This window comes from Aphelocoma coerulescens, chromosome 8 (assembly GCF_041296385.1).
Source record: "Aphelocoma coerulescens isolate FSJ_1873_10779 chromosome 8, UR_Acoe_1.0, whole genome shotgun sequence".
Taxonomy (NCBI): Eukaryota; Metazoa; Chordata; class Aves; order Passeriformes; family Corvidae; genus Aphelocoma; species Aphelocoma coerulescens.
The window spans coordinates 5750672-5894850 of NC_091022.1; the positions used below are offsets into that span (position 1 = coordinate 5750672).

Here is a 144179-nt window from a genome sequence, read left to right on the forward strand (position 1 = left end):
CCCGTGGGACAATGGAATAGGTGGCTCTCCATGTCCCAATCACATACCACTTCCACACAAGCTCTAACTTTCCTATTAGGAACAGGAGAGAGTCAAACCCCTGATGGCTTCCAAAACTAGAGACCCAGTGACCTAAGATCTGACCTACCAGCTCTATCCAAGTTAACTCTTTCACTGCTTGGCTGCTCTGGCAATTCCTGACAAGATGAGTCTTTACAAAGATGGATATTTTGCTGGTCCTACAAAATCCAGAGTAAATGGCCCACTGGGGAGTGCAACCCACTGTCTGCACGCACCACTTCCATCACCTACAGAGGACAGGAACTGTGTTTTCACTGCCTGATTGGTTTGAAACAACTGTCTAAAATGGAGAAGTCTTCAAAATCTTCTGCATCTTCAGGACAGCCCTGCCAAAAGTCCTACAGCAGTACAGCTGAGAAGACTAGAGGTCTGATCACATGTGGCCTGGCAGCAGGACATCTCAGCTCCAGGAGTAAACTTGCAGGTGAAATATATTTTTAACAAAGCTACAGGTACTGCTTACCTCACCTGGGCACTGTCATGGTTCATGGGCACCACTGCAATAGTAACTGTTAGTTGAAGTCTTAATATTAAAAAAGAGTTTCAAAGCCTTTGCTATGCAAGACTGTCACTAGTGACTCTCAGTACCTGGGCACACAGGATACACCAGAGCTGCTGGCAAGCAGGGCACAGCTGTTTGGCAGCTCCTCCACCCACATGGAGCTGCAGAAGGGTGTTCGTGGCCCAGCCAGCACAAGCCTTATGGCTGCTGCTGTTCCACTGACCTCTCTGATGTGGAGCCCCTTTTGTTGGAAAAGAAGAATTTAAGTAAGTCTAGGAAGTGGCTTACTGTAAACCGTGCATTCAGAGAGCAGTCTGTTACATACAGATCTATAGGTTTTAATGAACCAAGCAATCAGAGTTACAGCTTGAGGCCTGAAAGGGAGGAGGTTTGGGCACAGGAAGGACAGCAGTGCTGGACTTAGGTGCCATGAAAATACTGGTGCCAGATGAAATTCAGCTTTCCTTGCCATGAAGGACAGGACAGGTGAGGTGACCTATGAGCCCCCTCACCCAACATGGCAGGGAGGAGCAGGGACAGCCCAACTGGACACAGTCCCTCCCTGCAGCTGGCACCAAATAGCAAGACCAACCACCCCAGGAGCAGCCCATGTTTTGTCGCAATACCCCACCTCCCATTTTCCTGAGGCAGAGAAGGGAGAAGCGAGGCCCTACCAGCCCCTTTAGGAGCAAGGATCAGCTATCCTGCCCATGAAGATGATGGTATTGAGGGCAGCTTCCCGGATGAAAAGCAGGAAGGGCCTGTTGGCGTTGAAGATTTTTCTGTTCATAGGGAAGGAACGGCCAGAGATGGTGATAGCTGTAGCAGCTGATGCCTCACTGCCTTCTTCATTCACCTGCCAACCAAGAGAGAAGATGGGATTAAAATACAGGCATGATGCAGCATGGAGAGGGCTCACCCTCCTCTTCCACAAAAAGCAGGGGCCAACTTCCCTCCAAAGCCCCAGATGGGTGAGGAAATGAACAGTGTAGGTTCAGAGCTATTTTTTCTCCTTTAATATTTCATGTTTTTAAAAAGCAAGAGGAAGACACACCGGCACAAAACAAGGCTCACCTCAAGGAAGGCTTTGTGGAAAGCCTCAGAAACGTACAGATCTGTGCGGCCCTCTGCGATGATACCTGAAATACAAAAATATACAAAGGTAAAACTCTGAGTTTAGAGGCAGCTCAAGAAAGAACACATTCCCATCCTTCACGGCCTGGAATCAGACAGACGAGATGGCATGGCTGCCCTAAAACAAAAACCTCCATGTGCAACTGACTGCTAAACTGCCATAAACTCCTCAGTGCAGAGCAGGGCTGAGTGTCCATGGTGGGACTTTACCAGAGTCCATCACTCACTGCAGCAACATATAAATGCTTTCATGTTCTTGTTCCTCATGTGCTGCTGCACCTACTGCCCTGCCACCTAGGGAGGAATGGCTGCCCCTCACCTCTACTCTGCACTGCCCTATCTCCACATCTCACCTGGGAGTCTAGCATTTTCCGGACTGAAGAGATCTTCCAGCCCCATTTTCCTTAGCTTTTCCTTGACACTGAAGCTGTCCTCAACGCGGAAGCGAGGGAGGTAGACGAAGAGAGACACCTCCTTCATGGAGTCTATCCAGCCCTGCAGCTTCTCCGACGTCAGGTCTCGCTCCACCTCCTCCAGTGGTGTCCCAGCACTGGGCAGGACCAGCACCATTGTGATATCGTCCCCTTTGTAAGGCAGCTCCAGCACCTGGACTTTGTCCTGGGGGATGAATGTATAGTGGAATTTGGACTCCTGGTACATAGTTGGGACTTTGCAGGTCTCACCACTGGCTTTATGAAATATATCCAGTTTTGTGTTTGGAGCTGGGAACTGTGATTTCCAGTGCCCCTAAAAAGGAGAGGGGGGAAAACAAACATGAGCACCATGTCTCCTCCAGGGAAGTGTGCTACTCTCCCAGTTTTTTAGCTGTACCTTAAAATAAATGGTGTTGACCAGGACCAAGACAGTGAGATCATCAATACCACTTTCTGGGATCACTTCTGTAATGCGCTTCTCTGTCTTATTAGCTACCCACTCATTAATAATCTGCCTGGAAAGTTCTGGCTTCTCCTAGAAGAAGAGACCGAAAAAAGGTTAAACCAAGGGTTTTAAACACCTCTTTGTACCCCTCCTGCAGGAGACAGGTTCACAGGGTATGTGCTGAGGGAGAACAATGAAGTTTAGGTATGACGAGTGGGGATGTGGCTGTGGTTAAGGTGAGATGAAGCGAGAGGAGCTGCATCCCAGATTTCCTACTGCCTTCACCCATGTTCCACACACCCACAGCAGAGCACTTCCTCTGGGCAAAAAACAGGGATACAGCTAAAGCAGAAGGACTGGAGGTGGGGGGTGGAACCAAACAAAACAGCAAAATCTGAGTAGTTCAAACTCACTTTGAAGTTCAAGGGCCAGAGTTTTGCTCCATAAACGATTTCACTGATGTTCTGGTAAGTCTCATTAAACACCAAAGATTTCTCCCCGAAGAGGCGGTTGGCTGATACCAGCTCTGAGGATTTGTTGGCTTTCTTGTAAAGGCGGCAGTTCAGCTTGGCAAAGAAGAAGTGGATCTGATCTGATGTCTTCTCTGAAATGGTGTCAAATCGAAAAACCTGGACAAGCCAAACAGCAACAAGGAATCCATGAGAAGGCTCTTGTGCTCCTGGGCCCCAGAGCAAGTGGTGGTGCAGCCTTTGCCTCAACAGCAAGAAATCTGCAGGCCCTCAGAGCTTCACCTTCCATGTGTAATTGGGAACCCTAATCTATGGAAAATCAACACATCACCAGCCCAAGACCTCCTTTGGAGAGTCTAAATGGAGGATTAAAGTCTGCTCAGACATGGAGGTGCTGCTCCTCTTTCCAACACCAGTTTTCTTGCTCTCTATACCCTGCCTTTGACTGGCCCCAGCTTCCCCTTTAAGTGCTGTTAAAATTAACACGGTGTTCATAACTCCCTACCACACCCCAGAGATGAGCATTGCACCAACAGGGCCTAGAAGCAGCTCTTGGGTCATACCAGGTCATGGGAGGACTCATATGTGCTAAACCTTCCTGTGAATGCTAAAGGCTGCTCCTTCCCAGGAGGATTTCTCATGGCCTGTTGAGTACTTCTGGTACATCTTAGCAATCATTTTGAGGGTAGATTTTTGCAGCACAGGGAATCTTTTATCTGTTCCTAGCTGTCAGCTGGAAGGACAAATATGATTTGTCTACTGCCATCTAACCTCAGGGCTTTAAGGCACAGAAAATCCCATAACACATTGCTCTTTATGAACCTCCAAGATCTTCGGCACTGTTTCCTGTGAGGCAAAGGTGGTGTTAGCAGCCCTTTCATGGGAAAAAGGGGGATTAGGAGTGCAGGTGTGGGTGGCTCAGTGGGAGAAGGGTCCCCTTCCAGTGGGAAGGCCTGCCCAGAAGTGAACACACAAGTGAAGATTTTGGAGATGTGGTTATAACTGCTCCACTCAGGCTGTGTGGATAATGGCAGGAGACCCCCCAACATTATTTGTTCCAGAGAAAGGATCTGTAAGGAAAGCAACAGAGGGGACAAGCAGAGCAGTTTGATTCACACCTCCTCATTGCAGGGAAAAAGGCTCCTCTGGACTGAGGTCTCCCATTGGAGAAAAAGGTACAGGCAGCATCAAACCTCACATAGTAGGGGAATTGTCAGGTAAATGGGTCTGACCTTGAGAAGGGTGCTGGGACAGCCAGGGAGTTAAATTAGTCCCATGGAAGAGCCGGAATTCAGAATTACCTCTTAGTTCTGATCCCAGACTATCCCCTGAGTATAGGGGCCACAGGTGGAAGGGGAGGCTCCCTGTGTACAGCCTCCCCTGCCCTGGAAGTCAGGTGGATTGCAGGGTCTCCCATGTGTCTGATTTTTGTCCCAAGGAAGAGAGAAGGAACATGAAAAAGTCTCTCCCAATAGGACTTGATATCATGGCTTTTCCTGCTTTTTACATAAGGAAAAGCTTAGCTCAATCTGCAAGAAGCAAACTGTTCCCATTCCCTTCCCTCACCCTCCAAGTGGGCTTCCTTTCCTCCAGATGAAAACTAACCTCTCAAACCAAGGAATGCGGGATCCAAACAGGGAGTAAGGGGAGAGAGCTGGGATCTAAGCAAATCCAGAGACGAGGCTTGGAGCAACCTGGGATAGTGGAAAGTGTCCCTGCCCATGGCAGGGAGTAGAATGAGATAAGTTTTAAGGTCCTTCCAACTTGGGATTTCCTTCCCAAGGCAAGGAGCTGTCCTGACACTGAGAGCAGCCATCAGCCATGATCACCTTTCCTGTCTTTCAGATCTGCTACAGGAAAAGGCTGAGGAATCTCCACCAACCTCCATGAGCTGCTGGAGGGTGCTGCCACAGGCTCCGAGTTTGGTCATGGCGAAGGCTGTGGAAATGCTGAGGGGTGACATGAAGATGTTTTCCCCATTGTCCTTGGAGTCAGCCAGGTACTTGTAGAAGATGACAGCAAACCGAGAGTTGGCTTTTGACAGCTCCCAGACCCGGGGGTTGGTAGACTCCGGGAGCTTGTCCTTTGCTGGGTCTTGCCCTTCACCGCCCTGGGGCTTCTTTTCAGGGTTGCGATAGATGCAGATGGGGTTCACTGGGATGTCACGTGGCTTTGCCGTGCAGATGTCTTCCACAGTGTAGTGCTCAGGAGCAGCCAGCCCCCAGACGCTGAGCAGACACACCACAAAGAGATGCATTGTCCTGGAACCAGTGAGAGAGCTTAGACATGCTGCCTGTCCATGAAACTCATGCTGCCGCCCACAGCCCACGGACCCGTTCCAGCCAACACCACAGTAATAGGAGCCCCACAGTCTTCTCCAATCATCCTTTTGCCCTGGGCCTGCAGGATAAACAAGGACACACAGGCAGCAGGAGAACAAGCCTGCCTGTGAGCACACAATGCTTTTAGAAGCAATACACTGAAACCAGTGTTTTCCCAGTGACCTGGCAGCCCTCTTTTTTAAGCAGCAGGCTCAGCCCTGACAAGTTTGTACCAAAATAGGTGATTTGAACTTTTGAGTCCTCCCCATTGACCAGTGAGGTGGTGTGTTAGTTTAACACAACCTGGACTTTAGTGGGGGGCAGAGGAAGACACAGAGGCTGCTTCTGAGAGAGAAGCTCCTCAAAACTGTTTCGAAGAGCAGAGCCAATCCATGAAAGCTCTGATGATGGACATATTGGCTGGCCCAATTAAAAAAGTTAGTAACGCCTCTGTGATGTTGGTAATGCCTCTTAATATTTAAGAAAGGAAAAACCATGGGAAGCTCTTTCTTCTCCTGAGGGGTGGTGAGGTGGTCACTGGGGCCCATCCCAGAGGGGGCCACTGGGGGCCACATGGCCAGGGCCCTCCCAAAGCCAGAACCGTGTGGCCAGGGCCCTCCCAGAGCTGGGGCCGCCTGTGTGGTGCTGGCAGGGACCACATGGCCAGCAACAAAAACAAGGCAAAAAATTCCCTGACACAGAACACAAATGAGATCAGCCTTTTCAATGCAGCGAAGCTCTATAAGAACTTTTCAATTAATAGAACTTGAGAACAGTAATACCTATGGACAATGATTTTCTTCTGAGTCAGAGAAGAGGAAGAAGTGAGGACACATGAGGAGAACCAACATGGTGGCACCGAGGTCATTGAAAAGAAGGAGAGGGAGGAGGTGCTCCGGATGTCAGAGCTGAGATTTTTCTACAAGCCATGGTGAGAACTATAATACAACAAACTATTTCCCTGTAATTCGTGAGGTGCATGGGGGGATGCAGAGATCCACTTGCAGCTCGTGAGAAAGAGTGCCCATGCTGGAGCAAGTGGATGCTGAAAAGCTGTAATCTAGTGAAAAACTTGAACAGAGAGAGACGACCCTTGTTTCCAGAGAGAGAGAACCCTTGCTTCCAAATTAGAACAGCTTATTCTTAAAAGACTAAGCCCTGTGAACTAAAATGACCCATGCTAGGCAGTTGCAGGAAGACTGCTTGGCCTGTGGGAGGGACTCACGTTAAAGCAGGTCAGGTGGGACTGTTATTTCATGAAAATTAGAACCACACTAGAGAAATTCACAGAGAGCTGTCTCCTGTGGGAAGGACCCCAACGGCACAACAGAAAAAGAACTCCTTTCCCTGAACGAACTGAAGATTCTTAGAAAGACTGACCAAAATCCCAGGTTTTGCCTTCTTGCACTGTTGGTGGGAAAGAGGGAGAGGGCTGGGAAGAAAATAAGTGTTCTAAACGTTTATTTTACTTCTTATTACCCTTTTTACTTTTAATTCTGTTAATAATAAATTTTCTTTATACTGGTTAAGTTTTGAACCTGTTTTGCCCTTAAAGTATTTTTTTTCCCCTAATCCTCATGAAGTTTTCATTTTAATGTCCCCTCTTCTGCTTAGCTATAGCAAAGGAAAATGAGTGAATAGTTTTTCATAGTGCCTAGCGCTTAGCCAGCATCAAACTCTGACAGGTATGGACTCTTACACTGTCAGGACCCTGCCAGGCTCACCTCAGCTTTACATACTTTTCAGTTACTGATGTAGGAGATGCTACTGCAGAGAAGAAAGGTGATAAGGAAAAGGTCTCCAGAGAAGTTAGTCTCTCCATGCATTGAGCATCTTTAATCCCAAAAAACTGTACTTTATAAGCATGTATGGTGTAGCTGGTGCCTCACACCAATTCCTGTCCAAAGTTCATACCACCTCAATGCAAAGTGGTTGTCCTTGGTACCTAAAGAGTGCAGGCTAATGTTAATTACTGTGTTCCAGCAAAAGCAGGTCTCTGAAAATCTCCCAGCAAGAGAGAGATAATTTATATTTTCTCCTTTGCTAAAGCACACCAAACCTCAGAATGGTTTCAGTTTAAAGAAACCTTACATATCACCTTGGGTGCACCCCCTGCCATGGGCAGGGACACCTTCACTAGACCAGGTTGTTCCAAGTCCCATCCAGCCTGGCCTTGGACACTTCCAGGGATGGGGCAGCCACAGCTTCTCCGGGCAACCTGTGCCAGAACCTCACCACCCTCAAAGGGAAGAATTTCCTCCTAAATCCCATCACCCACCTGCTCTGGCAGCAAGGTCTCATGAGCCATCCCAGGGCTGAAAGAGCATGTCCTGCACATTGTGGTTCTAAGATGCCCTTTGCATGACTGCTTTGTTCACATACCCCATGGGAGGAAGCTCAAGCCCCACAGCCACAACAGTTTGGGAAACATCTACTGGGAGGGGCTGGCAGCCTGGCCCACCACAGGACACTTTTTCAAACATGTGCCTAAGTCGGGTAGGTCTCTGCCTGCCCCCACATACTCACTGCCATGGCTACCAAGCATTACCTTCTGAGAAACGAAATTAAAAGTCACCTGCATTTAGCACTGGTGGCCTCCATGTCTGTGATCGTCCAGTGCTGATGGGCCAGCACCTGCTGGAGGAAAATGGGAGCAGCTGAAAGGCTAATCTGGGATGAAGGAGACCTCTGGGTTCTTCCACAACCCCCTCCCTGGGCTCTTTGCCAATTACTTCATCTGTGCTCCAGTTCCTCTGCAAAAGCAGAAACTACTTTATCTGGCACCAAGACTGTATGGAGCACCAAGGCTGTGCGATAGCACAGCAAAACAAGAGGGACTCACTCAGACCACAGTCACAGCTCTCGCTGGTAATGACACATAGATTATCTTGCAAAAGGTTTAGGACAGATGCAACACCACAAAGGGTAAAAAAAATATCTAAAAAGGGAGGGAAGTTAACAGAAACAACAAACAACACCAAGGGCAAGAGAAAGGAAAAACTATTAAGACAGTTTAAAATACTCAAGGAAGTGCTGTTCTTCTGAACCTTTCCCTTCCACAGGAAAAGTCAGCCAGCAACAAGCCAAGCACACTCCAGAGTTCCACAACCCTGGGGCCAGGAGCAGAGCCTTTCACTGCCTGCAGCAGCCCTCCCTCAACCACACTTGGTCCTGCAGCTCCAGCAGTACCGACACACTTGTGGCCAGTCCCATCATGGAAAGGACAACCTCACCATGGTTCCTGCCCTGTCACTCCACTCACCTCCAGGGAAAGGCATGTCCTGACCCTGTCTGTACAAGGACAAACACCTGCTTCTGTCAAGCCAGAAGCAACTTCACACAAAGTACTGCTAATCGAATTTCACATTTAAAGGCCAGAGCACAAGAGTGGGGAGGGCACCTCCATGCTCACCCTGTCCTCAATAAATGAGAAAGACTCTCTGTTTTTACTCTCCAGTAAAGTCCTGACTCCATCAATTCAGGGAAGACACAGGACTTTCTGCTAATGCCTTAAATCTACTTTACCATCCATTAAGGTTGATCTGGCCTCTGACACATCCAATCTTGTCTCTTACAGGCAAAAGCGCCTGCTATTTCTTATACCAGCTCTTTGTCATACAATTTGGCCAAAACCCACTCCTCCTCCCCCCACAGCCCTTCAACACTCCCTTTTCCTCTGCACTCCATGTGTCAACCTGGAAGAATCCCAAAAGTATTCCCACAACAGCACTGCCTGAAAGGGGTTACTGGCAAGGGGGAATGCAGAAATTAAAAAGGCTCTTACAAGGGTGAAGCAACAAAAAGTGCAGAAAACCAAGAAACAAGTTGCTGATTCAGCTCAAAATCAGAAGGTTCTGGGGAAGCATTGAGAAACTCCCCCATCCCTCGGCTTGCTGTGCAACACAGCTAGGCTCTCACCAGCACACGCCAATTCCATTCTGCTGTTCCATGGCTGCAGGACAGGATGATTAACTGTGCTTCCAAAATCCCCAGAACCCACCCTACTGAACCTACTGGGGCTACTGGTAGTGGTGGGAATGTCCCACAGCACCTACGCACTGTGCTGCACAGCCCAGCTAATGTAAAATAGCTCAAACCATTTTGAGATTAATTTAGGCTCTTGAGAAACTGCCTCACACCCCAACAGCAGAGTCCAAAGCAAGCCAGCGGTGCTCTTTCACAGACAGCAATTACTTAGGACATACTGATTTCATGAACTGCCCTCCACACTACGAAGCATTGCTGCAGGCTGGGGATAAAAGTCAAGCCTGATAATTTAGAAAGCCAGCCTTCATGACAACTGGGGTGGGAGGACGCTCTCTAATAGAGCAAAAAGCCACTCTGGCAGCAGCTAAAATTCATAGGCTCCTACTAAGGGAAAAGAAGCCGTTTCAAGGAATTGATTAACAATGAAATATTAGAGGAATCTGTTTCTCTTACCTGCCCTCCAGCCTTCTGCTTTTAGGAGGTAAATGGAAATTTTTGAGAGGATAGTCTTGCTTGAGCCCAAAGCAGATTCCCCACTGGATTTCTGTGCTCAAGCAGAGCTCAGACAGCAGCAAGGGATGGTGGGAGGGGAGTAGGATACTAAGGCCAAAGGCTGATGACCAGCTGCCGAAGGTTAAGCAAAGAGTAGGAAAAAAAAAAAGAGGCAATGTTTAGTTTGAAAGAGGTTTTAAAGTTCAATCTGACAAGGGAAAGTTTGACCTTCTACTCCACACAAGTGCCACATGTCCTGATTTTTTGCCAATAGAAAATGAACTGCTTATCCCACAAGAAAACCTCAAAACCTTCAAGAGTTTGAATAAAAGTTATACCAGGTATTTGTAGATCTAATTTTGGGATCTTGTCGCTAAGCAAAATGTTTCCCCCATCTGTCCCAAGCCCTGTCTCCTGTTCCCCATTTCCTGAACAGACACAAGTTGGGAGAAGCTGCCCCACTTCACATTCTGCTGTTTCAAATACATCCTATCTTAAACACACTCGCCTGGAACAGGCTCCCTAGGGAATGGTCACAGCCCTAAGGCTGCCAGACCTCCAGGAGTGTTTGGACAACACTTTCAGGCATAGGGTGGGATCGCTGGAGTGTCCATGCAGGGCCAGGAGTTGGACTCTGTGATCCTGGTGGGTCTCTTCCAGCCCAGGATATTCTGTGATCCTGTGACCTTTTACTTGCACTGCTGGAAAGGATTAACACCAGCTCCCCCAACCCCTGTCCAGATTCACATGGCAGTGTAGTGAGCAGGACTGAACACCATTTCTGATCCAGAATGCAGCTGCTCTACAAATTCAGTAGCATTGCTCCCTGAATTTCAAATCCCAGGAGCAGGCTGGCTCAGTGGGTGCTGGAGCTCTCCTGTTCCTGGCCTTCAGTAAGAGGAACATTTTCCCTTAATGGAAGATGCAGTTGCAAACTGGTTTGGCTAAAGTGAAAGACCTTACTCCATCAGTATGGGATATAGTTAAATGGGACAGGGATTGTGGCGATAAATTCTCCATGAGAAAGGAAGGGCATACACAAGGTACCTTGTTGCTTCAGGTGGCTGCTGGTTTAATTTTTTTAGGTAACACATGCTTACAGATACCAGGGTTTTCAGAGTGCATTAGGGATGCTCCACACCCAGGCAGACATCCAAGCACAGGTTTCCATTTACCCAGTGCTCAGAGGTAGTTTAAAGCAGTAAAAACCAAAAGCAAACAACTATGCACATCCCACAGAGCTCCCAAGGCACTTCTGCCAGGGTAGCTGGGTAAATCTATCTTTTGAATACAGCAAGTAAATGGTAATTTATTGCTGGTTCAGCATCAAGCAACAACCCAGCACTCACATCTGAGTGGAGCGATCCTTAAGGAAGCATCCAAGATGGCCAGTGTCTTAATACAAACTGTTAGATGCCTTGTTTGCTCTAATATAGGGGCTGTTTTTCTCCCAAAGCTGCCGCTCCCAGACCCAAAGCAAGGATCAGAGGCTCAAAACCATCAAGTATCAAAGCCTGGCAGCCTGCAGATGAAGCATCATGCTTTGGTTTTAGTCTCTCCCACACTTGTAGTCATGCAGACAAGGGAGCTGGAGTTCAGTTAGGAGGAAGGAGGTTACAGAAACGACTGAACACATCCTAGAGAGAAAGAAACAGTTCTTAAACATACCTGATTGGTGAGGAGGAACATAAATTGCCATAATTTTGTTTTGTGCTTTGGGTGCTCACTGTTGAGTTTCATGGCTATGCACAGGGAAGACGACTCTTGCACTCACAGAGCAAGATGGGATCAAGGAATCTCATGAGCTAGCCTTTGCAAGATTCTTTCTATCCTGCTATCCATATCCTAAGGGAAAAAATTCCAGCAGGTACCATCCACTTGAACCTGGTCTCCCTTCTTTTCCACATAAAGAAACCCAGCCAGTTTCTGCCAATCTCTCTTGATGCAGACCACCCACTGCTTCCTTCCTGACTCTCCACAGTACTTCAGATCTTCCTTTTAAAAGCCAGCCACTGCAGGAATTCAGCTCTCTTTTTTTTCCTTCTAAAGTGAGTCACTACATGAGGATCCTGAATCCTCAGACTAGTGGGAGAAAGGGTAAGGAAACCATCACCAACTGGAACTTACAGTTTTCTGCTGGATTTCCCACTACATACAATTCCTTTATAGGAACTGAATGCTTCGAGTCATCCAGCAAGCAAGTGTTGAAGTGTGAGCGGGCCTAATAATGACCACTGATGGGCTTCAGCCCAGAAAAACACACCTTACCTAGATCCATGGAGCTCAGGCTCAAGAATAATGACAACAGTAATGAACATTATGCACAAACTCCAAGGGCAGAAGGTTGTGCTTGCCCTGGAGTGGGAGAAGGAAGAGTTTTTCAGTGAAGCAGCAGCTTCAGCACATCCAGTTTCAGTTTTACAGATAATGACTTGTTAAAGCCCACAAAAAGGTGTGAAAGGAGAAGACTAAAAACCACAAAGCAGACTGTGGAGCAAAACTTACTCTCACTTTAAGGCAAGTTCCAAACCAGGCTCAGCATTAGACGAATACTGCCCACTCCCTGATCTGAAGGGTCTGGTTTGCTTTTTAAATATGTATACTCTGAGCAATTAACAAAATTGATTATTCTGAGTATCTTTTCTTGTTCATCAGAGGTGAACAAGTGAAGGAGCCACTTTGCTTATGGGTGAAGTCAGAAGAGAGCAGACCAAACCCAGGAGACATGTGGCTTCTCTGCTATTTGGCATCTCTTATGTTCCAGCCTGGCAGAGAACACACACACACCTTGAGCAGGTGAAAAATCTTACGCAGATGGTCCAACAGTCTTACACCTCATGCAAAATTTAGAAGAATGCACATTCATCCCAGACAGAAAATGAGAGATATTTCAAAGTGTTCTTCATTAATTTATCATTTAATATAAATGCTGACAGAAAAGCAGGTAAGACCTTGTAGACATTTCCATCTATTTACAAACCAAATAGTGAATTTCCATTCTTCTTTTTTGTTCAATCTGCAACTCAAAGGACCCTTAGACATTCTGTGAGAGCAAGGTGAGGCTGAGTCAGCTTCAAGAGGAAGAAAAGCAAGGTGAAAAGGGAAGAAGAAATAGAAATTTTGACATATGGCTTTTTCTATATAACTGCCACGCATGTAAAGTAGGTCTTCACTCCCTTGTTCTTTCATACAAAAGTGACACTGTTGGCTCTATAGGTCTGAGAATTAAATAAAGGAGACCAATTCTGATTTTCAAATCTCTGGGTCCTCTTGCCTTTTGCCTCCTTCAATGCACTGTCTCACTTCAGCAGAGTATCTAGAAGGTTCTTCTTTCAAGTCTAAAAAGTATATTGTAGGAGTAAAGACACAGGGAGTTGGATATAGAGAACTTTCTTCTACTCCTTTTGTTATCTCAGTTTTCCCAAAAGGTAGCAAAGCATTTAACCTTTCCTGGAAAACACATAGCAATTCCCCATGTAGCTCTGAACATCTCCCCCATGACCAGGCCTGTATAAGACTTCATAATTCCCCTGACCTGGCAAAGAATTCAATTTATGGAATTCATCTCATACATTCTACTTCATCTCTACTCCTATTGTGAATGTTTTGATACTTACAAACAATAAATATCCACAATATCAACCCAGAATCAGCCATTCCCATGAAAGATTGAGAATTTTTGTTTATGAAAAACAGGGAAGGAAGAAAACAGCAGAAGAAAAGCAAGGAAAAACACAAGGAGAGAATGAATGATATTTTGTTTAGCACTGATTCATGAGAACAGCAGATGGAATTTCATTTATCTAGGATCCTAAATAAATTTAAGAAATAGTTCATTACCTGACTCAACGAACCTCATGGTCTCCTTTATTACCTAGACTATCCTTTATTTTATTTTTTGTTAAATATACCTCTGCAGGGCACAATCACATACAATCAATACGATTGGAAAATTACATGAGCTCTATCCCAAGCTTATATGCACCAATGTTAAAAAGTTATTTTAAAAACCAAACAACCCAAAAAAATAAAATAAACTTCACCCAAAAAGGTGATAATGACTGCAGAATGTCTCGGGGAGACTTGTACGGAACTAACAAGATCAAAGAAAACTAGGCTTACAAAAACCAGGAAAAAAATCATATATCGAGAAATCCCACAACTGGAAGTAGATGACTTCAAAGAAGAAGCGGGAGCAATCATATAGATTCCACAATTCTTCCTCCCTCCTCTTACAGATGTCTTGCTTCACCTCTTCCTCCCCATACCAACAAATACAATGGGGAGAAGAACTTAACACAATGCTACCAGTTAAAGAAAATAGGGAAAAATAGCCAAGCTACAGTACAATTGCTAAGCTGACTTCAAGGAAAGATCCTTTCAGCATGGAGGCTGCTTACACAGCAAGCAGAGGCTAAAGAGGGAATGCAAACTCCTTAAAATTAGGAAAAACTCTAAAAGTCATTGCCGTTGGTTTTGCCCATGTTGAGCAGCTTCACTTACAAGAGGCTGCAGATGAATGGTATCAATTGTGAGCTGTGCAGCAGCTGTGATGCGAACAGGATTTCTTCCTCTCAGGTTGCTTCATGCATTTATTAAAGGCTGCTGCCAAATTTCTTTTTAAAAAGCTAGAAATAAAGAGGTCAGTGCACACATCCAGTTGTGGGATCCATCTGATATACAATCTGGTTTGGATGCCAAAGACTTGTGAGTACTGTCTGCCACAGAACTATTAATAAAATCTTTTTAACATTACAAAGAAGCAAATAATTTCTCGAACATCAAATACTCCACAATATCTTCTTTTTTTTCCCCATTTACAGATATGTTTACCCCATATACATTTCACATTTAATTCCATCATGTCTAATGCTTTTTATTTCCAGAGGCTGCACTACCTGCTGCTTCCGTCTCTCCCAATACTGTATTTTTCAAATTGAAGTGGACAATTGTGTTTTCCTAAAACTTTCAGATCTTCAAAACAGTTGTTTCCTGGCATATGAAAACATCCAAACAGTATATATCTTTCCCAACTGCTGAACACCTGGCAATTGGCACTAAAAATCATACACAAACTCACTGAAATTGCAAAGATTGCCTGGGAAAGATCAGTTAATTCATGTTACTAAGCTACAGACTTCCAGTTTTGATTATTACAGCCACATATTTTAAGTGTCAAATGACTGTGATGTTCCTGATGCAGACAAATCCACACTGCCATGGGCTCTTTTTATTGGGAAATTACATAAAAAGCTGCAGCCTCATTGCTTGCTACACTTCCCATGGCACAATATTACACTTCTCATTAGGAAACAAAATTATAAAGAAAATAAACATTAAAGTTTGTTCTCCTTTTTCTGCTAACCAAGGTTCTACCTGCATCACAAGAAGCACCTTGAAGACTGTGACAAACACTAAGCAGTTACATTCTTCTGCCTATAGAAGGCTAAAGGCCACATGTTAACTGTAGACGGACACTGTGCTGGGATAACGTTTCCCCAAATCCCTTTATTATGTTGTATAATTAGAATTAATTTACTCTAGTCTCTGTCATCCCCTGACATTCCAACAGAAAATAATGCAGTTGGTAACAGTTGACTATTGAAATGAAAATTCCCAATGAAGTTTTTGACATTTTAGGAGTCTATTTGAATTGAGAGCAAATCAATTTGTGCTACATAATAATCTGTATGTTGATTTACCACAAGTAACAACCACCCATCTCTTGGCACCATGGCTGTACAAAAAAGGTGGCTTAGAAGAGCTGCTTCACTTTCCTCAGAAATTCAGTTTACAATTACTCAAGCAAGGTGGATGTTTTTCCAGTTCGTAACTCCATTACCATTTAGACAACTCAAGAACTCTTGCTCCCTTTTTTTCCCTCAGGGGAATTGACTTATTGTGATAGAAGAAATTAAGTTGTTGTCACACTGACTTTTCTTGGGTTGCTTTTAAATCAGCAATGTTAGGAGGCAGGAATGGAAGGCTGTGTTTTGGAAAGTCAATGATAACAAAATTTGAATATAAAGGTAACATCATGCCCCAGCAGCATTGCTCTGTGTTCCTTCTATCTATCCTAGGACCACAAACACTTCTCCGTACACACACAGACAAGCACAAAAACTTGCACTCTGCATATATTTGGGTCTTTTCTCCCATTTTAGAGCAGAGAAGATGGCTGGCACTCCCTCTGTTCAGCCTTCTCAACACTGGCATGGCATTACTTGGACCATAGAAGCAGGTCTGAAAGAGCCAGTCCAGGAAAGGTACTTTATATGGGGGTCTTTCAGATGACTGTCCTGTAGGCCTGCTTTGTTGTAAGTCCAAAAGTATAAATGGCAATGGAAATGAGGGTTTATGCTGCTCAGACTTCAAGAGATTTCTCTCTGAACCTAAAAACTTTAATAACAAGTCTGAAAGAGTTTGAGTAGCTCAAGGAAGGGAAATGTAAGCAGCTTTCTTGTATTATCAAATAAAAGCCTCACTCCTTTTCTAATAGAAAATTTGCCCTACCTTACTCAGTCCATGCTGTCAAGAGACAATATCATCATCACAAGTTTGGTTCTTCCACATCTAATTTAATTCAATGCTAGCATTTCACAAATCTTTTCGGTCCCAGTGGACCTAAAAGTCAGTCACATTTGTAACACAGATTTATCTTTTACTGTAACTGAAGAAATTTTCAATCAGTATTTAGTTTAGAAACACTTAAAAGACAAGGCTTCTTGGATTAAAACATTTCTATGTTCCTTCTCCCTCTCTAAATGAGCCATTCAATCAGCTGAGAGAGTGCATGAGAGACTGAAAACACATCACAACACCATAGATATATCTTAGTACATTGCAAATTGTATGACTAGATGGAATGATTTTCCACAATTCAATGCATGGGCAAGGCTTGACAATCATTAACTTCTGGAAATTGCTATTAGGATAATACAGTCAACTCACAATACCCTTACACAAATGTCTGACAATCAAAATGGCTACACCAGGGGAAAAAAAGTGTAAAGCACAAGTCTTTGGCTCTCCTTTAAAGAAAAACAGCAGTTTACCATGTTTATACAGATCCCCCGTTTGCCTACCAGTAGGGGCAATATCACATTTGTGCATCACTGAGTAATAACACCATTAGAAAAGGCAACTTCACAGAAGTTATTGGCTAAGCGAATTCATTTGAATGCTCTGTTTTGAGGCAGCAAGCTGTCACTGTTACACAATCAGGGAGGGTGGATGGGCAAGCCACAGGAGAAAAAGACGCAAAAAGGGGATAGACAGCTCAGATAAAACTACAGAGAAGAGCTTGAGAAAAACAGGCATATAAGTGCTGCTAGCTTGAAAGATGCTCTGATCTACAGAAAAAAAGTCCTACTCTGAAATGGGACAGCATGCAAGAAGGGCAGAAGAAAAAGCTTAAACTTCTCCTATTAAGAAAAAAAGAACTAGGTCACAGGACAGACAGATGAGATGTTGACAGAAGGAGGGAAATAACATCACAGAATAAACAGACACCATCTATATACTGACTGAATCATAGACACACTGAAGCTTAACCTACCACTTGAAGCTTCCTATTCTGAAGGTTTGCCCATGCTGTCCATCTGGCTGAAACCCAGGTATCAATGAGGGCTCAGAGTTGTCTGGTGCAGTAGAAAATTTAACCTACCTACCAAAGGACACAGCAGTGCCCCGACACCATGGTAATACTGCTTCTTCTTGCCCAATAGAAGGAACTAAACCAGTTAGTAGCCAAGACAAATTTCACTGAGGTGGCCAGAATTCCCGTACAACTGGGACAATGATGGGCTACAGGAACGAGTGTAGCAAGATTCAGAGTCATTCCAGACATTTTCACGCTTCTTAGCTGTAAACATCAATGCTGCCACTACATGTAGAGCTATCTGTCCTCCAAGGTCTCCCAGTTTTTCCACAAAACTGGAACATTTTAGGTGCAGTTTCCAGAAAAATACTTAAGAGCATGTACTGCATTTTGCTGTTTGACTTGTTTAGTCAACTAAACGTCTGCAAAAAAAGCAGAAAAAGGGTAAAAAGAGGTAGAGGGGATGAAACAAAGTTGAAAATCAATACTGTTAGTAGATATTAAACAAACTATTTAACAAGCCAAACTGTAATTCTGGGCAAACAGGGCATTCACCTGGACACATCGATCACAACAAGGACATTATGCACAAAGTACAACACAGAGAGCTGGATGAAGGAAAAAAAACCCCAACCAGTAAGGTCTCCCTTCTAATCCACAGATTTTGGAAGCATTCATCGTAAGTTATCCAGCAATCTGAATAGTGCTTACTGAAGAATTCCGGGAGAAAATGTGGAGAAAAGAATAATCCCTAACTTGGCAAGGGAACTAGGAAATAAAAGGTAAAGAGGTTTTTGCCCCTCCAGATTTTCCTCTTAGTATTACAAATTAATCTGTAGGGTTCAACCTATCATAAACAACTTTGAAAATTAATTTTACATCCACAATTACCACAGTCAAAAAAAGGCACATTATGGGCTTGTCCTCCTAGCTTAGCATATTGCACTAATTATCTTGACTAAGATAAGCTCCTTGTGTTAATAAAGACACAGCAGGAAGGAGCAAACTAATTAAAATCAAGGAAAAGGCTGACCTGAAGGTGGTGCTCTGCACTGAAGGATGAGGGCCCAGGGCCTGCATCAGGTGACTTGGGAGCAGACGGCCAGGGAAAGACCTTCATCCTCCTCATGCCCAGAGCTGAGAAAGGAGGAATAGACCTGATGGGCTCCCAACTGCATCACCCTAGTTCTGCTCAGCTCCAGGGGGAGTGGCTGGAATGCTTGGCCTCAAGTAGGAGATACAGATGGATGGGGGGCAAAGGGAGATGAAGCTGTTTCAGTGCAAAGTTGACTCTTTGCCAAAAGTTAGAAGACGGGTTAGAAAAAAGCAAGCTTCAAACTACTCTTGGCAATTAAGAGGCCAAAGTTCAACTAAGAGCAAAATAAACCCGTGTTAAGACATACGGAGTGTGCGGGGGGGGTGTGTTGAAAAATGCTTTTATTCTCGTTCAGTGCTTCTACCTCCCAGACATTTGATCACAACAGCTGCGCTCATGCGAAAAAATTCTTAAAACATACCCAATATATATACAGATATAACTATGTATATATGTATATATATATATATATATTTATATATAAATTTTTATTTAAATAAAAAAGAAAGCTCGAATCCCAAGCCAATATGTGTATCAAATCCTTGACCAGCCAGGTCTGTAGGGCATAATCAAATTCAATGTGAAATAGTATATAAACGCGGTGCCTTGACTGGGCAAATTAAATAATTGCTACTCAAAAGAGTCTTCTGTTTGGACTCTCCTACTGGTAGGCAATAGTGGGACTGTATCCCCTCCCACCCCCCCTTTTGTTTTATTTAACAGTATGATGAATGCAAAGCTTAGCCCAAGGTTGCTATGACCTCAGCAGGAGTTAAGGTTAAGGAAAAAAAACTAAAACCCAAGAAAAGTTAACTCTTGCTTTACCCAACCAAAGCAATGCAGTAATTTATTACATAACCAGTGCTTTCCCACTTAGTAGTCTAACCCAGAAAGAAAAAATGAGAACAGGCCAAGAAGGTAGAAAGGGAGCAGCACTTGAAAAATAATTCTCAAGAGGTCTTCATAGCCAGGATCTTACCTCAGCATATGCCAAAAAAGTAAAAAATTGTGCAGCAAGAACAAAATCTTTAATTAAAAAAAAAATAATCAAAAGAAACTTATGGCTTCTCTGACTTATGCCCACAAAGCATCTACTTAGAGAAGTATCAGACAGAATTTGCTTCTCAGTACTTCTGGCAGGATCTGTGGTGCACCTTCAGTGGCCATTTTGGTGCAATTCTTCCCACATGAAATAGGAGTCCAGGGTGGATTCACTACAGCCCTGACAAACTGCAGGTTGATACTCAGGTGTCAAATTCTAACATGCATAGATCTTAAACAATGCCAACATCTAAAAAGGACCACACCTTTGCAAAGGTGTCATGTCTGTCATTTGTAGTTTAAATTCAGCAATTTAAGCAAGAAGCTCAGGTTACATTTAAGCATGAAGTTTGCTGCACATCTTTTGACACTGCAATTCATAGCTACTCTCCAACCCCCATTCCTTGTTTACCCTTAAACCATACAAGGAAGCGGCCAACTTGTTTTAGTAAGGTGATAAGGAATTATGCACTGGGTATGTAATAATACCAAAATAAAAGAAAAAACCTACTTCATTAAGATCATACAATTAATCAAACAGAGTATATATATAATATCTTTTTTTTAAGCCCTGGGATTCAAGGCGTCCAAAGTTATTAAAATAAAGTTCATTCACAGAACAAAAACAAATTTAATTTGAATTGCTTGCAGATACTGCTAATTTTCATTTTTTTAATTAAAAAATGTGTTAATGTGAACTATGTGCAGGATTTGTTTCTAGTAGTTGTGTTTGTGCACATTGCCTCTGGACCTGCTGCTCTGCTACTGCTGCTGCTCCTGTGTTTCTCCAATCACCCCTAGAAAAAAACACATGATGGAAGCTGCTGACACCCCAGCAGAAGGAACTCTAGGGTGTGCTGGCCTCGCTTCATGGAGCAGATGTGGGTGTTACTCCCGCTCGCTGGGAATCATGGCTATCTCCTCCTCCCTCGGGGTCCTCTGACAGGCTGAGAGATGCCATATTGTTTGACAGGAGGCCAATGTTCTCTTGGGCCAAAGCTGATCCATTCGGAACATCACTGATGAAGGGAAGTTGAGGAGAAAGGGAAAGTGGGTGAAAAGAAGCAATTACTGAGACTTTTCATTTATTTTTAAGAGGACTTCAGTGCACACATTCCAGAATATTTAACTTACCTAGATAATTTATCTTTTTCTTAATTTTAAAAATATAAACAGTTGTTTTGATTTCATTACTTTCACAGCACCATATGGAAAAATTAATTCCTGCTCTGGAGGCAATCTGATAGTGCAGCACAGAACTCCAGAACTGGTTATAAAAAGAAGGTACAGACTTCATCAGCAATAGTGTATTTATTCAGAAAATGCTCACTCTGAATAAATATCAAGATACCAAACTGCTTACGTGAAGTTATATAAACATCTGAGCTTCTCTGTTCAGTGCTGGTCTGAATATATGTAGATGTATGTGGCTATTTGAAAATACTTGATGTGGAGACTTCCAGCATTCCCAGCCAACATCTTATTCCAACTGTCTATTAAATGTGAACTGAAATCAATCCCAGCATCTACACAGATAAAAGTCCACTACCAACAACTAAAAGTGAACTTAGTTTCAAAGTGCATGCCATCCTAGACAACATCCACATCACAAACCTTAGCAGGATGGAATTAACTTTCCTCTCACATTTGGGAGATTTCTTTTCTTTGAAACTAAAACAGCAGATAAGGATTTCTTTTGTGGTGGCTGCGTAACTCCTGCTTCTTCCTACTAATCGTCCAATGGTGACTAGATTGATTCCTCTCTGACAGATACTGCAAGTCTTCTGTTGCATTAATTTATATAGTCTTATTCCACTCACCTACTCCACAGCTAGAAAGATCCTTAATTCATGCCTGCACTATAAAACCTTGATTTGTATCCTCTTTTCGTAGTAGGCGCTTCCCCATTATAGCTGATGTGAGTCAAGGGGAATTACTCACTCACTAGGAGAGTGACCCTGAAGAAGTCAGTCTCCTGCTACACAAAGACAGGTTGAAGGCCCGTGTTACCTGAATGTCAGTGCAAGGTCCTCAGCTGGAACCTTGTTTTGTGGTTCTAATTGTCCATTTTCTGTCTGTTTAGTGCTGCCCAGCTTGTTTTTCATATCCAGTGAAGACTGGCTCTCCTTTAAAGAAAGGATAGAAGAAAAATTCTTTAAGAGTGTGTTGAAAGAATTGGAGACTTCATCCCTTACGGATGATGAAGGCAGCCTGTAAATTGCAGTCATACAGTTTAACCCACAAAAGCCATGAGACAAAAACAAACTTTTAGATATGCTCATCCTCTCAGGACTCAGTATTTCCCAAAAGGAAGGGATGATCCTTGTAACAACAAGCAAAGGCCACAGACTATAACAGCACATTGACTTCTGAACACTAGCCTGTACCTGCAGAAGATGTTTCCTATGTTAAAGCAGTTTATAGAACTCATGGCACAGTGACCTTGAGACAATCTGGTTTCCATCAAATTCAACACCACGCTTATTTCAAATGGTGACAAAATAACAGCATTTTAAAGTGCTACATTAAACTTCTTCATGAAGAAGACTCAAGAAACTCCTCAGGAGGTTTTGAAGAGTAGAGGTGAAGAGAAAGATGGATAACTTCAGCTGTGGGTATCCAGCAGGAAGCCTTTCTGCCAGGGTGAAAGGCTGCAGCCAGGTACATGGCTCTCCACTGCATCTCTGCCTCCCACCCCGCCAGCACTCACCATGCTCAGCTCACGGGTTCTCTTCCCAATTTCCCTTTCCACCTGGTGTAGCTCCAAGCTCAGCTGTTCACTTGAGATCATCCCAGGCCACTTGGGAGGTGGGGGTGGGGGCTGTGGTTGGCCTGCCAGGGTAGTCGCCTCTCTCTGCAACAGCAGCCTGTTACTAACAGCCTAAATGCATAAAGCCAAGCACATACACAACTGAGCACATGACACACCAAGCACAGAGAGCTCTAAGGCTTCCAGAGTATTGCTCATTTGCAAAACCAAGGCCGCCTCTCACCACACTTCACAATGTCCAGATTGAAATAGCTTCCAGTGCAAGTTTCAACATGCTTCTTTACACATGGACAAGTCTTTTCATTTTTAAACAGGCAGTCTTAAATACCTCTTGCTGTCATAAATTTGCATATGTTTTCCTCATATACCACTCCCTTCTCAAAACTAAGACTAAGCCCATGAACAAAAACACTACTCTCTTCTGAGCTCTATGTTCAACAAAAGCGGACTGTAGATAAGCAAGTCTGCTGATTTATTTTACAGCAGTAGAATTTATCTAGGATTCTACAGCAGAGCCAGAACTATTATTACATCATATAAAACATCTTGAGAGATGTAGTTGTCAATATGTAGGTCTCTACTGACCCACACACTGAAGCAGAGGAACAGAGAGGGGAAAGTGACTGTGGTCATTCACAAGTTGCAAGTTACTAAAAGCAGTAGCCACATCAGCCATTCTAAAAATCTGCCAATACTTGCGTATCAGTTCTGCAAGAATGCGCTCTGCATTTAAATACACCTTGTACATCTTGTACTCCACACAACCCAACATCTGGTCAGTCTTTAAGTAGAAATGCTCATGCAATGCAAAAGCAAAATGATCTATTTCTTCATGCTCTGGCTGCAACCTTGTAAAAGGCAAACCTGTGAAGACTCCTCGATTTCCAATATTTACTTGCAGCTTTGAACACAAGAGATAAACTGAAAGCTGTTGTTACTCGAATAACTGACTAGTTCTGCAAAATTCGTACTATGGCAAAATCAAGGCTCAACATTCAACTCTGTAGGATTTAACACTGACACAATCAAACAATGATGAGCAGGAGAGGAAGGCCACTTACAGGTTTTGCAAATTTCCAATACTCTTGAATTATGGCAAAGGCAGACATGCAAGATTGAAAACATTTTATCCTCTCATTCCCAAACAAGACCACACCCAAACAAGACCACAAGTTCACAAGCTATGTTTCGAGAAATGCATATTACTGCAACCACTGCTGTGACTTAACTGTGAGCTCATAAACTAATCTGCAACAACCCTTCTCTGTAACATGTGTTGTTAGGTAACCACAGTTTCAGCAGAAGCTGCTATCCACTACTTACAGCAATTTCTTCTGAGAAAATATTAACACAAATAGTTGCTGAGGTACCTAGAACAGTTTTCTGGTAACCATTTACTGATTTTTCCTACAAGGAAAAAAGTAACTAAAGCTTTCTAAAACTATTCATTCCTTATGGCTTGACATTTCTCCTTCTGTGTCTCACAAAATCAAAAGATTTCAGCTCATTAATTCTTTTACAAACACACTCACCTTTCCTTATGCTACAACTACGTTTCTTCTAAGCAAGGAGACCTAAAATATTAAGCCTTAATTTTTCAAGCTAAATATATTACATATTTACTTTCTTGACTCTTGTGGCTTGTGCTGTTTAAGAAGAAACAGGAACAAAGCCAAACATGAAACAGAGGAAGCTCATGCCTTTCTGTACATAAATCAAGCATTTCCAACGGCAGTAAAGTCAAGAATAACAGGCACCTACACCACAAGTTTGTCTCTGAGTAGAGCTGAACAGAGGGGGAGTGAGAGAGAATGACAGCAAACAAGACTGAGCACAGACTGCAAATTCAAGTATGGTGTTGATTTGCACGTGGAGCGTGGAGAAGTTTCTGCTGCTAAGCAGAAAGGCTGACACTTGTACCACAGCCCTGATGCCTGGCATCACAGGATTAAGTATTGTTACTGAATATTACTACAAAGGTCAGCCCATGAAAAGCTTTACCAGCTTCATCTCTGTCCACACCACCCCTCAGTGCTGCTCCAAATGCTGGTACCAACCTCCAGTCCCCGCATTTGTGTCTGCTGGCTGATCTGATGGTCAACTTGCTGCAGTTCCATGCGCAACTGCTGCTCTCGTTCAGCTGAGGGCAACTGCTTCCCATGACTAGCCACATCCGACATGGAGAGTCTTTCCCTTTGGGATTGGAAAAGCAAAAATAAGGAGATTTCAAGAAAAATCTTTACTCAGCTGGCACATAAAAAAATAGGTAAAACAAAATTTAGAAACAGGCAAAGAAAAAATAAAGCAAGCCCACCTGTCATTGAAACGTCCCTGAGAAGGTATATTTTGATGAGGAGAATATGGAGAGCCTCCCCAGCCACCATGGGTTCCATAAGGACTGTAGTCTACCAGGGAACAGAAAGAAAACCACGTTGCATTACTACAAAATCACCCTGTCAGTGGTTCAGCCAACACAGAACTACACAGAGAAGAAGAAGAAAGGCCAGCTCTCTAATTATGAGAAGTTTAACATCTCTTATGATTAAATGAACACAGAAATACTCTGTGTGACTGGTCTCACATGCCTAATAAATTACTTTTCCTGTACACCTAACAGTCTGTGACAGCCTTCCAGAGTCTTGAGATTGTGAAGGACTTCAGATACTCAGGCAGATGAACAAACACAGAACAAAACTTACAGACATGATGACTGTAGTTGTTTTTACTACTGAAGTTCCTAAACAACTCAGGAATTCATTGATAATTCTGACCTACCTAGGTAACTACAATTTAAAGACTAAGTTTTCAGGGAAGTCAGAGTTCTCCCTGTAATCAAGTCTAAAAGATTACTGCCTGAAAAATCTAGAGGCAAGTTTGGGGGTATATAATAATTAAATATTTTCTTAAGGTTATTCAGGGCACCTCAAGAAACAGAATCTTTTGAAGTAAGACAGACAGCTATATTATACATGTGATTAGAAAATACACGTTGGAAATTAACCACTCCTGCTTTTTTGCTTTGCCTAAGAGTACACAAGACAATGGTTGCATTAAGCTTGCAGGAGCAGCTATCCATAAAGCAGGAGAGCAGCAGTACAGTACTTCATCAAGATGGTTTTGCATTATGTATTTGGGAAAGTGCTAAGCTTCTGGATTCTGCTACTACAGATTTAAAATAAGCTTCTTATCAGAGGGACTGGCAGAACAAAGTAACTTCTTCCAAACAGCAACAACGTATCACTAACAAATACACTATGTATGCACGAACATGTCACAGACTATCCCAAGTTGGAAGGGACCCACAAGGATCACAAGAGTCCAACTCCTGGCCCTGCATAGACACCCCAACAATCCCACTCTGAGCCTGAGAGCATTTTCCAAATGCTTCTGGAGCTCTGCCAGCCTTGGGGCTGTGACCATTCCCTGTTCAGTGCCCCACCACCCTCTGGGGGAAGAACCTTTTCCTGATATCCAACCTAACCTTCCCCTGACACAGCTCCAGTCCTGTCACTGGTCACCAGAGAGAAATCAGGGCCTGCCCTTCCGCTTCCCCTCGGGAAGAAGCTGTAGACTGCTATGGGGTCTCCCCTCAGTCTGCTCTTGTCCACGCTGAACAGACCAAGTGATCTCAGAAAGCTGTGGCAACCTTGTTTTGAATTCAGACTTCTCAGTATAACCCTACCTGAAGTTACTTTAAGTGGCATTAACACACACCACAGCTGTATTTCTAAGATAAGATACAAGTTTACAGGGTTTGTCTTCAACCTGTACAACACTCTAGCAGTAAAGAAAATAGCAACAGACAGCAAAATCCAAGAGCATAGATCATACCTGAAATGATGGATTTAGTGGCAGCTCCCTGAACTGCCATGGCCTGCATGGGCCCAGAGTTCTGGTACATGGCTTTGGAAGTACGAGAGATGGCCCCAAATCTTGAAACAGTTGGTCGGTCTCCAAATGGAATGAGGTCATCATCCCCTGTCTCGGCCGCTCGTCGCTGCATGTCCAGCCGCTGCTCACGCATGGCTTTACTATCCACATTCTGGACAAGACATGGAAAAGGCACTCAAAAACTCATTCATAAAGTAAGAGGTTCACATTCCTTTCACAACAACTTGGTAAAAGTACAGTACGTTTCTCTTGTATTCTCTATCCCCTTCACTTTGCAACTAGCTTTCCTATTCTTCAGTTTCTAACTCCACTGCCAGAGGGGACCTCTCCTTAATGGTCTAACTTAAGATGACCATTACTACACCACAGTGAAAAAGCTGCAAAATTAATTGTCATCAAATCCAGAAGAAGAGAGCAGCAGCAAATGGAAACTGAGATAGAGAAAGTCTAATGGGAAGAGAAGGAGCAAAAAAACCTCTCCCTTATATAAACTCAAAGAGACCAGTGGGCATCTCTGAGGAATACATTCTAGAATCCAAAAGAAATTGCTCTGAAGCCCAGCGTTAAGAATTGCATCAGCTAACAGCCTGCAAATGACTCAGAATGGGAATTTTTCTATACAGCACTTACTTGGACATGTCTAGTATATCTTTTCAGGCTTTTTCATTAAGCAGCAGCACTGTTTGGAAGATCCTGGTTTCTAAACAAGTTTCAGACTCAAACACCTTCATGGGTCAGCACATGAAGAGAAAAACGTGTTCACTCTCTCCTCAAAGAGCTGAGTTAAATCGGAAAGCTATCTGTTGGCTACCAGAAAATGTAACATGGTAAGAACTGCCAAAATCAAGTTAAGACTTTGCTAAAGAAGTAAAGCTGTACACAGTAAAACAAAAAGAGGAAAGTAAGTGGGGCCACTACATCAAGAAAATTGTCTGAAGGCTACAAACTTTGGTATGGTTCAATATTAAAATAAAACTCTGCAAGCTTTCTGATAAGCTTTCCTTATCAAGGAATAAGGATTGCTAGAAAGAGTTAAGATAACATATCTGAGGTAGGAATAAAGGGGTGAAAATGGCAGTAACAACTAAGTTGGAAGCTAAACTCAATAAATGTAATACTTGGAAACTGACACCTTAGGGAAAATCTACTTTGGAATTCTGGAAAAAATTACATTTTGATCTCGAGGCCATTGGATGGTAGTACTAATTTTAATATATTTCTATTTACTCAGAAAATCTGCATGTCAGCTGCAGAATATTCAGCATTATGCACTCTCAGATGATACTATTATTGTCCCTGAAAAAAGGAATCTCTTATGAATGATTAAAAAAAAAAATTACTGAAGAATTAATTCAGTAAAGGTCTCCCGATAATTTTTTCCTGTGAGGAGACAAAAACTGAAAACAGCAGAGATCCCATTTTGCTTATTTGAAAATTAGCTCTGGGGCAGAAGAATACTTTGTTTAGCCTTGAAAAAGGAGGCTGTTTCTCCAGAACCTTATTACCTCTCTTAATTGAGCTGCAGGTTTTTTGCACAGTTTTCTAGCAGCAGGGATGAAAGCCAAGAGCTGTTTATCAATTCCTGGATGCTGTCACTTGGACAGCAATAAGCTGATTCCAAGTAATCTCAGTACTTCCCCAGGTCAAATGTGACAGTCTAGTAGCTCCAGGCAACCACACTGTGTAGGACTGAGAGCAAGAGGACAGGTAAAAAAGACCAAAGCTGCAGATGAAATGCAGTTTTTTGCTCTGCTTTTTTTAGGAGAAAGCCTCCTTTTTGCATCCACTTCCAACAGCGCCTTTAAGGTTTTAAGAGGAAAGCAGTTTGGCAGACAGAAAAAAGACAAATTTAATTCCAGTGGGGCAGAGGGAAAAAGGGGAGCCTGTTTGAGGAAAAACTGAACCAAAAAAATCCTGATTTAGTTAAATGGTTGCAACAGGTGAGCACCTGTCCACAGAAGAATGAATTCTGATAAGAAATGTTCCCCCCCACCTCTTATTGTCCAAAGAAAGGTCACCATGACTCTGACAAAACAAAAATAAAAGTCAATAGATCACTTTTGCAGATGGGAGATGAAGGAGAATAGATGAATCTCTGTAAAATAGTTCCTCAGGCTAAACAGTCTTTTCTCTTGAAGAACTTGAATGACTTCCTACATGCGTGGGCTACCAGCCTACTTCTCATGTTGAGTGATGCTTGAATGTCAGAAAGAAACTGAATAGTAGTGGTATTTCAGACTCCTCTTTATTTTCTTCTCCGTTCATGACTCCCAATAGTAACACCCAAGCAGCCCCTTCATTTTGCAACACTGACCTAGCAGAAATGGAGCAGCACAAAACAAGATCACAGCCCACCTCCCAAAGTTCAGTGAAGGGCTGAATGAGAGCAGCATAGAGCTAGAAATTGCCTTCAAGAAGAAACAGCCTAATACAATGTTCTGACTGTGCTTTTCTCAAAAACTTCATGCAAGTTTTGGGTATTCTTGTGATCACAAATCAGAGTCCTTCAAGTAAAAACTAGTAACACCCTTAACAGCAGTAACAGCCACCTTAAAAGGAATTAATTGCCTAAAGTTAAGTTACAGCACCTTCCTCTGACAGAAAGAGGTACAGGCAGCAACAAATGGACATGCTTTATTAACAAGCTGCCAGGACAGAATAATTTTTGCATTTCAAGTGCGTGCAAAGAATAATCCTTGCCAAACATTCTTGCTATCCATGGCTTCAGACCAGAGTGGTTATCCTGCATCTATATGCAGAATTTTTTACAAGCTACACAAGGGTAGGACTGTTCATAACTTTGAAAACAAAGTGCTTCACACACCTGTAAATGCTTTCTGTGACTGCAATGCACTTTTGAGTTTAAATAAAAGCACTGCCATCATTGTAGAAAGCAAATATAAGTCCTTCCCAACCCACAGAACTATCCACTCTTTTTCTGTTTTCCCCTTATCCCTCCATACCGCCATCTCCACACTCCTTGCTGCCACAACATCTTTGGGTTTTGCATCTTTGGTTCCAATGTAGGAGCCGATGGTGTCACAGGACCAGGGAGAGTACTGGCTGTAGTCATTTCCTTTGTATTTCCCAGCTACTTTCAGGTCTTCATCCAAGTACTGTACAAAAACAAAAATCTGGTTCTGTAAGTGAGGGGAAGAAGTAGTTTCACAGCCATCCCTGTTCACTTCAACAACAGTGAACTTGAGAAACACCACTAGGATTATTTTTTATCAGATACATCACCCTCTGGAATTGAGCCAGAGAACGCATTAAGTGCATGGGATTCTGAGCCCCTGGCTGTGCTCCCAGTGCTGACTGTTCACTTGGCCAGTTTGAAGGTGATATTTTGTCACTGATTAAAAAAATAAATATCAAGCTGTTACGTATGTCAGGAGCAAAGTCTAGTAACTGTGAAGAGCGATTACTTCAATTAGTAATGGCTCAAAATTAATTTTCTTCATTGCACTGAAAGCAGAGAGCTTAGGACCAGTGGTAGATCAACAGCCAGTTGAAACACTGGAGACTGTACTACAAGGGCTTCCCACCTAGGCACAAAATTTACTTGCCCGAATGCTTGCCAGTGCTGTACTGTTCTGATTTTCTTGTAAACTCCAAAGTATTTTCTAAACATGCCAGTATCTCATGTTTTTGTCAAAATATGCTTACCTCCTCTGAGTGAAAAGGATGAGGCAATGTTGGTGATGGTGCAAAAGGAGGCGGAGAAATCACCTTCCTCTCTTCTAGCTGGGCCATGATCTCTTTCCTTCGTCGGTGAAGCTCATCCAGGCTGGGATGAGGCTGAAATGAAGACAGGAAAATGTTTCAGAGCTCCTGAAGCATTAATGCACGAAATGAGTAATTTTCTAAGTGTTGTTTACCTGAACAAAATAAGGCAGCTATACACTGCAAGGAGAGGGAAATACAGAGGATAGACAGAATCATTAAAGTAACAAGTAACGATCACTTTCTTAAAGTCTACCTGTTAATTTCATATAGGACATACATGTTCCTACACTGGCCAGTGTTAGTTCAAGACACCCCACAAACAAGGAATGTGTTCCAACTTGGCAAAGTTCCCACTGGAACATGTTCAGCATAGCAAGTCCCCATTAGAGTCATATAAGGTAAACTGGTAGAACTCTACAGATCAAAACCTAGTCACATTTATTATTCACTTTGTAATAGAATTAAACACGGCACACTCAAACTGAAAAATCTGTAAGTGATGTTAAAAACACTTCCCGCACTCAGCAATAGGATTTAGAGCCTTTAATCTGAATGACCTAAGTCCAACTATTCCACAGAACTCAATTTCAGTGATTTATCAAAACAAGTCTGTAAACTTATACTAGAAAGACCCTCCAGTTAGCTATCTAACTAGAAAAAATTCAGAAGAGTGGAATTTTTAATCTTTTATTAAGGCAGGTATGCTTAATGTTTATTATTTAGGTACAGAGTTGGTCAGTCACAGATGGGCAGTACAAGAATGCACACATGACCATTTCCACACACTGTATTTACTCTGCACTTGAGTAGTCCTCTTCAGCCTAATCTTTGCTGGAGAAGTCAGAGACTTCAGAGACTTACAAAGTGAGTTACAATGCTGTTCTACTTTGAGCACTAAAGCAGCCTACTTTTACATATTAACATCATTACAACTCCAGAGTGGACCAGTAACTAAATTACCTTCCAGTTTTTGATCTGCTTCCTAAAGTTCAGACTTTCACAAAGGCCACCCCCTTGGTACAAAAATATTAAACTCCTCAAGCAAGTTATAGCTTCTCTCTCTAAACAACTACAAAAACGCAGCGTAGAACCCATACCCTGTGGCACGAAGGTCTGATCGGGCCGAGATGTGGAGCCACTGGGCAATAAGCCTCTGTTTGCTGGTATCTGTCTCTGGACTCAGGTACGTAGAGGGGCACAGCCGTTTGTGGGATGTCGATGGGCACTGGGCTGCCCCGCACCACATCTTCCCGCTGGTAGGGCTGCATGGGGGGGTACATGCGGCGGCCATCATAATGTGGTGGGTACATGGGCTGTGCCAGGGTCGGATACCCCTGTGGCTGTGGGTACTGTGGGCTCACCACACGCTCTGGCAGGTATGGTCCATAGTGCTCCAAGTATGGTGTGCCCGGCTCTGGCACTGATGGAGGAGGTCGGACAAAGCGAGACATGGACTGGGTGGGATAGTACACTCCTGAAGGAAGGCGAGGGGGGAAAAAAACACAAGATACAGAAAGTGATTACCACAATTGTCCACAAAAATTGACTGCAGAAAACCCTGAAGAAGCAAAAATTGATCCAAAGCTCAAGTGACATAGTATAATTATCTAAGATACCAGCACAGTGTCAATGTTACAGTAGCTGATGAAGAGATGATGAGACTGAGCCTACCACAGGTGCCCCACAAGTCCTGCCAGCACACTGAATAGCAATAAATCACCAGAATGTCTCTGCAGATTGCTACAAATGCTTTCAGCTAAGTAAGACCTAAAAAGTAAACTGAAGATTGTCCTGTACATCCTCATCCATGCAACTAAAATTCAATTTGTCTCAATATATCAGAGTCACTGGCTGGGTAAAGAAATTTGGATTATTAGGATATAAAGTTAGCTAGAGTTCTACATCTTGAACAGGAAAAAGACATTTCAGAACTGTAAACCACCAAAAACTTCTAAGATCACATTGCCTGGTTGCCTGAAGATTTTATTATTCTATCTAGGATCTCTGGATAATTTTAAAATAAGCATGAATATGTGCATGACATAAAATTTTGTAGACAACTCAAATGTTCACTGGCACATAATGAACAAATGTAAGTAGTTTGTTTTCCTTCAAAATGCTCTGCAACTTTCTCAGAAATGGCTTCCCCCCATTTCGCCTTTCCTTTCTATGGCTTTTTCTGCTTTCAGCTTCCTTTGGTCTCCCCATTGCTTATTTTTGTTTCATATTAATTTCACTTTATCTCATTTCTCTCTGCAACCTTACATTGCCTAAGAATCATTCCCTGTTTCCATATACATTGCCATATCTTCTCTTTTTAATCCCCTTCAGTATTATCTTTCCCGATGTGCTCTCTTTAGAGTTTTTCCTCTTAGTTCCCTTTTTATGATGTTCTTTTTTCTTGTGAACACTGTTCTCTAATTTCATTTATCTCTATCATCACACACACTTTATTTCCATTTTCCCTGAGTCAGACTGAGTTAAGGTTTACCATATGGGATTCCTGATCCAACCCAGTTAGGAAGAACTGAAGACAGAAGGACTTAAAACACTTGGACAGATACAAGTACTGTTTTCACTTGCATGGAAGTCCTCAGTAAAGGCATAAAATCCTGCCAATTTCCATTTTATTATGACATCACCACATTAGTGTCTTTAGTCCATGTCATTTGAAAGAAAACTTCAACTTGAAGGCTTAAAAACCAAAGTGGGAAGAAAGACTAAAATCAGCCTGAGGATGAAAGAGTTTCATGTCAATCTTACCTTGTTGGTAGGGTGCTGGCTCAAACGATGGGGCAGCTCCTCTGGGGTCTTGATAAAACATATCTGCTTGTTGTGCATTGTACAACTGAGACCCTCGAGGTACCATCTGCAACTGCTTGGTGACAGACACTGAGGGCAGATCTGCTGGCGCCCGAGCAGGCACAGGATGAGGGTTCACTGGCAAGGCAGAAATAGAGCTCTTGGGGACAGATTCCAGCCTAAAAAGTGGAAAGATGGCACTGCTCATTAAGGCCTGGTATAGCACACTGTACTCTAACACGCTGTTCTTTGTCTACACTCCACCTTCTGAAGGCTTCTATCACCTTCTCCAATTAAAATATAAGCAAACAGGGAATTAACACAGTTTAGAGTTTTAGCTTTAGCTTTCTACTCTAGTATATAATCACTAAAAAAATCCCCAACCAAACACAAGAACAACCACAATCCCCATTCTGTTTCTTTATCTTAAAGAACTAGTTTACTTTGTTTCTACTCCAGATTTACACACACAGCAATTTGAACAACAGGTAGGAAGACCCGTACAAGTCAGGAGGGGATCCAGGGGCGCTGCTACTCAGATGGTCCATCTTCCCTGGCTTCAGGGCAGTTTCATAACTGGAGTCAGTCCCTCGAGAAATTAGTTGCGTCACCGTGCTGCCTGTTGACACAATTCCATTTGGCAGAGCAGAAGTTTTCCTATTGGACAAATCCACTCCCCCTTCCTCTGAGAGGATAGCTCCTGAAGGCAGGCCCACCTCATTCAGCTGGCCCAGGGAGGCACTAAGGGGTCTTCTGGGAACAAGACGCTTGTTCATTTTACGGAATCTTCAGAAAGAGAAAACACATATCAAAAACTGAAACAAAAAAAACCCAAACAAGTAAAAGGAGCTGTACTTTATAAAGATTTTTCAAACATGGATTCTACTGAAAGCTTCCTTTTATTCAAGTCCCCCATGGAGCTTGTGAGAATACCTCTTAGAATACAACCTCCCTGATAGCTGGTCTATTAATAGCAGTTTCAGTTAGAACAAGGATGGACTTTTAACGGCAAGCACATCAAGAATTCACAGGTAAACTTCACACAGCAAATTTACAAATCCTACTTTCTTTACACATACGGACCTCAAGAGAAGAGAACCAAAACCAAGCATCACATAAAGTACTACTATCACATAAAATACAGTAACACAAGCTTCAGAGTAAGAATCACAGACTGTTCAAGCTTGTTTTATTGAGAAGAAACTAAGAGCAGAAAGTTTCAGTGAAAAATATTAATTTATAGCCTTTTGCTCCATTTGTCCAATAATAAGCCAAGTGTTTACTACCATGTGATATATTTTAAAGCACAGTTTAAGATGTTACTATATCAATATGCAGCTTACACAATTTCTGTTGTTTGAGAAAGTGATTGCAGAGATAAAAACTCTATGAACAAGCACCAAGTCCAAAAATCTAACTGCTTCTTACTAAAGCCTGAACAAATACAGACTTTTTAACCAATATTCCACAAAAACCAGTAGGCCAATGGTACTGGAGAGCAAATTCCAGAGATGAAGGTCCTCTACTAAATACCCTGCCATTAGTTCAGATGCCAGAATGCAAGTGTGAGGGCATATTTGCAGACCTGAGTGTTCTTGCTGAACAAGAGGCTATTTCTTCAGCAGGGCTGAAACCAACACTTTTATATTATAAATAACAATCAGAGTGAGATGGGAACCCAGACTAGGAAGGTACACACATTACTGTAGAAAAAGGTGCCAGTTATTACTCAATCTTTAGATAATCTTTGTAGTTGCCCACATGCATTAACAGCAACACAACAGAGGCAAAAAGGTGTTTTATTGTTGGGGCTGTTTTGTTTTTTAGATGTTCTTGCAGTCTCCACACGTGCAGGACATACATTAATTTTAAAAAGTTAAGTACTTGCCTATGCACACAGGGTCTTTGTCCCTTGCCAAGAGGGGGATGAGCTGCTGTTTAAGCAAGTTTAGATTATAATTTGCTATCTAAGGCATTACCACACATTTCCCCATAACCTTCCTCCAAACTTAAGGCTATAGAGGAGATACAGGAGTCACACAGCAACAGCAATGCCTACTATTCACACTAAGCATTTTTAAAAGGAGAAGCACTAGCACAATAGCTACTTAAAGGAATTAAGCAAAGATAAAAGGTACAAGGAACAGTCAGAACTCTCAAGTTCCCCAGCCACCTACAGAAGCTGTTGGAATCTGATAGTGAACAAATGTTCTCTTCAGCCCAGGATGACATTAATACTATGGCATGCAAGTCAGTCTCGATACAACAGGCCTCCCTCACCTGCAAAGCTGACAAACAGTCCTTGATACATACAACTGGCTCAGAGGCTTAACGCTGACCCACCACCCAACATAGGTTAACAAAACCATCCCAAACAGCACTACTGATCTTCATTACATTAGCACGATGACAGAAGGCAAAGAACCCTCCAACTGTTTCAGCAGCATGCAAGTACTGAAGTCCTGTTCTTTGTTCATGTGAACAACTGCCTTTGTCATTCTAACACCACGCGCTCTGCTCTTCTTTCTTTGTGTTCTGTGTATGCACTGCATGCTGGTTATACAGCCCATGAACTGACATTAATGTTTCGAGTTTCAGATTAAGAAAGGAAAAAGAAACACTGCATGCCAACTCCAAACCTTTTAAAGTGTTCTTCTCATTATAATTCAAAGAAAATGTGCTTTTTTTAGCCCCAAAAGCAAGCAACAAGCTAATATACTACATAAAACACACTACGTATTTATTTCTTTCAGCTCCTAAACAATCTATTTCACTTAAAAAAAAATTAAAACAACCTGCAGAACAACAGCATCTTGCTCTTGCGTAACTGATAGCCCTCCTAAATCTGTAATGGATCTAGATTATTTACTGCAGACTTGATATGATCATCATTTTTTAACTCTACAACAATAGATGTAACCAATTGAAGGTTCCTGCATGAAACTTTCTGACAGATTACACAAAGAATTGTTGCAGGAAAAAATCTTGGAAAGTTAGTTTTTAGCTCTTTGGAGAGCTAGCAACACATTCCTTACATTTGGAAAACTACCAGCAACCTACCTGAATAAAAAGAGAAGATGAGAAGTACTCCCAAATAACAGCCACTGTGAATGCCATCACATAGCACGTTTAGTCACACTTAAGAAGTAAGGAAAACAGCCCACCTCAAAAAACCTTGGATAACATTTGTGTAACATCAAACTTTCAGAGCTGCATTACTGCTGAACAAAGCAAATATCCTGTATGGAAGAACAAGTAGCTCCATAGCCTAAGAGATGACTGTTACAAGTTTATCACAATTTCTTGTGACAATTTAACAGCCAGGTTATAACTCCTTTCCCCATCATTCCTAGATATGAGAAGTAACTCTTACAGACAAGATGAAACAAAGACTGGACTGCTTTCTACTAGCAGAAGTACACTTACTTTTCCAGCTCCTCCTGTGAGTGTGCGAAGGTGCAGCTGGCCCCTCGGGGACATCCTCCTCTCTGCTTCATGTCTCGGCACATGTATGTCTTGTACTTGCTGTGCTGAGGGGGCTGACAAGGTTAAAGAAACCAGGTGAGATACCTGAACATGAAAGTTCACTTAACCAAGTTGAATGTATCATCTTGTCAAAGGCCTGACGTTTGACTGTTAATATTTCATCAAATTTAAGTGTTTCTGGAAAACCTAATATGAAATAAATGACTGAAGTACTTGAATTTGGTTCTTCAACAGAACCAACAGATTCAAGAGTACATATTTTGACAACTAAGTCACTCTCAGGTTTCTATAACATTTTTATTCAAACTCCTTACCAGAGAGCTTGCTGGAACACAGCTGTACATTTTAGGACACAGTTAAATGGACAAAACTGATACAGGATGAAAAAATTACCAATAATCAGATATACCCTATCAACAGTTCCCACCAAGGGAAAGGTCTGTAAAAGTCAACTCGCTTTCTGAGAAGCTCAGCCAAAAGATGTATATCTGTAAGAAGTCACTTGCAAACTGTTGTTTTTTGGGTTTTTTTGCCATCTACTGTAGTGAGAAGATCCAGGCAGGGTGAATATAAACCACACAGCCTTTTACTGGCCACTGCTGCCAGGTAGCGCAACTTTACCTAGTGCTCAGCAGATATCCCTTTCCCACTCAGGAGACTCTGGGTTCCCTTCCAAGAAGCACTGCATGTACCACAGGTTCTCCACAACAAAAATTCTTGCTGTTTTCCCCTCCCAGATTCCCACTTACACATTTCTACCACTTTTCCTTGTGCTGGTGACAGTGCTCATTATCCATCCCAAGTAATGCAAAAAGGTGAAACAGCAGAAATAATTCACTTTAGTTTTCCCTTTTTTTTTGGCAGAGATAATCTTTTAACTAGTTGAGCTCACCAAACCAGCTCTCTGAGAGGATGAATGCCAAAGCAAGGGAAGAGTAGGACTGGGACAGGCAGCTCTGTATTTCAGCAGCATTTACATCAACTGAGCTACACAACAAAATGAGATCAAAGGAATGTGTGATAAGGTAACTATGAGATAAGCTAATATATAATATTTGGCAACATAATTTCATTACTGAAACAAAAACATTTGTTTCAGGAACTTGGATTGCACCTTCATATGAAGTATATTTGAAAATCTTCAAGCTTGACAGACCGTTAAGCACAAGTATAAGGAAAATTTCATTAACAGAGAGCCAGCTGACTGAAATATGTCATGCTACAAAATCAAGAAAATTCCCACAAATCACAGCAGCACCCTAGCATCCCTTCCCCACCCTCTATTCAGAAAGGTTCTTATCTATTTCCCTAAGCCTGAAGCTGGATCAGACTGTTTTCCTTCCATCCTAGTGAGCTGTGAAAATTAATTCAACAGGTTTTGGGGGTAAATATGTGTTGTTTCAGGTTTTTCCCTTTCTTGTCTCTTTTTTCATAAATACGACTCAGCAGTGATGTTTTCTACCAGCTCCCTTTCAAACCAAATCTTTCCAGACGACATCAGTAAACCTCTACTATAGGACACAGTCAACAAAACTTAGGGGTACATACTTCCCAAATGATTCAGCTTTTACCTGTTGTTGATCTGTTCCTTTTTTGCTGTGATTCTGGATATAATCAACTAAGCCATGAACCACAGTCCTCACAGCAACTAGTCCATTTTCCAGTTGTTCCCATGTTGGAGGCGGAGCATCTGTTGCATGGACAGCAAACACAGAATATAAAAAGAAAAATCAGAAGCATTTTCTAAAACCAGGTACAACCCCCTCCCCCCCACCATCAGTATCACAAAACTTGACTAGGCAAATTTATAAAAAATGTTTTATCAGTAGATAAAAAGCATCCAGCACCTTATTTCTGGGACATTTAGCTCTTACAGAATAGCGGTATCTACAAACTTAAGACCGAACTGCACAAAATAGCAAATGAGTCAGTAAGACTATTATTAGCATATCAAATTATTTCCTTCTACAAGAACTTTCATATTTCAGAACTCCAGAGTAAAGGCACTGCACAAACTCTTCTCACAATGAAAAACATCAGGTTCAAAATCCCTCTTTGCATTCCGACTCCTGAAGATAAACTCATTCCGTATGAATACGGTCATCGCTGGCCTGATTACACCAGTACAGACATGGAACAACAACAGAAATTAATGCTTCTCATGTGGAAAAAAATCAAAGGGCAAATCTATGAATCAGACCACCATCTAAAACACCGTGAATAAACTGTACAGTCTCAATTCTATAGGAGCACCTTTTCTTTGCAGCCGATTTACTTTTCTAAGCTTTGAATCTGTTCCAGCAGCTGACACTCCCACTGTGTGCCTGCACACTCTGCTGCAAAGCACAGTAGTTCAAAGTGCCTTTCAAGATCTTTAGCAGAATTAATTACATTATATTCCACTCACAGGGACTAAATTCTTCCAGAAGTACTTCAGCGTGCTTCCCTGCTGTTCTTTAGGCAACTCAACAGTACAGAAAAAATCACAAAGACCAGACTTGGCTAGTGAAACCAAGGGAGGCTATTAGTGATGCCACTTTCCATATAATTTTTTTGCTAACAAATTTGCAGTACACAGGTTTGTACCCAGCTTGTTCCAATATGAAAGATTTGGGAAGAAAGCACTGCATTTCCTCTAGCTGTGAAGTACAGCTGGTCCTTGTTGGAAAGGAAGTTTAACTTGTTTCTTTAAACAAAGCACAACTTTTCATCTCCTGAAATTGTAGTTTGTATCTTTTTACTATTTTGATATATAATACTGATTTTACAAATTTTAGCAGGTATAAAATAAAACTTCAGCCATAGGACTTTGTTCTGTCCCTTTCCTTCCCCCTCAGGTGGTCTATCCTCACAGCACTGCTGACTTTTTCAACAATTTCTATCCTTCTCTCCTCTGTCAACAGCTTAGGTTTTATTTCTCAGTTAAATTCTTTCCAACTATCTTCCACTTCCCAGACTCTTTCCTACCTTTGCAGAACTACATATGAACAAGAAAAATACTAAATTCCATAGGGTAATGAACCATTCTTGTCTAGACTGACTTTTGCCCAGCTTCTCTCTCTTCAGTCTATCAAAATTCTACTTTGGAATCCAAAACTCTCAAGTTGATGAGTCAGGAGGATGTTTCCTTACACTTGATGATCAGCTTTCAATCCTTGAACAGTATTAAGCTCATCTTGCTGAACTTAAACATTTTCATAAAAACATCCAGATTTACCTGGACTGGGATCAATATTTGCCAGGAGTTCTAGGTGAGGTCGAAGACGATTCAGGTTAGCTGGATCTCCAGTCCTCTGAAGAGCAATAGTTAATTCCTGAACACTCTGTGCAAAGGAGGCTGGGGTCTGCAACTTAAAAAAATTATCATAATTAACTTTCTACAGGCATAGTAATCCTCATGGTTTCTGAAGGCTGCTCCACAAGCTCACAAGAATTGTCTCCCAAAACTGGAGATTAACATCTTTCACAGAAGCCCATTCCAGCGAACCCTTTCTATTAAGAATGCACAGCTCTTTGACACTGCATTAAAGTACACCTCTAAATAGACAAAAATAGAGGCTGGTATTATTGCTAGCAATAAAACCTATTTCTTTTGTGTTGTGCTGCCACCCAGGGAAAAAAATGGGCCATATTAGAAACCATTTAATTTAGATTTCTGGAGAGTCTAATATCTCCAATCCCCAAACCAACAGGTTTGCACCCTGCCTTAAACGGAGCACAGCAAGCAGAAAATAAAGAACAAGATGGCTGAAGGAAAAGATAGCTAGCAACGTTCCATCTCCTAACATCACATAATTCCAGTATTTAACACCCTTAATTCCACCTAGGTCCTTCAGGAGATGTTTGGCAGGACATTTGAAAAGGTGGGCAAGGGCATAAATACATAGCAGACCCATCTTGAAGCTAATCCTCTTGCACAGCAGACAAAGCAGTTGTTTCACAGCTTTCATAGCCATTCAACAATGTTCAGTTCTTCCCACCTAATTTAGGCATTTACAAATGAGTCCCCTAATCTTAAAGTCCATTTATCTTATGCTGCTTCTGAATGCAGAGAGATCTGGGCATTTCCAGAGCTTAAGTATTTTATTTAGGAAATGCGCTTTTACCTCTCTGTCTTACTTCAGATATAGACTAGGGGACTCATTTTTTTTCCAACTTATGCTCTAACTTCCTGCCCGGAAACATGGACCATTAGCCTCTGTCACTACACTGGCACTTATCAGCTGTTCATAAAGGTCACATACCAATTGTTTAGCTAAACTTTGTGGGTTTCCATCTGCAGAAAGAAGTAAAGTAGCAAGAAATGTCAGGATGGTAGAGGGAGCAAGATTCATTAGGTTACAAATACATATTCTAATTATTTAGAGCATAACAGGCTTTGAAATAACAGGACAAATGATTAATGGGCAAGTCCACGTGGGCACAGTTTCTAAGTTCAATGTTACAAACATTTAAACCTACTACAGTTGCAAACAAGATAGACTTGGGCTGATTTTAGGTGGCTTTACCTTGTCAATGATACTCTGCATGTGGGATTTGTGAGACTGGTCTCCATATAACAGCGAGGACCACTGGTCTGGTGCAATGCGCAAACCTGCTTCCATAGCTATTTGAACTATCTGGGAATCGTGTTCCCTTCTCAGAGCTTCGTAAGTCCGAAATTCCTCCTTCAGTTGCATCAGGGAGGAATCCTCATCTCGCTTGGTCACCTAGTAAGGAGAAATGAGCCAAATACAATTAAGCAGGATAAGCCCAAGATTACGTGAAGTCCGAGGTAGGTGATGTCTTCAGTCAGCAACTAAGTCCCTCTCCCAAACTAAAATCAACTGTGACACTACTCAGTGAACACCAGTTCCTACTAAAGTAACACACGCTTCATATAGTGAAACTACTATAAAATGGATACAAAACATTATTTACTTGGACTCTGACTCACATATTGGTCGAAGTGTCACACTTCCTAAATGACTTTACAGCATCTACACCTTCAATCAAAATATTTTGTTTGCATTGCAGAATTTTGCTTGAGGGTACAATTAGCAAAAACAAAGCATTTTTCTACTAATTTAGCAAAAGGGAATGACATTTGAGTTGAGCATCCAGTAAGAGATATTAAATACTGTAAAGCACATTAAGCAGTTTCAGTTTTCTTCTTACAGCTGACAGCCAGAAGTCTCCTATTTCTTTGATTCTAACAACACCACAACTGAATTAATAGAATTAGGAATTTTTCAGCTTTAAGCCACTTCTAAGAAGGTAAGTATGTTGCCTTATATACAGGTTTTGTAACTGTGCCTCTACGAAACTGAACAGAGGCAAAACCTAACTTTACAGCTTCAGGTCACTATTTCAGCCTACACTGCCATCATAGCTGAACAACAAAGAACTCTCTAAATTCATGTGGGACATAATGAGCAATACTTTCTCTAACTACACATATTTTTAGACACATTTCATGTTACAGGACAATGAAAATTGAAAGTGAAAACCAATGGTTTTCATAGTATTATGAAACCTCCAGGCAGAATCTTCTTCATACCTTGAAGCACGAGGCTCTGTAAAGGAGCTGGACAACATGCCCAATGCTAGTTTTGGAAGCCTGAGGGAATCGCGGCTCCAGTCTCTGCACCACAAAGAGAACCAAGACCTTTCGTGACAGAGCAGATCCATCTTCCAAAGCCAGCAGAACCAGTTTTAAAGCCTCCTCTTGCATTGCTGAGAGTCAGGGGAAATGCAAAAAGAGAAAAGATGAGAGAAGCCTAAGCAAAAGTTTCTTGTTCACCTACAATTGGGATAACAGCTAAAAACTCCCACCAATAGACACACAAACCCACAGAGGAAAAAGGGAGCTGAGCAAAAAGGGAGGGCAAAGAGAGAAGGAACCCTTCCAGATTCCCAGACTGTGACCGAGGAAAACACGACTTTTTACCTTTAAAATTACTATCATTATTATGATTTTTTTAAATTGTATTATTATTATCATTATTGTTACTACTACTACATCATCTATTTTGGGTATCATCTGATAATAAGATTCCTTTGTTCCTGTCTGTATACCTCTTGATCATTAATATGAGTTTTCAAAGTGTATTGACTATGCCCCACACTTATCCCAGAAGAAAAAGCTGACAGGCAAAGGAAGAACAAGGTTCATTCCCATGCAAGTAAAAAAAATACCACTGAGTGCCCACACCAATCAACCAGACTGCAGCAACACTATTTTGCTATGTAACCAACCTCTCTCCTTGCTGAAGTGGTATGAAAGTTAGTATCTCAAAGTTAGCCTTTATCTGTTTCAGTCGGGAAAAGCTTCACTATTTTTTCTTTAAGAAATTGGCTTCATATTTCAAGACTCAACAAGTGAAGTCTGTATTTTCAATAATGAGACTTCTTTTTTTTTAAACAACATTGATTTCTTTCTAGTATTTTAATTTATAAATACACAACTTCTTAAAAACGTGCACATGTAACTGTAACAAATCTATCCCCACAACTGCTTTGTATGTTTATTGAGAGAGAAGGAAAAGAAGCCATGCCAGTCACTTCCAGTAGCCTTTTTTTTTCTAGAAAGGTGTTCAAGGAATAGCAAGTGAGAAGCAACATGTCATTTACCTTATGACAAGAACAGAAGGACACCTATTTTGAATTTTACAGGAGACTTGAAAAAGCATTAAAACTATGAGAAAACTCAACAGCAGCAGCCCAACAGATACATAATTAATTCTGCAGACTACTATTAAGAAATTTACCTGTTGCTTAATAAAATCACTTAGGCAATTGGACAGGCATTTATCAACTGCTCAGTTCTAAATTGCTTCTAGTACAGCTGTGATACTGCAATGTCACTTACCTGGCCCAAGGAACTGGCACCCCCTGGCTCTCACTGCAGCCCAGAGGTTGGAGGAGAGCTGCTGAGGGTTTTGATGCTGGAGAATGAGCTCTGTGACTGTTCTTTCACCCAGTGACCGTGCTGCACGCATGGCTCTGATCCGCCCTTCCTCCTCCACCAGCTGGCAATGGACTAATGTCACAAGTTTCCTCTGCATGGGACGACTCAGCACACTCTGAGTAGTACTGTTAAGACCCACACCTTCAAAACAAAATGAAACAGAATAAGCTACCTTATATTCCTCTACCTGTGCCAGCCTTCAGTGACTCTACTGGACAAGTGCAAACCTAGTTCTCCTGGTGTCCATTTGTCAAAGGGAATACTAGTCAAGGCATATCAGAAGTTAATTTCTGCTGGATTGTTTCACTTGGCAATAAAAACAGTTTTCTGGGAGTCAGCGTCCCCACAGGCTTAAGTTTTGTGATTGACTGATCTGGCTTTTTAAGAAGATGGAACCTCTAGTGAATCCTTTCCCCACACTGGTAGTTTGTCCCACACTCTCCAGTACAGATTCCCAGTTCATCCCTTATTAATGGACTTTAGGGATCACTTGGACATTTGCTTGTTTTCACAACACATTTAGTTTCTTGCCTACATGTGGTATCTTCACTGTTTTGGTCAAGAGCTTACATGAGCCCTAAACTGCTCAGGTGATGTTTAATTATGTGCCAAAACTCTGAATCACAAACATGCTGAGAGCCACTTAATTCAGGTAAAAGGAACGAGTGACTCACTAGACATACAGCTGCCATGCTGAGTTTGCTCTACAGCCAGAGCTTGTTCACTGGGCCACCACTTCCCAGAGTGAAACTGCTGCCACATTGCACTGGTTGCAAAAGACTCAGACAGCTTCTCAAAAAAATTAATTTTTGAAAACCTGATGCCCATGATGCTCAACTTCACTACCTGGGCTGACAGACTGTCCAAATCCAGCACATGTAATATATATAAAATCCATACTCTTCAACACAATGCAGGTTTGCTAACTTGGAATTACTGTCATGGGTTAGCAAGCATAGTCCTGGAAGTAATGTTCTTGCAAAGGGGTGCTTACAGCTTCCTCTGTGACCTAACAGAACCTATCAGCTGGCCAGTTTGAATATGGACAATTCTTTGAGCCACTTAAAATTGTGACCGCCTCTGTGATACACACTTAAGAACAGACAAACCTCGGGCAGAGCCCCTCTCTCGTTTCCGGTGCTGGGACAGGTGGCTGCGAGCCCCGTGTGGGGGCCAGCGGGCCCAGCCCAAGCCCTGCTCGGGCCAGGCCACAGCCATCCTGGATCCGATGGGCCCTGTTGCACCTGCGGAACCCTGCCCACAGCCCTACTATGTTGCAGCTGGAGCAGCCCGGCTCCCCCTCTCCAGGGTGGCCAAGATTCAGCTAAAGCTGCACCGCTGTCCGGCAAAGCAACATGTGACCAACAGCGATAAGTGAAATTCCAGCTGCAAGGCCTAAGTGAGATTAACCCTTTTAGTGCTATGAAGAGCTGAAAACCTGAGGGAAGAGAAAGAGGAGATGCTTAAAGCTGAAATTCTGTTGTAAAGCTACGATATATCAGAGTACCCGTTGTAATTTCATGAAGGCATGGGGGGTAGAGCATTCAACTTGTACTTGAGAGCAAAAGCACCTGCACTGAGATAGGCAGATGCTGAAGCAGCTGTAATTTCATGAGAAGTTTGAACAGGGAGAGATGGAAGCGATGAGGACTTTTGCTCCAAATGGAAAAGGAGAAAACCTCACTTCCTAGAGATGCTCCCAGAGATAGTCCTAGAGATGAAGATGAGGAGAACCCTTTGCTCCCAGGGAAGGAGAAGGGCCTCTGTTCTTAGAGATGAAATGCTCCCAGAGATGGGTGAAGAGAACTTTTGTTTCTGAATGGTTCAACCTTAAAATTGTACCCCAGCAATTCAAGAGTGGCCCCTCGAAAGCAGTTGTGGGAAAAGCTGCAAGTTGGGGGGGGTGTGGGGGGGAAGAGACTCACATGCAAGCAGAGAACCAACCCAGGCGGCTGTCTCGTTGTGATAATGTTTTCATAGCATGGGCAAGAGATACTCCTCTTCCTAAATGGACTGAACAAGGTTTATATGGACTGACTGAACATCTCAAGGGTTGTCTTTTTACATTGTCAGTGGGAGAAGGGAGAAAGGTGGGGGGTAGGAGAAGTGCTCTGAAGGTGTGGTATGATTTTTTTTCTTCTTTTAGGTCTGTTAATAAACTTCTTTATATTCTTTCAAGTTTGGTGTCTGCTCTGCTTTTCTCCTAATTCTTCTCTCACAGAAATTAAATAGTAATGAGTATTTTAGACCAAACCACTAAAATTACCCAGATTGACCCAGCTCTTGTATATGACCTTGTATAAACAAAGTATTACTTATAACTTTCCTTATCTATCTTATATGCAGCAACTTTCTCATATCAGTTCATTTATCTTCTACAGAAGAGCTGCATTACTACAGTTATCACAAAGCAGAACTGGAAAAAAAAGGGCAAAATTATCTATTTTTACTTACTCTGCAAAGATCAAATGTTTGTCTCAACTCACTACACCATGGCCAAACACCTCAGCCTTTCCTCTGAATTATTTTTGACATCTTCCAATTCTACACCCCCCTCCCCTCCAGGAAAACATAACCTTAATGTGTAAGAAATCTGTTTCAATTTGTTTCTAAACTAGGTTTACATCTATTTTTCAAATATACTAACTAGTAGTTTGGATAGTTTGTTTTGCATCTTATTTGGTTTTTTGCTTTCATTTTCCAAGGAAGCAACGCAGGAACTACCTCTTGCGCTGCTGAGTGGTTTGAGGTACAATGCCAATTCTTCCACACATTTCTTGCCCTCCTCATAATGCTTGGTATCTTCAGCTCCACTGCATAAAGTAATCGGCTGCTGCTCAGGAACCTGAAGAGAGATGACATGTACATCTACTATGAATATGTATAAATAAGTGGCAACCATGCTTATAAAGACTTCTTACTATAATGCATTTCCTGGTTTTTCCCCCTTCTGTAATTTTTCTATATTAGTAAGCATTTTTTCAGCTTATTTACCTGAACAAATATCATAAAAAAACCCCAGTGAAAATGAAAACCAAAAGACAGAATTTATGTTTAGTAGACTTCTTTTATTTAGTGGCTGAAAGGAACTAGAAGCAGAAGGCTTAACATGGCACTCCCTATAACTATAAAACTTTGGCTAAAACAGAACACATTGAAACATCCCCAAAGCTGACTGGCCAAAAAGCTCAGAGGAAAAAAAAAGAAAATGAGGAGAACTCTGGTCTGGTAAGTACAAATTTGTATCTAGGGCCTCACAGCTCTACAATCATCCACGGATAAGTGACTGCAGCTACTTAAGATTACTGGAAGAAAGACTTAGCAGCAAATACACTAAGACACCCTTGGAACATATTCTGACTAGACCCAGTCACAAAGCAGCATTACCAAGTTTTCCTCTGTACTGCATATGAACACACTCCATGAGTATTTATCTGATGATAGAGGCCAATTACATTCTTGGGGGTTTTCTGTTTTGTGTTGTCTTTTTGTCAGGTGACATTTATTTCTTCTTCCAGACATTCACCAGAAATCAGGATTTTTCCAAGGCATTTGGACAACTCCTCCCCCAAGTTATAATTTTGTTTCTACTGTTCTCTTCGTAAATTCTTAAAGCTTTCATCAAATTTGGGGATGCAGTATAGCACTGCACTATAACACTTCCCGACATCGCTGTTCAGCATTCAATCCAAGATGACAGTACAGAGAATTGGAATTCCTCCATTTAGTCAAAAGACTAAAGACAAGCACTTTTTGCATATGCTGCCAAAGTGCACATTGATCTCAGACTTTTATTTCCAAGTCAATCCCCATTCCAGTGGCAATAACAGCACACTAATCCCACATAGCTGCTTACAGGGATCAACCCAAGCCTTCAATCTAAAAGCAAAAGCCTTTAATGCTTCAGTTAAATACAGCTACAAACCTGCTCACCTTCATGTATAATCCAGCCATGGCAAGAGCAGCATTATGACAGCAGCACCAAATAAAAGCAGAAAATATATATAAAAAATATATACACACACATATATAGTTGCTATCACCACTGTGACCAGCTTTCCTATCAATTTTAATAGAAAGCGATGCTTCAGCCATATGATCACACTTCTCCTTAGGCAACAGTCTCACCATGCTAAGTTTCGCATTTGACAAGTAGAGCAAAATATAAAGTTACTACCTTGCTTTTCCAGCAGGCAACAAAGAAAAGTCTCAGACTGCAACATATCGGCTGCAATTAACATAGTTAGTATCATCCCAAAACTAACATAAACAAGAGAGGCTGTGTGTGATCTAGGCTTTCAATCCTACTAAAGAGACAAACAAACCCAAGTTCAATCACACTGAGACAACAAGGTTAGCCTCGATACTTTTCACTGACAGAAGTTAACTTGTGATGTTCTGTGGGGTTTTGGTTTTAATTTTGGGCCAGCATTTGTTCAGGGGTATTTTGGGTTTTCGGTTTGAGAGGTTTTTGTGTCTGTAAGCAAGAACACTTTCAGCAAAAGGAGATTTTGCAACTCATTAGAGTGATCAGCAGTAAACCATCACAACAGCCTTACCTCAAGTGGTTTCTTAGGATTTGGGGAACAATTATTAACTCCTGCAATATTTGCCTGCATCTTAACAGAATATTCCATACCACCTTTTCAAAGGCATTGCCATTTTAGCAGTCTGCTCTTGCCAGGGAAGTTGCATAGCAGAAATGACTTATTGAGCAAATGACACATCTCAAACATATGTGCCCAGACACTGCACCATCTCTGCCCTATTTACTGCTGTCATATATTTTGTGCAAATTCCTACTTGCTCCTGCCAGCATTCCATCTAGCACCGGTGACAACCCAAAATACAACAACAGCATCACAACCCCCAGCAGACAAAGGAGGCTCAGAACAGATGTGGGACAGGAAGTCATGTTCAGGCCTGGATTTCAACCCTGAATTGAAGTGGGTTTAGTACACATTCAGAGCAGTGGTTTGGAATGCCAGACACAGCACAACTCCACCAGAGAGACACAAGGACTGTCTAGGCAACTAACAAAAAGCTTCCCCTCCCCCCAGGGAAAAGCTGGCAGAGAAAAACTTCCAAGAGCTAATCAAGCTATTCACACACTATCTGCATATCATTCCCATTCCTTCTCTTTTCGGGAAGCTTCAATGTAAAAATGTAAATGCTTTGTGCAACTGTACTGTTTGCAAAATGAGCCGAAAAGAGATTAAACTTTCATCTTAAGCTGGAGTAAGTGTAGTACTGAAGAGTAAAACAGTATGTTTTTTCTATGGTTTCAGGAGTGTTCAGGAGAAGAGAATTTATTTCTCATGCACACACACTTCACTCATGCAGTGCACCTCACAATAACATTTACAAGTAATTTTCCTTTTGCTGGTTCTATTATATGTACTTCCAAGACTTATTTTAATATTTTAGCATTGGAATGATTATAAGAACAGCATCTACCAAGAGAAAAATCATAAATCTATAATTCATAAAAGTGACAGGAAATGTGCATTTTGAGTTTGGCTCCATCATGGTATTGCTGAGGGACAATTGTGAAATAACTGAACTCCAAAGCATTTTCACTCCTCCTTCCCAAAATATCCTTTTAATAGCATGCATGACCCTATGGCCACTGCTGTTTACAATGCCTCTCGGGAGCCTCAGAATAGATGCCTCACAGAATGAGCTCGCTATTTTCACTTTCATTCCATATTCCATTCTCTCAGACATCACACCCTTATGACAGTTACCACTGCAAATATATTCATATCATGTAATCAACAGCTCCCAAAGGGGATGAGAGCAAGACAGAAAAATGATCTCAGATGTTTGATTGCTTTAAATCTGTGATGGTTTTGCGCGTATCTGCTTTGGCAGTGACTGCCAAGTATCCTGGCAGTGGAATGTTACCCATCAGCATGGATTGTGGCTGTGGGAAGAGACAGGTTATGACAGCATAAGGAAGGGGACCGGAAAAGAATGCTAAAGCATCATCTCATACCAGGCAGTGATTTTGAAGTGGTGATTTAAGTGTAATTTGATGAAGGAAGTCTGCTTGAGTTGTCAGTAATTACCAATGGATGTCTAATTGCATAGAATGAGGACATGTTAAACAGAACAAATCCTTTTTGTACGGTTTGAAAACTGTTTCTAGCAATATTTCCCTCCCCCTCCCTGCAAATGGACGATTTGCTTCCTGCCAAAAGAAACCAAACAAAACCCAAAGCCTACTATCTTCAGCTCCTCAAAAGTTTACATCAAAGACAACTTTTTCCACAGATAATTCCTCTTTTGTGGCACTTCATTTCATCAAGTTACAATAAAAAAATTAACATGACTCTAATAGCTCTGCACTTGCAATCTTCCCCTTTTGAAAGGGCTGTGAGTTAAGATCACACCACCGAGTCTCTCATCATGCACAACTCCAATGCCTAATGTCTAGAATCATATTTATCATGTCCAGCAGGAGACTATGCCAAAATTAAAGCACCACAGGCATTTCTGCCATTCTGTGTCACCTGTTTGGAATGAGCATGCTGCTGTTTCATGAGTTAAAAATACATGAGGGAAGAGCTTAGACGACAGATCCTTGATTAGGTACCTTCAAAACACTGGCCAGGTGAACACTTAAAATAGTTACATATAGTCAGTCATATGTGGATGATTGATTAGCTAAAACTCAAAACCTTATTCCCACAGAAAAAAACTTAAAGGATTCCTTTACCCAGGCAATCTAAGAAGCAAGGTATGCTATGAATGCCTTGTTGATTTGTGCCCAAGGCCATTGTGTCGTCCTTCCCTCACAACTCCTGCTTAGGTACTCAGATATGTCCAGCTTCCCCAGGAGTAATAATTCTTATCTTCCCCTTATGATCCCTTTTCCCCCTCTCATCTTATGCAGCCAAACTTATCTAGACATGGCCTGAGCTACCTAACCAGAGAGGCTGTGACTACCCCATCCTTGCAAGTGTCTAAGGCCAGGCTGGATCAGGCTTGGAGCAACCTGGTCTAGTGGAAGGTGTCCCTGCCCACAGCATGGGGCTAGAATGAGATGGCTTTTAAAGTCCCTCCCAACCCAAGCCATTCTGTGATTCTTTGACCACTGCCTTCCAGAACAGCCCCTGTAACCGGTGTTGATGTGTACTATGCTACAGGAGAGCAGGCAGAAATCTGAGTCTGCAACAGTTAATTTTCACACCAAGGGTGGTTATAAACTGGGCAATGGGTTTCATTTCCAGAAAGGGGTGGGGAGAGGGAGAACTGAGAAAGAGTCTAATTCAAGTAAGAAACCAACTCTTTTCACCATTAGAGTGACAAAATCTATCCAGAGAGAGAATGCTACTGTCAGAGAAACAGGTTACTGCTTTCCTGGGTAACTGTGTGACAAATTCAGTATGTTTTTCCCAGAAGTACAGTCCTGCTTATTTCACCTGCTGTGGTTGTGCAAAAGCCAAAGTGACTTGCCCTGGAATCCTGTCACTGCTGCCAGTTACAGCAGAATAGAGTTGTTTCTTTAAACTGCCTGGTCTCCTCCTCCACCTCCAGAAAAAAAGCACTTCACATGTATAAATGTGTGAATTCCCCAGAAGTCACTCCAAAGGGAAAAGAACAAACTGTTCTTCCCCCTCATAGATAAAAGCTTTAGTTTTCTTCTAAAATGAAACCTGTTTTTTTGGAATTCAGCATTTACAAATAAAGTATTATAGGTCTCTGTGGACTCAGGTTAAGGTGTACAGAGGTTTGTTGGAGATTAAGGGACACTAATGACACATACATGCTCCTTAAACTAAACCTGGAAGTGGAAAAAACAAAACTGGTTTCAACTGAAGTTGACACCTACTCATGCTTTGAAAGCTGGATTGCTACTCACAGACCATTTTTGCTGAAACAGCAGAAGAGTGCACTCTCTTAGTGGGACAGTTCAAAATCACTAGATTCTCTAAAGTACCCTTTTTTTTTTAATCTGTCTTTAATCAAGCCTTTTTCTGTAAAAAGATTTTTTTTCCTAAATGGCCTTACACAATCTATTGGAAAATAGCAATTGTTTCCCTGTCCTCCACAGCAAAGTAGTGTATTTATTTTCTAGTAGTCCAGTGTCTCATAAACACTACCAACAGGTGCCAGGACGGGAAAGGGAAGAGAAAGGAGAGCAAGTTATACCAAACACTGATTTCATTCACATGCTCATTGAAATTAGGAGCTGGCAGGAAAGGTGGTTCAAACTTCTCTTAAGGGGAAAGTTTGTCAGTAATAAATACCCAGCTAGGATCCGTGGTTATTGTTACAGGTAACAGAATGCTGGGAGTAGCAAACAATCAGAAATGAGTGGCAAGGAACAGGGGTTGGAATAATGTATCTTTTGTTGGCATTTGCAGCTTTAAGGTCATGATGAAACACGGTCCTGTGAATCTTAATGACAAAAAATTTTCAGACAAAAAGGGAGCATAAAATGATATCATTAGTGCAAAGTCAGAACCTAAAGTTCAGAATGCTCTCAAGACAGACACTGTACTATAAAACCTTTCTTCATACCTCACACACATGGACAAGAAAACTCTGTCTGGCTACCTAGGAAAACCAGAAAAAAATTCTCAGTTACCTATACAGAGGCAGGGTGGGTTTCCACCTCATTCCAGAGAATCTTGTTTTTATAAAAATTTAATTCTGGCAGAGGTCAAGTTGAAGTTATCATACAGCTTCTCATAAAGCTTAACAAATGCACACAAAACAACCAAAAAATGCAAGGGGAAAAAAAGACATTTATCACAAATGTGGACATTCAGATGCAACTGGAACTATTCAAGAAACTGCAGAGAGGAAGGAAGAACATATAAAAGAGAAAGAGAATTACAACATTTTTTAATGATATCACCCACAGATTTCATACTGCTTAAAAGCTCTTAAAAGATGGCAGCATATCACAGAAATTGGAGTGCACAATCTCACTGCCTCCTCTTGCAGAGCAGGATGAGTCACTTAGCACAGCCAGAAACACCATTTGATTTTGAGCTTCTGAAATAACCACTGTGCCATACGCCATGAAAGAAAACCAACAAATTTGCCATATTACTTGATAATCTAACAAGTGGCAAAATCACATCTGGAGCTGTAAGTCCCAGTGCCTAATAAAAAGCAACAGAAGAACATCTCTCTTTCCCCCACACCTTTTACAGCTCTTCCACAATTCTTTCCTCTTCCCCACACTATGTACCTCATTGAATTTTCTGCTGCCTTTAATTTCACTTAGCCCAGACACTGAAGCAGTACAAAATAAAACAGTAACCCCTTTATGGTAACTGCATTCCATCTACATTTTCATTCCTCACCCATCTATTGTCCCTCCTCTCCCAAGACCCCAATCCTTGGAAGGTGTAGGTCACAGAGAGCTACCTGAAACCTAACATCAATAAGCTTTTGCCAGCTTAAGTCTCTGCTGCAACTGAGCAGGGTGATCCTGCTTTCCACACACCCCTGCCCCTTCTTGGGGCTGGTCGTCAGTACCAGTGCCACTCATCCCTCTCGTATCACCACTTCAAGTGACCTCACCAGTACCTATTCCAGCAAAAAGGGGAATCTCAAGCAGGCTTCCCTCCCTCACCAATATGGATTTAGAGTAATGTGTCAGCTCAGGAAGTTGTATTTCCATTGCATAGTTTCAAATAAGGCTGTACGAAGGCTGCTGCCAGAGAGATCTGTCCCACATCCTTTACACTCCCCTCCTGCTTTTGGGACAACCAACCTCACAGGGTGAATACGGTAAAGCACATAACCTACCACAGAAAAATGACTTCCCACAAAATAAGCTCAGTGATCCAGCTCATCCTTTTGGCAGAGCGTGGCTAGGTAAGAGTTGGGGAAAAAGGAAGGAAACACAACAAACCCATTCTGGCAACAGCCCACGGAATTAGACGTAACGAAAATCACAGTCAGTGACCAGCAGAACCAAGATTTAAACTATTGTTCCAGGCACCTTTACTACTTCTTGTAGACATCTACAAAAAGATAGATGTCTTCTCTTCACATCATTAAGACAGTATCCTTTATTATTCCTGACTTGTCCTCCTAAAAGAAGGAAAATACTGAAACAGATTTAAAAACAAAAAAAAAGCATGGATACCTGAGCACCCACAAGTTGCAGCAAGGCTGAGTTCACAGGAAGGAGTTCAATGTCAGTGTTGATAGTGGTCTGGTCAAAGGGACATGCCTTACGGTGGAGCTTGTTGAGGCACATCTTGCAGACAGTGTGGCCACAACCCAAGCTGATGGGCTTCCGGATTGTTTCGTCGAAAGTCTGTGTGCAAATTGGGCAGGAGAGAAAATCCGTCCATTGTGGAGCTTGTACAGGCATTGCTTCAGGAGTTAATTGACAAGACAAAAATCTAAAGCACAGATTCCACTGGAATCAAAATTTTGCAAAAAAGTCTGTTTGGTTTTAAATATCTTCTGTAAGTACAGACAGTCAGCACATAGTGTGAAACATAACCTAGAAGAAAAAAGAAACACAAAGTTAGCATTCTGTACTGGAACAGGCACATGAGCTCCTTTGTGGCTAGGGAAATAACCACTCATCAAGGTGTAGCTGAATTAGGAGTGCAGTTCCAACATTAAATACTGGATTGAGTCATGACTTGCTTTAGTTCCAGCTAGTCTCTGGCACTGGAAAAGCCAGTGTAAACCATTTCTGCTACTACACAGCTTAAAATAAATCAAGACAGATAACTACCACATTGAAGTCTTAAGACAAATTAGCTTTTAGCTTTTACATTCTCTCTTTATAAATGAGCCAACTGACATCACCGAAATTTGAATAAAAAAGACAATTCCACTAATCCACTTTTGTACAATATTTATTGTACAAAATAAATAATTAATTATTTAAATATTTTTGCTTAGACAAGGCTTCATCCAAAACCTCTACCACAAGCAACCTTTCTTCAGAGTCCAGTGGGCTCTGGATTGGCACGACTCTGGAAACGTGCGAGCTGCCCAAGTCTCAAGGGGGATAGGATAAATGGTTCAGGGTCAGTCAGACACTGCAATACAGCTCTCACACATCACTCAGTGATACTATGTGCTGCTACTACAGCACCTTCACACAATCTGATCTGTACTGAGCTGCACAGTGCCACATGGACCCATCCAGACACATCTCAGTTACCCTGGGAATCTGCATGCACTCCTGCATGGAATTCAGCATTGTTAACTTGCCCTCTGTCTGCCATCCAAGCGCCTCCATCCTTCAAAAGCTGGATGACCATTTCTAGAAATCATTTATGACTGGATGACTGACAATTGTTCCTTAACCATTCCTTTTGTAACTCAATTTATATCATTCACTGCCTGCCTAGAGATTATATTGACAGAGAAAGCAACATCTTTACTCTGTTGAGAAACCACACTGAAACTACAACAGAAGAAAAGCTGGGAGGTCTTTATTACTTGGCACTTTCAAATCAAATACTAAAAAGATCCAATGTTACTCATTCTAAGGGAATGGAAGATAAGATATCCCTTTGGGAGAGGAAAAAAGCAAAACTCATATGAGGAGAAATATGAATAGAAGAGTAGATGGATCAAATTATATGAAAAAAACATTATCAAAAAGAAAATTGGTAATAAAATAATTTCTGATGTCTGCCTTACTTTCACCAGTGGAGTTTGGGGGGAAAAAAAAAGTGCAAGTCATTGATTCAGAACCAGTGTTTCTAGATCAAGCAGCAAAACAACAACAAAAACCCAACACAACCACCCATATGTATTAGTTTCTCTTTCCCACACAACACTGGCTTCAGTTTCAAACCAAAGACTTCACACTTGCTTCCTAGCATCTATTCTGACAGAAGGTTCTTCCAAAAGCAAAACAGCAACTTTTAATCAAATCTTCAGCTTAAAAAACACATTTACAGTTAAAATCTACATTCTAAAGGCAAAGAGAGAAACTTTATATCAGGACCTGTGGAATTCAGAGTGAAGGCATTTTAAAACAGGAAAAAAAACCTATCTAACGCTAAAATAGAGACTCTGAAAAGCCTCTGCCACAAACGGCTCCTTTTTTTTCAGAATTTATTGCAATGTTGTTCACGGTTAACATCATTTTGCTGAGGTAAACAATTAAGCGTTACTAGTTAAGCTTTTAGCCATGTTTCATCAAACACCTAAACTTAGCTCTAAAGCTAATGAAAAGGAGCTGTACTATGATGATCCCTCTGAGTCCCTTCCAACTCAGGACACTTTGTGATTCTAGGGAAAAAAAAATTATTTCTGTCTTTAAAAGACAATATACAATGCCACACAACCTCCGGTTCCCAGCCAATAAGGAATCAATAAGAAATCAATATTACCCAGGGAGGGCGGTACAAGGAAGAGGCACCACATGTGGTTAACCCTACCATCACAACTGCACAACGACAAGATGTCAAGGTTGTTCAGGGTTCCCCCTTCCACAATACCTCTTTAATGGTAAATCACTCATTTTTTTCCATCTTGTCAGCATACAGTCAAATCATTCCCATTACTACTGTATCACCATAACCCAAATGAAATCTTCTATGCTTTTAGGTTACTTCACTAAGAGATGATGACATAAACCCTTCAGCATATTTACTTCCAAGCCTTCCCCGGCTACATGCCCTCTTATATACTGAGTAAACTTTGGTAACAAGCTAGAATTATTCTTTGTAAACCGATCTGCAACAGACATTGCCAAGAAACTCCACAAAACTCCTTCCGCAAAGAGCAGTACATAGCTTGATAAATCTACTGTATGTTTGGCTATGCTATGAAATATCAACTGAGGTTCAAAATTTAAGAGCTGAATCATAGCTCTTCCTTTTGACCACACTGCTATTAGAGTATCTAGCAACAATTTCCCAGACTCCTCTGCAATTCAGAAACAAACTGAACAGTCTATTTAAAACAAATTATTAGCCAAGCATTCAGGAAAATAAGTTTTTTACTAACTGAAGAGATTTAAAATCAGAAGCTAACATGAAGCTGTACCATCAAGTCTAGAAAGCAGATGTGAACACGGAGACTCCACTATCCCAAGCTGTGAACTGGAAGAAAGGAGTTGAATGCAACTTTAACATTAGTTAACTAATTAAAAAAACCGAACAGCAAACAGAGCCATGTTGCTGCTTACCTGTACCTCTGGCATAATGAAATAGGTCATATTTATTTACAAACTCAACAGTTGAAAGAGAAGTTCAGGGAGTCTGGAGACGGAGGGACTAATTAGTGGCATCTGTGATCCCGTATCAAGGCAGATCTCAAAAGGCTGGGGAACAAGGGAAGCAAAGCTTATACATAAGCACAGCTCTCAGAGACTCCACAGTGTCTGTGGTTGTGTCCTGGTGCCTAAATGCCAAAGGAAGGCCGCAGACAGCACTGACAATAGAACATACAGCTGTGAGAAACCACAGAAAGTCATCTATTTCAGCACAATCTAGCTGCTGGAACAGATGGCTAACTGGTGTGATGCAGCCAACCTTTTCCCCACAGAAAAAAACAATAGCTGTTGGAAAAAAACCCCCTGTGCTGCTAATGAATCTCCACAGCAGATCAGCACAAAACTGTGGCATTCCTTTGGTCCCACACAAGACAGGAATGGCATAACAGGGACTGAGGATTCACAAGCCACATGCACACAAGCTGGCACCACACCAAGTACTGCTGGTACCATAGTTTTCTACATATATGGTCCTATTTTCCTACCAGATCTTCAACCTTCAGACAAGGGAGCCGAACCAAGCACTGAGATACAATGTAAATCTCTTCCAAGCACAAAGCTTACAGATGTAAAGAAGTGAAACTGTGAAAGATACCTTATGCCTTGTATCAAGGTTTGTGACTCATTATGACCTTGAAAATAACTGGAAAAAAAACAGTGTCTAACTTCAAAGAGCTACTTTAAACATGAGACATTGCAAACAGCAATAAAACAATGGAAATAAAACAGTTTCATTATCACTGTCTGCAACTGGAACCATCACCACTACAGAAAGAGAACACTCCCTTGAACATGCACAGTAGGAAAAGTATATTCACTTTTACAGTATAATGCTTTTAAAAAAATGTTTCTCTTCATCATTATACCACAGGTGAGCAAAACACAAAGAATGCAAAAATTTATAAAAATATAGCTATTTAAATAACCTGCCTCCCAATAATATTATGACATTTTAAACCCACCCTCAATTCACTACGTATTTCACACTCAATGGCTTCTAGCACTGTAAAATGCATATCCGTAACACCTCTTTGTGCATGATTGAAGAAAATAGATATGTCAAAACCCAAGAAAGCAAAAAACTAAAAAGACACATCCACCTACCTAAACTGGAAGGAAAATAAGGTGTAATTAAGACTGAAGATGCCCCAAGACACAGACCTTGAATACTACACTGAAACCAGACAGACTGATTTTGCTATTTCTGAGTTTGAAAATATAAAATACCTGTATGCAAGTCTCATCCGCCTGTTTAGCCCTGCATAAGCTGTTTTATCCACATCTAGAACCACCTGGAAAAATTTCTCCTCTCTTCTGGGCCTCCCAGCCCCCAAAAAATCCTTGAAATTCCATCCTTCAACCCCGACTGGAAATGTCATGCTGTAATCAGATCAGTGACCTGTCTCCTCTGGGACCCTGCCAGTGCTTCAGAGAAAGACATGATCATTCCACAAACCAGTGGAACAACCACTCAGTCCTTACTCTGCTGGACTACAGTGCAGAGGGCTGAAATAGCCTCCAGTCCAAGGTGTGTTATGTCTGTGGCAACCAGAGTCTTCCACATGTCCTTTGCAGATTCAACTCTTCACAAAAAGATGTTTGTAAAATGCAGAACAGTCTGTATCAACATCCACTGGCATCCAGTTTCACACACGATGACACACAGGAAAACTCTGCTTTCAGTTTGAATCAAGTGCAATCTCCGAGGGAGTCCTCTGGTGCAGGTACCAAGCACACCCCAAATTCTCTCACAAACATGTTATTCGGACCCAGCATGCTCTAGCATGGAAACATCACGTGCTGTTTCGTCACTAACAAGTTCATATTGCTCTCTCCCAGCAGCAGCCCACAGCAAGTCATGTCACAGCTTAAGCAGATGACTCAGCACACCTAAGGGGCACCCTTTGCTCAGCTCCTGACAATTCAGTAGATACAGCTCTTAAGAGCATTACTCCCTTCTGAGTTTTATGTATTCCCACAGCATTTCATTACCCAAACAGCATCATCACCTTCTTAACCAAAATTCAGTTAAGCTGAAGCTGTTTCATTTTTGCTGAGTCTTACTCCTAAGCTAAAACAAGCTGAGCTTCCTGTTGCAGTTACCAGTGAACACAACTAAAGTCTATTTAGTGCTAAGCTTAACACTACAGTAGCTCCTCAGAGCCAAAACAAACTTAGGCTTGCCAACCAAACTGTTCATGCAGATACAACCCTTGAGTAATCTATTATTTATTCTAATAAAGAAAACACCATTTCATTAATTCTTTTAAAGACTCTTACTCCTTGATAATAACTTACACTTTTCTAAGAAAAAGTAACCAGGCACAGCTCTCTCTTCTGAGAGACTGATTCTGTGGTACATTAACTTCTTCAAAACCTCTCTGACACTTTGAGATTAAAAATAAATCAACAACCTAAATTAAATTAACAGACAACAGTAAAGCAACTCCTAACTCATAAGGATTACCAGATACCCATAGTACAATTCCAGCCAGCAGCTGAACCTCCTCCATTCTTGTCTAGTGCCAAACAGGCAAATTTTTGCTGGTGCTTCACAGAACCTCTTTGTTTTCTACTCCAGCGTGCTCGTCGTAATGAACAGTATTTCTGAGTACACTTAAGCAGCTTTCTTCTTTTCCCTGAGCAAATAATTTTAAAAGTCCTGAATTTCATATTAGAAAAATACTGACCTGACAACCCATGGGAAGTCCTGATCAGCTAAAAGTAATGTGTTCTTATACAAGCACCCTGTACTGCCAACTTCACAGTTCACAGAAAAGGATAAGTCACGCTAGCTGTGTTTTCCATATCCAGTTCCACAAAAAAACCTCTGAAAAAAATTAGAGGTGGAAAGTCCATACCTGATCAGAGGTAGAAGAGTAGGTACAATAAAAAAGCTTCTTACCTCTGCCTTATAAGCTCCATGAACAACACATACCATAAGCCCAGAAGAGTATATGCGATAGATTCAGGGCTTTTTTCCCCTTCCTGTTTGCTCTCTCAAACTTCTCTGTAAACTCTCCACTGGGAGTAAGCGCCTACTTCCTCATTCCTGCTCCACGCATGCGTGTTGGGGGCACACACCCAACACCACTGAACACTGCCCACAGCACAGAGCCCCAACAAAGAAATCCACACCCAACACCAAAACCTGCAAGTCTGTACTTAACGCGTGTTCCCACCCTTCTTTCAAAGTATTTGCTGGCTTTAGTAGCTGTATAATAAAGCTCTTAAAAAAAAAACAAAAACAAAAAAACAAAGAAAAAATCACAAGCATCATCAAAACTATGTCCCAAAGTAACTGAAGCTCAGTTAAATCAGATTCAAGTTCTATTTCTCTTTTCCTCAGTAATTTCTGACTGCAAAACCAAAGGAAGAAATTTCTATAATTTCATGCAGAAGTCTCTTACTTGGTAGAGTCAGTGAAGTACCTTAGGAAAATGGGGACAGTTAAGGAGAAGATGTTATTTCTTATTTGAAGCTTCCTGCCTAGTAGTAACACAAGGAAAACATGAAAACCAAATAATCAACATCACAACTCTACCACAGTACCTCCCCAACAGATGCTCTAAAAGCAGTTTACAATGATTTAAACTTCCCAACATGCTGTGAGGCAAGACCTCATGTCTTCCTACAGAGGAGAAAACTGTTGAATTAAGTTATTTATACAGTTTTTAACAGGAAAAACATGGAATGAAGCCTGATACATAATTTTTGAAACATGGTATATCATTTTCTTGAGCCCTCTTCTCACCCGACATTCAACCACTAGTCTTGCACCATATTAGGGTCATGAACATTAAAAGACAACACATGTATAGACAAAATTTAAGTTGCCTTCCAAAATACAAGACTTGTATGTGAATATAATCATAAATTTTCAGGGAAGATATACATGACCAGTTTCATAATTTCTGGTTGATATTATACATCCCTTACAGCTTATTTAAAAGAAAGATGAAGTGACCAATTCTTAACAGCAAGTGGTTTTATGATCTACCACCTAGAAAATTTTTTCTACCAATAGATGATAAAGTCTAAGGAGTTAATAGCAGACAACATCTCTACAACATGTTCCTTTCACTTCAAATTATGAGCTCGTGCATTTGTCAATGAAAACTGTAACAGTAACACAGTGATTAAACCAGTATTTTAAAAAATCAAGGAAAAATCAAACAGATTAAGAGAAGAAAGGCAGAAGGCACTTCAAAAATCGACAGTAGTTTTCAGGATAGGGACTTGGGTTCAACTGCTCAAATCCTCAAGAGCTCTCAATCCTGCTGTCAAGGAGGCAAGCAAATAATTTGCTTTTCCCAGAACAGATACATGTTTGAAAAAAGCCATCGCAAAAGTAAAGACGACAACCTTGTAGAAGTCTTCAGATTCAAGGGTACAGACAGATATTACCTCTCAGTGTCAGCTAGAGAAGTCACTACTCTTTCTTTCTCATTCCTTTCTAAGATATTCCAGCTGGACTGGTTGCACAGTTGTCCCAGCTGAAGTTTTAAATATAGATCTTTATTAATAAACACAGGTAGGCAGAAATGTGGGTGGACAGCAATTACACAACCAATACCTCATTTTAACTAAAACAAGGCAACAAATCAGCCACACAAACAGCTCGTCTAAAATAACTCCAAGCAGCAGACTTCAGGAAGAGAAAGCAATTGACGTGGGCAGTGATCTGGATCACTGAGACCAGTATTGTTCTTTTCCATGCAAAAATAATCTACAGTTACCTGACAACTTCTCCTACAGACATCTGGTAGATGAAAATGAAAAGTAAGCTAAGGAAAGGAGAGGGGAAGATCTTGGTGTCAACTGCAATGCCTTTATCCTTCCTTAGACATGAATCATTGAGAAGACCCAGCACAATTCAACAAAAAAGAAAGCATTAAAAAAACCAATCTAACAAAAAAGTATAAAGTACTGCTTGCCACCCGCTCTACAGAAATAGCTTTTCTCCCCACTTAATTCAGCAGCTAATTCTGCTTTGATGCCAGTGACACTACAGCTACAGTAACATTACAACTGCAATGTGAAACAATGAGACAGAAGTGCGACTTACAGTCTGGCTGGAGATACTGGTCAAAAACTGTCCCAAAAAGCCCTCTAACCTATAATACAACCTTTAATAATTATCCCCAACCCTGCTCCCCAGCAAACTTATGTGAGAATACTCTCTCTAAAAAGAAAAAGTAATCCAGAAATTTTTCCCTTTTTGTAATGTACTGTGAAAGTATCACAGAAAAATTTTATTTTATAAACTTATAAGGCAAGAATCAAGCAATAGTCTGAGCTTCCTCCCTGCCTCCTTCCCCTTATGTCCAAGTGTTGGCACTACACTTGTCACTCTACTATTTGTTTTCAAACTGACTGGCAGACTTAAAAAAACCAAACCTCCTGTGTCAAAAATTCCAGGTGCAATAGTAAGGAAATGCTGAAATATACCATAAGAGCAGTGTTAAGTGAATATAAATACTACTGCCCAGCATAGGCAAGAATTCTATTTCATAGTTATTGAAAATGTAAAATGGAAATGTAAAATCCCATTTCATGAAGACCTCCACAGGTATTCAGAAAATGTTTTCAGTGTCTACTTGAAAACTTAAGTCTCAGGACTTCTTTATAGTGTTTTCTTCTTGCTTCTCATTTCTCTGATTTGGAGGTGGCTTTTCTTTTAACTTAGTAGATGTCACCCTCATTTTAAAAATAGATGTCAAATAGTTTCATGTTAATAACATGTAATAACTGCTGTTTACATAACAGTACTCTAATAAAGCTTTAGTTATTCTATTTACCTTCAAAGCAATTTATTTTGGAACATCAAAAATATCTTTATTAAAAGCAGAAAGTCAAGAGCAATGAAAACTAACTAATTTTTTAACAAAACTACCAATGTAGTTGCTTGCCCACCTGTTTAATGCACGAGTTCATTTTAAACATCTTATAATCACAAGAAGGGTTATCTTTTTATATGTTACATACAAACCACCTCTAGACTACTGCAATGTTATTTCAAAAGGCAATGGAGCACCTAGTTTTTGTGACATACATTTTATCATAGCAGGAGTTCACAATGACAAAGAACATTTTTTTCACCCTCTGTGCCTTATTATAATTCTATCCATTACACCGTTCTCTTAAAGATTTTGATACAGAGTTATTAAATTGTATCAGCTTCAAGAAATCAGGTCCTCTACTTTATGCACCTGTTCAGTGAAGCATGTGATATCATTTCTGCATTATGATGAAACTGTATGGCACCATCAGCTTCAGAGAAAAGATGCACATTTACAAACAATGTGCACAACAAAATGCTTTTGTGCTCACCAGAACATTGCAGTCTTACCAAAAAGTTGAGGCAGGCAGCCTGAGGAGTTGCTAAGAGAAGATAATCCAGGCTTTCCTCATTTCTCTCCCAAATCAGTCAAGTCTAGCTGCTAAAAGAATTGTTAAACATTAATCAAACAAGTGCCCTTGTGGCCAAAAGGCCAATGGTATTCTGGGATGCATTAGAAGAGGACTACCAGCTCTTCCAGGGGTGATCCTACCCCTCTGCTCAGCCCTAGGGAATGAGCAGAGACACACATCAGGAATGCTGTGTCCAGATCTGGGCTCCTCAGGACAGGAGAGACCTGGAGCTCCTGGAGCAGGTCCTGCGGAGGCTGCAGAGATAAGGAAGGGCATGGAGCAGCTCTCTCACAAGGACAGGCTGAGGGACCTGGGGCTGTTCAGCCTTGAGGAGACCCAGCTGAGAGGGGACCTCATCCCTGTCTGCAGGGAAGGCTCAGAACAAGGACCAGGCTCTGCTCCCTGGGGCCCAGCAATGGGACAAGAGACCACGGGAAAAAATGGATACCCAGGAAGTTCTACCTGAACATGACAAAGAACTACTTTCCTGTGCAGTGACCAAGCACTGGAACAGACACCAGAGACGGTGTGGAGTCTCCCTCACTGGGGATACTCCAGACCCATCTGGACATATTCCTGCGCCTTGTGCTCTCTGATGACCTTGCTTGAGCAGGGAGGTGGGACCCGATGACCCACTCTGGTCCCTTCCAACCTGATCCACTCTGATTCTCTGAAAATACTCAAGCTGTAACAAAGAGCAAATCACAGCCACTACATACAAGCATTGTACTTCAGACGAGATTTAGCACAGCAGCAACAGAATGTCATCTGTCGAAACACAGAATATAATGAGCTGCATTGCTTACCATAAACTAGTATGTGTTAACCACCTTAGCCTTGTGAGGACCCGAGCATCCAGACTCATATCTACATTCTACAACCAAGGAAGACAGATATTGAAACTTTACCTACTTGGCATTTCCAGTGCATTTTCAAGCATAGGCTTAGAGCAGAGCAAGTCTAAACTACTCAGAAAGTTCTCTCCATGACCATGCTTCATCTCTGCTAAGGACATATCCAAACTTAATTCCCTTCCTTCCCACATTTGCTTCTAAAAGGTTCCAAAAGATGTTCCAGATCTGTTACATGGTTGAGAAGTCCTGGAAACAAGAATGGGGGAGGCACAGAAGAAGGAACTTCAAGACATACACTTTTAGCATCAGTAGACTTGTCAAGTCTACTGATCAAGTCTACAAAATGTTCTGTTGTACACATTATTTGTAAACATGCATGTTTTCTCTGAAGCTGATGGTGCCATACAGTTTCGTCATAAAGCAGCTTATTTGGGCACATCCAGGGCAACACAGACTTCTTATGCATTTCTTCATTAATGAAAGCCATCTTGAAAGTATTGACTAAATTTTAACTAGCTACCTAAATGCTATTTACCAATCCTAATAATAAGGATGACTACACTAACAGGCTGGAATGGTAAGAGTAGATGAAATGGAATAAGGAACATGAGCAATAATTTGTGGAATTGTTACTTTATACTAAATTCACACCAAAATTATCTAATTTCAAAAACAATGCTAGATTTAAGCAGTGCTTAATGGTGCAAATTATGCAAATACAGACAAAACCATCCTTTCAGCTCACTGCGGTTATAAGTACTGTCCAGAAAAGATGTGGAAGAGTGCTCCAGCAGTCCATAACTTATATCACCTTATCGCCTCTAGAACCTAGTTGAAAATAAGGAAGCAATTGTAAATGCTACAATAGTTGATACAAAAATAGCTTACAGGGCCCAAACAAAACCAAATATACTTCTTTGTTGAGTCCTGCAATACCTTCATTTGCAATAATAGCAGGAATATTAAGATAAAGAACATAAGTTTCACAGATTAGTATTCTACCTGTTTCTATGACAAAGGCTGCAAATGTGTTTTAATAACACAACCTAGTCTACACTACAGCTCTGAAGTCATCCAAGGTCAAGAGGCAGCTGTGGCAGAAATGGCACTGAGCCAGGAGAATTTCAGCTCTCTTGCTAATGACTGTATAAATAAAAAATTAGCTCATCAACACACCATACAAGATTTTCTCCACACCTCTAACAGATTTGATGTAAAAATCCAAACACTGTTCAGCACTGACAAACCTGCTCAAAACTTTTAAGCAGCGTTAAATTACCATTCACACAGGGCCTAAAGTCTTTAAGTAGCAGTAGGAGAGGTCACACAAGTGTTGCTGAAAAGCAGGTTAATTCAGGTACATCTGACTCACAATGTAATGGAGTCTCACTTGCTTTAAATTATACTGGCAGCCGGTGATTCAATTTGTAGCACTGCTAAAAAAAGCAGTTCCAGAGGCCAGAAATAGCCCAGGGTAAGGTACTCCTTTTGAATAAGACTTTTCATGCAACCTTCAATTACATGAAAAAAATCCCACCCTTAAATATTTTGCAGGCTTGGTGTCAGTCTCACCTTCCAGATTCATAAAAATAGAATCTTTTTGTTACAGCTTGACAACATCATTAAAAGTACCCATGGTTTTAGTGAGTGGAAACAAAAGGCTCAAATCTCAGGGTTTCCATTAAACACCTACTCCTAAACCAGTAACAAACATTTCAAGCATAACCACAAAAATGAGAGCTGTTGCTTTACGTTTCTATTTTAACAGAGCAAACAACATAAGACAGTCACGTATAAGAGAAAAAATCCGACCCCCAACATCTCACTGATCCTCCCATCAGTAATGGATAAGAGGTATATTTATTCTTTGCAGGAGCTTGAATTTAACTGGGAAAAAGAATATCCTACATACTCTTATAAAGAGGTTTTGAATTATAACCCTAGTTATAGAAGTTTAAAGTTACATAACTTGAAAATCATCCAATCAAGAAGGCAAAATGCAATAATCCTGGGAGTAATCTACTAAAAATCCAGTGCCAACTTGATGAATTTTGCTGCTTATGACTTGTAAAAACAGTTCTCCTCCAAATAGGGAATTTCGTATTTCAAAAGAAAGTCCTCTTACTTACTGCTTACTTTGCATGAAAGTTATTCTAAATGGAGCAGTCCACAAAGAACAATTTTTCTCTTCTCCAGTCTTCAAAGATATATTCATCTCTAAAAACATATTACAACTACATTATTGCAGTATCAGCAACCAGAAAAAATACATAGGACACAATCTCACAGACTACTGCTAGAGTTGTGTTACTAAAAAGTACACAGCTCTCCACAGCATGCTGAAACAACCTAGCTTTTTAAAAGCAAAGGATAAACTTGGATTAATGAACTTTATTCACAGAAATTTAGACTTCACTCAAGGAAAACGAAGATACTGCACTAGATAAGGCTTATCTAGTCCAGTATCTTAAGATAAGACTGAAATACGCTTAGAAAGAAAGTAATAGTATCTGCAAAATCAAGCAACTCTGTACTTCACTTGGGTGATTAAATTTACACTAACAATCTCCTTGAAGTAGCAACAGCTCACCATGAGCTTATATTAGGCATTGTCCCAGACTGCTATGAGACTACAAATGTTTGAGCGTTCACACACCCTGACTGCATGATACTAGCTTTTCCAGTACCTTGAGAGTACATCTGAACGACATTTTACAGTTATGACACACATGGACTACTCAGATCCTTCCATTTTTCAAATTTCCTATTTTTAAGAGTCTTAAAATAGAACTCAGCTGCCCATTGCACCACTCTTGCTGCAGTCCAAACCAGGACAAATGCCAAGCCAGCAACGTACAGCCAATAGGTGCATGATTTGATCATTTAAATTTCCTCTGACTTGTGTTGTGTAAGTCTGGTTAAACAGCAGGTATCCAAATATATGATAAGGTATAGGAAAGGAAAATTAGGCATTGAAACTCTTTTACAATCCATGCAGTCAATAACCCTTTACACATTCCTGTATTCAGCCACTTGCTATTTTTGGAATAAAAGCAATGACAGTAAACTAAAACCTAATGACAAACAATTCAAAAGAGAAAATTCTCAAAATGAGTAAGCCAAAGGCACGTGTAGCAGCACTAGTGAAGCCCTCATACCTGCACTGGGAATTATTCAGCATGCAAAACCTTACAAGAACAAAGTATTTAGATGTATTTATTAGCATACTAGAGTCACTGGATTTCCATGGGTTTACTGTCAATTTTTATTCTGTAATGACAACTCACATAGCAGCTTGTCACATCAACATCGCTGACTATTCCCACTTCTCAAAAGCTATGACAAGTTTTTGAGATTACATTAATGAATTATCAGATGTGCTTGAAGGAAAGGATTGCTGTCACTCACTTCCCCTTCCTGAAGGCTCCCAATTACTGTGATATAAGCTGGTAAATAAGGACTTTTTTACCCACCCCCCTTTCCTGGGGAAGGACAAGTCACATTTTTATTTATGAGGTGAGTACCTCTATTACTCACAGGAAGACACTGGAGAACATTGGGGTTTTTTATTTCAATCGAGATTTTAGCTAAAATATACCTGTGACTGTTTTAATACATGCTGAGTAATCCTGACTCCACATCCCTTTCTTCTCCTGTAGTGTCTAATGCGATAGCCACATCATCACATCCTCAAATGCCAATACCAAGGATTTCTGTGGAAGTCTTTCTTCCTGGTATGTCCTGAAATCACCGACATCATGGCCAAGCTTCAGTTTGACAGAGCTCAAGTTGTTCTATTCTAAACCGGTCTAGTGAATCTAAAAACTCACATAAAGATGGCTGTGAGCATACAACTCTCCTCAGAAACACACCCACAGACATCCCCACCCAGCCCTTGAGTGCTATTTTATTAGAAGCATTTGACAGAGAAATTCCACTGAGAAAGGAGTGACAGAAAAGCTTACTACAGACCTCTGTTTGCTGAAGTCATGTAAACACCCAGATTTACAGAATATCAGGAGGGAAATCTCTCATTCCTATGAACTACAGTGCAGATGTTGACACCTAGGTTATTCTGCCTTAACTGATGAATTTTCAGTACTCCTGGTAAAGGAATAAATGCTTTAAAAAAAAGCCTGATAGCTACTTGCCAGTGTTGATATCATCTTATTAGTCCTATTTTTATTTTTTCCTTTTTGCAAATGCAACAGAAAGGAGAAAGAACATCATGCCTTAAGGACAAATTAAATTTTGCCAAGTTTCCCCCCACTAAGAATATATTCTGCAAAAATCACATGGCCAGAGAGAAAATAAGTCTTAAGTCTAGTAATAATCAGAGAAAAGGGGTAAATTTAGTACAAGTATAACTTAAGGAATTTATTTTATTTTGCAACCAACTGGACTGTGCCTTTTTGCTTTCTGGTTAAGGTGTTTGAGAGCTTTGTCCACAGCCTTTCACTTTATTATTTTAATAAAAATAAGAAGTATCTTCCACTCCAACACAACCTTTATGCCTACAGGCAAGTCACTAGTAAAATGCTAAGCAGCATCACTGAAGGGAAAACTGAAAAGCTGTTTCCCAATGCATTCTGACACAAGTTAGAACTAAGTTATTCCACATCCCTCCACTCTCATACTGTTACCAACAGCAAACCTCTTATAAAAAAACAGAGATGGGGTGGTTTAGAGGGTTTCCAAACACAGTCAACTCTTACTTTGAGCACTTTTTCTGTGCACTAAAATTATTTATGTCCCTGAAGATTCTTAACACAAATACATCCTTAAAATGGAATAGATGGTTCAGGAGACAAAAACAGATGGAATCATAAAGTAAGACATCTTCAAGTCAAGAAATGGCTTTGTATAAACTACAAAACAGTGGATAAGCAGCATTAAAAGTTAGCATGGAAGAAATATCTTCAGCTAGCATGATTTAATACAGCACACAAGTACAGGAAACTAACAATTCACACACAGGTTAGCAAGTCCAGAAGACAATCCTGCTGGCTCACATCTCTCCAGTAGAATCTGACAATAGCTGGCAACAAACCAGTTACATTTTAAATAGTCTGGTCAATTCCAAGCAACCAAAGTTTATTAAGTAATTCTCACGTTCCTGAATAACATTTTCTTTCCACTGTTATGATTCACTTACAAAGAAGTTACAGTGTCGAGGCTTCTATCCACAAGGCCTGGTTTAAACAATGACGACTAAAATTAAAATTGACTAGGTTTTTGCAGCACTAATAAGGCCTCCTTTTTAATTAATTCTACAGGAGGCCTTCTCACACAATTAAATGGGAGAATCGCTCATAAAACAGGAACGACAGCCTGAGTTGTTGCCTGTGGTTTAACTAATCCAGTCCATTTCATCAGGCCAGTATAGCCTAACTTATTTTAAATCTTTCTCCATTTCTCCTTCCAAATGTATAACACCAAAGTGGTCACAATGCTCCCTAACTTCTCACCAGTTCCAGAGGAAGCAGTGATGTTTCGATAATTCTCAGTAAAGCCCAAGAACAAAGATTACCACAGGTTGCTCCATTATCCATTCTCAACTCTGAACTACAAAGCAATGAAACTAAGAGGCAATAAGCCATCTCTGTTATCTGCATTAGCTGGCTGAATTGACGAGTGGCTCAGACTAGAACAAAGTTAAATGAAAAAGAAAAAAATTAGAAGAAAAATAGGGAATACCAGAGAATGAAAGATCATTAAAGAGGACAGGAGAGGTAAAGATAACCATGCATCCAGGAAAAAAAAAAACCTACAAGAAAACTGAGCATGTTAGCAAGCAAAGAGATAAAGACTCATTAGAGAAAAGTTATTTCAAGTCTGGAAAGGTACATTGGAGAGCGGTATTTCCTTTGCAATTGCTTTAGTAATTTGTGAGACTTTACCCTGTTCTCATCTGTTTTTGATCCAAAATCCACATCCCCTCTACAGAGCAAGCAAGACCAAGAATTACTGTCCTTCAGAGCTGCTAAATAAGAGCAAGTAATTTTCCAGCTTCCAAAACTTTATGGATTTTTTCTACCCACACAATAATTAATAACAATGCAGGTGACCAGTGAACAATTTCTGTATGATGATAAATAGCTATTTATCAAGATCTTTCAAATGTAATTAATTAGTTCTGTTTACATTTAGGGGACTTAGGTGATTTGGTATGAAGCCCCTCAGACACATCTAGAACCAACTGCCCAGACGCTAAGTTAAACAAACCACTGCTCTAGAAAAGCTTAAGAAATACATATGCAACATCATACACAGCTCAGAAGATTTTTCATTTGTGGAGGGTGGAGGGTGGACTTGCTTCACAATTCCTGCTCTTTCTTCCATAGGTAGATTGTAAAGCAGGACAGCATGTTGCTGCTTCCTATCTCCTCAAATCACTTCAATCTGTGGCACAAAACCCAGGCTTGATTTTGGTACAAAGAAATAGGAATTTTAAATTGTGACACTCCACAAACAGAGATGATTGCTTCACCGGACACATCAGCAGATTTTTCAAGATTTCATTAGCATAATGTTCACTTATAAAGGCAGGGGAACCTTTTCTACTAAGCTTATACAGCTTATACCCAGAAAGGTGAGATTTAATTATCATTAGGCCTGCATAACTGCCAGAATCATTAATGGTCATAAAATAACATTTATGCAACATGTCACAATTCAGGAATGCCACATAAGCTAATCAAACTCACTTTCTGCTATTGTTTTACAATTTAGTTTCCATTAACTTCAAGGTCTCTCCTTCAATTCTTGCATCTTAGCATAGAATTGAAAAAAAAACCAAAACCCACAGGACAAAACATTTTAGACTTGCTGTACAGTGAGTGCCAGATTCATTAGATACAAACTGGATAATGAAGTCCTAACACTTCCATTTGTTGGTACAATTCTAATATCAAACAGTACCTGAAGGACTTCCATTCTAAAATGGTAACAAAAGAAGTGGAGGTGGAGGGAGAACAAGCTGAAAGAATGTCACTTACAGGAAAAGTAAGTCAACAGTAAGAGTTTTATTTCAGTCACTTTGGAAGGCCATTTATATTACACAGTGACTGTAGTAAGACATGGAGAAGTTACTGATCCAAATACAATTGCTACAAAAAGTGAAGAGTGCTAAGTCATTATGGGTAACTCTAAAAACAAAGCACGGAGAAAGTTAAATGCTACCAAACACCGGGAGTGTTCCACAGAACGTGGTTTATTAACAAGCAGGTAATTAAGACCATCCTCCTTGGTATGAATTTCAATTCATTCACTTTGTAATACCTTCCCTGAACCTCACTCCTTTTGCCCTAAAGACAGCGCCTAATTTTGAGTTGGGGACCAACACTGGCTGCCGCAATTTATCAAAAATACTTAGCTACAAGTCTCTGAAAACCTCCAGTGCACAGCAAAGAGATGGATTCCTGCTACTCTAGTAGATGCCTCCTTTGTAAACAGTAAGGAAGTTAAAAGTCGTAGTTGAAAACCCTTCCAACTTGTTCACCATTTGAACTGAAGTAATTGCACAAAATGAGTTCAGGAGAAAGTGCTGAGAAGACCTTTAGATCCAGGCTACAAGTACTCCTACTCAGCTGATCAACTAGCATTTTGTTAACAACAACAGGTTTAAAAACAACCATACCTCAATCTTAAAAGCCTATCCTGACAGGGTCTAATAAACACAGAAGCATCCTGAAAAATAATTACATTTGGAAGGTCCAGATTTTAATTGAAGATTAACAGCCTGCTTTTAAAGAGTAGTTAATTAGATAATTTAAAAAACACCTATTAAACTGTAATAGTAGAGAGATGAGACCAACCAGATTTTCCATGTTAAACACAAACTAAAAGAAATCAGGAACCACCTGCGAGATCTAATTTTTGCAGCCTAGCACATTTCAGCTACACCAAACGCTTTGTTTCTTCAGTTCTTGTAGCTGAAGCAGTCCTGTCTCAGATCGATATAGCATGCACCCCACAAACACCAGAAATTCAATAACCAAAAAATAATACTCTAAGAAGTGGTTTCACAAGCAATGTGTAATGAGAGGGGTCTATTCAGCAACAAGCAAGAATAACATGTCCTTATGGTGGTTTTAGTGACCACGGCTGGGAGGCGTAACTGCCAGTAAACCCTCCAGCTTCTGTAATGCTCAACTCCAGACTCACCACAGTATTCCCTGACACACTCTCTTCTGTGTTCTTTGTATCACATTACATGGCAACTGTCACAATCTATGTGAAGCAAGTGAAACATCTGTTCCTTCAGCAACACTTCCACTACTTTTCAGTTTAACTGTGTATCTTCCATTTCTTATGTAGCAGAACGAGAAAAAAAGAATCTTTTTATGTGTCAAAACAATCCTCTTCCCTTGTCTCCCCTCTCCACCTCACAACGCTCTCTCATATGAAGATTTTCTCCATGTTCCTAAAAAAAGCCTTCATTTTAACAAGGTAGCTTACGTTGTGGGTCTCTACGTATTTTGTACAATCAAGTGATAAATAGAGATTTTATTCTCCATGTGGTTTTTAGGCTTCCTGAAATACCTTTTCTTTATGGGGGAAGAAAAGCTAACCTAGCATGTGGGGCAGAAGTTTTCATGTAAAAGTCTGCATGGGATGTCCAGGCCCTTTTGTATATGCATATATGCCCTGATGCATGTGATAGGTCATCTCTACCCACTGAAAATTTCCCTAGACCCCCTGCAGCTGCCTTCTTTCTCACTCCATTAGAAAGTAATCTCAATGTGAGGCTGGGACATCCACTGTACTTGGATGAAACACTCCTCTACACGTTCTAACACAGAGCAGTGCCAACTGGTACTGCCTCTGACAACACACATTTACAGCAAATTATTTCGAATTCTTGCTATTTCTATCACCAAAATCTCTTTCTTCTCCAGCTGATAGCACCAAATATGTTGCTACCATGCAGTAACAGGAAAGCTGTTTCCTCAAGCCCTCTAACCAGAAATTATTTTCATATCAGAAAAATCTATTTATAATAAGCTATCAGGACTTTTGCACCTTCTTGCCCATTAACACACTTCCACAAATAAACCTCATTAGGAAATCAGTTAGCCCTTGGAAATCTAATACCATTTCAACTTTTACTGTACTGGTAACAAAGAAAATGAAACTGATGGAAAAGATAATTATCAAGAGATGCACTTCTTCAGAAAAACAAGTGGTCACAATCAGTGATGGGAACTGCACCTAATTTGGGGCACACTGTGGAATCTCTGCACAGAAAGGAAAGTAATATAACGTAAGTAAACATCCGTGGTTTTCTTTCTCAGTTATCAGAGTCCCTAGACTTCAGACCACATTACTGTAACAGAGCCTACATGGAATCTTGAAGGTCATACTGAAATTTCAGTTGGTGCAGCATGTTTATACAATAATCTTTCACAATAGGAGCATATTATATCTTTATTCCTGTATGATAATGGTTTCACATTCGTTACCTAGTACAGTACAAGACATTAATTTCAAAATACAAAAGAATTTTTAATCAATGAGTAGGCTTTGCAAAAAATTACAAAGTTTTATAAAGGTCACCTGCTTAAAAGATACTTTATAGTGGCTTCTGCATCACTGTTCTGAGATTCTTGGGTAGTTTGGGAACCTACATGCAGGTGAGTTCTTTCTTTCTAATTCAGCTTTGGAATACCATTGGAAAGCTATGACTCCAAAAGTTCTTTCAAACGGATGAAACTTTTTTTCCTCAAGTATCCAGCATGTAAACCATAATTCTTGGTGTGGAATAAAAAAACCCCAAAGGTAATTATCCTTCCTATTACTACATATTACAGACTGGGAAAGGTCAATTTTCTAAGTATCATGAAAAACCCTTTTACAGCACTGGTTAGTTAAGAGATAGAGACCCCAATTAAATAGGATGTCAGTCTTTGCCATCACTATCAAAGGTAGTCAGCACTTGTGTCACCCAAGACTTCTGAACCAAATACAAAGTAAGTAAAGCATTATTTTAATATACACACTCACTGAATCTCAACTTCTGTGATGCTTAATTCAACCAAGATTGATAATGGCTTCCACCCAGACTGCTGGTGAATCATTGGCAACACGTCAGAAGTTTCCAAAAGCAATCCTGCTCATTTCTCTTCATTTGCTTTAGCATGAGCACTTTTATATAATAATACATGTCTCAAGATGCCCCTAAATTAAACTCTGCCATATTAATGTCTGCAATTTCCAGATTTAAACGTCCATCTGTTCACTGGAACATTAGTTTTTTAAATTACCAGCATATAGCAATCCCATCAAAAACTTCTAAATTCTTTAGCTTTAAACTAAGCTAGTTTGGATACAAAGCTGACAAAAAACCTCACAAAAATAAACAACGAAACACCAGAAACCATAGAAGTCACTTCCCACTTATCTTGATGAAGGTTCCTGCAGCTCATAAGCGAGTGACAAACTCAAGTCTCTGATTGTCAAAACAGACTGCTGTGATGGTACCTGCCTTTCTAAATTTCCCTCCAAGCAGCCTGTCAGGCTGTATGCTTTGACAGACCCTTTTCTAGGACAGAAGGCAAAGCTATAAAGCTATCACTTGGAAAGGAAAAGGTGCCTGATAAGGTCTGCTCCTATTTATGTTAGTGGGAACCATAATTTCATTTTCAGCATTGTGTATTAACGCACCAAAGAAAGACGTGATGCTCCTGGTGAAACTTAGAAACTGGCAATAATATACAGACTGCTCCTGAATACAGGTTATTTACATAGCTATGAAGTCCCATATTAGCTTCACTGACTTCAAACACAGTAATAAAGATACTTATAGCTGACAAAATTAACGACTTCCACATTCTTATAAGCCTGAAAGAAGTAAGAAAAGGTAAGTTTAGGAATACATTAACTTCTGCCTCATAGTATTCCTGTGTTATCTCACAATTCTATAGCCATATAGTGTGAAGAGAGTATAAATACTGAGTTTAACAGCTGCATTTCTCTTCCAGCAGAGTCATTAAATGACAGCATTGCTACACACCAGTTACAACGATTAAAGCAGCTGAGCCACAATCTAAGTTACTTTGAACCTTTTAGGTATTTTTGCAAATTTTTAATTTTTCCCCCACTTCAGCCATTTTCAATATGGCAAAAACATACAGAAAACCGTAGCTTCTGCCGGAGGAACAAATGATTTGTGACTTGTACTAGACTGAAATTTATAAAAATAAGAGATACACTCTGGAGAAAAAGGCATGCGGAGGAAAACAAAACGTTTCTAAGAAAAAAAAAAAACCTGCAACAGTTCCCTGGTTTAAAACAGGACAGGCCTCACAATAGCTTTTGAGGACAAAACCTGACACCAGGACATTCCCAACCATCACAGCAAATTAAAACCCAGCTATACGAACACCGCACCCCCGGCATGGAACCCTACCCACTCTGTGGGTGCAATCCAACAGCCAAAACAATACCAGGGTGGAAAAAGTAGCGCAAATCAGGAAGATCCTGTGCGGTTTCACCATTGTTTGTCCCCACGCAGAGGGAGCCGGGGCCACCTCGCTCTTCACTCAGGCACAACAGACAAAAGAGCCACAACCCAGGGCGGAGAAGTGTCCTGGGGACGGGTAGGGCTCTGTCATTATTTTCCCTCCGTCTCTGTTGTTCAACGCGACACAACGCGATGAGTTTTCTCACGCAGAGGCACGCAGAACCCCTGGAAAAAAACAACAGCCGGCAGAGGGGACACACAAAAGCCGCCTGCCCCCCGGCCGCCGCAGCCTGAGGCAATACCATCTCTCCCCACCCCCAGCCAGACCCAGTCCGTCTCCGCCTCCCCCGTACTGGGCGCGGCGACCCGCGATCCTTCCCCACCTGCCCGGGGCGTTCGGAAATCGCGCCCGGCAGGAGTCTGAAGCTTGGCGAGGCACAGAGTCACAAAATTGTTAGAAGTAGAAAGCACCTCTGGAGATCATCTCGTCCAAGCGTCCGCCCCTCCGCCTCCTTCCTCGGCAAGGTGGGTAGAGTTCTCCCGCCCTATTGTTCCCCGTACCCCGCGGCGGAGGCGGCGCACTCACCACGCGGGCCGGGCTTCCTGCAGCGCCCACCGGCCCCCTCAGCTCCGGCACACCGGGGGTGCCACAGCGCCCTGCTGCTGCCGCTCCTCCAGCAGTATCCGCAGGCCCCGCGGCAGCGCCGCCATCGCCCGCCGCCGCCCCGCTGCCACTCCAGCAGCGGCCATCTTGTGCGTCGACTGCTCCTCTCACGGCCCGCCCTCCCTCCTTCCTTCCCTCCTTCCTTCCCTCCCTCCTTCCTTCCTTCCTTCCTTCCTTCCTTCCTTCCTTCCTTCCTTCCTTCCTTCCTTCCTTCCTTCCTTCCTTCCTTCCTTCCTTCCTTCCTTCCTTCCTTCCTTACTTCCTTCCTTACTTCCTTCCTTCCTCCCTCCCCCCCTCCCTCACCGCACTGCCCGCCCTTTCCTGCGCCCGCCTTCCCCCGCAGCCGGCGCGGGGCGGGATGGGACGGGACGGGACGGGGCGGGGAGAAATAGCCCAGTCACGGACGGGAGTCTATGAGGAGTCCCTAGGGGCAGGACGGGGTGGGGAAGCTATCGCCCGTCTCGGGGAGGGTACCTCGCGCTCCGTCAGGGACGATCTCAAATCTCCGCTGCCTTCCTCCTTTTAGGTGGGGTATTTTTACCCTCTCTCACCTTCTCTTGTCATAGTTAGCGGGCTAAGGAGTGGAGGTCGAGGCTTTTCAAACACGGAGTGGCTCCTGAGGGGCGCTCTGTGTTTTGGAGCTTCCTGAGCCCCCGCCCGCCATTTTCTCTCCCTCAGGAGCCTCTGTTGGCGAACCCTGCGGTTCCCTTCATCTTGCCCCCTGCGGTTGCCTCGTGCCATCACATCTTACTGTTTCAAGCCGGTTACTTTTCATACTTCAGGGACAAATTAAGTTTTACACTTCCGTGGCCGTGCAGGGCAAAGCTTTCGGGTTTTTCCCCGCCAGTCCCGAGGGCAAAAGGTAGAGGTGCGCTCGCTGCTGGAGAAGGTCCGCTGTAGCTTTATATGCTGCAGGACACACTTAAATCATCCTCAGCTTTAACCAACACCACTGGTAAGATGGTTGGGGACCCACCAAGCTATCCTGTATCACAGTCAGAAGTAGTTGGGATACTGAAGAAATTTTAAAACGCAATTATTGAATGTCTTGCAGTCATTTGACTTGCAGCATTTACTGAACATGTACTGACTGACAGTTTTAAATTGTTACAAGAGCTAATTATTTAGCATCAGGATGTTTCAAGGTAATCTCGACTTGATGCCCATTTATGAATATGGTATAAAATACTAAGGAATTTAGCCATATTTAAATTACAGACCAAAAATGGTATTCAGTGGTCCCGTTTTATTGCCCATATATTTTATCATGTCTATGCCCAGCTAGAGGCTCTGTGGGATCAATCCTGGTGTGATAACATTGTGCAGGATGCTGTGCAGGGAATCCCTGCATTTCTATTTTCCTTTCGTAACACTGTGAGGAGCACACAGTGTATTATTGTCAGTCTAACATCTGAAGTGCAGCATTGCATGACCTGGAAATACAACTTAAATAGAACATCATCAAGTCAGAAGTAGCCATGCCTGGAGCCGGGGACTCGAGAGACCGTCCTGCAAAAGGAAGCTGAGTTGTGACATGCAGACAGAAGACGGAACTTCCTACACACGGGGAAAAACTATGTAGCTCAAGGTTACTCTTCAGCTCCTATTTTTGACTCTTGTACCGATCACAGGCAGATTTTCATTAACTTTACAAGAAATGTGGTGGTAGTAACTAAAAGTGCTATCTGTTTTACTAAAGAAATCATCTCTGTTATTGAGCTTTTCCACCAAAACAACCTTCATGTTTATCAAGGATCAGTGCTTAAATAAAATAATATTAAGAAAAGCTATTAATTTCTGAAAACAGAGTTTTCTAGCCACAGTCACAGGCATTTGAGATCTTACAAATACAGAAGATTAAGCTATTTACAAAGACCACCTTTGACTTAGCAAGAGCTTTACTATGAGCTAGAAAAGAAGTGTAAATTGGAAATGTCCAAGGCCAGATTGGACAGGGCTTGGAGCAACCTGGTCCAGTGGAAGCTGTCCCTGCCTATGGCAGGGTTTGAAACAAGACGAGCTTTAACATCCTTCCAACCCAAAGCAGTCTGATGTTCTATACCAAGAAGCTTTTCAATCAGCAATTGCCATCTTTTGCAGACTCCTCTTTAAATGTTACAGTAGAAATGTGAACCTTATTGGAGTTGTCAGTATCCTAATTAGAAGCAGAAGATGGCATTAGGAATAGCTAAAATGAAAGGTGTTCTTTGCAACCTTGGTTTAAAGTCACAGAAGCTGGAAATAGTCAGGGCCTGAGGACATTCGGTTACTTCCTAGTTTCTAGCAAGTGACTGTACAGTATTCTGATGTTCTGTTCAGTCTGGCTTTTAATACTCTAGCTTGGGGACTTCTACCACTTTCTCTTTTGGTTCCTGTATTGTGGAAAGGTTTCATTGTTCATGTAGCTTATGTTTTTCCTCAACTTTTAATTCCATTACCATTATGAACATGCTAACGATAATTTTCAGTATTACAGCATAGGTTACCACAGCACTACACTGTTGAAATTTAAAGAAGTGGGATATTAAATGACCTATGGTTCTTATTATGTAACACTGCACAGATGAGCACTTTAATTCTCAAACCCCACTTTAGACTTCCATCAGAGTCAGATTTTTCTAATGTTTATTCTTTATTATGTTTTCCCAAAGCTCAGAAATTTGTAGATGAGCTTGTTCTCTTCTTGGGAACTGATCCCACTAGATAGCATAGATTATTTGTAGTGTCTGCTTTCCCCAGTTAAGCAGCATTTCTTCCTGCATGATACACTATTACCGCAAGCCTGGTTCCTACGGTATATCACCATGTCCCGCAGCCATAGGGAGGAGGAGGAGAAGAAGATCCAGCAGGCAGGAATTGCGCAGCAAGATTGATTCATTTAATTATTTTACAAACTCTTTTATAGACTCTTTTCTTCATAGTCTAATTGGACAAAGGACCAGCCACCCCTTGGGGGTGATTGGCTAAAATCCTAAAACATCCATTGTCAACATATTTTTCTACTATACCATAAACAAGACTTTTCAAGGTTGCAGGTGTCTTGGTTGTTTACATTCCCTGCTACCTCTTCTGTGAGAGAGAAAAGTCTCTCAGGACTTAGAAAATAACAAGAAAATCCTCACTAGCAACATTTTTGTACCTACAATTCCCCCTTTTTGTTTTATAAGATAACAACTCTACAATTAATCCTAAATAGAAATCTACATCAGTTATTAATTCTAAATATGTCCTTAAGGCTTCTACTATCTAACTGCATAACAAGGAATTTAAAGTTCAGTCTCTGCTCGTAGAAGGACCATCTGCCTGATGGTTGACATCCTGGTCATCATCAGAAGAGTCATTAGGCTGATGATCTACATTCTGGTGGCCATTTGGATGGTTGACGTGCTGGTCATCATTTGGAGGTTGCCTGTTCTGCCTCTGGTGCTGTAGGTCAGGGTGAACACATTTTGAAGGTAGCCACCTGTAAGAGACGGTCCGAAGATCCCTCATCTGCCTCACGATCATCGCCGAGGACAGAGACTGAACACAGGAGTCCTGGCCTGGCTGAGGTGGAATGTCTGCCAAGTGTTGCCTACGGGTGTGCCCGCTGGGAACTGGTACGCATTCCCGAGGAAAATTAGTGCAGGTCGCAATGGACTGCGCCGTTCTTGCTGCCCAGGGGGAAGGACTGCGCTGAAGTGGAAAGGAACGACCTGTCCTGCACACCTGTCTTGTGCGTCTGTCCTGTACCTGTTTCCCAAAGCAAAGGACCCCATAACAATAGCTGTAGATTTCCCAACCTCTTGGCCAGTTGCCCCTCGCTTCTGAAAAGGACTATAAAGGGACTTTCTAAAATAATCAAGTCGGAGATCTCCCCACGGAAAGAGGATGAATCTATTGGCGGAAGACCACGAGGACTTCGTCTCATCCGTTGGTAGCTATTGCCCCCTCTTTTTCTTCCTCTCTACTTTGTGTTTCTTTCTCTCTCTCTCTTTCTCTCTTCTATTGCATTACTGTGTTGTGGGCACTTAATAAAGGTGTACTGTTTTGATTAAAACTGAAATCTCTTGTGTCCCTTTACACTCTGAGATTGATAAACGAACCATCACGACCCCGCTTGCATTAGCGGATCGTGACATTAAACTGGCGTCACGGACAGGATCTGACAGACAGAAGGGGTTGCAAGGTTGTGTGTAGTCTGTAATAGGGGAAGGACGTTTCACTCCAGCCGCACCTAGCCCGACACCCCGAAAAGGGTGAGCGGTGTCTAGAAAGCAAGGGGGGTGACTCGAATTTCCCACAAACTGCACACGCCTAGGTGAAAAGCACCCCATACTCAGTTGAGGGCTCTGTCTTCAGATTTTTCGCATAAGATCTCTTAGTGTAAAAGGGGGAACTGTGTTTTTTGGTGTGTGCATGAATTTGGACTGCTTGGTGTAGTGAAGAGACAACCATAAGTAACTTAAGGAGTACCTCCCAAGCAGATTTGGTCTCTTCACCCACCCAGGGAAGCAAAGGGAGACACAGTGAAGCTGTGTGTGTCGCAGTGTGTAATTAAATTTTTTACCTCCCTGTGGTGGTTTTGATCCCTTCATAAAATGACTGAAAACCCCAGTGCAAAAGTTAAAGCTGCGTTTTATGCTCTGCTAGCAAAACATAATGCCCGTCCCTCTCCGGGAGGGGAAGAATGGGCTCAAAATAACTGGTTTAATTTGGATTATGTGACTGATAGAGTATGTTCTTTACAACATGAGACTAGATTTAAATTTGGCCAAAATAAAACCATAATCTGCTCTGTTTTAGGGGCATGCCTTGCGGCACCTATAGATCATCGCTTAAAGCGATGTACTGAGGAGAAAGCAATCATAGATTCCCTTCAAAACCTAGTGGAGATTTTACAGAAACAATTAGATGAAGAGAAGAATAAAAACCATTGCTAGAGGCTGCTTTAAAAGAGGAATATTCTAGAAATTCAAAGAATAATGACTCACCAAAAGAGACAGAGGAAAAGGAAATTCCTCACATTAACCAAATATACCCCCAGAAAGAATTAATACTAGTGAAAAATTGTGGGGAAAACTGCTGCCCTCGTATGAGACCTCTGATTAAAACAGAATATAATTATATCAATGACGAGGATTTTGAACCGCATATCACCACTAAACAAATACCATACACTGCTGTTGAATTGGCTAGATTAGAAAAGGAGTATGGGCGGCTCCCCCACAAATCTGAGACAGAATATGTCTTCCGAGTGTCTCTCACCGGAGGAGACCAAATTCAATTGACTGAACAAGAGGCCAGTGGATACTGGGGACATGGAGTTTTCTTGACAACAGGAGACAAACGTGGCACATGGTCCCTGACTCAGCGTGCAGCTTTCTGGGCCGGGGGACTCAATCCTTTAGAAAGGGGAGACCCTTTAGCTATAGTTGGTACCCCCAATCAACTCCTAGAAAGTGTCCACAAAGCTGCCTGTTTGCAAATGATCTATGAAAGGAAATTAACTCCTGGATATGAATCCCCCATGCAATTACCTGTTAAACCTGAACTAATGACCCCTTTAATTCGAGGCCTTCCAGAATCACTCAAACCTACAGCAACTGTCCTTCAAAAAACCATAGCAGCTGTAGGTCCCGTAGAAAGGCTAGATAGATTCCTTGGAAACCTGAGCGACCAAACTGGATCTACCGATCCTGGGTTTACTCCATATTCAACCCCCTCTCAGCCGCCAGGTTCACAATCGAATTCACCTGCCGGTGATCGCAAAGTTTGGACATGGAGTGAAGTTGCAGAAGATCTGATTAATTACAGTAGAAAATATGGACCTATAAAAATCCCAGAGGAAAAATCAGACAAAACAAAAGGTGTCAGGTACATTCGGGCTCCTCATAGCGAAAAGCCAGAGAATGTAAAACAGATCTCAAACCGTCAGCATTGGTAGTTATTAGGTATCAAAAAGGGGGTCCCCAGAGATGTGATGGATGGCTTACCCCTTGATAAATTGAGTAAGGTAGTGTCTAACTGGCCCTGCCGAAAACCCATTCTACCAAATCCGTCAGTTCAACCCAGTGCACCCCTCCTCCCTCAGAATCTGGGCAGTGAGCCAAAACAACCTCTCCCTCAAAACCAGGGAAACTAGACCCTTCGTCTCTTGTCAGTGGGCGAAGAGACGGAGCATGTGTATACCTGAGAAGGCTCACTAAAAATAAAACAGAAGATACAATAGTCACAGCTATTACAGGCCCTAAACGGGCACCTGTAACTTTTCTGATTGACACTGGGGCACAAATTTCTGCGCTGACAAAGAAAGATGCCCAGAGGTGTGGAATTGTCCCAACAAAGAACCAATATTGTGTTTTAAATGCCTTGGGAATGACAGAATCTATGAATGTGGCCCTAGTCAAGCTCATTTTGCCTGGAGAGGAAAATCAACTCTCTATTAATATGGTGATTGGACATATCCCAACCAATCTATTAGGGATGAATGCCCTCGTTGGGAGGCAGTGGGAGGACTCAGAGGGTCTTCTGTGGTCTTTCGGCATACCACGTTTTAACATCAGACTGCTCCAAGCCGCACCCTCCCTACCATTCAGCAAAGTAACTAATGTGAAACAGTACCCCCTCCCCCTGGATGCCAAAGAGGGCATCAAGCCAATGATACAGGAGCTGTGAGAACAAGGAGTAATAGTTAATACTCATTCTCCTTTTAATTCTCTAGTGTGGCCAGTACGAAAGCCTAATGGGAAGTGGAGGCTGACCATAGATTTTCATAGGCTAAATGCCAACACAGACCCTCTCACAGCAGCCGTCCCAAATTTGGCAGAATTAATAACATTGATTCAAGAAAAGGCTCATTCAATCATGGCAACTATAGATGTCAAAGACATGTTTTTTATGATACCTTTACAGCCAGAAGATATGGACCGTTTCCCTTTCACATGGGAAGGTCAGCAATACACTTTCACTAGGCTTCCCCAAGGGTACAAACATTCCCCCACCCTGGCTCATCACACTTTAGCCCAAGAGTTAGAAAAAATACCCAAAGCTGACAATGTGACTGTTTATCAATACATTGATGATATCCTTGTGGGAGGAGATGAAATAGAAGAAGTGAGAGATACCCAACAGAGAATAATCTCCCACTTAGAAAGCCTTGATTTGCAAATTCCCTCAGAAAAAATCCAAAATCCGTCACATGAAGTGAAATTTTTGGGAATTTGGTGGAAAGGAGGTATGACATGTATCCCACCTAATAACCCTAACCTCTTTAGATCAGACTAAAATGCCTGAATCCAAAAAAGATCTCCAACATGCTTTAGGATTATTAGTGTTCTGGAGAAAACACATCCCAGATTTTTCCATAATTGCCAGACCTCTTTATAACTTGTTAAGAAAAGGGATAAAATGGGAATGGACTGCTTCTCAAGAAGAAGCATTGCAATTGTTGATTTTTGAAGCAACAGCTCACCAAGCCCTGGGCCCTATTCACCCTACAGATCCTTTCCAGGTGGAATGGGGATTTGCCTCCTCAGGGCTGTCAGTACACATATGGCAGCGGGGTCCTGAGGGTGCAACGTGGCCTGTTGGTTTTTACTCCTGTGGCTTTAAGGATGCTGAAAAAAAGGTACACTACCTGGGATAAAGGATTGTTTGTGGTTAGCTTAGCTCTCATAGAAGTGGAGAAGATTGCACAACAACAACCAATTGTTTTGAGAGGCCCTTTCAAAGTTATTAAGGCAGTCTCTACTGGGACCCCCCCACCTGACGGGGTGGCCCAGAGGGCCTCAGTAAGGAAGTGGTATGCTCAGATTGAACATTATTGTAGCATCTTCTCAGTAACTGAAGGAGCTGTAAAAAATCTGGCAATCCAAGAGACTGAAAACTTGAGTAGCAGCCAGGACAAACCTCCCTCAGTCATTAAAGTAGCCCCTCCTTTTTCCCCCGAACAGTCAGCAAATTCTTGGTTTACGGATGCTTCTGCCAAGCGAGAAGGAAAGGTGTGGAAGTACAAGGCTGTAGCCCTCCACACCTCCTCAGGTGAACGAATTATCACAGAGGGGGAAGGCAGCGCCCAAGTTGGCGAGCTGATAGCTGTTTGGAGTGTTTTCCAACGTGAGGCACAGAATACTTCTCTTGTCTGTATCTACACCGATTCCTATGCTGTGTTTAAGGGATGGACTGAGTGGCTTCCTTTTTGGCAGCAAAATGACTGGGAAGTTAACAGAATCCCAGTATGGCAAAAGGAAAAGTGGCAAGAAATTCTAAATATTGCAAGTCAAGGGAATTTTGCCGTGGGGTGGGTAGCCTCTCACCAGACAGATGGAAATCCAGCAGGAGAGTGGAATAATAAAGCTGATGAATTAGCAAGACTAAGTCCTTTGAAAAAGGATCAGATTACAGAGGACTGGGAGCACTTATTAGAATGGTTGCATGTAAAAAGACAACACACAGGTGCAAAAGATTTGTACAAAGAAGCCCTTGCTTGCGGTTGGCCTGTTACTAGAGAAATGTGTAAAACATGCATATCAGCCTGTGAACAATGCCGCAGACAGCTAGAAAGACACCCTTTGGAAGATGACCCTCTGCATTTAAGAAAGGGTAAAGGCTTATGGGATGCGTGGCAGGTAGATTATATTGGCCCCTTTAAAAAGTCAGGAGGTAAACACTTCGTGCTGGTAGGAGTAGAGATTATATCTGGGTTAGTCCAGGCCGATGCCTTTAAAAGAGCTACAGGAGATAACACTGTCAAAGCATTGCAGGGATGGTTTGGAACTTTCCCAGAACCCCAAGAAATTCAGTCTGATAATGGGTCTCACTTTACTGCCAAAGTTGTACAGGACTGGGCAAAAAGTGAAGGGATTAAATGGACTTTCCACACCCCTTACTACCCTCAAGCTAACGGCATTGTAGAAAGGACCAATGGTCTCTTGAAACGACTTCTGAAACCACAGGAGGGAAATTGGGATGTTCGGCTATGGGAAGCTGTGAAAGGTGTGAATGATAGATGGGGGGTAAACGGGTGTCCTAAAATCACTGCCTTTTGCCCAACAGCTCCAAGCACAATTCCTTCACTACAGGGACTTAATGATCCCAAGAACCCTGCACACTACCCTGGACAACCTGTTTTAGTAGACCTCCCTACTGTAGGAGAAGTACCACTAGTGCTAAAAAGCCCTCTTAATAAAGATGCATGGGTAGCCTCTGATGCCCTAGGGAGAGAGCATCGGATACATACACGCTGGATAATTCCATCATTCTAACTTTCTGCCTTTGGTGGCAGGCTCTGTTTGTGTTTGCTTTTCACAGAAGAACTCCGAGGGACATGAAGAATCCGGCACAGTCCCTTAAACAAGTCAAATTGCTGATGCAAAACAATGTCTCAGAAGTTCAGCCAGCTTGTTCACCTTTTCTGCAAACTTCCTTCAAGGGGTGGACAACCTGGCTGCGAAAGGGAACCCTTCTAAGAAACGAACGCAAAGGGACATAACCGATGTTGTGGGAACAGGATTGGGAATCTTAAATAGTCTTGATTCAGAAGTACTAATGAATAAATTGGCTGCCACAACTACAGATTTGACTAAAATACAACAACCACTGCAGTCATCCCTATTAGCCTTGGGAAGCCATCAGTGGTTGTTATCAAACGTATTACCAAATTGGGAAAAGGTAAATGTGAATGACCACAAATTAATAATTGACGCACTCGATGCTACACAAAGCAACATTTCTTTGGCTCTCAGCTGCGTCCAGGCTCAATTATGGATGCAGTCAGTTGCTGCCTCAATTATAAGAGAAGGCGAAGAAGGCACTTTTCCTACTGAAATTTGGAAAATAATCTGGGACAGTGCCACTGATTTTGAAAGAGAATTCCAATCCTGGTGGAACTTAGTAAATTTTACCTACGATCCCATCACAAACACAGCCACAGCCTTTGTACTGACCAGACGTAATGCTTCAGTGCATTTGATATTCCCTGTCATTGCATTAGGGCTGAACCATGATGGAGCTATTCTCTATCCTTTCGAGCATAGAGAATGGGCCCGTCAAATTGGTGAGAAGTGGCAAACTGTTAATTTAGAAACTTGTATTGTCCGAGAACGACAAGGGTTCATCTGTGAAAGTAATGCGATTAGAGCTCAAGACATTTGTTTAGATATAGAACAAAATATCTGTCATTTTGAAATTCATCCTAACGAGATTCCTGAAACAGTGCTTGTCTATATAGGTAATGGATGTGCATGCTTAAGAACTGCTTGTGATAAAGTATTTGTAGAAAATTTAGTAGTAGATACAAAAAATCATTCAAATTTTTGTGTTTGTAACTTTACTAAAATCATAGGATGTGATTTTTCATATTTAGTCCCAGTTACTTCTTATCACCTTTTACAGTCCAATTACACACTGATCCACCAATTATTGCCTACCCCCATTGGGATGAACCTTACTTTGCTAAAGTAATTGTTGCTTCACCAAGATTTAATTGAAATTTTGGAAAAGGTCAAGAAAAATGGACAGAAAACCTTGGTAACTGTTCATCACAATGTGAAAGAAATACATCGTGCTCTAGAAAGGGTAAAGAAAGATGCTGAACACGGGTGGTGGGATACTCTTTTTGGGTGGTCACCTACTGCTACAGGTGTCCCAAACAAATTGTGTCATCCCATCATTGTTCTCTTGATTTTGGTTTTGATTGGTTTTGCTTTATCAGCAGTCTTATACATCATGAATTGGAGAATGATGAAACGGTTAACACAGCTGACATCTATAATAGATGTCCACAGTTTGGCCAATACCCCATCCACTGTAGACATACCCAAGGTTATTGACATGAGACGAACTACACGAGTATTAAAATAAGATGTGATAAGAAATTAGAGGTATTTTGATTAAAAAATTATATGTGTATTCTGATTTCAAATTATTTATTTCCTTCTTTTTTGTTTCCTTCTTTTTCTTTTCTTTTCTTTTCTTTACCTTCCTTTCTTATGTTCTCTACCCCTTTTCCGGGATATGCTACCAACAGTGACGAGTCCTGAAGACTTTGCAATAACACTACAAAATCGTGCTAATAGAGCTCTCCTGACGACAATCGTGAGTCACGGGGTGGTGTAAGAGACGGTCCGAAGATCCCTCATCTGCCTCACGATCATCGCCGAGGACAGAGACTGAACACAGGAGTCCTGGCCTGGCTGAGGTGGAATGTCTGCCAAGTGTTGCCTACGGGTGTGCCCGCTGGGAACTGGTATGCATTCCTGAGGAAAATTAGTGCAGGTCGCAATGGACTGCGCCGTTCTTGCTGCCCAGGGGGAAGGACTGCGCTGAAGCGGAAAGGAACGACCTGTCCTGCACACCTGTCTTGTGCGTCTGTCCTGTACCTGTTTCCCAAAGCAAAGGACCCCATAACAATAGCTGTAGATTTCCCAACCTCTTGGCCAGTTGCCCCTCGCTTCTGAAAAGGACTATAAAGGGACTTTCTAAAATAATCAAGTCGGAGATCTCCCCACGGAAAGAAGATGAATCTATTGGCGGAAGACCACGAGGACTTCGTCTCATCCGTTGGTAGCTATTGCCCCCTCTTTTTCTTCCTCTCTACTTTGTGTTTCTTTCTCTCTCTCTCTTTCTCTCTTCTATTGCATTACTGTGTTGTGGGCACTTAATAAAGGTGCACTGTTTTGATTAAAACTGAAATCTCTTGTGTCCCTTTACACTCTGAGTTCGATAAACGAACCATCACGACCCCGCTTGCATTAGCGGATCGTGACACCACCATACCCCAGTATATGTGGAAACGCAAGCAACGATAAGCTCATGAGGGCCTTCCCACTGCTTAGTGAGTAAATTCCGCACCCAGACTTTTGCCCGGGGCAGTTGTCTCTTGCCTGCAGACTGCAATGAGAGAAAATGATTCAGAATAACAGGATTATTTGAATTTTGTGGTACTGTAAGGTGATCAATTGTATACAAAGCTACTCGGCTCTGTGGGGTTTCTCCATGCATTCCCCTTTTCTGTTTGCTCAAAACACGCTTCAAGGTACCATGAGCGTGTTCAACAATGGCTTGGCCAGTAGGAGAATGTGGGATACCAAAGGTATGGTCTACACCCCATAGGTGTAAAAACTGCCGCATCTTCTCCGAGGCGTAGGCAGGACCATCATCAGTTTTCACAGAAGCTGGCACGCCCAGGACTGAGAAAGCCAATTTCCAATGGGCAATGACATCACGGCCCTTCTCTCCAGTGTGAGCAGTAGCCCACATAGCCGAGGAGAAAAGTGTCAATAGACATGTGCACATATTTCAGCCGACCAAATTCAGGGATGTGAGTTACATCCGTTTGCCAAATCTGCAAGGCTTTTAGCCTTCTGGGGTTTACACCGGCAAAGGCGCAGCGAGTCCATGACAGTCAGCACAAGCGCTGACAATGTCGCGCGCCTCGGTTGGCGTTAAATGAAACTGCTTCTGCAGGGTATGTGCACTTTGATGGAAGAAACCGTGCGATGCCTTGGCTTGTGCAATTTTGTCAGGCTGAGGCCCTACCCACGAAGGGTTGGCCAGCCTGTCAGCCCTGGCATTGCCTTCTGTTAGAAACCCTGGTAAATTGGTGTGGCTTTGAATGTGCAGAATGTAATACGGATGCACTCGAGCCTGAATTGCAGACCACAAGGTTTGCAACAGCAAAAACAGAGCCACATTGTTCACCTCCTTCAGAAGTGAACAATCTAAGCGTTGGGTGATAGCTGCTACATAAGCAGAGTCAGTAACCAAATTCAAAGGTTCCTGTGAGAATCGCTGAAAAGCCATGGTAACAGCCCTTAATTCAACTAACTGAGCAGAGTCTGACTCGGACTGGTGTGTTAATGAACCACCTCAAAGGCAGCGTAGGATACTGTGCGCCCTTACACACAGTGACCCCTGCTAAAATTTGTCCCAATCCGTACGCCCCAAGCTGCCAACACATACCGTCCCCAGAGGTTACAGGAAGTGGTAGCACCATAAGGCCTAATTGTAGCTGTGTGCCCCTCTGAGTCTTTCACCATCACAGGCCATTCGTTTAAATAGCTCTGTGTGGTTCCTCCTAATCCTGCAATGGCCAATCCCACGGGGGCTAAAGGCCATGAGGGAGGCCACGCAGAGAAGGAGATGATAGTTACATCAGCACCTGTATCAATCAAACCTCGAAGCTGAATCCGGAGCAGACGGGCGTTCAGCAGGATCAGGTTACATGTCATCTGTGGCCTTTAGTCAGAGATGTCTGCAGTCCAGAAGGCCTGTGGAAGTCCCGTAGATCCACTGCCGTTATCTTCATGAGTTTGTTGCTCTATTCTGGTGACACAAGACTTAAAAGGCTCTAATTTAGCAAGGCAGGTCTTTTCAGGAATAGTTACAGGGGGTTTTTGCGTGGAGACCATAGCGCAAATCTGACCTTTAAAGTCAGCGTCAATAACTCCTGAGTGCACTAAGATTCCTTGATGGGCAACATCAGGTTTTCCCACCAGCATTGCACTGGATCCCTGGGCTAAGGGTCCATATGCATCCAAGGGAACCTTATAAATACCGCTAGAGTCTACGACTGCGGCTGCCGTGTGGACGTCAAAACCGTCTGATCCCTGGGTGCCGTCTCTAGGGTGGCAGAGTAGGCCTGCGCCTGTACCTGTGCCACTCTCTGGGGGAGCGACTGCATCGGAGAGCAATTCCCCCTCCTTGCACCCCGGCGGAAGTTTCCCTGCAACAGCCGACCATCGGCATGAGTCTGGGATCTACAGTAGCCCGTACAATGCCCTGGCCTGCCACACGTCTTGCACTGGTGGATCGGTGTGTTCTCTTTTTGTCTCGGCTTAGGCCGCTTCCATGTCTTCACCTGTTTTGGTGGCTTTGGTTCACGACCAGAAGATGCGTGAACAGGCTGCATGAACGCGGCCAAAGCAGACCTTTTCTGGTTCCCAGATCCCAGGCTTCGACCATGTCTGTTACCTCAGGATCCTCTGGTAAGGCATCTATGATTTTTCTGCACTCTTCATTTGCGTTATCTCTCACTAACTGCCTTAACAACAACTGTCTTAACCCGTCATCCTCAAACTGCTTCTCGAGAGAAGCAGCGACTTTCTCTACAAAGGAGAGGAATGACTCTGATTTGCCTTGAACTATTTCAGTAGACCACTTTCTGGGCACAGACAACTCTATGGTTTTCAACAGGCCAGCCATGTCGACCTGTTGAGCTTGCTGCAGGACGCTAGAGGACAAGTTACCCTGTAGACTGGGATCAGAGAAAGGACCAGTCCCCATCAAAGCATCCACTCCTGCTGTCCGTCTAGGATCAGCAGCAGGGAGCTGCATATTCGCTAATGCAGCCTTGCCAGCCAGCTTTCTCCAGGTTTTCTCAAAAACTGTAAATTGTACAGGTTGAAATAGAATTTGACCTAAGTGTCTGATATCAAATGGAGAAAGCAAATCTGTATTTATTACCCTTATTATCTGCATAACCTCAGCAGAACCTAGCCCATATTGTGCCACCTTGGACTGGAGGTCCTGGGCAACTTTCCATGCAATTACCTCATGCTTGTCATGCTCCCCTGAATCTGGGAGAGCCTTATACACTGGGAAAGCTTGGATCTCCCCTTTAGAGGAAGCACTACCATCCTGAACTTCTGGCACAGCCTGCGGATGGAGTGTAACAGCTCCCCGGTTACCCCCAGAATCCTCAGATCTATTTGGCATTCCAAGGGTTTCTAATAACCTCCAGTCACCCTCCTCCAATGCTCGCATCTTAACAGACTCTATGAAGCGATTATAATGCATTGGACGCACTGTTACAGTGCAGTCCTGAAAGGTCCAGGGGCGAGACCGGCGCAGCCTTTTTCTTCGCCGTGCAGCTACAGCCGCCTGACAACCTGGGGCCAGAACCTCATCTGCCTCACTGCCTGACGAGGAATCATCAGGCAAAGGCAACTTTGGGGTGCTGGGAGTGAACAGAAATGAATGGAGAGGGGTACTTTGGCTAAGTTTGCTAGAGCCAGAACAGACAGGACAGACTGCAGTTGGCTGTGCGGCAGTTTTTACAGCAGTTTCTTTACAGGAGGCCGTCTTGGCCAGTCCTGACCGAGCCGGTACTGAAGCTGCTGCCACCGTCTCTGGGGCTACAGCTGCTCTTGGCGCCGCGCCCGGTGATGCATCCGGCGCCGTGCATGGCGCCGCACTCGGTGCCACGCTTGTCTCTCGCACAGCAGCTGCGTTCGGCACTGTTGCCGCTTCCGCTGCTGTTTCGTTCTCTCTGGCCGCGCTCGGCGCCACTGCCTCTGGCCTGCGCTCTGCGGACGCGCACGGCTCTGCCGCTGCTGGCCCGTTCTCTGTGGTCGTGCCCTGCGCCTCCACCCCTGCCCGCTGCTCCGCAGCCACCGTCTCTGGCTGCGTCTCCGCAGCCACCGCCGCTTCTGGGTTCGCCCGCGACAGCGCTGCTTCTGGGTTCGCCGCCGGCCTCGCCATTTCTTGGCTCAGAGCCGCGTCTCCTGTGGCTGCATAACCTGTCATTCGTTTACCATATCTCATGAAGCTGCTTCTGTCTGTAAACAGCTCCCAGTCTGGATTTTCTAGCGGCACATCCTTCAGGTCTGGTCTGCTGGAATAGACCTCCTTGATTGTCTGCAAACAGTCATGCTCAGGCACATCGTCAGTCAAGGTAGAGGACAGAAATATGGCAGGGTTAACAACAGAAGTTGTTTTCAGGGTAACATCATCCTGTTCCAACAGCAGTGACTGATATCTAAGCATTTGGTTGCCGGACAGCCGATGTCCTCCTTTCTGTTTCAGTACTGCTGCTACTGCATGTGGCACATACACTACAATATGTTGTCCAAGGGTGAGTTTCTGGGCCTCTTGAATCAGGATGACAGTAGCTGTCACGGCCCTCAAACACCCAGGCCACCCTTGGCTAACATTGTCTAGCTGTTTGGAAAAGTACACCACAGCCCTCCATTGGCTTCTGAGGCACTGTGCTAAATACACCCAGTGGCACATTAAGTCTCTCATATGTAAAAAGTTCAAAAGGCTTAGTCAACTCTGGTAAGCCCAGTGCTGGAGCTGACATTAAAGTGTTTCAGCTGTTTAAAAGCAGCCCTTGTGCTTTCAGTCCAAATTATAATGCCATTTTCAGCTGCTTTTATTGCTCCATACAAGGGTTTCACCAACAATCCATAATTTGCTATCCACAAACAACACCAACCTACCATTCCCAGAAAAGCTTGCATCTCTCTCATGGTGTGGGGCTCTGGAAGTTGGCAGATGGCTCCTTTCCCTTCCTTGCTGAGCTGTCGGTGTTGTCTTGGTTCCAACAGGTGTCCATGGAAGATCTCAAGTCCCAAGTAAACTACTGATTCCTTGGCGATCTGTGCTTTGTCTTTGGAAACTCTGTGCCCACTCTGTCCCAAAAAGTTTAACAAGCTTAGAGTGAATCAGATGCAGTCATCTCTGGTCTTAGCTGCAATCAAGATGTCATCAACATACTGAAGGATAACCCCTCCTGGCTCTTGTCCCCTCCAATCTTCTAATTCTTTTGCTAGCTGGTTTCCAAATATTGTTGGGGCTATTCTTGAAACCCTGGGGCAGGACTGTCCAGGTAAACTGACTTTTCCTTCTTGTTTTGGGATTTTCCCACTCAAAAGCAAAAAGCTCCTGGCTGTTTTTATGCACAGGAATGCAGAAAGAGGCATCTTTTAGGTCCACAACAGTAAACCACCCTAATTCATCTGTCAGTGTGGTCAAAAGTGTGTATGGATTGGCAACCACTGGGTGTGTGTCCTCTGTAATATTGTTAATTGCCCTCAAATCTTGGACTAACTGGTAACTTTTACCATCAGCTTCCTTCACTGAAAAGATTGGCATGTTATACCTGGACTCACATCACACTAATAACCCATGCTGGAGGAATTTTTCAATTATAGGTGCCAGTCCTTTGTGACTCTTGAATTTTAAAGGATATTGTTTTTGCCTTTCCAGTGTAGCTCTTGGTTTGAGTGCAATGCTCACTGGTTCTGCCTGTTTGGATCTCTCTGGAACATCACTGGCCCACACAATTGGATTGACAGCATGTTCGTCTTCAATGGGGATTTCACCACATCTGTCCTGTATAAAAAGTGCAGCAACTTCAACAAATTTAGTTTCTGGAATGATAACTCATACCCCCCTCCCCTCTTTTAAATTTAATTTTGGCTTCCAATTTTTCTAACATATCCCTCCCCAGGAATGGTTTAGGAGAGTTAGGCATATAAAGAAATCGATGAGTTACCCAGTACTTCCCCAGTTTAAATTTCAAAGGCTGGAAGAAAGGCTGTGTTTCAGTTACCCCTGTTGCCCCAACTACATGAACAGTTTCATGACTCACTTTCCCTTCTAAAGTATTTAACACAGAATATGCTGCACCGGTGTGTAGATACAAAAATGCTGTTAGCAAGGATTTTCTTGCTAGTTTCTAAGTCCATGAGAGACTTTTCTCTCTCACAGAAGAGGTAGCAGAGTTATGAAAACAAGCAAACCACCTGCAACCTTGAAAAGTCTTGTTTATGGTATAGTAGAAAAATATGTTGACAATGGATGTTTTAGGATTTTAGCCAATCACCCCCAAGGGGTGGCTGGTCCTTTGTCCAATTAGACTATGAAGAAGAGTCTATAAAAGAGTTTGTAAAATAATTAAATGAATCAATCTTGCTGCACAATTCCTGCCTGCTGGATCTTCTCCTCCTCCTCCTCCTCCCTATGGCTGCGGGACACGGTGATATACCCTAGGGCCCAGGCCTGCGGTAATACTGGTGTCTACCAGAAATTCTATATCATCTTTCCCCAGCCTGGCTATAACTGAAGGCTCTGCTGGGGGAGAAGCCTCCGGTCCCCATCATTCTGAGTTTGAGTTTTGTTCTAATGGGAGCTGTGGAACTGGAGGTATCTTCTTCAACATTGGACATTCAGCCATCCAATGCCCTTTCTTCTTGCAATAAGTGCATGTGTCTTTGTCCCTAGGGGAAGGGGCTTTCTTAGATGACTTTTCCTGACTATCCTTCTTCCTGGGAAAGGGTTTACCTTTGTCACTGCAGTCTCTATCTCGAAACATTCTCCAGGCTACTTCTAACAGTTTATTCATGTCTTGAACTCCTTCTAACTTTTGCAACTTTCTTCTTATATAATTTGAAGCCTGACCCATAAACAAATAAGCCAGATGATTTCCCCCTTCCATTGTATCAGGACTTATGTTTGTGTATTTGGTAGCAGCTTCTCTTAACCTATTCAAAAAGCAGGAGTTTCAACTCCTTCTGATGAGCTTCACTTCATCAAGCTTTGCCCAGTTAAGAGATTTAGGAACACCATGCTTTAACCCATATACTATGAGATCTTGATACCGTTTTAATCTTTGCATTTCTGCTGGCACATTTGAGTTCCACCTTGCATCATCTGTTGGAAAAATATCTGCAACTGTACCTTGTAGCGTCCCGTTAGCTATGCCTAATTCCACAGAGTCTGTAATAGCTTTGTTTACCATCTGTCTTTCAGTGGGGTCAAGCAATGTCTCTATCATAGCTGCCAAGTCACTCCAGTCAGGGTTCTGTGTTTTAATTGCTCTTTGTACCAAAATAGCCACTTTGTCTAGATTTTCTTTATATTTTCCTACTGTACTCTTCCATTGTTCTAACTCTATGAGGGAGTATGGAACCTTCACATAGATTGGCCCTTGATTACCCACAGCCTGTCTCAAAGGGGCTTGCAAAACTGGCTCCCTTTTTCCTCTGGGCCATTTAGCAATTGGGCTTCGCTCCCTTATTGCTTTTCTTGTTATCTTTCCCCTCTTTAGCCTGCGTAAAGCAGCCATCTCATCTTCCTCCTCAGAGGAATTGCCTGAGTGAGAGCTGTCTGATTTCATGGAGTCGGCTGTGTCAGGTCTGCCCTGGCCCATTCTGGTACCTGGTATCACTGTCAGGGACCTGCTCCACCGCAGGGACTGGGCAGTGTCCCTGGGCCTGCGCGCTTCAATGACCTCATCCTCTAAGCCAGCTGCTCGGCTGTTCATCTTGAGACCCCTGCCTACGACCACCAGGAGGCACTGCGCAAGCGCAAAACATATGGAAATCACTTTTGGGCACCTTATAATACGAAGCAGGGCTAGGTGGGGCTGGGTAATGAATATGTATAGGCATATTGAGACACTTAATGAATATGTAACTTGTGACTCGATATATACCAAGCTGATTACCATTGACGGTGCATATGCCTTTGGAGGAGTGATCCCCCATACACCTCAGTGCTGAATAAACATACCTACTTGTTACGATCTGGTTTAGACCCCGAAAAGCAAAGCAAGCTAAATCTCTGAGCATAGACCGGAAAGAACTTAGAAGGTTCAAAATATCCCCAGAAATGAGATTAAAACCAAATGAGGTTAGATGATGTTGCCAAAAAATTGATGTATTTTATTTAATAGTATAGGAGGCAAAGAGAAGGCAAGAGAAAAGAAAGAGAAAAAGAAACAAAAAAAACAAGTGTGTGTGGGGGGTGGGGGAACAGGGAGAGGTGACAGGGATTAGGTGGAAGCATATCACCCATCTGAGAGTCCCAACGACGTCTCATTGCTCCCCTCCATCTGGTCTGCTGGTGGTGAGGGTCCCCCATCGCCGCCATGGCCACGCCGCTACATGATGCCACAAGCGATGCCACGCCACACCACACACCAAAGAGTGCAGAATCCCGTGGAATAATATACACTTTGGGCCAGGTGGGAACACCCACGTACCTCTCTTGCAGAGGCTGGCTTGACACTGTCCCTTGCAACACTGAGGGTCTGTTGCATCATCTCTGGTGCTCTGGTGCAAGGTCTGGGGACCCCTTTGAGGGGGGGCCCCTGTGATAGGCCATGTCACCCCCTTCTGCTGTGGATAAGCTTCCTCCCCCCACGGTGAGGACCCCTCAGCTGGACTCCTCTGCACAGTGGAGGATGGGCAGTTACTGTGCCTCTGACCACAGGCTTTTCCAAGACACCTAAAGCCTCTCCTCCTTCCACCCCTTGGTGCGAGGGTCTGTGTGAGCCTGGCAGCTGATAGCCCTGGTGTAGATACAAAAATGCTGCTAGCAAGGATTTTCTTGCTAGTTTCTAAGTCCGTGAGAGACTTTTCTCTCTCACAGAAGAGGTAGCAGGGAATGTAAACAACCAAGACACCTGCAACCTTGAAAAGTCTTGTTTATGGTATAGTAGAAAAATATGTTGACAATGGATGTTTTAGGATTTTAGCCAATCACCCCCAAGGGGTGGCTGGTCCTTTGTCCAATTAGACTATGAAGAAAAGAGTCTATAAAAGAGTTTGTAAAATAATTAAATGAATCAATCTTGCTGCACAATTCCTGCCTGCTGGATCTTCTCCTCCTCCTCCTCCCTATGGCTGCGGGACATGGTGATATACCGTAGGAACCAGGCTTGCGGTAATATTTGGTGCTGCCCGACGTGATCTGCACTCTCTGACGTGTCCTGCTGTTGCGAGCCAAGCCAAATTCCTCTAGAGGTACGCTGTTCCCCTTCTCCCCGGGACCGGGAAGTCCGACAGGACTGAGAAATGGTGAACAGCAGCTCACAAACCGACGCTGCAGTCATGGTCTGGAAAGGTGTGTTTAGCATATTGCGCACCTCCATTCCTGAAAACTCAGTTCGGGAATTATTAGACTGGGCTACCTTAAAAGGGATTTCCATGGACAGAGATAGTGCCCTGGACTTTGCCTTATGGCAGGAACTCGGCTCTGCTGTCCGACATGAGCTCCTGACTGGGGACCCAGCAGCATTAGAATTATACAAAACCTAGTGTTCATTATTTTTCCTGCTCACAGCCCTTGACTATGATAGCACGGCTGGATCGCCTATTTCGGTGATGAGTGATGGAGGAATGTCTGAGGGAGGCCCCACTGACTGGGCTTCCAGGGAGGATGATGGTGGATTCGGAATAACCCCCCCGGCTCCACAGGCAGAGCCTGCGCCGGCTCACCTGGCACAATTGCAGGACTCCGCAGCCACCAGGAATCCCGCGCCGCCAGAGGCGGGGGAATCAGGGCAGCGGCAGGGCGCACAGCCTGTCTTGCCGTTCGGCTAGGCGGCGGCCACGGCTTATCCAGGGCCCCAAATCAGCGGCTTAGCAACTTGGACGCCCAGAGAGGCTCCTAGCTCGGTTCCGTATGCACCTGGATCTAACTTTTTAACGGGTGTAACACCGGGCGTGCCTGCCCCGGGACTGCCTGGCTGTGGTCCGCTGCCCTCCTTGGCGCTGGACTGTTCTGTGCAGTCGCAGAACCGAGCCATCGACCTTTTAATGCAGCATCTGCCTTTGCTGACAGAGTTACTGAACCTATCCCGAAGGATGGAGGACCTGCTCAGCCTGTTAGAGTGGCGAATGCCCAAGCCTGCGCCGGCCGCGCCGCCTGCGCTGCCAGTGCCGCCAGCACCGCCCGGGCCCACCCTGCCAGACAGAGGAGACGCGGCTCCGAGCCAAGAAACGGCGCGCCAAGTGGCGAACCAGGAAGCGGCTGTGGCTGCGGAGCGGCGGGCAGGAGCGGCGGAGCCAGGCACGTCTGCAGAGCACGCCAGCCAGAGACGGAGGCGCCGAGCGCGTCCGGGGAGCGCAAAACAGCAGCAGAAGCAGCAACCACACCGAACGCGGCTGCTGTGCGAGAGACAAGCATGGCTCCGGCCGTGGCGCCGGCCGCGGTGCCGAGCGCAGCTGTGGCCCCAGTGTCGGCTGCAGCTTCAGTACTGGTTCAGTCAGGACCAGCCGAGACGGCCTCCTGTAAAGAAACTGCTGTAAAAACTGCCGCACAGCCAACTGCAGTCTGTCCTGTCTGTTCTGGCTCTAGCAAACTTAGCCAAAGTGCCCCTCCTCCCCGCACATTTCTGTTCACTCCCAGCACCCCAAAGTTGCCTTTGCCTGATGACTCCTTGTCAGGCAGTGAGGCAGATGAGGTTCTGGCCCCAGGTTGTCAGGCGGCTGTAGCTGCGCGGCGAAGAAAAAGGCTGCGCCGGTCTCGCCCCTGGACCTTTCAGGACTGCACTGTAACAGTGCGTCCAATGCATTATAATCGCTTCATAGAGTCTGTTAAGATGCGAGCATTGGAGGAGGGTGACTGGAGGTTATTAGAAACCCTTGGAATGCCAAATAGATCTGAGGATTCTGGGGGTAACCGGGGAGCTGTTACACTCCATCCTCAGGCTGTGCCAGAAGTTCAGGATGGTAGTGCTTCCTCTAAAGGGGAGATCCAAGCTTTCCCAGTGTATAAGGCTCTCCCAGATTCAGGGGAGCATGACAAGCATGAGGTAATTGCATGGAAAGTTGCCCAGGACCTCCAGTCCAAGGTGGCACAATATGGGCTAGGTTCTGCTGAGGTTATGCAGATAATAAGGGTAATAAATACAGATTTGCTTTCTCCATTTGATATCAGACACTTAGGTCAAATTCTATTTCAACCTGTACAATTTACAGTTTTTGAGAAAACCTGGAGAAAGCTGGCTGGCAAGGCTGCATTAGCGAATATGCAGCTCCCTGCTGCTGATCCTAGACGGACAGCAGGAGTGGATGCTTTGATGGGGACTGGTCCTTTCTCTGATCCCAGTCTACAGGGTAACTTGTCCTCTAGCGTCCTGCAGCAAGCTCAACAGGTCGACATGGCTGGCCTGTTGAAAACCATAGAGTTGTCTGTGCCCAGAAAGTGGTCTACTGAAATAGTTCAAGGCAAATCAGAGTCATTCCTCTCCTTTGTAGAGAAAGTCGCTGCTTCTCTCGAGAAGCAGTTTGAGGATGACGGGTTAAGACAGTTGTTGTTAAGGCAGTTAGTGAGAGATAACGCAAATGAAGAGTGCAGAAAAATCATAGATGCCTTACCAGAGGATCCTGAGGTAACAGACATGGTCGAAGCCTGGGATCTGGGAACCAGAAAAGGTCTGCTTTGGCCACGTTCATGCAGCCTGTTCACGCATCTTCTGGTCGTGAACCAAAGCCACCAAAACAGGTGAAGACATGGAAGCGGCCTAAGCCGAGACAAAAAGAGAACACACCGATCCACCAGTGCAAGACGTGTGGCAGGCCAGGGCATTGTACGGGCTACTGTAGATCCCAGACTCATGCCGATGGTCGGCTGTTGCCGGGAAACTTCCGCCGGGGTGCAAGGAGGGGGAATTGCTCTCCGATGCAGTCGCTCCCCCAGAGAGTGGCACAGGCACAGGCACAGGCCTACTCAGCCACCCTAGAGACGGCACCCATGGATCAGACAGCACCCACGGATCAGACGGGTTTGATGTCCACACCGCAGCCACAGTCGTCTTATGTTAGAAGCCGCGCGGGACGGGGAGACCGGATCCCAGCGGGGGGAGAGAGAAACAGTCCAAAACCAATATGGTTGATAAATGAAGTACATTTATTAGCAGTCTAAAGGCACTTATATAGTATACCAGCTTGTTAGCTCCTAAGTGGCTTAAAGCTTATCAAGACACATTTCTATTTCTACATAATTGGACCTACATTGGCAAGTTTCCACAGTCTTGTTATGATCAAAAGAATTTTGTGCTCACCTCCCTTGTTTCACTCCCGGATAGCACAGCTGCAAGTTCTTCACTCCCTGTTTTTTCTCAGGCTGATTGTTTACCTTTACACAGGGACTTTCCCACGGAAAGTGTCTCTCACACACACAAGCCTAAAAACTTCCAGCCCGATTGCTTGCACAGTTCTTTTATTGATCCCAAAAATTCTATTTCCCAACAGTCTTCGACTCTAGCAGTATTTATAAGGTTCCCTTGGACGCATATGGACCCTTAGCCCAGGGATCCAGTGCAATGCTGGTGGGAAAACCTGATGTTGCCCATCAAGGAATCTTAGTGCACTCAGGAGTTATTGATGCTGACTTTAAAGGTCAGATTTGCGCTATGGTCTCCACGCAAAAACCCCCTGTAACTATTCCTGAAAAGACCTGCCTTGCTAAATTAGAGCCTTTTAAGTCTTGTGTCACCAGAATAGAGCAACAAACTCATGAAGATAACGGCAGTGGACCTACGGGACTTCCACAGGCCTTCTGGACTGCAGACATCTCTGACCAAAAGCCACAGATGACATGTAACCTGATCCTGCTGAACGCCCGTCTGCTCCGGATTCAGCTTCGAGGTTTGATTGATACAGGTGCTGATGTAACTATCATCTCCTTCTCTGCGTGGCCTCCCTCATGGCCTTTAGCCCCCGTGGGATCGGCCATTGCAGGATTAGGAGGAACCACACAGAGCTATTTAAACGAACGGCCTGTGATGGTGAAAGACTCAGAGGGGCACACAGCTACAATTAGGCCTTATGGTGCTACCACTTCCCATAAACTTTGGGAACGGGATGCATTGGCAGCTTGGGTCGTACGGATTGGGACAAATTTTAGCAGGGGTCACTGTGTGTAAGGGCGCACAGTATCCTACGCTGCCTTTGAGGTGGTTCATTAACACACCAGTCCGAGTCAGACTCTGCTCAGTTAGTTGAATTAAGGGCTGTTACCATGGCTTTTCAGCGATTCTCACAGGAACCTTTGAATTTGGTTACTGACTCTGCTTATGTAGCAGCTATCACCCAAAGCTTAGAATGTTCACTTCTGAAGGAGGTGAACAATGTGGCTCTGTTTCTGCTGTTGCAAACCTTGTGGTCTGCAATTCAGGCTCGAGTGCATCCGTATTACATTCTGCACATTCAAAGCCACACCAATTTACCAGGGTTTCTAACAGAAGGCAATGCCAGGGCTGACAGGCTGGCCAACCCTTCGTGGGTAGGGCCTCAGCCTGACAAAATTGCACAAGCCAAGGCATCGCACGGTTTCTTCCATCAAAGTGCACATACCCTGCAGAAGCAGTTTCATTTAACGCCAACCGAGGTACGCGACATTGTCAGCGCTTGTGCTGACTGTCATGGACTCGCTGTGCCTTTGCCGGTGTAAACCCCAGAAGGCTAAAAGCCTTGCAGATTTGGCAAACGGATGTAACTCACATCCCTGAATTTGGTCGGCTGAAATATGTGCACATGTCTATTGACACTTTTCTCCTCGGCTATGTGGGCTACTGCTCACACTGGAGAGAAGGGCCGTGATGTCATTGCCCATTGGAAATTGGCTTTCTCAGTCCTGGGCGTGCCAGCTTCTGTGAAAACTGATGATGGTCCTGCCTACGCCTTGGAGAAGACGCGGCAGTTTTTACACCTATGGGGTTTAGACCATACCTTTGGTATCCCACATTCTCCTACTGGCCAAGCCATTGTTGAACGCGCTCATGGTACCTTGAAGCGTGTTTTGAGCAAACAGAAAAGGGGAATGCATGGAGAAACCCCACAGAGCCGAGTAGCTTTGTATACAATTGATCACCTTACAGTACCACAAAATTCAAATAATCCTGTTATTCTGAATCATTTTCTCTCATTGCAGTCTGCAGGCAAGAGACAACTGCCCCGGGCAAAAGTCTGGGTATGGAATTTACTCACTAAGCAGTGGGAAGGCCCTCATGAGCTTATCGTTTGGGGTCGTGGGTATGCTTGCGTTTCTACAGATACTGGGGTACGGTGGCTACCTTCAAAATACATTCGCCCTGACCTACAGCACCAGAGGCAGAACAGGCAACCTCCAAATGATGACCAGCACGTCAACCATCCAAATGGCCACCAGAATGTAGATCATCACCCTAATGACTCTTCTGATGATGACCAGGATGTCAACCATCAGGCAGATGGTCCTTCTACGAGCAGAGACTGGGATGGTCCTTCCACAAGCAGAGACTGAACTTTAAATTTCTTGTTATGCAGTCAGATAGTTAAAGCCTTAAGGACATATTTAGAATTAATAACTGATGTAGATTTCTATTTAGGATTAATTGTAGAGTTGTTATCTTATAAAACAAAAAGGGGGAATTGTAGGTACAAAAATGCTGCTAGCAAGGATTTTCTTGTTATTTTTCTCTCTCACAGAAGAGGTAGCAGGGAATGTAAACAACCAAGACACCTGCAACCTTGAAAAGTCTTGTTTATGGTATAGTAGAAAAATATGTTGACAATGGATGTTTTAGGATTTTAGCCAATCACCCCCAAGGGGTGGCTGGTCCTTTGTCCAATTAGACTATGAAGAAAAGAGTCTATAAAAGAGTTTGTAAAATAATTAAATGAATCAATCTTGCTGCGCAATTCCTGCCTGCTGGATCTTCTCCTCCTCCTCCTCCTCCCTATGGCTGTGGGACACGGTGATATACTGTAGGAACCAGGCCTGCGGTAATAATACCTCTTCACAATGGCTGTGGCCTAATTTAAGATTGGCTGCTTAGAAAACAATGACAAGGCTGTCTAACAAACAATGACCATTCAGACCATAAAACAATCAGCTACAAGCAAAAGTATAGTTGCTACATATTATCCACAAGTTCTTCCTTGTATACTCTTAATGTCCCATAACAAGAACATCCTCCCCTCATGTCCAGAACATCTTCTCTTATTAATTATCTTCCTGGCCTTCTTTGTGGGTTTCACTGAAGCTGCAAAATTTCACTGCAATGTTCTCATGGGTAAATTCTGACCGATTTTAGGTCTAACTCTGTGAGGCCTTCAGTCTAGCTGTCAGCCTCATCAGGTCCCCCTCTTTGTTTTTGTATTACAAAGGCAGTGGTTATTGACTTTTGCAGGGCCCTTTGCAAAAAAGACAATAAACATGGCACAATGAGCAGGACACAAAAAATAACCAATAGGATCAGGCATCCAATTTTAAGTAGATTTTTGATCCATCCCACAATTTGCCAATTGCCTAACAAACTACTAAGCCAATCAGATTCTGATTCTTCACTCAATTTTGACACATTAGTTTGCAATTCCTTAATGTGGGCATGAATAGATGTTGAATGATCAGACAAATTCATACAACACATTTCATCAAAATCTTCACATCTATGTCCATGTGCTAGCAACAAAGTATCAATAGCAGCTCTATTTTGCAGTGTAGCGTGCCTTACTGAACCAACATCTGTTAATAATCCGGCTAAAGCAAGCGAAGTGGCATTAGTTTGCCAAGGTAACCAACATCCTAACTTGTTTAACAGTCCCAATGCTTTAGCAGCTGTTACTTGAGGAGAAAGGAAGGAAACAGCCCATCGAGTACCTGATGGCCAAACTTGGTCGTGTCATCACAATCAGGGGCAAACGCATGGATGCTACGTTTTCTCCTCCGTGGTTTATGCTGTAAAATCATAGATGTGTTAGGTGTTGTCAGAGACTGAAATATATTTTATGACTTAAACATTTTCTTAAAAGACTTTTAAAACTGTATTACAAAAGCTGCAGAGAAGACTACCACACCCTGAATGGGGCCCTGAGGCCTGATGCTGCTCGCTGATGAAGATAAGATAAAGTAACAACTCAGGGCTGGGGACATTCACTGAGCATAGGCTTAACACCTCCAAGATGAAGACCACAGCCCCAGGGCTATCAGCTGCCAGGCTCACACAGACCCTCGCACCAAGGGGTGGAAGGAGGAGAGGCTTTGGGTGTCTTGGAAAAGCCTGTGGTCAGAGGCGCAGTGACTGCCCATCCTCCAACCATGCAGAGCCCAGCTGAGGGGTCCTCATGGGGGGGAGCTTATCCACAGCAGAAGGGGGTGACATGGCCTATCACAGGGGCCCCCCTCAAAGGGGTCCCCAGACCTTGCACCAGAGCACCAGAGATGATGCAACAGACCCTCAGTGTTGCAAGGGACAGTGTCAAGCCAGCCTCTGCAAGAGAGGTACGTGGGTGTTCCCACCTGGCCCAAAGTGTATATTAATCCACAGAATTCTGTACTCTTTGGCGTGTGGCGGAGCATGGCTGCCTGTGGTGGCATGTGGTGGCGTGTGGTGTGGTGGTGTGGCGTGGCGTGGCGTGTGGCAGCATGTAGCGGCGTGGCCATGGCGGCGATGGGGGACCCTCACCACCAGCAGACCAGATGGAGGGGAGCAATGAGACACCTTTGGGACCCTCGGAGGGGTGATATGCTTCCACCTAACCCCTATCACCTCTCCCTGTTCCCCCACCCCCCACGCGCACTTCTTTTTTTGTTTCCATTTCTCTTTCTTTTCTCTTCCCTTCTCTTTGCCTCTTATACTATTAAATGAAATACATCCATTTTTTGGCAACAATATCTAACCTCATTTGGTTTTAATCTCATTTCTGGGGATATTTTGAACCTTCTGAGTTCTTTCTGGTTTATGCACGGAGACTTAGCTTGCTTTGCTTTTCTGGGTTTAAACCGAATCTTAACAGGTGTTAACAGTGAGAGTTGTCCTAAGCTGCAAGAACCTCCCTTGATGTGTGATGGAATCACAGCCCATGTTCAGTCTCTGCAAATAAAAAACACCCCTGGTGGCAAAGCTAGAGGAACAGTAGTAGAGTGTGAAATATGTGGTGAAGTATAATTGCACCAGGCACTTTCATTTGCAAATATGGGTTGGTTAGGAGAAACATCCCATACTTTGGACTGATTAGATCCCGAGTAATTAAACTTAACACAAAGGTCCTAAAAGCTCTATTTCTTGCAGCTCAAGAGTTGCACGGGGAAGGTGTGAAACCCATTGATCCCAAGCATCAGCGTGATTGCGTGATTGTAAAAGCTTGCTAACTGTCCTAGGCTTTGGCCAGTCATCTATCGGCAATCCAACAAGGCAGGTAGGAAAAGGATTGTCAGGAGTAGCAGTGGCTAAGCACAGAGTATCTTGCCTCATCGCATTGACTAGGGTAACCCACACATTGGTTCTAGGCTGACTGACAGGCCAAGCAGAAATAGCAGGCACTAAGTTCAGCAAAACTGACAAGTACTATATTGGCACCTGCATTTTTCTGTTATTCATTGCCATTTGCACTCCAGTACATCTCAATGCAAGCCAATACCCCTTGATCACAAGGATATACAGTGCGATATAGTCCTCCTTGGTCACCGGTGCTAGACGCTTTCTCTGGTCAGAGGTAGCTCAAACTATGCTGCCAAGGTCATCCTTGTGTTGCTGTTATCCTCAGGATTTGGTCAAACAGGTGGTGGGATATTCTGCTGCAAATCAGGACCTTGCTGGCACCCACCGCGGTCCAGTATCTGTGGAAACACAAGCGTATCCACATTCCCAAGTGACAAGGGCCCAGGGGCCTTCCCACTCACTGGTAAGCAAATTCCTTACCCATACTTTAGCTCGAGGCAAATGTGTTTCACTGGTGCACTGCAAGGAATAAAAGTGATTTAAAATTGAGGGATTGTTTGAATGAGCCAGTATGGTCAAGTGATTTATGGTATATACAGCTTTCAAAAGTCTGGACTGTGGGGTTTCCCCTTGCATTCTCTCTTTTTGTTTATCTAAAACAGTTTTAAGTGTGTGATGAGCGCGTTCAACGGCAGCCTGACCAGTGGGAGAATGAGGAATACCAAATTTCTGAGAGATGCCTCACAGACGTAAAAAATTCCTAACTTTCTGAGAGGCGTAGGCTGGCCCATTGTCAGTTTTCACACAGGCAGGTATGCCTAAAGCAGCCAAGGCTTGCTGCCAGTGCAAAATTACATCATGGGCCTTTTCTCCAGCATGGGCAGAAGCCCATAGAACAGAAGAAAGGGTGTTAATGGATACATGTACATATTTAAAACGACCAAAATCTGAAATGTGTGTAACAACAGTCTGCCAAAGCTGTAGGGCCAAAAGACCACGGGGATTTACTCCAATAAAGGTCCATTAAAGTTATGACAATCTGGGCAAGCACTAACAATAGCACAAGCTTCTGTAGGTGTTAGCGAAAACTGTTTACACAATGTGCGCGCATTTTGATGAAAAAAGGCATGAGATGTTTTAGCCTGGGCTAGTTTATCTGTCTGAGGAACTGCCCAAACAGGATTAGCTAATGCATCAGCATGAGCATTACCTTCTGCAAGAAATCCTGGTAGGTTTGCATGGCTTTTAATACGCAAAACATAAAAAGGATGCATGCGTTGCAAAACAGCTGTCCATAAAGCCTTTAACAAAAGAAACAAATCAGCATTATTAACTTATTTTAAAAGGGAACAATTTACTCGTTGTACAACATCTGCAACATAAGCTGAGTCAACAATTAGGTTAAAAGGTTCATTAAGATGATGAAAGGACACAGTAAGTGCTTTTAATTCAACCAATTTTACGGATCCAGTACCCTGACCCTGCAAAGTCTGCCATCCCTCCTCATTTTTCCAGGTGACAATTGCTGTTCCTGTTTTTCCTGACCCATCTGTAAATACTGTAGGCCCATCTACAGGAGTACGACTTAATTTAGGTTTTGCTGATAAGGGGGTGGTATTCAGTGATTGTAGTAACTTATGACTGGGAAAATGGTAATCAATTTGTTCTGTGCAGCTCTGCAGCGCGTTCTGCAGTGCAGAACTATTGGCCAAGGACCACTCAAAATAATCTTGCTGAATAGGAATAGTAAATTCAGCAGGATCTTTGGCAGCAATTTGCAGGCATCGGTGTCTACACTTAAAAATTACTTAATTAATAATCAATTCAAAAATTGTAGTGCCTGTTTTTTAGGTTTGTGAGATAAAAACATCCATTCTAGAATATGCAATGGGTCAGGGGACCAATGATCAGACCATTGTGCAATAATACCTGTTGGATGAAATTCTGGAATTACAACAAAAACAGTGATATCAATGTCAGGGTCCACACGGTACACATGGTGATTGGAAATAGTTTGTTGCACTTTATCTAAGGCTTGTTGAGCTTCAGGGGTAATCTGTCTTGGTGAGTTTAAATCTGAATCTCCTGCTAATATATTAAACAAAGGAGAAAGTTGTGCAGTGGTGAGTCTTAAATAGGGATGCAGCCAATTAATGGTTCCTAACAATTTCTGTGCATCATTTAGAGTGTGCACTGAAGTGTCAAATTGGGCAGTTTGAGGGCATATGGTACGTTCAAATATTTTTTATCCCAAATATTTGCAGGGTGCTTCTGTTTGGATTTTTTCAGGTGCAATCTGTAATCCATATTTGTGCAGAGCCTGTAAAAGCTCTGGCTGTATGTTTTGCAAATCCTGTTTGCAAGGAGATGCTATCAATATGTCATCCATATAGGGATAGCAATAACTGTTAGGGAATTGTTCTCTATTAGGCGATAGAGCTTGGGCCACATACATTTGACAAATAGTTGGACTGTTTTTCATACCTTGTGGGAAAACTTTCCATTGATATCATTTTACAGGTGCAGCACTGTTAACAGCTGGTACTGAAAATGCAAATTTTGGTCTATCATCAGGATGTAAGGGAATTGTAAAGAAGCAATCTTCCAAATCAACAACTAAAATGTCCCATGTTGCAGGAATCATAGTAGGAGATGGCATGCCTGGTTGCAGTGCACCCATACTTTCCATGACTGCATTAATGCGTCTCAGATCATGTACCAATCTCCATTTGCCTGATTTCTTTTGAATCACAAATACAGGAGTATTCCAAGGGCTGACAGATCGCTCTATGTGCCCTTGCGATACCTGCTCATCAACTAAATTGTTCGGGGTGGCAAGTTTCTGTTGTGTTAGAGGCCACTGTCCTTGCTGCACGTGATGGTCAGTTAACCATCGTAGAGGTGTTACTGGCTGGCAACCGCCCTTCTGCACAATGACCCCTATTAAAAATTGGTGCCAATTGTAGCTCTCCAAGTGGCTAAAACGTCACATCCCCATAAATTTAGAGGCGCAGCAGTCACATGTGGGCCAACTGTAGCAACCTGGTTGTCTGGACTTTTGATGAGCACAAAATATGTACTTAAATAACTTTGTGTCATTCCCCCAGGACCCACAACTGAATTTTCCACTGCAGTGACAGGCCATGAGTTTGGCCAGTTGTGAAATGAAATCACTGTGTGTAGTGGGTTTGGTTTGTAACCAGGCAGAAATACCAATTTAGTGTAGTGATTTGGTCCAAAATACTAATTACTGTTTACCTTCTGTGAGATAAGAATTAGGAGAAACATAAAGCAGGCACCAAACTTGAAAGAATATAAAGAAGTTTATTAACAGACCTAAAAGAAGGGAAAAAAAAAAATCATACCACACCTTCAGAACACTTCTCCTCCTCCCCACCTTCCTCCCTTCTCCCACTGACAATGTAAAAAGACAACCCTTGAGATGTTCAGTCTGTTTATCACTTCCACAATAACCTTGTTCAGTCCATTTAGGAAGAGGAGTCTCTCTTGTCCATGATATGAAAACATTATCACAATGAGACAGCCACCTGGGTTGGTTCTCTGCTTGCGAGTCCCTTCCCCCCGCCAACTTGCAGCTTTTCCCACAACTGCTTTCGAGGGGCCACTCTTGAATTACTGGGGTAAAATTTTAAGGTTGAGCCGTTCAGAAACAAAAGATCTCTTCACCCATCTCTGGGAGCATTTCATCTCTAAGAACAGAGGCCCTTCTCCTTCCCTGGGAGCAAAGGGTCTTCCTCATCTTCATCTTTAGGACTATCTCTGGGAGCATCTCTAGGAAGTGAGGTTTTCTCCTTTTCCATTTGGAGCAAAAGTCCTCATCTGGTTCATCTCTCCCTGTCCAAACTTCTCATGAAATTACAGCTGCTTCAGCATCTGCCTATCTCAGTGCAGGTGCTTTTGCTCTCAAGCACAAGTTGAATGCTCTACCCCCCATGCCTTCATGAAATTACAACGGGTACTCTGATATATCATAGCTTTACAACAGAATTTCAGCTTTGAGCATCTCCTCTTTCTCTTCCCTCAGATTTTCAGCTCTTCATAGCACTAAAAGGGTTAATCTCACTTAGGCTTCGCAGCTGGAATTTCACTTATCGCTGTTGGTCACATGTTGCTTTGCCAGACAGCGGTGCAGCTTTAGCTGAATCTTGGCCACCCTGGAGAGGGGGAGCTGAGCCACTCCAGCTGCCCACACCAGAGCTGGGGGGGGTGGTTCCATGGGTGCAACAGGGCCCATCGGATCCAGGATGGCCGTGGCCCAGCCCCCACACGGGGCCCACAGCCACCTGTCCCAGCACTGGAAACGAGACAGAGAGACTCTGCCTCTGGGTTTACTACTCTTAAGTGTGTATCACAGAGGCGGTCACAATTTTAAGTGGCTCAAAGAATTGTCCATATTCAAACTGGCCAGCTGATAGGTTCTGTTAGGTCTCAGAGGAAGCTGTAAGCACCCCTTTGCAAGAATACCACTTCCGGGACTATACTTGCTAACCCATGACACTGTGACATCTGCTCCCATATCAATTAACCCTTTGATCTTAACAGTCTGTGGCTATGGCCCCTTCAGTGTTAGCTCGCAAATCAATTGTGGTCTCTGCTCGGAAAGTTGTCGAGTCCAAAAAACCTGAGGAATGCTGGTAGAACCAAAGCCCTGGTCCCCTCTCTCTTTAAGTCCGGTCCTGGGAACACAAGACTTGAAAGGTACAAGTTGAGCAATTCGAGTATGAGCAAGTATGACTGCAGGAGGAGTGGGTGTAGAAACCATTGCACATATTTGTCCTGTAAAGTCTGCATCAATTACTCCTGGATGCACAAAAATCCTTTGCAAAATAACACTTGATCTTCCTATTAGCAAAGCACTTAAGTTTTGCCCTATAGGTCCATGTGCATCCAAAGGCACTTCATGAACTGCAGAAGAGTCTATGATTACTGTGCCAGCGGTGCAACCATCCATCCCTGCTGAGCCTTCTGTTCCACCAGCAAGCTTGTCACATAAACTTGTGCTGGGTGCAGTGGTTCCTGGGGAAGTATTTATGTCTGCATGCGACTTCCCTTCGCGCTCCATTGGTAGTTTCCCTGATTCTTAAGAGGCTGTCCATTGGCGTGGAAATGAGATTTACATTGTTTCATATAATGTCCCAGTTTACCACATTAGTTACACAGAAATGCTCCAGGGTCTTCTTTTTTGTTGTTAATTGCTCCAGAAGACAGAGTTTAGGGAGGGCACTGAGATTTAAAGTGGGCCGGCTGTTCACAGCTATAACAATTATGTGTCATTTTAATAACTGCTGCAACAGCTGTTGTAACAGACTCAGTCAGCATAGCCATTTGATGTTGTGCAGTCCCTATTTTTGCACATGCACTAATCATATCGTTCAATGAGGGCTTTTTCATAGGCAGCAAATCAATAGCTTTCCTGCCTTCCTCATTTGCATTTTTTGTGCCATTTGCAAAATTAAAGTTTCTTTTACATTTACATCTACAATTTGGTTTTCTATCACATCCTGAAGGCAGTCTAAAAAGGCCATAAAAGTCTCATTAGGGTTCTGTTTGATAGTTGTGTATTACTGCAGGCCTGGTTCCTACGGTATGTCACCGTGTCCCGCAGCCATAGGGAGGAGGAGGAGAAGAAGATCCAGCAGGCAGTAATTGTGCAGCAAGATTGATTCATTTAATTATTTTACAAACTCTTTTATAGACTCTTTTCTTCATAGTCTAATTGGACAAAGGACCAGCCACCCCTTGGGGGTGATTGGCTAAAATCCTAAAACATCCATTGTCAACATATTTTTCCACTATACCATAAACAAGACTTTTCAAGGTTGCAGGTGTCTTGGTTGTTTACATTCCCTGCTACCTCTTCTGTGAGAGAGAAAAATCTCTCACGGACTTAGAAAATAGCAAGAAAATCCTTGCTAGCAGCATTTCTGTATCTACAGTTGTGTAGCTTTTACCAGGAGTTGACATACTCACTACCTTAAACAGGACCGGCAAAGCATGGTCACAGGACTGCTCTAGGATCAAAGGATGCAAGCAAGCCTGCAGCTGAGGCTTGTCTAATACTGTCCCTGCTCGGCTCTGTGGGGTCCCATGTGCACCCACAGAAGCACGGGTGGGTTCAGTAATATAGTCGGTAGCAAAGAATCAAGAAGGGTATTTGGGTGCGTTCCAGCAGGAACATTTATTGCTTCTACACTGTCAAAGTTTGCAGAGGCAAATACAAACATGATCCCAAAACTCAGTTTTATCTGGGGGTGGGGAAAAGGCGGAACTAGGGAATGGGGACCAATGGGGAAGCTCCGAGGGAGTGAAAAGGGGTAGAGGCTAACAGCCAACCAGGGAATTCAAACTGGGATAGATTAACATAACAGCACAATGCATCCTGGGAGAAGTCTTTTTGGTCACTGTAACAAGAAGTGGTTCTTGTGGTACTAGGGACTTGTCTTACTGGAAACTCTCTGTCCTTTGTAATGTATGTTCACCAGCCACCACACTCATCCACAGGGTGCGATCCCATTAATTGGGGTAAACCTGCACCAAATCGAGGATCAGCTACAGGCAATCGCATATTATTTAAAGCAGTCTTGTCACAAAAAGTGGTCCACTCATTCTCAAACACTGTATACTGAACTGGTGTGCAGAGCAATTTAGCAATCTGCTTTAAATCAAAAGGAGTTAACTCTTCACTTGTTCCAAATGTCAGCATTTTTGTCACAGCAGGGGACCCCAAACCATAATTAGTAGCAAGGTGGCGTAGCTTGGATAGTACCTGCCAGTTAAATGGAACATGCTGATCAGGCGCCTGGACTCTGCCTCTAACAATGGGGAAGGCAGAGACTACAGGGTCTTGCAGTTCCCCTGAGTCTGGTAATTGCCGAATAACCGTGAGTCGTTCTGCTGCCTCATAATCTTTATCAGATAAAGCTTCGAGTCTAATCTAAAAGCTGCAGGATCCTGCATGCCCCAAGTTTTAGTTACGGGTTGCAAAGTTAAAGTATCTCTATAAAGCAAGCTATCATTTTGAACCCCTGGCACAGATTCTTTTGCACCTTGTACAAAAGGATTAATAGTAGCAGACAGTGGGGGTGTAGCAGCAGGCAGCAGGGGTGCTGAGGGTGCAATTTCATTCCTACCCTTTCCATCATTGTCACCCCTGCTGGCTGGTGGTAAAGGTAGATCAAAGGGGTTCATGGGGACAGGAGGGGGCGAAGCAGAGCAAGAAGCAGGATTGGAAAGAGGAGGAAGCAAAGCCCTCCACGGCTTGGGTATTGGAAACAATACAGGTTTTGCTGTGCCAGCCTGTGCCCCGCCAACCCCTTCCACTGCAATGTTCCCAGTTCCGCCAGCATTATCTGTCTCTGTTCTCTCTGCTGTGCCAGCTGCTGCAGCATCTTGTTCTTTTCTCAGTTCTTTCAAAGTGTCTAAAACTAACCTCCATGTCATCATAAATTCTTCAAAAGCATCATCTCCATGAGAAGCAAGGTCAAAAATATGCCATCCTACTGCTCCCCATGTCCTTATGCTAAAAGTGTTGGCACGTGTAGTCTCAATCCCTTGACTTTTGCATCACAGTAACAGTCCTTGCAGTATCAGCTTATCATAATTTATGCCACGTCATTTTAACATCAACATCCATATATTAACTACTGATTTTTCCTCTTGGGATGTATTTGCTCCCATTCTGTTACAACGGGCTCACCTTTGAAAGGCTGCAGTTGATCCGGATCTTTGGTAGCTCTCCTCACTACTCTCCTCCCATTGTCTCCATCTCCCCTGATGTGCACTCAGGCTTCCTGCTCTCCAGGCTGGCTCTTTGGATCACATTATGGGGACACCAGATGTGTCTTTGTTGAGATGGACATGACAGCACACACGTGTTGTAATCCAAAGTCATAAAAGATTTTTATTTTCTCTACTGATATTCTTATACCTCTTCATAATGGCTGTGGCCTAATTTAAGATTGGCTGCTTAGCAAACAATGACAAGGCTGTCTAACAAACAACGACCATTCAAGCATTAAAACAATTAGCTATACAAGCAAAGGGATAGTTGTTACATATTATCCGCAAGTTCTTCCTTGTACACTCTCTTAGCGTCCCATAACAAGAACATACTCTCCTTGTGTCCAAAACATCTTCTCTCATTGATTATCTTCGTGGCTTTCTCTGTGGGTTTCAATGAAGCTGCAAAATTTCACTGTAAAATTCTCACAGGTAAATTCTGACTGATTTTAGGTCAGACTCTGTGAGGCCTCCAGTCCAGCTGTCAGCCTCACCAGTAAATCACAGATTGATTGACAAGCGACAAACAATAAGAAGGTGTCTTTAAGGGTGAACTGTTAGGTTGGCATCGTGCACTAGCGTTGTGTATAGTATATGGGTTTATCTCTGTTTAATTACTGGCAGGTATGCTTAGTAAAGGTAACTGCAGCTGCTGCATTTCTCTCCATAACTAACAGTTCTATACTCCAATATAATTTGCAATTGTGCTTATAATGGATACATCGTTGTTTACATGGAAGATCCTTGCAACTTGTCAAAAAGCAGTAAAACACAACTAATTATGCATGATTTATGGCTAAGTTTCAACTTAAGTTCATTTGGCAATTGATCAGACACGACTTACCAATTTTCAGGTGCTTTTTCACTCTGGTATAATGAAACCAGGTTGACTTTCTTTCTACTTTTATAGCTGTATGAGTTGTCAGCAAGGTCAAGTATGGTCTTTTTTACTTCTCTTGCAGAGGATCACTTCTAAGAGACTTAACATATACTTAAACTTTTGGATTTATATTAGGGAATGTCTTATTAGGTTGTGGTGGCTGGCAGTTTACAACTTTAGTTTGTATTGGTTACAATTTCTTGTCCAATTGCTTAACATAATCAATCAAGTAGTTTTGCCCCACTGGACCTTCATTATCATTGTGAACTATATTTGTCTCATAAGGTCTCCCATACAGAATTTTGTAGGGACTTAATTTCTCTTTGAGCCATGGTTTTCCTTTAATTTTCAGCAAAGCCATGGGTAAAGCTTGATAGCAAAATAAGTTAGATTCTTGACAAATTTTAGCTAATTGTTGCTTTATTAAGTGATTCATCTTTTTTACTTGTGCACTTGCTTGAGGACTATATGGTGTATGTAGATGCTATTGTTTTCTTCATAGGTGACTCACCCTCTGCATTAGTTGGGAAACAAAGTGTGATTCCGAATAAGACTTAATTTTTTTGGGCAGCCAAATCGAGAAAAAAATTCCTGAACTGAAGCTTTAACAAATTTAATAGATTTGTTTTCAAGGGAAAGATTCCAGCCATCTTGAAAAAATATCTGGGAGGACTAAAAGATACTTCTATCTCCTATTTGGTAATTTAAAAAGTTAATTGACAGTTCGCATCTGGGAGAAGGAAAGCGTGACGCGTTACAAAAGGCGAAGGACGAAGCTGCCGTGCACGTGGCTTGTGTGCGCATCCTTACAGGCTGCAGCGGAAAGCGTGGCTGCCGCTCGCTTGCCTGGAAAAGTCACGCTAGCAGCAGAAGAAGGAACGCCAGAGACAGCGACTTGTGCTGCTGCCTAGAGCACCACCAAGCTTCCGTGGAAACAGCTGCTCTTACCTTTAGGCTCCGAGATGCAGAGAATGTCATGGTCGATGCAGCAGAGGAGACAAGTACGGGGAGCACTTCTGTGGCTTACGTGTGTGAAGGCGCAGGTTGCAGCACAGCACTGGCTTTTACTCCTCGAGCCTTTTGGCATGCTAGCAGCTGCTGGAAGTTGGCAACGGTAATGCGAGCGTGAACAGTGTGACGACGTGTCCGTCTGAGAAGGAAGCTACAGAGCCTCAGTGCCTTGTGCTTGGAGAAGGGGCGCTTCCAGAAGGCCTCCTTTTTTTGACGCGTCCTTCTGGGTGAGCTCAAGCTGCAGGGACTCTGCAACACTGAAGCTGTAAGAAACTGCTTTCTAGCCAGGTGGTGTGATGAAGTCTAAGGGCTGCGCGTTACTTCCTGAACCTGCCAGAGCCTTCTGGGCTAAATGTGCTTGTGAAGGCGCTTTTGGCTGGACTTCGGAAATTCGGTACCGAGCAGACAGAAGGCCCGTGCTCTGCGGCCTCAACCTTCGCCTTCTGCCGTCTGGAGAGAACTGAAGCCCAGCGACGGCATTCAGCTTTGCTGCTCCTCAGCGTGTACAGCGCTGGCACGCACAACGTGTTGTGCACGGATTTGCCTCAGCCCCAGGTTAGAATCATTCTCCTTCTGTTTCACAGGGTCCAAACTGCCCGTCTAGCTCTCGCTTAGAGAAATGTGCCGGGAAAGCAGCGCTGGGGTGTTTAGGTGTCCAAGACTTTCGACAGAGCACAACCGTCTGGCGGACGGGAATGGGTAATGAAGATCATGCTTTTGTGCCGGTACATTTTTCTGGGCGAGACGACTACTCGCATCCTTGGTCTTTATGAGCCTGTAGTGTGCGCGGGGGTACTTGGAGCTGACAAGAACCGTGCAAAGAGCACCGCGATCTGCGGGCGCTGCGCAGCTTGTAAAAGGGGGCTGCCCGGGGACGTGGCGCAAATCCAAGTTTCTCCGAGTTGCAGGGGCCAGCGCCGGGAATGTGGTGCAAATCCAAGTTTCTCCGAGTTGCAGGGGCCAGCGCCGGGAAGCGCGTTGTTCTGGCACAGTTCTCTGTGCGAGACGTAGCCGAAGGTCTTTCCGTTTAGATGCGGAGCACAGGAGAGGCAGAGTGTGGTGCCACGCGGGGCTGAGAGGGGATTGGGTATGGCCCAGGCGTGTTTCGGCAGAAGCAGTGCTCTGGTGCGCTCCTCTGCCGGCAGAGCTTTCTGTGCGAGAAGCAGACGACTGTTCGCCTCCGGGGGAAGGAAAGCGCGACGCGTTACAAAAGGCGAAGGACGAAGCTGCCGTGCACGTGGCTTGTGTGCGCATCCTTACAGGCTGCAGCGGAAAGCGTGGCTGCCGCTCGCTTGCCTGGAAAAGTCACGCTAGCAGCAGAAGAAGGAACGCCAGAGACAGCGACTTGTGCTGCTGCCTAGAGCACCACCAAGCTTCCGTGGAAACAGCTGCTCTTACCTTTAGGCTCCGAGATGCAGAGAATGTCATGGTCGATGCAGCAGAGGAGACAAGTACGGGGAGCACTTCTGTGGCTTACGTGTGTGAAGGCGCAGGTTGCAGCACAGCACTGGCTTTTACTCCTCGAGCCTTTTGGCATGCTAGCAGCTGCTGGAAGTTGGCAACGGTAATGCGAGCGTGAACAGTGTGACGGCGTGTCCGTCTGAGAAGGAAGCTACAGAGCCTCAGTGGCTTGTGCTTGGAGAAGGGGCGCTTCCAGAAGGCCTCCTTTTTTTGACGCGTCCTTCTGGGTGAGCTCAAGCTGCAGGGACTCTGCAACACTGAAGCTGTAAGAAACTGCTTTCTAGCCAGGTGGTGTGATGAAGTCTAAGGGCTGCGCGTTACTTCCTGAACCAGCCAGAGCCTTCTGGGCTAAATGTGCTTGTGAAGGCGCTTTTGGCTGGACTTCGGAAATTCGGTACCGAGCAGACAGAAGACCCGTGCTCTGCGGCCTCAACCTTCGCCTTCTGCCGTCTGGAGAGAACTGAAGCCCAGCGACGGCATTCAGCTTTGCTGCTCCTCAGCGTGTACAGCGCTGGCACGCACAACGTGTTGTGCACGGATTTGCCTCAGCCCCAGGTTAGAATCATTCTCCTTCTATTTCACAGGGTCCAAACTGCCCGTCTAGCTCTCGCTTAGAGAAATGTGCCGGGAAAGCAGCGCTGGGGTGTTTAGGTGTCCAAGACTTTCGACAGAGCACAACCGTCTGGCCGACGGGAATGGGTAATGAAGGTCATGCTTTTGTGCCGGTACATTTTTCTGGGCGAGACGACTACTCGCATCCTTGGTCTTTATGAGCCTGTAGTGTGCGCGGGGGTACTTGGAGCTGACAAGAACCGTGCAAAGAGCACCGCGATCTGCGGGCGCTGCGCAGCTTGTAAAAGGGAGCTGCCCGGGGACGTGGTGCAAATCCAAGTTTCTCCGAGTTGCAGGGGCCAGCGCCGGGAAGCGCGTTGTTCTGGCACAGTTCTCTGTGCGAGACGTAGCCGAAGGTCTTTCTTTCCGTTTAGATGCGGAGCACAGGAGAGGCAGAGTGTGGTGCCACGCGGGGCTGAGAGGGGATTGGGTATGGCCCAGGCGTGTTTCGGCAGAAGCAGTGCTCTGGTGCGCTCCTCTGCCGGCAGAGCTTTCTGTGCGAGAAGCAGACGACTGTTCGCCTCCGGGGGAAGGAAAGCGCGACGCGTTACAAAAGGCGAAGGACGAAGCTGCCGTGCACGTGGCTTGTGTGCGCATCCTTACAGGCTGCAGCGGAAAGCGTGGCTGCCGCTCGCTTGCCTGGAAAAGTCACGCTAGCAGCAGAAGAAGGAACGCCAGAGACAGCGACTTGTGCTGCTGCCTAGAGCACCACCAAGCTTCCGTGGAAACAGCTGCTCTTACCTTTAGGCTCCGAGATGCAGAGAATGTCATGGTCGATGCAGCAGAGGAGACAAGTACGGGGAGCACTTCTGTGGCTTACGTGTGTGAAGGTGCAGGTTGCAGCACAGCACTGGCTTTTACTCCTCGAGCCTTTTGGCATGCTAGCAGCTGCTGGAAGTTGGCAACGGTAATGCGAGCGTGAACAGTGTGACGGCGTGTCCGTCTGAGAAGGAAGCTACAGAGCCTCAGTGGCTTGTGCTTGGAGAAGGGGCGCTTCCAGAAGGCCTCCTTTTTTTGACGCGTCCTTCTGGGTGAGCTCAAGCTGCAGGGACTCTGCAACACTGAAGCTGTAACAAACTGCTCTCTAGCCAGGTGGTGTGATGAAGTCTAAGGGCTGCGCGTTACTTCCTGAACCAGCCAGAGCCTTCTGGGCTAAATGTGCTTGTGAAGGCGCTTTTGGCTGGACTTCGGAAATTCGGTACCGAGCAGACAGAAGGCCCGTGCTCTGCGGCCTCAACCTTCGCCTTCTGCCGTCTGGAGAGAACTGAAGCCCAGCGACGGCATTCAGCTTTGCTGCTCCTCAGCGTGTACAGCGCTGGCACGCACAACGTGTTGTGCACGGATTTGCCTCAGCCCCAGGTTAGAATCATTCTCCTTCTGTTTCACAGGGTCCAAACTGCCCGTCTAGCTCTCGCTTAGAGAAATGTGCCGGGAAAGCAGCGCTGGGGTGTTTAGGTGTCCAAGCCTTTCGACAGAGCACAACCGTCTGGCCGACGGGAATGGGTAATGAAGGTCATGCTTTTGTGCCGGTACATTTTTCTGGGCGAGACGACTACTCGCATCCTTGGTCTTTATGAGCCTGTAGTGTGCGCGGGGGTACTTGGAGCTGACAAGAACCGTGCAAAGAGCACCGCGATCTGCGGGCGCTGCGCAGCTTGTAAAAGGGGGCTGCCCGGGGACGTGGTGCAAATCCAAGTTTCTCCGAGTTGCAGGGGCCAGCGCCGGGAATGTGGTGCAAATCCAAGTTTCTCCGAGTTGCAGGGGCCAGCGCCGGGAAGCGCGTTGTTCTGGCACAGTTCTCTGTGCGAGACGTAGCCGAAGGTCTTTCTTTCCGTTTAGATGCGGAGCACAGGAGAGGCAGAGTGTGGTGCCACGCGGGGCTGAGAGGGGATTGGGTATGGCCCAGGCGTGTTTCGGCAGAAGCAGTGCTCTGGTGCGCTCCTCTGCCGGCAGAGCTTTCTGTGCGAGAAGCAGACGACTGTTCGCCTCCGGGGGAAGGAAAGCGCGACGCGTTACAAAAGGCGAAGGACGAAGCTGCCGTGCACGTGGCTTGTGTGCGCATCCTTACAGGCTGCAGCGGAAAGCGTGGCTGCCGCTCGCTTGCCTGGAAAAGTCACGCTAGCAGCAGAAGAAGGAACGCCAGAGACAGCGACTTGTGCTGCTGCCTAGAGCACCACCAAGCTTCCGTGGAAACAGCTGCTCTTACCTTTAGGCTCCGAGATGCAGAGAATGTCATGGTCGATGCAGCAGAGGAGACAAGTACGGGGAGCACTTCTGTGGCTTACGTGTGTGAAGGCGCAGGTTGCAGCACAGCACTGGCTTTTACTCCTCGAGCCTTTTGGCATGCTAGCAGCTGCTGGAAGTTGGCAACGGTAATGCGAGCGTGAACAGTGTGACGGCGTGTCCGTCTGAGAAGGAAGCTACAGAGCCTCAGTGGCTTGTGCTTGGAGAAGGGGCGCTTCCAGAAGGCCTCCTTTTTTTGACGCGTCCTTCTGGGTGAGCTCAAGCTGCAGGGACTCTGCAACACTGAAGCTGTAAGAAACTGCTTTCTAGCCAGGTGGTGTGATGAAGTCTAAGGGCTGCGCGTTACTTCCTGAACCAGCCAGAGCCTTCTGGGCTAAATGTGCTTGTGAAGGCGCTTTTGGCTGGACTTCGGAAATTCGGTACCGAGCAGACAGAAGACCCGTGCTCTGCGGCCTCAACCTTCGCCTTCTGCCGTCTGGAGAGAACTGAAGCCCAGCGACGGCATTCAGCTTTGCTGCTCCTCAGCGTGTACAGCGCTGGCACGCACAACGTGTTGTGCACGGATTTGCCTCAGCCCCAGGTTAGAATCATTCTCCTTCTATTTCACAGGGTCCAAACTGCCCGTCTAGCTCTCGCTTAGAGAAATGTGCCGGGAAAGCAGCGCTGGGGTGTTTAGGTGTCCAAGACTTTCGACAGAGCACAACCGTCTGGCCGACGGGAATGGGTAATGAAGGTCATGCTTTTGTGCCGGTACATTTTTCTGGGCGAGACGACTACTCGCATCCTTGGTCTTTATGAGCCTGTAGTGTGCGCGGGGGTACTTGGAGCTGACAAGAACCGTGCAAAGAGCACCGCGATCTGCGGGCGCTGCGCAGCTTGTAAAAGGGAGCTGCCCGGGGACGTGGTGCAAATCCAAGTTTCTCCGAGTTGCAGGGGCCAGCGCCGGGAAGCGCGTTGTTCTGGCACAGTTCTCTGTGCGAGACGTAGCCGAAGGTCTTTCTTTCCGTTTAGATGCGGAGCACAGGAGAGGCAGAGTGTGGTGCCACGCGGGGCTGAGAGGGGATTGGGTATGGCCCAGGCGTGTTTCGGCAGAAGCAGTGCTCTGGTGCGCTCCTCTGCCGGCAGAGCTTTCTGTGCGAGAAGCAGACGACTGTTCGCCTCCGGGGGAAGGAAAGCGCGACGCGTTACAAAAGGCGAAGGACGAAGCTGCCGTGCACGTGGCTTGTGTGCGCATCCTTACAGGCTGCAGCGGAAAGCGTGGCTGCCGCTCGCTTGCCTGGAAAAGTCACGCTAGCAGCAGAAGAAGGAACGCCAGAGACAGCGACTTGTGCTGCTGCCTAGAGCACCACCAAGCTTCCGTGGAAACAGCTGCTCTTACCTTTAGGCTCCGAGATGCAGAGAATGTCATGGTCGATGCAGCAGAGGAGACAAGTACGGGGAGCACTTCTGTGGCTTACGTGTGTGAAGGTGCAGGTTGCAGCACAGCACTGGCTTTTACTCCTCGAGCCTTTTGGCATGCTAGCAGCTGCTGGAAGTTGGCAACGGTAATGCGAGCGTGAACAGTGTGACGGCGTGTCCGTCTGAGAAGGAAGCTACAGAGCCTCAGTGGCTTGTGCTTGGAGAAGGGGCGCTTCCAGAAGGCCTCCTTTTTTTGACGCGTCCTTCTGGGTGAGCTCAAGCTGCAGGGACTCTGCAACACTGAAGCTGTAACAAACTGCTCTCTAGCCAGGTGGTGTGATGAAGTCTAAGGGCTGCGCGTTACTTCCTGAACCAGCCAGAGCCTTCTGGGCTAAATGTGCTTGTGAAGGCGCTTTTGGCTGGACTTCGGAAATTCGGTACCGAGCAGACAGAAGGCCCGTGCTCTGCGGCCTCAACCTTCGCCTTCTGCCGTCTGGAGAGAACTGAAGCCCAGCGACGGCATTCAGCTTTGCTGCTCCTCAGCGTGTACAGCGCTGGCACGCACAACGTGTTGTGCACGGATTTGCCTCAGCCCCAGGTTAGAATCATTCTCCTTCTGTTTCACAGGGTCCAAACTGCCCGTCTAGCTCTCGCTTAGAGAAATGTGCCGGGAAAGCAGCGCTGGGGTGTTTAGGTGTCCAAGCCTTTCGACAGAGCACAACCGTCTGGCCGACGGGAATGGGTAATGAAGGTCATGCTTTTGTGCCGGTACATTTTTCTGGGCGAGACGACTACTCGCATCCTTGGTCTTTATGAGCCTGTAGTGTGCGCGGGGGTACTTGGAGCTGACAAGAACCGTGCAAAGAGCACCGCGATCTGCGGGCGCTGCGCAGCTTGTAAAAGGGGGCTGCCCGGGGACGTGGTGCAAATCCAAGTTTCTCCGAGTTGCAGGGGCCAGCGCCGGGAATGTGGTGCAAATCCAAGTTTCTCCGAGTTGCAGGGGCCAGCGCCGGGAAGCGCGTTGTTCTGGCACAGTTCTCTGTGCGAGACGTAGCCGAAGGTCTTTCTTTCCGTTTAGATGCGGAGCACAGGAGAGGCAGAGTGTGGTGCCACGCGGGGCTGAGAGGGGATTGGGTATGGCCCAGGCGTGTTTCGGCAGAAGCAGTGCTCTGGTGCGCTCCTCTGCCGGCAGAGCTTTCTGTGCGAGAAGCAGACGACTGTTCGCCTCCGGGGGAAGGAAAGCGCGACGCGTTACAAAAGGCGAAGGACGAAGCTGCCGTGCACGTGGCTTGTGTGCGCATCCTTACAGGCTGCAGCGGAAAGCGTGGCTGCCGCTCGCTTGCCTGGAAAAGTCACGCTAGCAGCAGAAGAAGGAACGCCAGAGACAGCGACTTGTGCTGCTGCCTAGAGCACCACCAAGCTTCCGTGGAAACAGCTGCTCTTACCTTTAGGCTCCGAGATGCAGAGAATGTCATGGTCGATGCAGCAGAGGAGACAAGTACGGGGAGCACTTCTGTGGCTTACGTGTGTGAAGGCGCAGGTTGCAGCACAGCACTGGCTTTTACTCCTCGAGCCTTTTGGCATGCTAGCAGCTGCTGGAAGTTGGCAACGGTAATGCGAGCGTGAACAGTGTGACGGCGTGTCCGTCTGAGAAGGAAGCTACAGAGCCTCAGTGGCTTGTGCTTGGAGAAGGGGCGCTTCCAGAAGGCCTCCTTTTTTTGACGCGTCCTTCTGGGTGAGCTCAAGCTGCAGGGACTCTGCAACACTGAAGCTGTAAGAAACTGCTTTCTAGCCAGGTGGTGTGATGAAGTCTAAGGGCTGCGCGTTACTTCCTGAACCAGCCAGAGCCTTCTGGGCTAAATGTGCTTGTGAAGGCGCTTTTGGCTGGACTTCGGAAATTCGGTACCGAGCAGACAGAAGGCCCGTGCTCTGCGGCCTCAACCTTCGCCTTCTGCCGTCTGGAGAGAACTGAAGCCCAGCGACGGCATTCAGCTTTGCTGCTCCTCAGCGTGTACAGCGCTGGCACGCACAACGTGTTGTGCACGGATTTGCCTCAGCCCCAGGTTAGAATCATTCTCCTTCTGTTTCACAGGGTCCAAACTGCCCGTCTAGCTCTCGCTTAGAGAAATGTGCCGGGAAAGCAGCGCTGGGGTGTTTAGGTGTCCAAGACTTTCGACAGAGCACAACCGTCTGGCCGACGGGAATGGGTAATGAAGGTCATGCTTTTGTGCCGGTACATTTTTCTGGGCGAGACGACTACTCGCATCCTTGGTCTTTATGAGCCTGTAGTGTGCGCGGGGGTACTTGGAGCTGACAAGAACCGTGCAAAGAGCACCGCGATCTGCGGGCGCTGCGCAGCTTGTAAAAGGGAGCTGCCCGGGGACGTGGTGCAAATCCAAGTTTCTCCGAGTTGCAGGGGCCAGCGCCGGGAAGCGCGTTGTTCTGGCACAGTTCTCTGTGCGAGACGTAGCCGAAGGTCTTTCTTTCCGTTTAGATGCGGAGCACAGGAGAGGCAGAGTGTGGTGCCACGCGGGGCTGAGAGGGGATTGGGTATGGCCCAGGCGTGTTTCGGCAGAAGCAGTGCTCTGGTGCGCTCCTCTGCCGGCAGAGCTTTCTGTGCGAGAAGCAGACGACTGTTCGCCTCTGGGGGAAGGAAAGCGCGACGCGTTACAAAAGGCGAAGGACGAAGCTGCCGTGCACGTGGCTTGTGTGCGCATCCTTACAGGCTGCAGCGGAAAGCGTGGCTGCCGCTCGCTTGCCTGGAAAAGTCACGCTAGCAGCAGAAGAAGGAACGCCAGAGACAGCGACTTGTGCTGCTGCCTAGAGCACCACCAAGCTTCCGTGGAAACAGCTGCTCTTACCTTTAGGCTCCGAGATGCAGAGAATGTCATGGTCGATGCAGCAGAGGAGACAAGTACGGGGAGCACTTCTGTGGCTTACGTGTGTGAAGGTGCAGGTTGCAGCACAGCACTGGCTTTTACTCCTCGAGCCTTTTGGCATGCTAGCAGCTGCTGGAAGTTGGCAACGGTAATGCGAGCGTGAACAGTGTGACGGCGTGTCCGTCTGAGAAGGAAGCTACAGAGCCTCAGTGGCTTGTGCTTGGAGAAGGGGCGCTTCCAGAAGGCCTCCTTTTTTTGACGCGTCCTTCTGGGTGAGCTCAAGCTGCAGGGACTCTGCAACACTGAAGCTGTAACAAACTGCTCTCTAGCCAGGTGGTGTGATGAAGTCTAAGGGCTGCGCGTTACTTCCTGAACCAGCCAGAGCCTTCTGGGCTAAATGTGCTTGTGAAGGCGCTTTTGGCTGGACTTCGGAAATTCGGTACCGAGCAGACAGAAGGCCCGTGCTCTGCGGCCTCAACCTTCGCCTTCTGCCGTCTGGAGAGAACTGAAGCCCAGCGACGGCATTCAGCTTTGCTGCTCCTCAGCGTGTACAGCGCTGGCACGCACAACGTGTTGTGCACGGATTTGCCTCAGCCCCAGGTTAGAATCATTCTCCTTCTGTTTCACAGGGTCCAAACTGCCCGTCTAGCTCTCGCTTAGAGAAATGTGCCGGGAAAGCAGCGCTGGGGTGTTTAGGTGTCCAAGACTTTCGACAGAGCACAACCGTCTGGCCGACGGGAATGGGTAATGAAGGTCATGCTTTTGTGCCGGTACATTTTTCTGGGCGAGACGACTACTCGCATCCTTGGTCTTTATGAGCCTGTAGTGTGCGCGGGGGTACTTGGAGCTGACAAGAACCGTGCAAAGAGCACCGCGATCTGCGGGCGCTGCGCAGCTTGTAAAAGGGGGCTGCCCGGGGACGTGGTGCAAATCCAAGTTTCTCCGAGTTGCAGGGGCCAGCGCCGGGAATGTGGTGCAAATCCAAGTTTCTCCGAGTTGCAGGGGCCAGCGCCGGGAAGCGCGTTGTTCTGGCACAGTTCTCTGTGCGAGACGTAGCCGAAGGTCTTTCTTTCCGTTTAGATGCGGAGCACAGGAGAGGCAGAGTGTGGTGCCACGCGGGGCTGAGAGGGGATTGGGTATGGCCCAGGCGTGTTTCGGCAGAAGCAGTGCTCTGGTGCGCTCCTCTGCCGGCAGAGCTTTCTGTGCGAGAAGCAGACGACTGTTCGCCTCCGGGGGAAGGAAAGCGCGACGCGTTACAAAAGGCGAAGGACGAAGCTGCCGTGCACGTGGCTTGTGTGCGCATCCTTACAGGCTGCAGCGGAAAGCGTGGCTGCCGCTCGCTTGCCTGGAAAAGTCACGCTAGCAGCAGAAGAAGGAACGCCAGAGACAGCGACTTGTGCTGCTGCCTAGAGCACCACCAAGCTTCCGTGGAAACAGCTGCTCTTACCTTTAGGCTCCGAGATGCAGAGAATGTCATGGTCGATGCAGCAGAGGAGACAAGTACGGGGAGCACTTCTGTGGCTTACGTGTGTGAAGGCGCAGGTTGCAGCACAGCACTGGCTTTTACTCCTCGAGCCTTTTGGCATGCTAGCAGCTGCTGGAAGTTGGCAACGGTAATGCGAGCGTGAACAGTGTGACGGCGTGTCCGTCTGAGAAGGAAGCTACAGAGCCTCAGTGGCTTGTGCTTGGAGAAGGGGCGCTTCCAGAAGGCCTCCTTTTTTTGACGCGTCCTTCTGGGTGAGCTCAAGCTGCAGGGACTCTGCAACACTGAAGCTGTAAGAAACTGCTTTCTAGCCAGGTGGTGTGATGAAGTCTAAGGGCTGCGCGTTACTTCCTGAACCAGCCAGAGCCTTCTGGGCTAAATGTGCTTGTGAAGGCGCTTTTGGCTGGACTTCGGAAATTCGGTACCGAGCAGACAGAAGGCCCGTGCTCTGCGGCCTCAACCTTCGCCTTCTGCCGTCTGGAGAGAACTGAAGCCCAGCGACGGCATTCAGCTTTGCTGCTCCTCAGCGTGTACAGCGCTGGCACGCACAACGTGTTGTGCACGGATTTGCCTCAGCCCCAGGTTAGAATCATTCTCCTTCTGTTTCACAGGGTCCAAACTGCCCGTCTAGCTCTCGCTTAGAGAAATGTGCCGGGAAAGCAGCGCTGGGGTGTTTAGGTGTCCAAGACTTTCGACAGAGCACAACCGTCTGGCCGACGGGAATGGGTAATGAAGGTCATGCTTTTGTGCCGGTACATTTTTCTGGGCGAGACGACTACTCGCATCCTTGGTCTTTATGAGCCTGTAGTGTGCGCGGGGGTACTTGGAGCTGACAAGAACCGTGCAAAGAGCACCGCGATCTGCGGGCGCTGCGCAGCTTGTAAAAGGGAGCTGCCCGGGGACGTGGTGCAAATCCAAGTTTCTCCGAGTTGCAGGGGCCAGCGCCGGGAAGCGCGTTGTTCTGGCACAGTTCTCTGTGCGAGACGTAGCCGAAGGTCTTTCTTTCCGTTTAGATGCGGAGCACAGGAGAGGCAGAGTGTGGTGCCACGCGGGGCTGAGAGGGGATTGGGTATGGCCCAGGCGTGTTTCGGCAGAAGCAGTGCTCTGGTGCGCTCCTCTGCCGGCAGAGCTTTCTGTGCGAGAAGCAGACGACTGTTCGCCTCTGGGGGAAGGAAAGCGCGACGCGTTACAAAAGGCGAAGGACGAAGCTGCCGTGCACGTGGCTTGTGTGCGCATCCTTACAGGCTGCAGCGGAAAGCGTGGCTGCCGCTCGCTTGCCTGGAAAAGTCACGCTAGCAGCAGAAGAAGGAACGCCAGAGACAGCGACTTGTGCTGCTGCCTAGAGCACCACCAAGCTTCCGTGGAAACAGCTGCTCTTACCTTTAGGCTCCGAGATGCAGAGAATGTCATGGTCGATGCAGCAGAGGAGACAAGTACGGGGAGCACTTCTGTGGCTTACGTGTGTGAAGGTGCAGGTTGCAGCACAGCACTGGCTTTTACTCCTCGAGCCTTTTGGCATGCTAGCAGCTGCTGGAAGTTGGCAACGGTAATGCGAGCGTGAACAGTGTGACGGCGTGTCCGTCTGAGAAGGAAGCTACAGAGCCTCAGTGGCTTGTGCTTGGAGAAGGGGCGCTTCCAGAAGGCCTCCTTTTTTTGACGCGTCCTTCTGGGTGAGCTCAAGCTGCAGGGACTCTGCAACACTGAAGCTGTAAGAAACTGCTTTCTAGCCAGGTGGTGTGATGAAGTCTAAGGGCTGCGCGTTACTTCCTGAACCAGCCAGAGCCTTCTGGGCTAAATGTGCTTGTGAAGGCGCTTTTGGCTGGACTTCGGAAATTCGGTACCGAGCAGACAGAAGGCCCGTGCTCTGCGGCCTCAACCTTCGCCTTCTGCCGTCTGGAGAGAACTGAAGCCCAGCGACGGCATTCAGCTTTGCTGCTCCTCAGCGTGTACAGCGCTGGCACGCACAACGTGTTGTGCACGGATTTGCCTCAGCCCCAGGTTAGAATCATTCTCCTTCTGTTTCACAGGGTCCAAACTGCCCGTCTAGCTCTCGCTTAGAGAAATGTGCCGGGAAAGCAGCGCTGGGGTGTTTAGGTGTCCAAGACTTTCGACAGAGCACAACCGTCTGGCCGACGGGAATGGGTAATGAAGGTCATGCTTTTGTGCCGGTACATTTTTCTGGGCGAGACGACTACTCGCATCCTTGGTCTTTATGAGCCTGTAGTGTGCGCGGGGGTACTTGGAGCTGACAAGAACCGTGCAAAGAGCACCGCGATCTGCGGGCGCTGCGCAGCTTGTAAAAGGGGGCTGCCCGGGGACGTGGTGCAAATCCAAGTTTCTCCGAGTTGCAGGGGCCAGCGCCGGGAATGTGGTGCAAATCCAAGTTTCTCCGAGTTGCAGGGGCCAGCGCCGGGAAGCGCGTTGTTCTGGCACAGTTCTCTGTGCGAGACGTAGCCGAAGGTCTTTCCGTTTAGATGCGGAGCACAGGAGAGGCAGAGTGTGGTGCCACGCGGGGCTGAGAGGGGATTGGGTATGGCCCAGGCGTGTTTCGGCAGAAGCAGTGCTCTGGTGCGCTCCTCTGCCGGCAGAGCTTTCTGTGCGAGAAGCAGACGACTGTTCGCCTCCGGGGGAAGGAAAGCGCGACGCGTTACAAAAGGCGAAGGACGAAGCTGCCGTGCACGTGGCTTGTGTGCGCATCCTTACAGGCTGCAGCGGAAAGCGTGGCTGCCGCTCGCTTGCCTGGAAAAGTCACGCTAGCAGCAGAAGAAGGAACGCCAGAGACAGCGACTTGTGCTGCTGCCTAGAGCACCACCAAGCTTCCGTGGAAACAGCTGCTCTTACCTTTAGGCTCCGAGATGCAGAGAATGTCATGGTCGATGCAGCAGAGGAGACAAGTACGGGGAGCACTTCTGTGGCTTACGTGTGTGAAGGCGCAGGTTGCAGCACAGCACTGGCTTTTACTCCTCGAGCCTTTTGGCATGCTAGCAGCTGCTGGAAGTTGGCAACGGTAATGCGAGCGTGAACAGTGTGACGGCGTGTCCGTCTGAGAAGGAAGCTACAGAGCCTCAGTGGCTTGTGCTTGGAGAAGGGGCGCTTCCAGAAGGCCTCCTTTTTTTGACGCGTCCTTCTGGGTGAGCTCAAGCTGCAGGGACTCTGCAACACTGAAGCTGTAACAAACTGCTTTCTAGCCAGGTGGTGTGATGAAGTCTAAGGGCTGCGCGTTACTTCCTGAACCAGCCAGAGCCTTCTGGGCTAAATGTGCTTGTGAAGGCGCTTTTGGCTGGACTTCGGAAATTCGGTACCGAGCAGACAGAAGACCCGTGCTCTGCGGCCTCAACCTTCGCCTTCTGCCGTCTGGAGAGAACTGAAGCCCAGCGACGGCATTCAGCTTTGCTGCTCCTCAGCGTGTACAGCGCTGGCACGCACAACGTGTTGTGCACGGATTTGCCTCAGCCCCAGGTTAGAATCATTCTCCTTCTATTTCACAGGGTCCAAACTGCCCGTCTAGCTCTCGCTTAGAGAAATGTGCCGGGAAAGCAGCGCTGGGGTGTTTAGGTGTCCAAGACTTTCGACAGAGCACAACCGTCTGGCCGACGGGAATGGGTAATGAAGGTCATGCTTTTGTGCCGGTACATTTTTCTGGGCGAGACGACTACTCGCATCCTTGGTCTTTATGAGCCTGTAGTGTGCGCGGGGGTACTTGGAGCTGACAAGAACCGTGCAAAGAGCACCGCGATCTGCGGGCGCTGCGCAGCTTGTAAAAGGGAGCTGCCCGGGGACGTGGTGCAAATCCAAGTTTCTCCGAGTTGCAGGGGCCAGCGCCGGGAAGCGCGTTGTTCTGGCACAGTTCTCTGTGCGAGACGTAGCCGAAGGTCTTTCTTTCCGTTTAGATGCGGAGCACAGGAGAGGCAGAGTGTGGTGCCACGCGGGGCTGAGAGGGGATTGGGTATGGCCCAGGCGTGTTTCGGCAGAAGCAGTGCTCTGGTGCGCTCCTCTGCCGGCAGAGCTTTCTGTGCGAGAAGCAGACGACTGTTCGCCTCCGGGGGAAGGAAAGCGCGACGCGTTACAAAAGGCGAAGGACGAAGCTGCCGTGCACGTGGCTTGTGTGCGCATCCTTACAGGCTGCAGCGGAAAGCGTGGCTGCCGCTCGCTTGCCTGGAAAAGTCACGCTAGCAGCAGAAGAAGGAACGCCAGAGACAGCGACTTGTGCTGCTGCCTAGAGCACCACCAAGCTTCCGTGGAAACAGCTGCTCTTACCTTTAGGCTCCGAGATGCAGAGAATGTCATGGTCGATGCAGCAGAGGAGACAAGTACGGGGAGCACTTCTGTGGCTTACGTGTGTGAAGGCGCAGGTTGCAGCACAGCACTGGCTTTTACTCCTCGAGCCTTTTGGCATGCTAGCAGCTGCTGGAAGTTGGCAACGGTAATGCGAGCGTGAACAGTGTGACGGCGTGTCCGTCTGAGAAGGAAGCTACAGAGCCTCAGTGGCTTGTGCTTGGAGAAGGGGCGCTTCCAGAAGGCCTCCTTTTTTTGACGCGTCCTTCTGGGTGAGCTCAAGCTGCAGGGACTCTGCAACACTGAAGCTGTAACAAACTGCTCTCTAGCCAGGTGGTGTGATGAAGTCTAAGGGCTGCGCGTTACTTCCTGAACCAGCCAGAGCCTTCTGGGCTAAATGTGCTTGTGAAGGCGCTTTTGGCTGGACTTCGGAAATTCGGTACCGAGCAGACAGAAGGCCCGTGCTCTGCGGCCTCAACCTTCGCCTTCTGCCGTCTGGAGAGAACTGAAGCCCAGCGACGGCATTCAGCTTTGCTGCTCCTCAGCGTGTACAGCGCTGGCACGCACAACGTGTTGTGCACGGATTTGCCTCAGCCCCAGGTTAGAATCATTCTCCTTCTGTTTCACAGGGTCCAAACTGCCCGTCTAGCTCTCGCTTAGAGAAATGTGCCGGGAAAGCAGCGCTGGGGTGTTTAGGTGTCCAAGACTTTCGACAGAGCACAACCGTCTGGCCGACGGGAATGGGTAATGAAGGTCATGCTTTTGTGCCGGTACATTTTTCTGGGCGAGACGACTACTCGCATCCTTGGTCTTTATGAGCCTGTAGTGTGCGCGGGGGTACTTGGAGCTGACAAGAACCGTGCAAAGAGCACCGCGATCTGCGGGCGCTGCGCAGCTTGTAAAAGGGGGCTGCCCGGGGACGTGGTGCAAATCCAAGTTTCTCCGAGTTGCAGGGGCCAGCGCCGGGAATGTGGTGCAAATCCAAGTTTCTCCGAGTTGCAGGGGCCAGCGCCGGGAAGCGCGTTGTTCTGGCACAGTTCTCTGTGCGAGACGTAGCCGAAGGTCTTTCCGTTTAGATGCGGAGCACAGGAGAGGCAGAGTGTGGTGCCACGCGGGGCTGAGAGGGGATTGGGTATGGCCCAGGCGTGTTTCGGCAGAAGCAGTGCTCTGGTGCGCTCCTCTGCCGGCAGAGCTTTCTGTGCGAGAAGCAGACGACTGTTCGCCTCCGGGGGAAGGAAAGCGCGACGCGTTACAAAAGGCGAAGGACGAAGCTGCCGTGCACGTGGCTTGTGTGCGCATCCTTACAGGCTGCAGCGGAAAGCGTGGCTGCCGCTCGCTTGCCTGGAAAAGTCACGCTAGCAGCAGAAGAAGGAACGCCAGAGACAGCGACTTGTGCTGCTGCCTAGAGCACCACCAAGCTTCCGTGGAAACAGCTGCTCTTACCTTTAGGCTCCGAGATGCAGAGAATGTCATGGTCGATGCAGCAGAGGAGACAAGTACGGGGAGCACTTCTGTGGCTTACGTGTGTGAAGGCGCAGGTTGCAGCACAGCACTGGCTTTTACTCCTCGAGCCTTTTGGCATGCTAGCAGCTGCTGGAAGTTGGCAACGGTAATGCGAGCGTGAACAGTGTGACGGCGTGTCCGTCTGAGAAGGAAGCTACAGAGCCTCAGTGGCTTGTGCTTGGAGAAGGGGCGCTTCCAGAAGGCCTCCTTTTTTTGACGCGTCCTTCTGGGTGAGCTCAAGCTGCAGGGACTCTGCAACACTGAAGCTGTAACAAACTGCTTTCTAGCCAGGTGGTGTGATGAAGTCTAAGGGCTGCGCGTTACTTCCTGAACCAGCCAGAGCCTTCTGGGCTAAATGTGCTTGTGAAGGCGCTTTTGGCTGGACTTCGGAAATTCGGTACCGAGCAGACAGAAGACCCGTGCTCTGCGGCCTCAACCTTCGCCTTCTGCCGTCTGGAGAGAACTGAAGCCCAGCGACGGCATTCAGCTTTGCTGCTCCTCAGCGTGTACAGCGCTGGCACGCACAACGTGTTGTGCACGGATTTGCCTCAGCCCCAGGTTAGAATCATTCTCCTTCTATTTCACAGGGTCCAAACTGCCCGTCTAGCTCTCGCTTAGAGAAATGTGCCGGGAAAGCAGCGCTGGGGTGTTTAGGTGTCCAAGACTTTCGACAGAGCACAACCGTCTGGCCGACGGGAATGGGTAATGAAGGTCATGCTTTTGTGCCGGTACATTTTTCTGGGCGAGACGACTACTCGCATCCTTGGTCTTTATGAGCCTGTAGTGTGCGCGGGGGTACTTGGAGCTGACAAGAACCGTGCAAAGAGCACCGCGATCTGCGGGCGCTGCGCAGCTTGTAAAAGGGAGCTGCCCGGGGACGTGGTGCAAATCCAAGTTTCTCCGAGTTGCAGGGGCCAGCGCCGGGAAGCGCGTTGTTCTGGCACAGTTCTCTGTGCGAGACGTAGCCGAAGGTCTTTCTTTCCGTTTAGATGCGGAGCACAGGAGAGGCAGAGTGTGGTGCCACGCGGGGCTGAGAGGGGATTGGGTATGGCCCAGGCGTGTTTCGGCAGAAGCAGTGCTCTGGTGCGCTCCTCTGCCGGCAGAGCTTTCTGTGCGAGAAGCAGACGACTGTTCGCCTCCGGGGGAAGGAAAGCGCGACGCGTTACAAAAGGCGAAGGACGAAGCTGCCGTGCACGTGGCTTGTGTGCGCATCCTTACAGGCTGCAGCGGAAAGCGTGGCTGCCGCTCGCTTGCCTGGAAAAGTCACGCTAGCAGCAGAAGAAGGAACGCCAGAGACAGCGACTTGTGCTGCTGCCTAGAGCACCACCAAGCTTCCGTGGAAACAGCTGCTCTTACCTTTAGGCTCCGAGATGCAGAGAATGTCATGGTCGATGCAGCAGAGGAGACAAGTACGGGGAGCACTTCTGTGGCTTACGTGTGTGAAGGCGCAGGTTGCAGCACAGCACTGGCTTTTACTCCTCGAGCCTTTTGGCATGCTAGCAGCTGCTGGAAGTTGGCAACGGTAATGCGAGCGTGAACAGTGTGACGGCGTGTCCGTCTGAGAAGGAAGCTACAGAGCCTCAGTGGCTTGTGCTTGGAGAAGGGGCGCTTCCAGAAGGCCTCCTTTTTTTGACGCGTCCTTCTGGGTGAGCTCAAGCTGCAGGGACTCTGCAACACTGAAGCTGTAACAAACTGCTCTCTAGCCAGGTGGTGTGATGAAGTCTAAGGGCTGCGCGTTACTTCCTGAACCAGCCAGAGCCTTCTGGGCTAAATGTGCTTGTGAAGGCGCTTTTGGCTGGACTTCGGAAATTCGGTACCGAGCAGACAGAAGGCCCGTGCTCTGCGGCCTCAACCTTCGCCTTCTGCCGTCTGGAGAGAACTGAAGCCCAGCGACGGCATTCAGCTTTGCTGCTCCTCAGCGTGTACAGCGCTGGCACGCACAACGTGTTGTGCACGGATTTGCCTCAGCCCCAGGTTAGAATCATTCTCCTTCTGTTTCACAGGGTCCAAACTGCCCGTCTAGCTCTCGCTTAGAGAAATGTGCCGGGAAAGCAGCGCTGGGGTGTTTAGGTGTCCAAGACTTTCGACAGAGCACAACCGTCTGGCCGACGGGAATGGGTAATGAAGGTCATGCTTTTGTGCCGGTACATTTTTCTGGGCGAGACGACTACTCGCATCCTTGGTCTTTATGAGCCTGTAGTGTGCGCGGGGGTACTTGGAGCTGACAAGAACCGTGCAAAGAGCACCGCGATCTGCGGGCGCTGCGCAGCTTGTAAAAGGGGGCTGCCCGGGGACGTGGTGCAAATCCAAGTTTCTCCGAGTTGCAGGGGCCAGCGCCGGGAATGTGGTGCAAATCCAAGTTTCTCCGAGTTGCAGGGGCCAGCGCCGGGAAGCGCGTTGTTCTGGCACAGTTCTCTGTGCGAGACGTAGCCGAAGGTCTTTCCGTTTAGATGCGGAGCACAGGAGAGGCAGAGTGTGGTGCCACGCGGGGCTGAGAGGGGATTGGGTATGGCCCAGGCGTGTTTCGGCAGAAGCAGTGCTCTGGTGCGCTCCTCTGCCGGCAGAGCTTTCTGTGCGAGAAGCAGACGACTGTTCGCCTCCGGGGGAAGGAAAGCGCGACGCGTTACAAAAGGCGAAGGACGAAGCTGCCGTGCACGTGGCTTGTGTGCGCATCCTTACAGGCTGCAGCGGAAAGCGTGGCTGCCGCTCGCTTGCCTGGAAAAGTCACGCTAGCAGCAGAAGAAGGAACGCCAGAGACAGCGACTTGTGCTGCTGCCTAGAGCACCACCAAGCTTCCGTGGAAACAGCTGCTCTTACCTTTAGGCTCCGAGATGCAGAGAATGTCATGGTCGATGCAGCAGAGGAGACAAGTACGGGGAGCACTTCTGTGGCTTACGTGTGTGAAGGCGCAGGTTGCAGCACAGCACTGGCTTTTACTCCTCGAGCCTTTTGGCATGCTAGCAGCTGCTGGAAGTTGGCAACGGTAATGCGAGCGTGAACAGTGTGACGGCGTGTCCGTCTGAGAAGGAAGCTACAGAGCCTCAGTGGCTTGTGCTTGGAGAAGGGGCGCTTCCAGAAGGCCTCCTTTTTTTGACGCGTCCTTCTGGGTGAGCTCAAGCTGCAGGGACTCTGCAACACTGAAGCTGTAACAAACTGCTCTCTAGCCAGGTGGTGTGATGAAGTCTAAGGGCTGCGCGTTACTTCCTGAACCAGCCAGAGCCTTCTGGGCTAAATGTGCTTGTGAAGGCGCTTTTGGCTGGACTTCGGAAATTCGGTACCGAGCAGACAGAAGGCCCGTGCTCTGCGGCCTCAACCTTCGCCTTCTGCCATCTGGAGAGAACTGAAGCCCAGCGACGGCATTCAGCTTTGCTGCTCCTCAGCGTGTACAGCGCTGGCACGCACAACGTGTTGTGCACGGATTTGCCTCAGCCCCAGGTTAGAATCATTCTCCTTCTGTTTCACAGGGTCCAAACTGCCCGTCTAGCTCTCACTTAGAGAAATGTGCCGGGAAAGCAGCGCTGGGGTGTTTAGGTGTCCAAGACTTTCGACAGAGCACAACCGTCTGGCCGACGGGAATGGGTAATGAAGGTCATGCTTTTGTGCCGGTACATTTTTCTGGGCGAGACGACTACTCGCATCCTTGGTCTTTATGAGCCTGTAGTGTGCGCGGGGGTACTTGGAGCTGACAAGAACCGTGCAAAGAGCACCGCGATCTGCGGGCGCTGCGCAGCTTGTAAAAGGGAGCTGCCCGGGGACGTGGTGCAAATCCAAGTTTCTCCGAGTTGCAGGGGCCAGCGCCGGGAAGCGCGTTGTTCTGGCACAGTTCTCTGTGCGAGACGTAGCCGAAGGTCTTTCTTTCCGTTTAGATGCGGAGCACAGGAGAGGCAGAGTGTGGTGCCACGCGGGGCTGAGAGGGGATTGGGTATGGCCCAGGCGTGTTTCGGCAGAAGCAGTGCTCTGGTGCGCTCCTCTGCCGGCAGAGCTTTCTGTGCGAGAAGCAGACGACTGTTCGCCTCCGGGGGAAGGAAAGCGCGACGCGTTACAAAAGGCGAAGGACGAAGCTGCCGTGCACGTGGCTTGTGTGCGCATCCTTACAGGCTGCAGCGGAAAGCGTGGCTGCCGCTCGCTTGCCTGGAAAAGTCACGCTAGCAGCAGAAGAAGGAACGCCAGAGACAGCGACTTGTGCTGCTGCCTAGAGCACCACCAAGCTTCCGTGGAAACAGCTGCTCTTACCTTTAGGCTCCGAGATGCAGAGAATGTCATGGTCGATGCAGCAGAGGAGACAAGTACGGGGAGCACTTCTGTGGCTTACGTGTGTGAAGGCGCAGGTTGCAGCACAGCACTGGCTTTTACTCCTCGAGCCTTTTGGCATGCTAGCAGCTGCTGGAAGTTGGCAACGGTAATGCGAGCGTGAACAGTGTGACGGCGTGTCCGTCTGAGAAGGAAGCTACAGAGCCTCAGTGGCTTGTGCTTGGAGAAGGGGCGCTTCCAGAAGGCCTCCTTTTTTTGACGCGTCCTTCTGGGTGAGCTCAAGCTGCAGGGACTCTGCAACACTGAAGCTGTAACAAACTGCTTTCTAGCCAGGTGGTGTGATGAAGTCTAAGGGCTGCGCGTTACTTCCTGAACCAGCCAGAGCCTTCTGGGCTAAATGTGCTTGTGAAGGCGCTTTTGGCTGGACTTCGGAAATTCGGTACCGAGCAGACAGAAGACCCGTGCTCTGCGGCCTCAACCTTCGCCTTCTGCCGTCTGGAGAGAACTGAAGCCCAGCGACGGCATTCAGCTTTGCTGCTCCTCAGCGTGTACAGCGCTGGCACGCACAACGTGTTGTGCACGGATTTGCCTCAGCCCCAGGTTAGAATCATTCTCCTTCTATTTCACAGGGTCCAAACTGCCCGTCTAGCTCTCGCTTAGAGAAATGTGCCGGGAAAGCAGCGCTGGGGTGTTTAGGTGTCCAAGACTTTCGACAGAGCACAACCGTCTGGCCGACGGGAATGGGTAATGAAGGTCATGCTTTTGTGCCGGTACATTTTTCTGGGCGAGACGACTACTCGCATCCTTGGTCTTTATGAGCCTGTAGTGTGCGCGGGGGTACTTGGAGCTGACAAGAACCGTGCAAAGAGCACCGCGATCTGCGGGCGCTGCGCAGCTTGTAAAAGGGAGCTGCCCGGGGACGTGGTGCAAATCCAAGTTTCTCCGAGTTGCAGGGGCCAGCGCCGGGAAGCGCGTTGTTCTGGCACAGTTCTCTGTGCGAGACGTAGCCGAAGGTCTTTCTTTCCGTTTAGATGCGGAGCACAGGAGAGGCAGAGTGTGGTGCCACGCGGGGCTGAGAGGGGATTGGGTATGGCCCAGGCGTGTTTCGGCAGAAGCAGTGCTCTGGTGCGCTCCTCTGCCGGCAGAGCTTTCTGTGCGAGAAGCAGACGACTGTTCGCCTCCGGGGGAAGGAAAGCGCGACGCGTTACAAAAGGCGAAGGACGAAGCTGCCGTGCACGTGGCTTGTGTGCGCATCCTTACAGGCTGCAGCGGAAAGCGTGGCTGCCGCTCGCTTGCCTGGAAAAGTCACGCTAGCAGCAGAAGAAGGAACGCCAGAGACAGCGACTTGTGCTGCTGCCTAGAGCACCACCAAGCTTCCGTGGAAACAGCTGCTCTTACCTTTAGGCTCCGAGATGCAGAGAATGTCATGGTCGATGCAGCAGAGGAGACAAGTACGGGGAGCACTTCTGTGGCTTACGTGTGTGAAGGCGCAGGTTGCAGCACAGCACTGGCTTTTACTCCTCGAGCCTTTTGGCATGCTAGCAGCTGCTGGAAGTTGGCAACGGTAATGCGAGCGTGAACAGTGTGACGGCGTGTCCGTCTGAGAAGGAAGCTACAGAGCCTCAGTGGCTTGTGCTTGGAGAAGGGGCGCTTCCAGAAGGCCTCCTTTTTTTGACGCGTCCTTCTGGGTGAGCTCAAGCTGCAGGGACTCTGCAACACTGAAGCTGTAACAAACTGCTTTCTAGCCAGGTGGTGTGATGAAGTCTAAGGGCTGCGCGTTACTTCCTGAACCAGCCAGAGCCTTCTGGGCTAAATGTGCTTGTGAAGGCGCTTTTGGCTGGACTTCGGAAATTCGGTACCGAGCAGACAGAAGACCCGTGCTCTGCGGCCTCAACCTTCGCCTTCTGCCGTCTGGAGAGAACTGAAGCCCAGCGACGGCATTCAGCTTTGCTGCTCCTCAGCGTGTACAGCGCTGGCACGCACAACGTGTTGTGCACGGATTTGCCTCAGCCCCAGGTTAGAATCATTCTCCTTCTATTTCACAGGGTCCAAACTGCCCGTCTAGCTCTCGCTTAGAGAAATGTGCCGGGAAAGCAGCGCTGGGGTGTTTAGGTGTCCAAGACTTTCGACAGAGCACAACCGTCTGGCCGACGGGAATGGGTAATGAAGGTCATGCTTTTGTGCCGGTACATTTTTCTGGGCGAGACGACTACTCGCATCCTTGGTCTTTATGAGCCTGTAGTGTGCGCGGGGGTACTTGGAGCTGACAAGAACCGTGCAAAGAGCACCGCGATCTGCGGGCGCTGCGCAGCTTGTAAAAGGGAGCTGCCCGGGGACGTGGTGCAAATCCAAGTTTCTCCGAGTTGCAGGGGCCAGCGCCGGGAAGCGCGTTGTTCTGGCACAGTTCTCTGTGCGAGACGTAGCCGAAGGTCTTTCTTTCCGTTTAGATGCGGAGCACAGGAGAGGCAGAGTGTGGTGCCACGCGGGGCTGAGAGGGGATTGGGTATGGCCCAGGCGTGTTTCGGCAGAAGCAGTGCTCTGGTGCGCTCCTCTGCCGGCAGAGCTTTCTGTGCGAGAAGCAGACGACTGTTCGCCTCCGGGGGAAGGAAAGCGCGACGCGTTACAAAAGGCGAAGGACGAAGCTGCCGTGCACGTGGCTTGTGTGCGCATCCTTACAGGCTGCAGCGGAAAGCGTGGCTGCCGCTCGCTTGCCTGGAAAAGTCACGCTAGCAGCAGAAGAAGGAACGCCAGAGACAGCGACTTGTGCTGCTGCCTAGAGCACCACCAAGCTTCCGTGGAAACAGCTGCTCTTACCTTTAGGCTCCGAGATGCAGAGAATGTCATGGTCGATGCAGCAGAGGAGACAAGTACGGGGAGCACTTCTGTGGCTTACGTGTGTGAAGGCGCAGGTTGCAGCACAGCACTGGCTTTTACTCCTCGAGCCTTTTGGCATGCTAGCAGCTGCTGGAAGTTGGCAACGGTAATGCGAGCGTGAACAGTGTGACGGCGTGTCCGTCTGAGAAGGAAGCTACAGAGCCTCAGTGGCTTGTGCTTGGAGAAGGGGCGCTTCCAGAAGGCCTCCTTTTTTTGACGCGTCCTTCTGGGTGAGCTCAAGCTGCAGGGACTCTGCAACACTGAAGCTGTAACAAACTGCTCTCTAGCCAGGTGGTGTGATGAAGTCTAAGGGCTGCGCGTTACTTCCTGAACCAGCCAGAGCCTTCTGGGCTAAATGTGCTTGTGAAGGCGCTTTTGGCTGGACTTCGGAAATTCGGTACCGAGCAGACAGAAGGCCCGTGCTCTGCGGCCTCAACCTTCGCCTTCTGCCGTCTGGAGAGAACTGAAGCCCAGCGACGGCATTCAGCTTTGCTGCTCCTCAGCGTGTACAGCGCTGGCACGCACAACGTGTTGTGCACGGATTTGCCTCAGCCCCAGGTTAGAATCATTCTCCTTCTGTTTCACAGGGTCCAAACTGCCCGTCTAGCTCTCGCTTAGAGAAATGTGCCGGGAAAGCAGCGCTGGGGTGTTTAGGTGTCCAAGACTTTCGACAGAGCACAACCGTCTGGCCGACGAGAACGGGTAATGAAGATCGAGCTTTTGTGCCGGTACATTTTTCTGGGCGAGACGACTACTCGCATCCTTGGTCTTTATGAGCCTGTAGTGTGCGCGGGGGTACTTGGAGCTGACAAGAACCGTGCAAAGAGCACCGCGATCTGCGGGCGCTGCGCAGCTTGTAAAAGGGGGCTGCCCGGGGACGTGGTGCAAATCCAAGTTTCTCCGAGTTGCAGGGGCCAGCGCCGGGAATGTGGTGCAAATCCAAGTTTCTCCGAGTTGCAGGGGCCAGCGCCGGGAAGCGCGTTGTTCTGGCACAGTTCTCTGTGCGAGACGTAGCCGAAGGTCTTTCCGTTTAGATGCGGAGCACAGGAGAGGCAGAGTGTGGTGCCACGCGGGGCTGAGAGGGGATTGGGTATGGCCCAGGCGTGTTTCGGCAGAAGCAGTGCTCTGGTGCGCTCCTCTGCCGGCAGAGCTTTCTGTGCGAGAAGCAGACGACTGTTCGCCTCCGGGGGAAGGAAAGCGCGACGCGTTACAAAAGGCGAAGGACGAAGCTGCCGTGCACGTGGCTTGTGTGCGCATCCTTACAGGCTGCAGCGGAAAGCGTGGCTGCCGCTCGCTTGCCTGGAAAAGTCACGCTAGCAGCAGAAGAAGGAACGCCAGAGACAGCGACTTGTGCTGCTGCCTAGAGCACCACCAAGCTTCCGTGGAAACAGCTGCTCTTACCTTTAGGCTCCGAGATGCAGAGAATGTCATGGTCGATGCAGCAGAGGAGACAAGTACGGGGAGCACTTCTGTGGCTTACGTGTGTGAAGGCGCAGGTTGCAGCACAGCACTGGCTTTTACTCCTCGAGCCTTTTGGCATGCTAGCAGCTGCTGGAAGTTGGCAACGGTAATGCGAGCGTGAACAGTGTGACGGCGTGTCCGTCTGAGAAGGAAGCTACAGAGCCTCAGTGGCTTGTGCTTGGAGAAGGGGCGCTTCCAGAAGGCCTCCTTTTTTTGACGCGTCCTTCTGGGTGAGCTCAAGCTGCAGGGACTCTGCAACACTGAAGCTGTAACAAACTGCTCTCTAGCCAGGTGGTGTGATGAAGTCTAAGGGCTGCGCGTTACTTCCTGAACCAGCCAGAGCCTTCTGGGCTAAATGTGCTTGTGAAGGCGCTTTTGGCTGGACTTCGGAAATTCGGTACCGAGCAGACAGAAGGCCCGTGCTCTGCGGCCTCAACCTTCGCCTTCTGCCATCTGGAGAGAACTGAAGCCCAGCGACGGCATTCAGCTTTGCTGCTCCTCAGCGTGTACAGCGCTGGCACGCACAACGTGTTGTGCACGGATTTGCCTCAGCCCCAGGTTAGAATCATTCTCCTTCTGTTTCACAGGGTCCAAACTGCCCGTCTAGCTCTCACTTAGAGAAATGTGCCGGGAAAGCAGCGCTGGGGTGTTTAGGTGTCCAAGACTTTCGACAGAGCACAACCGTCTGGCCGACGGGAATGGGTAATGAAGGTCATGCTTTTGTGCCGGTACATTTTTCTGGGCGAGACGACTACTCGCATCCTTGGTCTTTATGAGCCTGTAGTGTGCGCGGGGGTACTTGGAGCTGACAAGAACCGTGCAAAGAGCACCGCGATCTGCGGGCGCTGCGCAGCTTGTAAAAGGGAGCTGCCCGGGGACGTGGTGCAAATCCAAGTTTCTCCGAGTTGCAGGGGCCAGCGCCGGGAAGCGCGTTGTTCTGGCACAGTTCTCTGTGCGAGACGTAGCCGAAGGTCTTTCTTTCCGTTTAGATGCGGAGCACAGGAGAGGCAGAGTGTGGTGCCACGCGGGGCTGAGAGGGGATTGGGTATGGCCCAGGCGTGTTTCGGCAGAAGCAGTGCTCTGGTGCGCTCCTCTGCCGGCAGAGCTTTCTGTGCGAGAAGCAGACGACTGTTCGCCTCCGGGGGAAGGAAAGCGCGACGCGTTACAAAAGGCGAAGGACGAAGCTGCCGTGCACGTGGCTTGTGTGCGCATCCTTACAGGCTGCAGCGGAAAGCGTGGCTGCCGCTCGCTTGCCTGGAAAAGTCACGCTAGCAGCAGAAGAAGGAACGCCAGAGACAGCGACTTGTGCTGCTGCCTAGAGCACCACCAAGCTTCCGTGGAAACAGCTGCTCTTACCTTTAGGCTCCGAGATGCAGAGAATGTCATGGTCGATGCAGCAGAGGAGACAAGTACGGGGAGCACTTCTGTGGCTTACGTGTGTGAAGGCGCAGGTTGCAGCACAGCACTGGCTTTTACTCCTCGAGCCTTTTGGCATGCTAGCAGCTGCTGGAAGTTGGCAACGGTAATGCGAGCGTGAACAGTGTGACGGCGTGTCCGTCTGAGAAGGAAGCTACAGAGCCTCAGTGGCTTGTGCTTGGAGAAGGGGCGCTTCCAGAAGGCCTCCTTTTTTTGACGCGTCCTTCTGGGTGAGCTCAAGCTGCAGGGACTCTGCAACACTGAAGCTGTAAGAAACTGCTTTCTAGCCAGGTGGTGTGATGAAGTCTAAGGGCTGCGCGTTACTTCCTGAACCAGCCAGAGCCTTCTGGGCTAAATGTGCTTGTGAAGGCGCTTTTGGCTGGACTTCGGAAATTCGGTACCGAGCAGACAGAAGGCCCGTGCTCTGCGGCCTCAACCTTCGCCTTCTGCCGTCTGGAGAGAACTGAAGCCCAGCGACGGCATTCAGCTTTGCTGCTCCTCAGCGTGTACAGCGCTGGCACGCACAACGTGTTGTGCACGGATTTGCCTCAGCCCCAGGTTAGAATCATTCTCCTTCTGTTTCACAGGGTCCAAACTGCCCGTCTAGCTCTCGCTTAGAGAAATGTGCCGGGAAAGCAGCGCTGGGGTGTTTAGGTGTCCAAGACTTTCGACAGAGCACAACCGTCTGGCCGACGGGAATGGGTAATGAAGGTCATGCTTTTGTGCCGGTACATTTTTCTGGGCGAGACGACTACTCGCATCCTTGGTCTTTATGAGCCTGTAGTGTGCGCGGGGGTACTTGGAGCTGACAAGAACCGTGCAAAGAGCACCGCGATCTGCGGGCGCTGCGCAGCTTGTAAAAGGGAGCTGCCCGGGGACGTGGTGCAAATCCAAGTTTCTCCGAGTTGCAGGGGCCAGCGCCGGGAAGCGCGTTGTTCTGGCACAGTTCTCTGTGCGAGACGTAGCCGAAGGTCTTTCTTTCCGTTTAGATGCGGAGCACAGGAGAGGCAGAGTGTGGTGCCACGCGGGGCTGAGAGGGGATTGGGTATGGCCCAGGCGTGTTTCGGCAGAAGCAGTGCTCTGGTGCGCTCCTCTGCCGGCAGAGCTTTCTGTGCGAGAAGCAGACGACTGTTCGCCTCTGGGGGAAGGAAAGCGCGACGCGTTACAAAAGGCGAAGGACGAAGCTGCCGTGCACGTGGCTTGTGTGCGCATCCTTACAGGCTGCAGCGGAAAGCGTGGCTGCCGCTCGCTTGCCTGGAAAAGTCACGCTAGCAGCAGAAGAAGGAACGCCAGAGACAGCGACTTGTGCTGCTGCCTAGAGCACCACCAAGCTTCCGTGGAAACAGCTGCTCTTACCTTTAGGCTCCGAGATGCAGAGAATGTCATGGTCGATGCAGCAGAGGAGACAAGTACGGGGAGCACTTCTGTGGCTTACGTGTGTGAAGGCGCAGGTTGCAGCACAGCACTGGCTTTTACTCCTCGAGCCTTTTGGCATGCTAGCAGCTGCTGGAAGTTGGCAACGGTAATGCGAGCGTGAACAGTGTGACGGCGTGTCCGTCTGAGAAGGAAGCTACAGAGCCTCAGTGGCTTGTGCTTGGAGAAGGGGCGCTTCCAGAAGGCCTCCTTTTTTTGACGCGTCCTTCTGGGTGAGCTCAAGCTGCAGGGACTCTGCAACACTGAAGCTGTAACAAACTGCTCTCTAGCCAGGTGGTGTGATGAAGTCTAAGGGCTGCGCGTTACTTCCTGAACCAGCCAGAGCCTTCTGGGCTAAATGTGCTTGTGAAGGCGCTTTTGGCTGGACTTCGGAAATTCGGTACCGAGCAGACAGAAGGCCCGTGCTCTGCGGCCTCAACCTTCGCCTTCTGCCGTCTGGAGAGAACTGAAGCCCAGCGACGGCATTCAGCTTTGCTGCTCCTCAGCGTGTACAGCGCTGGCACGCACAACGTGTTGTGCACGGATTTGCCTCAGCCCCAGGTTAGAATCATTCTCCTTCTGTTTCACAGGGTCCAAACTGCCCGTCTAGCTCTCGCTTAGAGAAATGTGCCGGGAAAGCAGCGCTGGGGTGTTTAGGTGTCCAAGACTTTCGACAGAGCACAACCGTCTGGCCGACGGGAATGGGTAATGAAGGTCATGCTTTTGTGCCGGTACATTTTTCTGGGCGAGACGACTACTCGCATCCTTGGTCTTTATGAGCCTGTAGTGTGCGCGGGGGTACTTGGAGCTGACAAGAACCGTGCAAAGAGCACCGCGATCTGCGGGCGCTGCGCAGCTTGTAAAAGGGGGCTGCCCGGGGACGTGGTGCAAATCCAAGTTTCTCCGAGTTGCAGGGGCCAGCGCCGGGAATGTGGTGCAAATCCAAGTTTCTCCGAGTTGCAGGGGCCAGCGCCGGGAAGCGCGTTGTTCTGGCACAGTTCTCTGTGCGAGACGTAGCCGAAGGTCTTTCTTTCCGTTTAGATGCGGAGCACAGGAGAGGCAGAGTGTGGTGCCACGCGGGGCTGAGAGGGGATTGGGTATGGCCCAGGCGTGTTTCAGCAGAAGCAGTGCTCTGGTGCGCTCCTCTGCCGGCAGAGCTTTCTGTGCGAGAAGCAGACGACTGTTCGCCTCTGGGGGAAGGAAAGCGCGACGCGTTACAAAAGGCGAAGGACGAAGCTGCCGTGCACGTGGCTTGTGTGCGCATCCTTACAGGCTGCAGCTGAAAGCGCGGCTGCCGCTCGCTTGCCTGGAAAAGTCACGCTAGCAGCAGAAGAAGGAACGCCAGAGACAGCTGCTTGTGCTGCTGCCTAGAGCACCACCAAGCTTCCGTGGAAACAGCTGCTCTTACCTTTAGGCTCCGAGATGCAGAGAATGTCATGGTCGATGCAGCAGAGGAGACAAGTACGGGGAGCACTTCTGTGGCTTACGTGTGTGAAGGCGCAGGTTGCAGCACAGCACTGGCTTTTACTCCTCGAGCCTTTTGGCATGCTAGCAGCTGCTGGAAGTTGGCAACGGTAATGCGAGCGTGAACAGTGTGACGACGTGTCCGTCTGAGAAGGAAGCTACAGAGCCTCAGTGGCTTGTGCTTGGAGAAGGGGCGCTTCCAGAAGGCCTCCTTTTTTTGACGCGTCCTTCTGGGTGAGCTCAAGCTGCAGGGACTCTGCAACACTGAAGCTGTAACAAACTGCTTTCTAGCCAGGTGGTGTGATGAAGTCTAAGGGCTGCGCGTTACTTCCTGAACCAGCCAGAGCCTTCTGGGCTAAATGTGCTTGTGAAGGCGCTTTTGGCTGGACTTCGGAAATTCGGTACCGAGCAGACAGAAGGCCCGTGCTCTGCGGCCTCAACCTTCGCCTTCTGCCGTCTGGAGAGAACTGAAGCCCAGCGACGGCATTCAGCTTTGCTGCTCCTCAGCGTGTACAGCGCTGGCACGCACAACGTGTTGTGCACGGATTTGCCTCAGCCCCAGGTTAGAATCATTCTCCTTCTGTTTCACAGGGTCCAAACTGCCCGTCTAGCTCTCGCTTAGAGAAATGTGCCGGGAAAGCAGCGCTGGGGTGTTTAGGTGTCCAAGACTTTCGACAGAGCACAACCGTCTGGCCGACGAGAACGGGTAATGAAGATCGAGCTTTTGCGCCGGTACATTTTTCTGGGCGAGACGGCTACTCGCATCCTTGGTCTTTATGAGCCTGTAACGTGCGCGGGGGGGTACTTGGAGCTGACAAGGACCGTGCAAAGAGCACCGCGATCCGAGGGCGCTGTGCAGCTTGTAAAGGGGGATGCCCGGGAATGTGGTGCAAATCCAAGTTTCTCCGAGTTGCAGGGGCCAGCGCCGGGAAGCGCGTTGTTCTGGCACAGTTCTCTGTGCGCGACGTAGCCGAGGGCCTTTCCGTTTAGATGCGGAGCACAGGAGAGGCAGAGTGTGGTGCCACGTAGCGCTGAGAGGGATTGTGTGTATGGGCCAGGCGTGTTCCGGCAGAAGCAGTGCTCTGGTGCGCCCCTCTGCCGGCAGAGCTTTCTGTGCGAGAAGCAGACGACTCTTCGCCTCCGGGGCAATGAAAGCGCGACGCGTTACAAAAAGCGAAGAACGAAGCTGCCGTGCACATGGCTTGTG

General features: G+C 45.8%; 1 protein-coding gene and 1 pseudogene across 3 annotated transcripts; one reads left to right on the forward strand and one right to left on the reverse strand.

The window, feature by feature from the left end:
* Window positions 1–905: 905 nt before the first annotated feature.
* RC3H1 (ring finger and CCCH-type domains 1) lies at window positions 906–75424 on the reverse strand. Of its 3 annotated transcripts, XM_069022660.1 has the most exons (25): window positions 75131–75220; window positions 53342–53707; window positions 45952–46072; window positions 43129–43368; window positions 41818–41993; window positions 40787–40987; window positions 39496–39628; window positions 37850–37968; window positions 36219–36331; window positions 33297–33578; window positions 32754–32971; window positions 31088–31464; window positions 29931–30062; window positions 29228–29398; window positions 26205–26415; window positions 24688–24778; window positions 24431–24566; window positions 22314–22484; window positions 21614–21729; window positions 4949–5327; window positions 3010–3225; window positions 2549–2686; window positions 2071–2464; window positions 1658–1722; window positions 906–1439 (listed from the first exon to the last, which is right to left on the reverse strand). In XM_069022660.1, the coding sequence occupies exons 2-25, from the start codon at window positions 53570–53572 to the stop codon at window positions 1266–1268; spliced, it is 4605 nt and encodes a 1534-aa protein (XP_068878761.1). In that variant the 5' UTR covers window positions 53573–53707; window positions 75131–75220; the 3' UTR covers window positions 906–1265. The 3 variants fall into 3 exon arrangements, with proteins under 3 accessions (XP_068878761.1, XP_068878759.1, XP_068878760.1); XM_069022658.1 differs by lacking the exons at window positions 906–1439; window positions 1658–1722; window positions 2071–2464; ... (1 more) ...; window positions 3010–3225; window positions 4949–5327 and adding an exon at window positions 19270–20622 and having other exon boundaries at window positions 29228–29380; window positions 75131–75424; XM_069022659.1 differs by lacking the exons at window positions 906–1439; window positions 1658–1722; window positions 2071–2464; ... (1 more) ...; window positions 3010–3225; window positions 4949–5327 and adding an exon at window positions 19270–20622 and having other exon boundaries at window positions 22314–22457; window positions 29228–29380; window positions 75131–75423.
* Window positions 75425–75567: 143 nt separating this feature from the next.
* On the forward strand, window positions 75568–87521 carry LOC138113833 (uncharacterized; annotated as a pseudogene).
* The last annotated feature ends 56658 nt before the right edge of the window (window positions 87522–144179 follow it).

Excerpts from the sequence above, each read along its gene's own strand:
- RC3H1 (XM_069022660.1), bottom strand. The coding sequence starts at position 53,572 with ATGCCTGTACAAGCTCCACAATGGACGGATTTTCTCTCCTGCCCAATT. Across the intron at positions 21,730-22,313 it reads GAACCCGTGAGCTGAGCATG|GAGAGCCAGTCTTCACTGGA; the intron begins GTGAGTGCTGGC and ends CTTTCTTTAAAG. Across the intron at positions 3,226-4,948 it reads CCCTCCAGCAGCTCATGGAG|GTTTTTCGATTTGACACCAT; the intron begins GTTGGTGGAGAT and ends TGGCTTGTCCAG.